The sequence below is a fragment of the Schistocerca serialis genome, chromosome 2 (assembly GCF_023864345.2).
Source record: "Schistocerca serialis cubense isolate TAMUIC-IGC-003099 chromosome 2, iqSchSeri2.2, whole genome shotgun sequence".
Lineage (NCBI taxonomy): Eukaryota > Metazoa > Arthropoda > Insecta > Orthoptera > Acrididae > Schistocerca > Schistocerca serialis.
Window position 1 is genome coordinate 742,653,925 of NC_064639.1, and position 144,179 is coordinate 742,798,103.

The following is a 144,179-nucleotide window of genomic DNA, read 5'->3' on the forward strand; positions in this document are numbered from 1 at the left end:
TCTATGAAGCTAGATCCACGAAATTTTGTACACTTATTTATATAAAAGCAATAAATATTATCTCAAGACTAAATGATGGCCGCGTGGGATTAGCCGAGCGGTCTAAAGACGCTGCAGTCATGGACTGTGCGGCTGGTCCCAGCGGAGGTTCGAGTCCTCCCTCTAGCATGGGGGTATGTGTGTTTGTCCTTAGAATAATTTAGGTTAAGTAGTGTGTAAGCTTAGTGACTGATGACCGTAGCAGTTAAGTCTCACAAGATTTCACACACATTTGATAATTTGAACTAAGTGATGAAATTCTGAATGTAAGCTAAGATATGGGGCTAAGTGCATGGAATTGTGCATGAACTTCGTATTATGCTGGCAGAATTATAATTTAAAAATTATTAAAATTCTGTTATTTGATCTACTCAAGAAACCTCATGAGAGTAGCTTACTATTAGCAAAGAGATCAAACAGAAAAAAGTGTCTTGAATAGTTTCTTACAAAACAGTTTATATATTATTTTATGAAAATAAAATTTTTAAACATGAAATGTTTAAGTACATGTAATCCAATGAAGTTGGAAAGCATGATACAAGATTTCATTGTCGTGTTTTCAGAATTGTTTTGGTGCATCTTTTAAATAGTGTATATTGAACTTAATAAGTATCTGTGAAAGATGAGGCCCTTCGCGGTTCGTGCATTGTGTAGTCTGGCAAACAACAACGCTTGACGTCAAGGCTGAAACAGATCATTAGTTTCACTTCTTAGGACACCCACAGTTATTATACATAAAATCAAGCTTATAAAGTCACCAAGCATCTTTATTTCTCTCCTTGCTTTTTTTTTGTAATATTTTAAACAACAACCACAATTTTATTCTAGTATACACTGATGGATCTAAGAGCATTGTTTTTCAGGATTCGCCTACTAAACGAATTTACGGTCTACAGTGCTGAATTGTAGGGGAGTCTGAAGAAAATAAGATACGATTTCCTCACCGGCTCCCTCGGTGGCCTCCTAGTGATTTCATAGATGTACAGAGCAGACAAAATGCTTCCCAATGGTCGTAGCTCTCTGTTGCGTCTCCATATCGTCGAGAAGGAAGCAATGTTCCGCTGGTAGCCAGGGCACGTCGGAACCCAGGGAAATGATGAAACTGAGATTGCAGCCATGGAAATTTGTCAAGCCCACACTGCAGGGAAATATGGTGTTCCTTTCCGATCCGTTTCCTTCTTTTTGTTGAGCGAGAAAGTCGTTAACCATTGGGAGGCAGCACGTCTGAAAGTGTCGTATGACAAGTCGCGTTCTGCGAAACAAACTTTCTGGCCGTGGTTATCCTCCTTCCATCTACGGAACAGGGATGAAGTGCCATTCAGCTGTCTCCATTTAGTTCATGGTTGTCCAACCCATGCCCTTTTTGCTCAAGCGAGAGGAGCCGCTAGCCTGTGCAGCTCGTGAAGCATACGTCACATTTAACTGTGCCTGTTTTATAATCTGATTAAAGGACAGGTGGAAATTTAAGCGGAGGACTGTCCTTTGTTTTTCTGTGGTTGACACAGCTAGCATCGAGATTTTACTGTCTTGCAGATTGAGTGCCGCATTCATTTAGTGCTGAGCAATTAGCTCGAGATAAGCCGGAAATCCGGCTTCGAGTCCCGGTCTGGCCCAAATTTTCACTGTCGTTATTCCATGCTACAACTGATGGCAGTGCCTTATTCGCAATTGCGAGTTTATTTGATGTGTTTCGTAACGGCTGTGGTCGCCGCAGTGCCTGTTTCTTTGAGAATGCATGCGTGCCCAAAGGAACTTTGCATCGTAATTAGAAAAACACAGGCATATCGTATCGCATCAAGATGTCGACTTTGGTACCGACAGCTGTCAACTTCCTTGGACATTAAATTTCTTAAATTGGATTTTGTCTAGGAGTTAAAACATTAATGCAATAGAGAATGCACCACCAACACAAGATAAACTGCAACTGAAGGCATTTTTAGGATTCGCGTCAGTTTACCGTCGTTTTATACCAAATAAAGTCCTAAATTCGGAGGCCTTGTTAAATTTATTAAAGAAGGATATGTGATGGCAATGGAGACATGAGTGCCAGATAGCATTTGACAATATAAAAACCACTCTAGTCAACGCACTAATAGTATTACATCATCCAGACATGACGATAGAGTTTGGGTTACTGACAGATGCATTGTCCTCTGGATTAGAAACATGTCTATTTTAAATTCAGTTAGTCGATGGATTACCTACTTTTTGCGCCATAGCTTGCGCAAGTCAAACGCTTACGCACTTGAACTGGCATACACGACTACAATATTGGAATCATTGGCAATGATACGGGCGGTTAACAAATTTCACTGTTATCTGACTGGAACAGTTATACTGGGGCAGATATATCGCGATCATCAAGCACCGACCTTTTTGAACAACTACGTCTTTTACATCCACGATTAGCATGACGACACTCATTCTACAGGAATACCGTTTTGCCATTATTTGTGTGCATGTCAAAGAAAATATTATTGCAGATGTCTTGTCAAGACTTCCGGAAGGATTGTTAGACGCTATTGAAGTAGAAGAACAAACAACAGAGTTTTATGTTTAACGTATGAAGGTTATAGATAATCGCCGAGGCTTTCTTACAATGTGTAGAAACGTGGCACATCTGCGGTGAACTGACCTTCGTTGGCATCATGTTATCCATCAGATTCAAGCGGAGAGTTCACCAAAGATAAGAGAGATTTATCAGTTATATGATAATGTTTTATCTCATAGAAGACATCCTGAGGCAAAAAAATGGTGTGTTTCCATTCCGAAAGGCTGTGTAGAAAAATTAATCTGGCATGCACATTTAGTATAAGGACACTGTGGAATTTATAGATGCTCGTAAAAGATTGTAAGATACTGTCATTTTCCTAATCTAAGAAGAAGTGTCTTGCAAATAATAAGGAAATGTTAAATACGTTAAAAGGCTAAAGCTTCAAACAACAGTGCTCGATGAATTTTACGTCCCATCATCATAGTAAGACCACTATGGGTTTGAGTGTTGATGTAATGGGACCCGTATCTCGTGCGAAAGGAAATGTTAAATACAGTGTAGGATTTTTCCACCTACTTTTCAAATACGTATCCTATCAAGACGTGTACTGCACAGTCAATCATCAACAGACTCCCAAATTATTGTATTCCACATGTTGACAAGCCACACATATTATTATCAGACAATGCTGCAGATATTTACTAAGCTACGGGATTAGGCAAATTTTGATCTCCAGGTTCCATCCGGAAGCCAACGCAATGGAAAAGTTGTTTCACGAATTGAACAGATTTATCCGCACATATTGTCATCAAAAACAAACATTGTGGTTAACTGTTTACAGTCATTTGAAGAAGTATATAATAATTTGAATCATCAATTGAGGCTACACCAACAGAACTTCTGTTGAATAAAAAGGAAAACAATTAGTGGATTAACTGTTTACCGAAGATGACGGTTAGAGAAGAATCTGTTGAGGCAAATATTCGTCGGGCATTAAATACGAGCCGGCCGCGGTGGCCGTGCGGTTCTGGCGCTGCAGTCCGGAACCGTGGGACTGCTACGGTCGCAGGCTCGAATCCTGCCTCGGGCATGGGTGTGTGTGATGTCCTTAGGTTAGTTAGGTTTAAGTAGTTCTAAGTTCTAGGGGACTTATGACCTAAGATGTTGAGCCCCATAGTGCTCAGAGCCATTTGAACCATTAAATACGATGAAGGCAATAACACAACAAAGGAAGATGTACTATGATCAGTAGCTGAATAGGATGCAACTATACCCAGTGGGAACAAAGGCGTTACCAAAGAGTCACCCACAGGCGTCATTACTTAAGAAGAAACACAAAAAATGGTCTCTTGTGTGCTCACAACCGTATCGCACTACACCAATGCGAATCCAGGTCGATACGTCTTATGTTATCCCACTAGTAACAAGGTGAAGAGCATGGACATACACTCATCATGATCTAGACCCATGCTACTGTAAAGAACGATGTAACCAGTGACAGTATATAGTGATAAGTTCTGGTGGTTAAGTATGTATTTTGTTGTTTATATTCCATTCATATTAACATTATGTGTATGTGACATTCTTGCAACAATTTTATTACGTAATTTTTTTTCGTATTATTATGTTAGAAGTGATAGGTTTTAATTTTCGCTGAAGAGAATGCAGGTGATCTGTTCCTGCATAACACACTCAGAAAACACACTCAACTACATCTCCACGTACCTTAATCATAGATTGTCTACCTATTACTAATACAGAGATCCAGGTAATGTCTTTTCGACTCCTTTGAAATTTTGTGGCCTTTAGTCATTTCTTCATAGCCAGAAATGTACATATTAAGGTGTAGTAGCAGTCCATGTAAGTATCCATTAAATTTTCCTTACTTTAGCCCACTTGTGACGAAGACTAACTGCACGATTTGCAAAGAACTGTCGTATCGTAATAGATCATTTCATTTTCGCGTGTAGTGTGATACAATTAGTAAATGAAGCGGTCACTAAAGGCAACCTGCGTTCTCATGATAATCGAAAGAGCATTATGCTTTGAAGTTTCCACTAATTTATGCGGACCAGAGGCTACATATTAGTTGTGTTAATAATTCCTAAGACTCTCGGGAGTAAACCTGAATCCGAATCTCCAAGGACCACAGATTCGTCGTGTGAGAATGGATTATATATAAGATGTCATTCATTTCTTACAGGCACAGTGTACAGAAATTCCATGTCGAAATGCTAATACCGTATTATGATGACAGTTCCATGGCACAAAAATCTAGCCGTTTCCTGTACCAACCGAGGAAAGATTACGGTTCATCTCCAACGCCCATCCTGGAAATGTCTTCTTTCGATCCAGATTCTGGCCGAATGGTGTATCAATTTCATCATCATGTATCACCAACACGACGACAGGAGACAGGAGAATGTAATGTTCAATGGCTGTGGTGTCAAACATGTATGTCAATAATTTGACTAAGACTAGGACACTGAAAAGTTTATCGAAGGATATTCAGAAAACATAATTAGTTCAATCAATATACACAGACACATACATTGCAGTTCTCAATTCTGAAAGGCAGATGCGTTTTTTCTGGTTTTTCCCTTCATCCACGCTCCCGTCTACCGAGGGAGATGGTGCAATGGTTAGAGCATTTGATTCGCATTCGCGAGTATGACGATTCACAAGTCACAAAAATCAATAAGTAGTCGTATGCGCATCTCTGCTGGCTACTCATCAACTGGCTCGTGAACAACACCGACCATTCCGATCCTCTATCGCTTCTGGTGACGACAACTGAGAAAGGAGTTGCTGAGTGTAAACAAAGCGGAAGCTACGCGTACAATGACATGTGCGCATGCACAAAAGGTGATGTCATGCGTCTGGTGGAACAGCGATGGTGTGGTGCACTATGATTTGCTTCCCCGAGGTGTAACCATCACTGCTGACATTTACTGTCAACAACTGAGATGTCTTGCAGACTCAGTCCAAGAACAACGACCAGAAAGACTGCGTGGAATGACGCTGCTCCAGAATAATTCCCGCCCACATTGTGCTAGACAGACTAAAAACGCTACACAGGAGTTGGGTGGGGAAGTCATTCCACACGCACCTTATTCACCTGATCTTGGGCCCTGACTTTTACCTTTTTCGTTCTCTATCGAACAGTCATATGGAACTTCTTTTCCAACGTGCTCCGAGGATGGCTCGACGGGTTCTTCGCCTCAGGTTCGGGATCGAAAAATTAGCCTAGAGATGGCAAGCAAAGTGTTGTAAATAGTGAAGGAGCATATATTATTGATGACTGAAGTCACTGTTATGTGTATTTATGGGAAACGCTACCAACTTATGAACCAACCTTATTTTTAATTTTTTTGTTTTTAAAGACTTCCTGGTGCTTTATCATATCGGATGGCCTATGTTTGTCAGGAGTACCCAACAGGACGGAATCTGAATATAAAGAATGAAAAATATACATAGATACATCAATCAATTGGGAATTTATAAACAAAGAAATTAAAGCAGAATGGTATAAATTACTACAGACCACATAACTGAACTTAATTAAATATTTGTACTACGTACTATGTCTATACAAGCCGTGGCCAGTATTTGGCTACACTGAAGACACAGCTTTCTGCCGGTGCTAGTTCCAACACTGTATACGAATTCCAAAAGAGGCGGTGCTTCATGGGATGACTAGAAGCCTTTTCTCGTTTCATTCGCAAAGTGAGTACTCATCTTACGCAATGCCCCATTTCTTGGCTGTATCCTTGCATCTTGCAACGTCCGATGCACAGTCTGTTTAAGGAGTTCAACGTACACCGTCCCTCTTCATGATCAGGTTGCAATTTTTCAGTTTTGATAAGTAATTATCAAGATACCTCTGTTTCCATAGTCCAATCCTGACTGTTCTTGGAGCTGACTGAAGAGCAGAAGAACGTAAGAAACTCATCCTGGACTTCAGACGAACCGGTGGTTGCTGATGTTCCTGGTGAGGATGGTCTCAGATGTTACAGATATTCTGTATCTCTATATCAGCAACCATTTCACGTCTAACCTTTGGTTAGTCTGCGGATTTCATTCGGGGCAACACCGACTTTTTATGTGAGGAGACTTGTATCACGTAGGGTTAGTATATTCACCATCCGAGTAGCATATTGCCCTTACTGTTTGTGAATGTCGTTGTAGCTTTAAGAGAAGCTGCAACATCAACTTAGAAAACACGAAGCGTCAAACGGTCTACATCTGGTTAATCGAATACTTCAAAAGTGAACGTACCTTAACAGTTCGTGTTACTTCTCTCTGTGGATACGAGGATTTTTCATCAATGGATTCCCGGTTTTCCGAGATAAACTGAAGTTATTTGCTATAACGAAATTTCTTGGCCACTTTCTGATACTCTGAATGAGTGACGCAGTGTATGTATGTCAATATTTGTCTTTATCAATGGTAAAACACACAGCACTGGTGTAATATCCTACCACATTTATTACTTCTCAAATCCGATTTCGGATGTTATATCATCGTCAGGTACAAAGAAAACTATATGTTGCAGTGAAAGTAATGTGGGAGCAACGGTTTTAAAATAGCGCAACTGCAGGGTATCGAAGTTGGTTTCCAAAGGTGACAAGTGTTAACGTTTAATTTAGGCCTAAAATTAGAGACCTTACATCAGCAAACATGCCATATAAAATATTTACATTAGATTAAATAAGTGACACATCAAATTCGAAACTCACTGACAAATTACAGTTACTCAAAGGGAAAATAATTTGAACGATGTGTAGCAATATTTGGTTATATGTTCCAGTGGGGTGACTGAATAAGATACTCTTGTCCTTTAAATGTCAAATATTACAAACACGTACAGTATAAAAAAAGCAAATGGGACTAAAAAGGTAAATAAAACATCTGCCATAACACAAAACAAGGGTATGTGAAACTACATTAGGGGAAACAAAGGAACAATTGGGGCATGTGTGTAGGATGGCTAATTTACGAAATGGTCTGTAAGGGATTATTAGCAGTATCTACAATTAGAAGAGCAGAGTAAGAGCTCGGTGTCTCTCTATTCATTATTAATCTCGAGCATGTGGACATACTCATTTTCTATTAATTTCCATCATTTCAGAATGAGCCCTAAGACTTTGATAAGAATATAATAAATCCAGTTCCAAAGGAAGCAGGTGCTAACACGTTTTATATTACCGAACATCAGTTTAATAAGTCATACTAGCAAAACACTAACACGAACTCTTTAGAACTGGTAGAAGCCAACCTCGCGGAGGATCAATATGATTCCGGAGGTATGTCGGCAAACCGCCCCGTCGACTTATCTTAAAAAATTAAGGAAAGGCCAATCTATGTCTTTAGATTTACGGACTTAGAGAAAACGTTTGACAACGTTGACTTAGAGATCTCTTTGATATTCTGAGGGTAGCAGGGAAAATACAAGGAGCGAAATGCTATTTATAGCTTCTACAGAAACAAGATGGCAGTTAAAAGAGTCAAGGGGCATGAAAGGGAAGCAGTAATTGGGAAGAGTGTGGGACAGTGGGACAGGGATGTAGCCTATCACTGACATTTACATTGAACAAGCAGTAAAGAGCCCTAAGGAAAATTTGGAGTAGAAATTAAAGTTCAGGGAGAAAAATAAAAACTTTGAGATTAGCCGTTGACATTATAATTGTGTCAGAAACAGCAAAGGACTTGGAAGAGCAGGTGAACAGAATGTACGGTAGCTTGAAAGAAGGATACAAAATGAACATCAACGAAAGCAAAACAATACATGGAATGTAATCGGATTACTTCACGTGATATTGAGGTAGTTAAATTAGGAAACGAGACACTTAATGTAGCAGATGACTTTGCTTATTTTGGCAGCCGAAGTAGAGAGGATATAAAACGTAGACGGACCTTGATAAGAAAAGCGTTTCTGAAAAAGAGAAATTTCTTAACATAGAATATAGATTTAAGTCTTCAGGAAGTCTTTTTAGCAAGATTTGTATGGAAATTAAATATGGACGATAAATAGCTTCAGACAAGAAGAGAACAGAAGCTTTTGAACTGTGGTGCTGACGATTAGGTGAAATTTGTGGCGCAACCTGACTAGAGCAAGGGATCTGTTGGTAGACGCATCTGAGACATCAAGGGATCACCAACTTAGTACTGTAGGGAAAAATGGTGTGGAGGGAGCAAAATTCTTAGAGAGAGACCAAGAGAGAATACAGTAAGCAGATTCAGAAGATAGTAGGCTGCAGTAGTTATTCGGAGATGAAGAGGCTTGCACAGGCTGGAGTAGCATCCGTTGTAGCATCAGTCCAGTCTTTGGACTCAAGATCTTAACAACAACAACAACAACAACAAAAGAGAAATCTTCCTTCCTTTCTGAATGTTCAATAAGAGTATTGCACCTAGTTTCAGTGGCATTCTTTAAGCAGATCGTCCGCAAAAGTAGGGTCACGTTTTCTAAGTTTCTAAAATCTGTGGTATTCCTTCAAGTGGACTGGCCAGTATAGAAACTGCCACAATTGAAAATGAGTTTTCATATTTCACACTTTTCCAAAGCTCAAGTGCTGTCTTTACCAATGGTCGGAATGTGTCCAGCTACGTTGTGCATTGAAAGTGATGTTTTAAGGTTCCTGGATTTAAGCTTTCTGACCACATTCAGAGAGGCTTTTTTCTAAATATGGAACCCTGCCGCATTTATTAAGGTCTTGAAGTAGTGGGTCAAGCACAGGGTGAAAAAGAGAGGAGACCTGTTATTTTCGTTTTATGCATTATGCAGCCCAAGAAGGAAGGAGTGTAGCCATTGCTTGATGCTATTCTTTAGACTCTAATTCACTTTGGAAGTTGTCATCACTCATCGGGATGGATATTAGGCGATGCATCATGTTTGTGGGCCACTGGGTATTGATTATTGGCAGCTATAAAAGTGTCAGTGGTGACAGTGTTCCTGTACATTTTGAAAGTACGAATCTCATCACTTATATCGACAGTTAAGTATAAATAATTTTTGGTGTTAGCCCCATCCCACTGTACTGTGAATTTAGCTGCTTGCAGACCGTTTGAAGTCGTCTGGTAGTACCTGTCCATAAACATATCACCACAGTTGTTTTATTTACCTGTTTAGTCTCACTTGTTATATTTTACCTGTTTATAATTGTGGACATTCTGAGAACAAGGTTATCTTGTTCAGTTACCCCTTGGAGCATATCCACAGATTTTAATACGTATTATTCAGCTCATTTTTCAGAACGACTCTTATAATTCACCATACAGTTAATTTTACAACGTGTCTGAAATTTTCTCTAACTTAAATATCACAATTTTCTGAAATAATCCCTCTATGTTACAGATCTAAATCAAACATTAACAATTTTCTTAATAATTTTTTCGTAATGCGGGGACACAGTCATTAAATACTTCTTTAAAGTCAGTACCGCCATTAGACTGTTGTTTATTTGTATTACACTTACACTTCCACGATTATGATTTTGGCTTCAAAGTGCCATTATCAAAGCCTACTGCTTTATTTCATATTCAGTGATAAAATAAAGCAGTAAGCTTTGCCAGAAATATCGACCCTTAGACAATGTGTCTAATAGCGTATTTTAAATATGACAGTATGTCATCTTAGCCTCTGTATAACACTTAAAACACTTCATAATGGCACTTTGAAGCCGAAATCATAATCGTGTAAGTGTAAATGTAACACTGTAAATAAACAACAGTCTAATGGTGGTACCGACTTTAAACAAACATGAACAGTCCTCATCCTTGGAAACCAACTGACATGCTGTTACCTACACTACTTTAAGGAGAGTTAGAAAGGAAAAATTTTTTTCACATTTTCGGATTTATACCTTATTATAAAATTTGCAATTTTTCGACATATCACCTATCAATTAAGATGGGAAGTATTTTCTTTTATTTTTTAAATATAATCTACACCGGTCGAAAATGTTAAAATTTTTACGTGCATTGCTTCAAGATCTAATAAAACTGGTACTTTTTTTATATAGAATGCTGCGGATTGCTGTTATAAACTGAAATGCGTTGGTCACGTCCAGAAGAGGATGGGCGCAATGTTGACGAAGTTGAAGCAAAGTTTGAAAGACAAGAAACTTTCTGATGTTCAACCTGTAAGAGGCAGGCTGACAGAAATATGATTGATGGAGTATAGCAGTATTATGGGATGCCCACTACATATAATACTGAGGTTTTTGTTGAAAAGGAAGCATGCAGTATGGGCTACCTTCTTCCACAGACTATCAACTGATGAAGAACCAGTACACCACATTTGCCCTCCTGGACCTGATTTGTGGTGAAATTACCGCAATTCCCAGTACTCACACAGTTCCTACAGCCATAAACAGTCATCCCAGCAATCATTGATATCATAAAACCTATTTACAGAGACCTGGAAAATCCTGAGTTACTGAATAAGTGTCGGCATGGTCAGATGCAAAATATCAATGAGTCGTTCAGTAATCTTATATGGGCACACTTACCAAAAAATGTTTTTGTTGCAATGAAGACACTAAAGTGATGGGTCAGTGATGCTGTTGCTGCTTTTAATGATGGCAACTTTGGTAGGATGGAAGTGCTACAGCATATGGGAATTAATCCTGGAGGAAACAGCATCAGAGAATTTGAACGGATGGACAAGGTTCGCATTGATAAACCAGAGTATACAGCACAGTTGGCCACTAAGGAGTCCAGAAAGAAGAAAATATGAAAAAACTTGGAACGAGATCAAGAGGGTGTTATTCAGTATGGTGCAGGGTGCTTCTGAGTGGCTAAAAATAAAATAAAAAATTAAGCATATATTGTGTGAGTTACAGTCTTTTCAAACTTTACAAGCTGTTTCTGAAAATTTGCATTTTCTTTTCATTTTTCGCTAAATCTTAGGAACCACTTCTAGTAGAATATTCAAATTTTTAGGGAGTAATAACATACATAACCTGAGTCCACTGAACTAAGAGAAGAACATAATGTTACATATAATTAAAATTATTTAGGATAACATACAACAAAGTACACAAAATTTTAACTATGTAATTGAAAAATTGTATTTCTGAAAGCAATGGCTGAAATGCAATTATTGTAGTACAGTAGACTCAGAACATAATGTTTAATGTCGTGTAAAAGTTTCAAGGTCAGTGGCTACAGTGTTCCTGAAATACAGGGAAGGCAAGTCACTAAATTTAACATTGTCGAAATAGGGTGTTCCAAGCCACCTTAAAACTTTAGATTCCACGAAACTTTTATGGCTACACATGTTTATCTTTATTGCTGTCGATGGCACAATAGTCGAAAGCCGGTTGGTGAAATAATAAATACTGTAGAATATTGCATCAGTCTCACGTGTCTTTCCATAATATACAAAAGAACAAACTGAACAGTCAATTAATGTAATACTCTTCTCAAATACGATTCTATAATCTTGTTATGCTAAAAGTGCATAGAAATGAGTCGGACTAAAGTTAAAAATTATTTCTTACACCGAAGTCTGTATTTGGTCTGTGATCTGTCACTGTTAACGTACATGTAACACACCCAGAAGAACAATTCCGAGGCAAAACCGAACAGTACTGAAGTTTGAGGGTGAAAAATAAAGTAGCCATTCTTGTTGTAAACAGCAAGTAAGATAGCTGACTGGAACAAGTTTGCTTCCAAAGGGGACACATAGTGCATACTGTCGACAGTTATAAAGTTGAGTAGATATCATCAGTGCAATACAGATACAAAGGTAAAAGGGGCAATAAATCAACGCAGTTTCTCCGTAACGAGCCACCAAACATAAGTGGTCATGGACTTTTATACCGAAATACTCTGAAAAAAAATCGTTCCAATTTTTGAAGTGAACAACATTAATCTTGTTTGGCAATCTAACGAAAAATACATAGTGTAGACGACAACAGGTATTTATTTTTCTGGTAACCGATTTGAGTCACAGAAGGACCATCTTCATATCAGTATGTAGTAAAGCCAAGACTACATACCATGCAGTTAACACATTAAAGATACGTTGAGTATGTAGGTTAGATGAACAAGAACATCTGTTTGTTTCACAGTATACTAACCTTTGTTAGAGACTGCATTAGGTTTACTTCTTCACAATTGATGTACTTAAGCTGCATTCAAATCCTGTTAGAATTAACAAATTTCGAAATCAAGCTTTCGAAGCATTTCAAGCTGATTAACTTTCGGGTAGACTGACAAATGATAAATACCACGTTCTGTCTTAGCAGTGTTTTGTATTCTCACAAACTCTGCTGAAGTGTAAGAATAATAAACAAGTTGTAATCAATGTGGTTTAAAAATGACCAGAGTTCTATAAGTCATTGTGTCTTTGGACACTGATTGTACGTAATTTTAAATTAGGCCTGGGTCTAGCAACATTAAAATTGTTTATCTGATGAGCATGGTAGATATTATGTGTAACATAAAGCTATTACTATTTTTTAATTTTTATTGTATAGTTATATCATTAAAATAGTCTAGTTATCATTTGTATGTTTAAATTAATCTGTTTGGTTATTTACACAATTCTAACTGCATAAGTAACCTTGGTTATTGTCACTGAAGGAGATAATAAGACAGATTTCCAAAAGAAGAACATGACTGAGTTAAGGAAGGAAGTGGTTGGTTGAAAACGAGCAAATTAAGGTAATTAATAACCAGGTAACATCAATCAGAGGAGAATTAAATGAGGTTGATTAACAACTTAAATTAATTAGTGGGATATTCGATTCTGAAGTAAGTAGGATCGAAAATACTATTGGCCCAGCAACTGATACAAATATTTCTTATTAAAGATGATACAGATGAGCAGAGAACGATAAAGGTTTTAGGGTTGAAAAACTTTGTAGCGAACGTTTAAAACGCTGTAAAAGCATTTGCCAAAATATATGAGAGAAAAGAAAGCAAAATCGAAGGGACAGCATAAAATGCTACCGAAAATCTGTGCAAAGATGTCTTTAAGACAGCATTTGAAAACCAGACCAGTATTATATTAATAACGGTATGCGGTGCTGAACCTCTTTTAAAAGAAAAGTTCGACCCTGAGAATCAACAAGGAAGATGACATATCTTCGATTTTATTAAAAACTGTGAAAGAAGTTTGCTTATCGAAATGAATGTCAGAGAAAAAATCAATATAGTAACTGACACTATGGCAGGAAATGTGAAGACACGGTGATTGATTTCAGATATTTCAGACTTAAAATTTGTGCCTTTCAATGGCAAATTTATTGCAGAATTTTGGGCCAAACAACAAAAGCAGCATAATTTTCGGAGAGATTTCGTTGACGTTTGTACGCCAGAATTTCATGAGAGAAAATATGTGAAAGACTAATGTGAAGATTCCTTTCGTAAACTTGAATATATAAAAGAGAAAATAACAAAATGATACTAAAAGGAACGCTGGAAGTAAAAACAAATAATTTTCTGCCTTCGTTGAGAAGAGTGGTCGCAATAATTTCGACAAAAGGAAGTATCGAAGCATGAATGGAGCAGGGGAATGGGAATAACCTGCGGATCAACATGATATTAGGACGTGGAAGAGGAAACTACGCAAGTCACAGTCACAACCACAGAGAACGTGCTAGTGAGGGAAACTAAAGGCGGCGGAAGACATAGTAATTGGCATTATGAGAGAATGTGGAGCAGAAACAAACTATACGATAATATGTTCACTGGAATAACTAAGGAAGGTAACTAACAGCAGAAAGAACATGCAGTTCAGGAAACAGTATACAGTGTAAGGGAAGATGGCAAAAGTGGCAATGTGGGAGACGTTAAAGACGACTTCTGCAACTCATTAGTAAAATTTCCCAGTGAAGGGCAAGAGTTTATCATTGATGGCAGTAATAGAGAACAAAACATTGAAATCATTTGGGTTAAGGAACATCGTCATAGGCTGAGGCAGATACGTGCAGAGTTCGAAGAATTGGAATCAGAGGTGCAGCAGTTTACTATTGGTGGCAGAAACAGCAAGTGGAATTGTGGTGTCAGTAGTTCTGAGGAACATTTCCAGCAAGTGGGGCAGATGTTTTCAGGTTTACAAGAATGGTAATGAGAGAGGAAGGTGGAAGCACAGAGAGAAGTTAGTCACCTAAGGGAAACACCACCAAAATTGAGTGTAGAGACGGAGAAGAAACCAGGAATAGGCCACACTGCAGAGACATGTGTGGATGAAATTCAAGAATTTGTTTAGAGTGATATATCCAGTGAGTACACGGAAAGTCCATTTGATGTAGAAAATTGAAGAAGTAATACACCATTTATAATAGATGAAGTAAGTTAGCAATAAAAGGAGTACTACAGCATCACGTGTACCTGAAAATATACCAAATGTTGAAGAGATATTTTTGAGAAGCCTAGGGGTAGGCGTTAATGTGGAAAGTCAGACACAGAAACAGGGAAAAAAAGAATAAATGTGCAACACCAATGAAAGGCGATTAATAACGTCATGATCCCAAGGAGTAAACAGGCACTGTATATATATAAAACGAGTGAAAGCTGGACAGAGGACTCAGAACGACGTAACATTTATGAATTAAATGAACAAAGAAAGAGATGAATAACATTACATGTCTACAAGAATCTGTAAGTATATTTTAATGTCAGGGGCAGATAATGCTTTAAGAAGTGTAAAACTTCCATAATCATCAACCATGGGTCAAGTCTTAATGTCACATGAGGTGATAAAAATAAGGGACTCGCACCAAAAGGATTTTGTGGAGCAAAAATTTTAAAATTTCGATAGAAGAACTCTTAGACTGTCTACCTTGAAAGGAACATAGCATGAACAAAAATAAAGCAAAGCTCAGAAGAAGAGTGAAAAAACAAGCAGAAGCTCATATTAAGCAATGCTTTAAGAATCCAAGAATGACGAAATTTAAAACAGGGGATTTGCTACATGCCCAGACTCATGGAAAGTCCAGTGCATTGCACAATGAAATTTTTAAATTTAACTTCATTTATAATAGCCCTTTTAAAATGACAGACACACCACTTACCAATGCTTACTTTCTAGAGCACCCCATGTCTGTTAAATATCTTGGCTTTAGGCGTATCAATGATCTCTAGGAATATACTGCCAGAACTGACAACGAAATGGCGTTGGGGAAAACTGTATCATTTTTTCAATTGTTTGAATATAATGATGAAATTTCTACTGGAAAGTTGATTGTAAATATATTTGTAAGATGTAACTAATATTGATGTTTAAAGAGTAACTTACAAACTGTTATAAATGAGTATTTTTCTTATAACATTTGTATAAATGTATAGCCAATTAATACTAAATATGGAATATGAGACGAACTAAATAAAACAAAATATTCTAAATAGTTACATTGTTGTATTGGACAGTGTGTAAGTGAGTAACAGTGTGAGCAATAAAAGGAGGGACGCTATGAGATTACACTGTACAATACGAATAGAGAATAAAAGGTAGTATAATAAATAGCATCGATTTTGTTTAAAGGAAGATGAAACAAGGTAAGTGAACTAAATGATAATGTAAATAATAAACTACTTGTATGAAAAACTGTTGATAACTTCTTCTATTTTTCTTTTCATAGAACAGTAAATAGTGTATACATTCACAACAAAAATTTGCAATGTAGGTTTCTAAAATTTTATTTTTATGTTACACTCTATAAATGATGGGATACATGATGTGAAATCTATGTTTTGTGGGAAATGAATGTTAAATATTGATGTAGCTTATGAATTCTAACTAATGAAAATGTGATGCAAAAGTGTAAATGTAACAAAGCATGTAAAGCTCTCGTCTCGCATTTGAACATACTTACTTCTTTATAGTTTCCTTTCTCCAGTATACCTAAAAGAAATGTGGAGCATGTGTATTGTATCTACACTAAATACACACAACATCACATAACATCTGTTTTGTCATAGCTACATTTACATAATTCATAATTTTTTTCTAAACCTATTTAAAACAATATCTTAGTAATGTATTGATTGTAATGTTAGTATTTTTATATTTTGTTTGATTTAATGTAATTTTGTAACACTATTACTATGCAAAAGTGTGTAAGAGTAATCGTTACTTTTAGCTATTGCGTAATATCTCACACTGAGTATAGTTTAAATCACATATCTTTAAAATCACATGTCACAATGCGCCCACTATATTAGTGTCATGCCCACTGAATTCTCCCACTGTATTAGTACCATGCCCATTGAATTAGTAAGTCATTACATAGGCAGTGAGTTCCGAGCAGCCTGGAGAGCAGTATATAGCCAGTCAATTGTTTCTGTTGGTAAATGAGTCAGCACGTAGGAGAAAATCGTCTGTATGTGAGGAAATATGAACAGTGTACTGTGCGTAATATTGTAGCAAAAAAGGTGATTCGTAGTGATCAGATGGACAGTACCTTGTATTGTTCATAAGGATGTGGTTTTCTTGAGATAATAGGTGAAAAAATGTTAGAGGGCACGAAAGGTGGACGTGCATTGGCATAAAAATATCATAACCAGTCTCAAGTTGACAATGTATCGTATACAGCTGTTGGACCAGGAAATATATGAGATGTCATATCGAGAGAAGAAGAATGTGGACTCAGTACGTGATCTGTACAATGGCAACAGATTCACGAGAAATCGCTAAAAGAGCACAAACTTCGTTGATTTCGCCCATCCGAGGCTAGACCTAAGTGTTATGTTAATTAATCGTTGTTACAAGGTTCGGCTCACTCACTGAGGTTATCATGACAAGAAAAAGTATGTTAATTTGAACTTTCTGTTTTAGGATTTATTTATGTATCTTTAGTTCGGCTCACTCACTTAGGTAACGATGAACATGATTGATGATTTTAATTAGGATGATCTCAGTGACCAAGTGATGTCTTTCATTGACGTCTTCTTGAGGAGCAGGCTACGGATCCCCCCGTTGTTGAAGAAAACAACAACTTCATTGTTTGGCCAATACCTAGGCATCCTGTCGCCCCTCAAGCAACGTCCCGCTACAGCATCCGATCCTAATTCTATAGAGTATGTTCGGTACGTTTTGGGAAAGCAGATGGAAAGTAGCAGCTGACATCCAAGCAATATGGTAACTTTACGAAGTCTCACCACCGATGACTGGCTGCATCTGAATACGGCGTACCTAAAGAAACTTCTGGAATCTCTTCTTCGCTGATGTATCAATGCTAAAGGTGGCGTTACAAGATATTAGCTTGCTGTCTTCTGGGAGATGACTGATTTTGTTTTTGTTGTGAGCTTTACAGTAAAGAGGAATACAGAAAAACGAAGTATCCTATTGTCATTTATTAAACGTCTGATGTAACAACTATCATGAGTTAACTTCGTCTATGTCACTATTAATTTGTTCTGAAAAGTCAGAAGCCTCGTCCTACACTCGTGGCCATTCTTGACCGCATCTAGCAGCCGACCTCGCAATGTCGTCACTAGGGCACGATCTCGCAGATGAAGGGCCGCTCCAATTCGCAGGAGATGTCAGTGTAGTAGCCCTCGCCATTCAGAGACAGGCAGTCTTCATCCTTCCTGTTCTTGGGCTCCCCGCATCCCCACACTAAGAACTCCATATCATTCAAGTGCCTCCCTGGAATCGGAAACAGTATTTCAGCGAGTTACCTTAGAGGTAAACACTTAAAAACATTGAGTGTATTTAATACTACTGTTGAGAAGAGTCAGGATTTCCATGAACACACTCTTTCCTCAACAACGTACTTCTTTCCACCACTGAAATAATCTCTCTCTCTCTCTCTCTCTCTCTCTCTCTCTCTCTCTCTCTCTCTCTCTCAGTCCCTCTCTCTCTCTCTCTCTCTCTCTCTCTCTCATACATACATAAATTTATCCTTGTTCCACTGATCATGAATACAACATTTCGTTGTGATGTGGAATGTGTCACTCTAACATAAATTTTCTTTACACAAAATATGTTTTTAACATTTACTACTTCATACCTAAGAATTTTTCTATTGAGTAGAAGGAGTTGTCATTCAGAGATTCTTTTAATTTTCTTTTAAATGTTGGTTGGCTATTTGTCAGACTTTTAATACTATTTGGCAAACGACCAAAGACTTTTGTGGAAACATAATTCACTATTCTCTGTGCCAAAGTGAGATTTAATTCAGAATAGTGAAGATCATTCTTTGTTCTAGTGTTGTAGCTATGCACTTCGCTGTTATTTTCGAATTAGGATGGGTTATTAATGACAAATTTCATAAGTGAATATATGTATTGCGAAGGTACTGTGAATATCTCAAGTTGCAAGGTGCTCTTGTGTGGGCTCCAGCTATTATTCTGAGTACACGCTTTTGTGCCATGAATACTTTTTCTCATCATGACGAAATGCTCCAAAATATGACGCCATATGAAAGCAGCGAATGATAATAGGTACAGTAGGCTAATTTACTGACGTGTTTATCACCAAAATTTGAAATAGCCGTAATAGCATAAGCAGCTGAACCTAGCCGTTTCAGTGGACCATCGACGTATTTCGTCCAATTCAATTTCTCATTAGTGCACACACCCAGAAATATTTAGTATCCTGCCTTAGCAACAGACTTCTGTTCATAGTCTATATTTATCAATGATGTTATGCCATTTACAGTACAGAATTGTATAAAGTGTGTTTCCATTTGCAGAGAACCACTTAATAATTTTCTGAAAGACATTATTTGGAATTTCCTCGGCTGATTTTTAATTGTTCGGTGTGATTATTATACTTGTATCATCATCAAAAAGAACTAGCTTTGCATCTTCATGAATATAGAGTGGCCAGTCGTTAATATGTATATTAAGAACAATTAGGGACCCAAGACTGAACCCTGTGTTTCACCATTATTGATATTTCCCCAGTTAGAGGACTCTGCTGTTTTTTGCAAACTATCTGTACTGTTAATGTCAACCTTCTGCATTCTTCCAGTTAAGTATTAATTAAACCATTTGTGCACTGTCCCACTCATACCACAATACTTAAGCTTACCTAGAAGAGTTTCATGATTCACACATTCAAAAGCCTTTGAGAGATCACAAAGTATTCCAATGGGTGATGTTCGGTTATTCAACGCATTAAATATTTGATCAGTGAAGGCATATATAGCATTTTCTGTTGAAAAGTCTTTCTGAAAACAAAACTGACATTTTGTTAGTACTTCATTTTTACAAATACGTGGTGCTACTCTTGAACCCATGTCTTTTCTAAGAATTTTGGATAAAGCTGTCAAAAGTGAGACTGGGCGGTAGTTGTTAGCATCAGATTTAATCCCCCTTTTTATGCAATGGTTTAACAATAGCGTATTTCAGTTTATCTGGAAAAATGCCCTGTTTCAGTGAGCTAATACATATGTTGCTGAGAATTCTACTTATTTGCTGGGAGCAAGCTTTTACTAGTCTGTTGTAAATGCCACCAATTCCATGTAAGCTTTTACTATTGAGTGAATTTTTATTTTCCTAATTTCAGTGGGAGAGGCGGGTTGAGTTTCTACTTTATCAAATTTCACAGGTACTGCCTCTTCCAATACTGCCTTGCATTTTCTAATGAATAGCTGGATCCTATTTCTCTACAACACACACACACACACACACACACACACACACACACACACCCTCACTCACAGTGTCAAGAAATTTTGGGTGATACGACGTAGTAAATAAAGACAGGCCCTTGGAACGAGTTCTTGATTTGGAACTTGTGGAATTCAGACAGGGATAATTAAATTAAAAGAAGAAGAAAGATCGTGATCGAATACTGTTTTTGGTTCCACAAGCTCTTAACATTGCGTCGTTGATCTCCAATGTCACTGACATCATGCTCCGGGCTTGATTAAGGATGGATATGCAATTCGCTATTTTTTGAAGAAATGTTTCCTGTGATGGACGATTTAAACTGAAAATTGTATCTAGACGGAGTATATGTAAATGTTAGTACGCAGACGTAAACCCTGCGAATTCCTAAGGACCATTACAAGAGCAAATCTTTTTCCACTCTCTGTGTTGTAAGAATATTTCAATGGAAATTATAAAACATCGTTTCACCTAATATGTTGAAGCTAAACAACTCATAGAAGACGAGTTTAAAATGCAGTTTATCGAACCATATGCTAATGACATCCCAGTCCTTACTCCAATTGAAACAGTTATCGGCTCATACGCTTACTATCTTCGACAATAACTGCATTTACAAGACCTGTTTTTTCTTAAACGGGAAAATGGAATAGAGATTGACGGATGAACATTTCCGTCAGCTTAGCAGGACTGAAACTAAGACGTAGCTGATGTCCAAGACAAAAGCCCAAGTGTCTCACTGACTGTACTTCTCGCAGTACCTGTTCTTTTTACACTGTAACATGACAGTGTGATTAACAGTCTTATTTTTCAAAACAAGTACACAAGCCTATATTACTACGCAAAGATTTGTAAGGAAAATTTTTTTCACTGCAATGCAAAAGTGAGAGCATTTATATTTTAAATTATTTTTAATTACTTAGACGAAGACATAAACTAGTGAATGTAGAACATCTTTATGCCTTTTAGACAGTTTTGTAGATATTGAAACAAAAGGTAAGTTCATGGCAAGAGGTAAAGACTGTGATGTACTGACACAGACTAAACGAAGAGCTTCCCTCTATTTACGAGAGGTCACAGAAATGTGATAATATGCCCTGAACCGTGATTTATTTTCAAACAATATTTTTAAGAATTTATTTTATTTACTAGCGATTCATCAAGAACATTAACACATTCAATCACACTATGTAAGCATGGAAGTAGTTGCCAGGGAGTAACTGATGACATCATAACCAAATTCCTTTTCACAAATGGGAATTTTATTCACTTTAATAGTGCCCAAAAGCATTTTTTAAAAGAAACAGATTTAAAATTATAATCAGAAAGCACTCTCTAAATATCAGAGTTAGAATTTATTCAGAGGCAGAAAGAAACAAGTTTTGACTGTATGAGCTTTCGGGCGGAGAACCTTGCCGCTCCCTTTTGACATGGCCGTCGTTACGACCGCTCATCACAGCCTCTGAAAGACTACACTGGTGCAAATCTGCAACACACCAGATAACTTTAATCTGAGAGTTTTAACAATTTACACAAGCTCACAAACTATGCACCCCCCATAGGAGGGATGGGAATGGTACAAAACACTAACAATTAAAATATTAACCTTGCAACCGAAGGTGCACTTTGATTTTAACTTCTAAGAAAAGTCTTACGGTGAAAGGGTGGCAACTTTATATACTAAAATGATCATTTAAATAAAAGTCCATGAAATGCAATCTTATATAAAATTCTGCAAGGTTGGCTAAACAACAGTTAAGATGCTCTACAGTACACAGATACCGCCTCTCAAGATCATAGGCAATAATATCAAAGTTTCCAAAGATCAATACATATTTCAGGTATTAGGCAGTTACACTCAAAGCAATAAATCCGTTAACACACCAGATCCGACAAACATGACAGAGGCAGCTACTAACGTACGGTAGATTGATAGGGATATTACCGAACAACCCGAACCGCAGGTTGCTCTAACAGCTACTCCAAAAGGGAGAAGGGGACCACCCAGTTTATAAACAACCACCTTCCCGCGGGTGGGCAAATGGAGAAGAACGGTGGGACGACCCCAAAGCAAAACGGCTGTTGTCCTCACCAAGAAAACAAGTAGAATTTAAGAAGAGTAAATCAAACAACATATCACCAATTCCTTAACTTCTAATAAACTGCGATTTCTCGAGAAGACCTGGCGCAGCATCCCCAAATCGCTCTCCCGAACCATCCGCTGCCAGCCGCTTCAACGGACGCAGGAAGGCGCGCCGATCTTTTATTTCACGACGTCATAGGTCGCACCGGCCAGACTGATGTCGTGGGTTGACTCCTGTTGCTCTCGTGTCGACCGCGAAGTCACTACCCCTCACTATACGCCGCGGCCCACTGGATTCACATGGCGACCTCACATGCGCCGACGCTCATGACGAACAAGTCATCTTGCGTCTCAGTGGGCGACCGACCAACCGATCGATCCAACCGCCAATGACCAATGCCTGAGCAAACTTGAGCGGACTGGCGGCCTAACGCGCAGACTCAGATGCAGGAACTAAGCCCCGACCGGGCGACCACTCGCTGAGTTCTCTTACTGGCGGAGTGGAAAGACTCTCATTCTGCCGGCTTTAAAGGTTGATCCGAACGACAGACATACTAGCACTCTGAACGACAGACAGACACTAACTGCCTAACAAATGCGAACGCGAGACACACTAGCAAGCTGGGGACGAGAGACTGACCCAGACTGCCTGAATGGCGAGCTCATAGCGCCCCTTAAATGCACGTGAACAGATAACCTTTCCCCTTTCCCACCAGAGGGAGACACCAAAGCTGTGATTGCCACAGCGGCGCCACTGCCAGAAACGGAGGGCGACTGCTTCACACTACGCCCTGCGGCGCGCTCTTCAAAACAGCAATTTTTATCACGGCTCATTCCCTTTGTATGATAGAGAACGGCGCGGCACTTTACTTATTAATTAGTTATCGTTGACTGCATCAAACGGATGTAATACAGCTCGCAGTGGACGGATCACTTTTGAAACCTCATCTGCCCGCCACGAACTTCTCTCCCGTTGATAGAGCTTCACCTGAATTTGAAAGCTGTCTTTTTCATGCATCATCTTCGTGTGTGACCATACCCTGTCGCCCGTAGTGAGCTATTTCATAAATTTCGAAAATTCGTTCTTCTTAAGCTATTTTTCACTGACGGAAATTTCATTCAGCGAAAATGTGAAATCGAACTATTACTACACAGCCTTACATAGGGTTTACAAAATATTTAGTTCTTACCTTCTGCTTTTATCTACTTCTCCAATTTTTTGTTTGTACTACTTCAAAATTTCCAGCTAGAAAACGCTTTGTGTCATGTAAATGTTCAACAACATCACAAATTGTTTTCGTCAGTGCAGACGACATTGAGGTCATGTGCCGAGATTGTGAACACACTTTCTCTCTGACATTATACTTTGCGTTCACATTCTTTTCTTAAATTCCACTAATACTGACTTACACGTGTACACCATTCAATTACTCAGTAATTCAATTATTTCAGTGCTTTAAGTTTGTCACTAGGTTATTTCTGGTTGTTTCTTCTGTTACTGGGTGAATTATTTCTTTCTCCTTGGCTTTTCATCCTAGTTACATTTCTGGGAAGATCCCGGGTGGAAATCCGGACTCGGTATTCATAAAAGCGCCATCAATGAGCTAAGAAACTATTCTCCAGAATATGGCCAAGTACATTTAAGTACTTTCTGTACATCGTTTGAGATGGATGAAGGGTAATTTATCTTAGCTGTGACCAATTTGCTTCCTCTTTCACAGGTAAACTCAGTTTTTGCTCCGTTCTCAAGCAGCTCAACAACGATGACAGGACGAGGTGTTAGAGTGTAGCCTGTCTTATGAAGTAGGCTGGTGAGTAATTAATTATCCGGGCTGAATATAACGAGAGTGGTTGTTGCGAACATAGGTCTGTGTTCCGATAAGCAGCCTTCAGAGATGTTTGCGCACACCAAAGATATCAGTACGTAGTCTGCTCAAGAATAACACGCACCAGGTATGTTTAAGTGTTTTTTCTCAATACAGGCAATGTGCGACATTTTCAAAGCTGTTGGAAAATGTTATTTAACAAATACAGGTTCCCAGCAGTGCGATCAACGTTTTGAAATCATCTATACGGTGATGTAAGCTAAGATCCGAAGTGTCACACGCTGCTGCCATTCACTGTTGTGGGCCGTCGATTGCGAGTAATCGAAGAAAAAGAAATAGCAATTTCTCGTGATGCTCTTCAGCTTTAGAAAAGGAACGTTTAACAATTTGGTTACGGTAAATGCCTCATGGACAGTAGATTGTTGGTTGGGGTGTTGTCAGGTGCGTTCAAATTTTTTATTTTTAGATCTTTATCGAAATGAATTTGTTCACTATTTTTATTCATTTCATTGGGTGGAATGTAATTTTTTATTTCTATTCGTTTGTAGCATGTAAACAATGAATTAACTTTTTCAATGCTCTCAGTTTTTTCTTCCTATCATTCTTTTTCAATTTGGCATCGGAATTTAATTACTTTTATTTATCTACCATAGTATTTAAACATTTGAAATTGCCGATGTATCGATTAAAAAATAAAAGAGAAAATAATCTGATTATACTGACTGTGCAATGGTGTCAAAAATGTACCTTTCATTACAAGATGTCATTTTGTTGGATGTTAAACGTCATATCAACATTTAAAGCAGTATTATTCCATTAAACACAAAGTAGCGCAGATGAAGATTTAAACTAAATAACGCATTATAAATGAAACGAAATTCAAGGAAAATGAATGCAATGATAAGGGCAAAAGAATGGGGTAATGAAATGGAAGAAATGAAACCAAAATTATTGATGCAAATGAAAGCAATTAAATCGAAATTAATATATAAAAGTAATTAAAACCATGTGCACAAAGATTTAAATTGGCAAATGAATGATAACACAAAAAATGATGGAAATTTTTAAAAGTTGATGTTTCGATTAAAATGGTGTGACAAAGACATAGTAATAAAAAAATCACATTTAACCCTATTAATTTAATAAGAATAGTGCCCAAAGTCATTTCGACAAATATATAAAAATGAAAAGTCTCAGTGCACCTTACAAGATTCCAACCGACAACTTCTAGCACATGAGGCCTGTGCTGTAACCTTTGCGTTTGGCGACTAGCGTTTCAATTGTTTGTTTTTTAAAGATAAAGAGAATCACGCGAAATTTTGAATTGTTTTCTTCGAATACTCAAACGGGAGCTTACAAGGGTCAATGGCTTTCAGGTGTGAAACTTACGACATTACTCTGCATCACCATACAGATGATTTCAAACAGTCTCTCAGCTGATGATCGCTCCTTGTAAGACTTATTTTGAGAGGTATGCACATACGAACCTGTATCCGTAACGAAGTCGCCTTCGACTGCCCGATCGGTGAAGCCAATGTGGTACTCGAGGCTCTCCGGCGTGATAAGAGTGCGCAGGAGGGCTTCGCCGCGGAGCCACGAGTCCGTCACGGCCAGAGTCGCGTTCTCGGAGCGGCACACCTCGGCGGCTTCATTGTGCCTCCGCTTCTCCTTGTGGACCTTGTAGAAGCGGCCCGCCTCCTCCAGCCAGCGGTACGAGTCGGGGACTCCCACGGAGAGCAGGCGCTCGCAGAAGAAAGGCGACTGCCAGTCGCAGTTGAGGTCGTTGTACAGGCCGTCGTTGCGGGTGTTGACGCAGTTCTCTTTGCCTTCGTGATCGCTGGGCTGTTTGGGCTGCCACGGCAGGAAAGGGGCTGGCCGACCTGCAGCAAGACATGCAGGGATGACTGCGTGCACGCAGAGTGACAAGTACGCTACAATACCAAGATGCAAATTCCTGCTTGTTTACAGAGATGGAAGACTGGTTGAGATACAAGGCTCGACTTTCATATTTAATTTTCTTGAAATTAGGTTTTGGCTCCCCTAGTGGTTACCTATGGCACTGCGGCGCCGGGGTTTTAATATATACAACTGCGGATGTGTACAGTACCTGGGGACAAACAAAAAGGTAGTTAGGTAACTTTATATTTTCTAGGTGGCAACCAAAATTCAGAACTACCTCTCGCACAGTTGAAATTGCCCTCCACCTGGTCCTCAACCACTTCAGATGAATATTCGAATGGTTGTTTCAAAAAGGATGGGATCAATTGTCTTCCCCATTTTTGCGTCCAGTTGAACTTTAGCCCCATTTCCCCCTCTGGGACATGACAAAAACCATAATAATGATTGTGGTGTTATCTTCAACAGCATATGAACAATATACACTCTAAGATACAAAAAGGTTCAGTTCTATCAAAAGGAGCTTCCCACAAAGGACATTACAGCAAATGTGGAGCCTGGAATCCATATGTTATCACAACAATCCGCCGATGAAATTAGGACATAAACGGCCAGAATATCAGGCCTATGCAAAGCGAAACCACCTTGCAGTAATTTGTACAAAGCGGGAAGGAAGGCGCTGACGGTGATCAATGTGGATACAACCATCACTCAACTAAGAGCTGACAAAGATAATGCCACAGTTTTGATGAAGAGAGAACGCCATGAAGAGAGAACGCCACCACAAGAAGATTACTGAGCTTTTGGTTACTATTACTTATAAAAATCTTCAGAAGGATCCTATAACGAAAGTTTTGAGAACTATCAACCAACTGGTAAAACAGTCTTCTTCCTCTACGGGCGATAAAAAAGAACTCTGCAGAACCGACGCTTATCCACTCAGGCTGTCTAGCCTACAGAGATGCATATGCCAAATGTTCCTCTGTGAGTGCCATAGGGTCTACCACGCGTGAGATGGCTCGATATCTCGCCTCCTTGCCTATGTTGGTAAAACCGCCAGTTACATTAAAAACTGAAGGAGATTAACGTCGGATCAAGGGACAACCCTGTCAGCTTTGATGTTGTGTCCCTGCTCACTAGGTACCTAAACGAAACTATTTCATACATAGCAGATATTTTTCCGGCTAATATAGTGGCTTTATTTAGACCCTTCCTTACCACAACTTATTCCCAGTACAAGAAGAAATCGACGGATTGGCTATGGGCAGCTCTCTTATTCCAGCTGTTGCCAGTTTATTGATAGATTTCTTCGAACAGCGGGCGCTGAGACGCGCAGTAGAAGATCAGCTAAGTCGTGCCGTTAAGGGAACAATACATTTGTACTTCGGACTCACGGTGAAGAGCAGCTGGACGTCTTGTTAGAGCCTCTCAATGGTATTAAACAAAAGATACAGTTTACGATGGAGAAAGAGAGCGACGGGTGGCTGGGACGCGGGCCATAAGGTATAAAGACAAGATTCACACACTGATACATACTTCCGGAAGGAATCAATCCCTCATTCTAGATCAAAATGAGATGTTATTAGAACCTTGATGGACGGAGCCAAAAAAATCTGCTACCTGGTTTATTTGCAGGATGAATTACATAACTTGCGGTCAGTCTTCAAGGAAAATGGATATGCTAGTGGGTAGACTGATCCATCAAAGAAGAGAAGAAGCCGGATATAGCAACAATGATTGTCATTTGGAAAAAATTTCCTCCCGTTCATTAATAAAAGTACGGATCGAATCGGGAAACTTTTTGTCAAGTATTGGGTTGAAATGACCTTTTCACCCAACAATAAGATGAATGAGTATTTAATAACATCAAAAGATGTACGGCACGCTCAAGAAACACCTGCGATACATAAAATTCCGTGCAATTGCGGACAAGTGTATATTGGAACTAAGAAAGGAAGTTGTAACATCCGAATACCCGAACACAAAGGGAACTATCGACAATGACAGGCCGAAAACTCAGCCTTAGCAGAACACTTCTTCTTTTTTTTTTTTTTTTTTTTTTTTTTTGTTGAGACGGGAACAACAAAGTAAAATTTAGCGAGACGAGCGTTTTGGCAAAAAAATCGCATTATCATACACCTACGTACAGAGAAGCAATAGAGATTCCTAAACACCGTAGTATCTTCAATAGAAAAGAAGTTTTGAAGTCAGATAAAATATGGATGTCGACTTTGCGTCAACAGAACGGAAATTAACTGATAGTTTTTAATCGAGAATGATGACGCCATCCAAAGACAGTCATACAGTCGGTATCACGTGACGTATGGTGGTGCCCCCATGTGCTTTATAAATGTGAGAGCCCTCAAACCTTAGTGGCAGTACCAGTTTTAGCGCAGAAGATGTCTACCGCATTTGCAGACGAAACGTAGGATGCTGTTTTATACATCGACAACGGCCTCTCAGCCCGGAAGAAGGCCCCGGGCCGTGAAAGCCCACATTGTCTAATTATATGTATTGTTTCTAAATTTTTGGAATTTGCGAATCACAACTTTTGTCGATGTTTATCAGCTGACAGAATTTTTTATACACAACTCCCCACTCAGGAGTCCCTTCACTTTATTTTCGACAGCTATTGGAAACTTCAAACAATAGTCGCCTCTTCGAAAGTGCCTTTTTAGTAGCGGTTATTGTTACAATGGACGTAGCTCATATAGGTTAACGTTTTCTTTTTTTCAAAATCTTCTGTAGAGCATTAAGCTTTGTCTGGCTTCTTATATGATTTCTAACCATCTAAAACATAAAAATGATGGCGCAGTAATTTGAAAATAATGTGCTAAGTCTTTGATGAGCACCTGTGTGATACAAGAGTTCGGCTTCCCTTGATGCTGCACAATCGTTAGAATGTCAGCAGAAATAGTGACATACGGAATTAGTTGTGATTTGTGTTATGAAGGAAGATTGGGTTTAACGTTCCGTCGACATCGAGGTCATCAGTGATGGAGCACAGGCTCGAATTATGTCAAGTATCGGAAAGGAAATCGGACAGGGCCTTTCAAAGGAACCATCCCGACATTTGCGTGGAAATCCAAATCCGGATGGCCAGACGCGGGTTTGAATAGTCGCCCTCCCGAACGCGATTCCAGCATGCTAGCCACTGGGCCACCTAGCTCGATATTTGCACTGAGGATTTGCTTACTACAAGCATTGTCTCACTCAACATAAAAAAGTTCCATGGTTGTAACAATACGCCCCTTCACTTTAGAAGGCTGCTGCTGGGCTGTGTTCGTCATCATGAGTGATTACCAGTTGGCAGGTTGGTCACCAATTGGGTGGAGCATCGATGGTTAATGATCGTCTAAGGGGGCTGTCATTACCCGCTGCTCCCAGTACTATTTTGAGGCAATGATGTTAAGTTCACAAGATGACTAACATTACCCCGGGTACATTAGGGTGGGGTACTGATGTGCAAGTTATAGGTAGGCGCAATGCCGGTCAATTTACAGTGTGACTGTCAGTGCTCAAAATGCATGGTTGCATCCAACAATTAAGAAGAAAAGATAAAAGTTTCGTAACAGTAGGTGGTGTTGGAGGTCAATACTGCAGAGGAAAAGTAAAGGATGCATGCAGTAACTAGACTAAAACTGACGCAGGTTGCAGTAGTTATGCAGATATGAGGAGACTTACGGTGATCGATTAGTGTGGATAGCTATATCAAACCTGTCTTCAGACTGAAGCCCACAACAACAACAACAACTGTGACCTCTACTCCTGAAATAGCGTAGCTGCAAGGGTAAAATATATAGCGTTCCATTCTAGAGACGGTTAGATAAACGAATATTGCTGGACATTCCGAGAAGATAATGATGGGTTCGAGATTTATTTTTTATGGGTTAAAAGCGCACGTTATGTAAGATACTTTAAAAGGGTCTTACCGACACAGTAGCCAATACACAACTAACTGGAGGGGCAGGCTCTGTACCAGTTTCTTTCAGCTGCAAAAATAACCATACTAACAATGCATTGTACCAGGCTTTTGAGAGGAAACAGATGTTCATGAATTGGATCTTATTCATAAATTTTAAATCATTGTGGTTTTTTATTTTCGTGTTGCCGTTACGTGTCGACTTCTAGTTTCTGGTTCTGATGCAATATTTTCGTGGAGCTTATCCCCTTATAAATACAGACTGCCCTAACTCTTAGTTATATGCTATTATTAAACTCCAAACTGCATCAGCACTGCTTTCTTTACATTGAGCGTTGACTTCGATTTACGAAAGTACAATTAGAACAATGGTTGAATACTGTCACTTCGACTGTTTATAAGAATTTCTAGGTAATTGCTGTTAGCAGTGAATACTGTACCAGTTCTCCACATATATGAGTCCTCCATAACTTGTAGCGAATTTATGTAGCGACTGATGCAAAGTAATTCTAAACAGTGATACTCAGATCGAATACACTTTTTTGACTGGTCCTTTTTTGATGTGCTGCATGGATTCAGTAAGAAACTCCTTTTTCTGTCTGTAAATTTAATACCAAAACCAACATTTGTAAATAAAAGCTGCGGGATTTTCATAATTTCCTGATAAACTACACGAGGTGACAAAAGTCACGGGATAGCTATATGCACATAAATTATACAGATGGCGATTGTACCGTCTACAGACTGGAAAACTGTGGCCTGGTCAGATGTGTCCGATTTCAGTTGGTAAGAGCTGATGGTTCGGTTTGAGTGGGACTCAGATCCCACGAAACACTGGACGCAAGTTGTCACCAAGGCACTGTGAAAGCTTGTGATGGCTCCATAGTGACGTGGACTGTATATACGTAGAATTTATTGGGTCCTCTGATCCAACTGAACCAATCATTGACTGGAAATGACAATGTTTAGCTACTTGGAGACCATTTACAGCCATTCATGGATTTCGTGTTCCCAAACATGTCACCGGAGACACTAGCACTCTGCTAGGAAATATATGAGACACGATATTAGGAGGTAGACTATTACTTATATTATCTCACTGTATTACTCTTGCGATAATCAAATGATTAGGAATTGATTAGTGAGAACCGTATGGGATTACCTTTGGCTAGTAACTTTGCTCATGGCATTCTGAGGCAGATGGCCGTATAACAGTTGTGTACATTAATTAATATTGTAGGCCCCTCTGATCTTAACACATTATATTTGCTTACGTTCAGGTTCTACCTGCAGTCCCTGCAGCGACTGTCGAGCCTCTGCGTGTGTTAGAGCATTTTGTTAAGGTCTTCTACTGTTACTATCTTCCTGGAGATAACAGCTCCGTCCGCGAAAAGCCTCTTACAGATTCTGTCGTTACCAACTAGTTAACAGTTGCAGAACATCAAGGATATACTCCATATTTCCGTTATTTCCAGACACAATCAGAAGATATTCCTCATATACAACAGATCTCAGCAGAAATGTGCTTTCTTTATATCATGGTCAGAGACAGAACTTAGCGTACTACTGTGTTTTATGTTGGTAACCGCGTTTGTGAACGGTTATTACATGTTACGCATAGTCATGGAGCGTATGCAGTTAATGGCGAAATCTGACAGAAATGAATGTGCATTCCGCAACACAGGTGGAAGATCGCTTCTTCGAAACCTCGTCATTGTCTCTCATTTAGAAGCTGAAGTTGGAAATTTGGCTCAGATATGTCTACAACCATTTCCGCTAACGGTACAAAAGTGTGGTGCACTGAACCGTCATCCTAGTGTTCCAAGCACTTCAAACAGCAAGGTATCGACAGATGCGAAAGGAAGGCCACAGATAACGATGGCAACGTCGTCACACCCCATCTTATCCACATTTCACACCTTCTTTTGACGCCTTGGCGATGGTATCAGAACCGTGACGCCCAGTGTTGAAATCACGCGTTTTTTTTTATTTTTTCTTATTTTTTATGAAGTAGGTGAGGAAAATATTTCAGGCACACGGCTGCTCAGAATCGACACGAATAGACCTCCGGGGGTGGCATACATGGCATCGCGTCATTGACACCCCTCCCCCCCCCCCCCCTTCTACATTTCATTGAAGAGTTAATCCTCACACATCTCGAAAACGACAGTTCTGAGATCAGCAACAGGATGACAACCTTGACAACCGCTAGCACTGCTGACACCCCCCCCCCCCCCAACGACACTGTGTCTCTCTATCCCGATTTCATCGTCGTCCAACCGCTTTCGACAGCCCCGACTTCGAGAGCGCTTTTAAAAACCATTTGAGAAAATTTCAAGGTTGTCCGAAGCTGCAAACTATGCGCCCTCCTGTTTCGCACCCTCCCGTGTGTGATCACCGGAAAAGGATGGGGGGGGGGGGGGGGGGCGATGCGGTATTGACACATGAATGAATTACACGGCAAAGGATTCCTCCAGTTTCCATAAGCACCCTTTGGTGTTCGGATCACGCTGAAGTATCGTTGAATAGTTTCGAACAGTGCCTAGCGGCTACAACCTGTGCCTAAGAGTAGAAACTGCAGTTGCGCTACACTCGAAAGGGGTGCGATCAGTTGAATGGGGACGCAGCCTATGTCCTTAGAGAGGCCTTGAAACGTCCGGGAGTGTCGGCGGTGCCAAATGTTTTCAAGAACATCGTCCTGTTACTTATCATGCTGCGAAATGTTTTCGACCCCGAAATGTGTGGGAAACAACGACCTAAGGAAAAGAGTGGTTCATTGATGCCATTTATGCCACCCTTTGTCGATCCTGAACGGCGATGTGTCTGAAATGTGCGTCACGCCCATCCATAAGAAAACCCCATGATTTCAGCACGAGGCATCGTGGTTATAATCTCTCTCGCAGAGTCTTCAAAGAAAGGAGTGAAATGCAGGCAGGAGGGAGTGTGACGACCTTCCCATCGTGTGACGCACCCATGGTGCCGTGATGAAATCTGTCGCCGCTGTGACATCATTAACCGCCATTACAAGTCACATGAGTTTCTGAGCTCTCCCCTTTTTCCGCATGTGTCCACACATTGCTGTTTGAAGCGTCGTCCAGCCCATGGGTAATGCCGCAGGATGCCACGTTTTAGCACCATTAAAGAAGAAGGTTTTAGGCACTCTTGAGCCAAGTTTTTACGTCAAAATAACAGACAGTTACAGGATTCCCAAAAAGTGATCGCTTAATTGTGTTGCGCAGCGTGTACAATAGTAAAAGCTAAAACACACTACACATGTGTCTCATATGGCGCGACATGGTCGCTAATTAAAACCCTGCGACACGTCGTTCCTAGAAAAGTATAGTAAAATCTGTGAGAGTCCCTTAATAAGATTGAATTGTTAATGGGTTGTATTACATAAACAGGGAAGAGACAAGTAAGTGCGAGAGTAAACCAAACAACGTAAGAAAATGGAGCAAATATGCCATGGACTCTGTACCATGTAACGACATGGCAAGGTATAAATACGACAGGCGCTCAGTAATTAATGTAAAACACTATCAAATACAGCAAAGTCGGCATTTTAACAATTTTAAATTTAGCTGTAACCGTGTTTTAATTACCGCGTTTTATCACTGTAATAACCTATACTTTTGGAAAGCCCAATATACATTTTACCTATTGCACTCTTATATTCGTTGCATTCCATTTTTTTTTTTTTTTTTTTTTTTTTTGCATCAGTCTACTGACTGGTTTGATGCGGCCCGCCACGAATTCCTTTCCTGTGCTAGCCTCTTCATCTCTTCATCTCAGAGTAGCACTTGCAACCTACGTCCTCAATTATTTGTTTAACGTATTCCAATCTCTATCTTCCTCTACAGCTTTTGCCCTCTACAGCTCCCTCTAGTACCATGGAAGTCATTCCCTCATGTCTTAGCAGATGTCCAATCATCCTGTCCCCTCTCCTTATCAGTGTTTTCCACATATTCCTTTCCTCTCCGATTCTGCGTAGAACCTCCTCATTCCTTACCTTATCAGTCTACCTAATTTTCAACATTCGTCTATAGCACCACATATCAAATGCGTCGATTCTCTTCTGTTCCGGTTTTCCCATAGTCCATGTTTCACTACCATACAATGCTGTACTCCAGACGAACATCCTCAGAAAAATGGTTCAAATGGCTCTGAGCACTATGCGACTTAACTTCTGAGGTCATCAGTCGCCTAGAACTTAGAACTAATTAAACCTAACTAACCTAAGGACATCACACACATCCATACCCGAGGCAGGATTCGAACCTGCGACCGTAGCGGTCACGCGGTTCCAGACTGAAGCGCCTTTAACCGCACGGCCACACCGGTCGGCACATTCGCAGAAATTTCTTCCTTAAATTAAGGGCGGTATTTGATATTAGTAGATTTCTCTTGGCCAGAAATGCCTTTTTTGCCATAGCGAGTCTGCTTTTGATGACCTCCTTGCTCCGTCCGTCGTTGGTTATTTTACTGCCTAGGTAGCAGAATTCCTTAACTTCATTGACTTCGTGACCATCAATCCTGATGTTAAGTTTCTCGCTGTTCTCATTTCTACTACTTCTCATTACCTTCGTCTTTCTCCGATTTACTCTCAAACCATACTGTGTACTCATTAGACTGTTCATTCCGTTCAGCAGATCATTTATTTCTTCTTCACTTTCACTCACGATAGCAAAGTCATCAGCGAATCGTATCATTGATATCCTTTCACCTTGTATTTTAATTCCACTCCTGAACCTCTCTTTTATTTTCATCGTTGCTTCCTCGATGTACAGATTGAAGAGTAGGGGCGAAATGCTACAGCCTTGTCTCACATCCTTCTTAATACGAGCACTTCGTTCTTGATCGTCCACTCTTATTATTCCCTCTTGGTTGTTGTACATATTGTATATGACCCGTCTCTTCCTATAGCTTACCCCTACTTTTTTCAGAATCTCGAACAGCTTGCACCATTTTATATTGTCGAACGCTTTTTCCAGGTCGACTAATCCTATGAAAGTGTCTTGATTTTTCTTTAGCCTTGCTTCCATTATTAGCCGTAACGTCAGAATTGCCTCTCTCGTCCCTTTACTTTTCCTAAAGCCAAACTGATCGTCACCTAGCGCATTCTCAATTTTCTTTTCCATTCTTCGGTATATTATAATTGTAAGCAGCTTCGATACATGAGCTGTTAAGCTGATTGTGCGATAATTGTCGCACATGTCAACTCTTGCAGTCTTCGGAATTGTGTGGGTGATGCTTTTCCGAAAGTCAGATGATATGTCGCCAGACTCATGTATTCTACACACCAACGTGAATAGTCGTTTTGTTGCCACTTCCCCCAATGATTTTAGAAAGTCTGATGGAATGTTATCTATCCCTTCTGCCTTATTTGACCGTAAGTCCTCCAAAGCTCTTTTAAATTCCGATTCTAATACTGGGTCCCCTATCTCTTCTAAATCGACTCCGGTTTCTTTTTCTATCACATCAGACAAATCTTCACCCTCATAGAGGCTTTCAGTGTATTCTTTCCACCTATCTGCTCTCTCCTCTGCATTTAACAGTGGAATTCCCGTTGCACTCTTAATGTTACCACCGTTGCTTTTAATGTCGCCAAAGGTTGTTTTGACTTCCGTGTATGCTGAGCCTGTCCTTCCGACAATCGTATTTTTTTCGATGTCTTCACATTTTTCCTGCAGCCATTTCGTCTTAGCTTCACTGCACTCCCTATTTATTTCATTCCTGAGCGACTTGTATTTCTGTATTCCTGATTCTCCCAGAACATGTTTGTACTTCCTCCTTTCATCAATCAACTGAAGTATTTCTTCTGTTACCCATGGTTTCTGCGCAGCCACCTTCTTTGTACCTATGTTTTGCTTCCCAACTTCTGTGATGGCCCTTTTTAGAGATGTCCATTCCTCTTCAACTGTACTGGCTACTGCGCTGTTCCTTATTGCTGTATCTACAGCGTTAGAGAACTTCAAACGTATCTCGTCATTCCTTAGTACTTCCGTATCCCACTTCTTTGCGTATTGATTCTTCCTGAGTAATGTCTTGAACTTCAGCCTACTCTTTATCACTACTATATTGTGATCTGAGTCCTTATCTGCTCCTGGGTACGCCTTACAATCCAGTATCTGATTTCGGAATCTCTGTCTGACCATGATGTAATCTAATTGAAATCTTCCCGTACCTCCCGGCCTTTTCCAAGTATACCTCCTCCTCTTGTGATTCTTGAACAGGGTATTCGCTATTACTAGCTGAAACTTGTTACAGAACTCAATTAGTCTTTCTCCTCTTTCATTCCTTGTCCCAAGCCCATATTCTCCAGTAACCTTTTCTTCTACTCCTTCCCCTACAACTGCATTCCAGTCGCTCCTGACTATTAGATTTTCGTCCCCCTTTACATACTGCATTACCCTTTCAATATCCTCGTACACTTTCTCTATCTGTTCATTTTCAGCTTGCGACGTCGGCATTTATACCTGAACTATCGTTGTCGGTGTTGGTCTGCTGTCGATTCTGATTAGAACAACCCGGTCGCTGAACTGTTCACAGTAACACACCCTCTGCCCTACCTTCCTATTCATAACGAAACCTACACCTCTTAAACCATTTTCTGCTGCTGTTGATATTACCTCATACTCATCTGACCAGAAATCGTTGTCTTCCTTCCACTTCACTTCACTGACCTCTACTATATCTAGATTGAGCCTTTGCATTTCCCTTTTCAGATTTTCTAGTTTCCCTACCACGTTCAAGCTTCTGTCATTGCACGCCCCGACTCGTAGAACGTTATCCTTTCGTTGATTATTCAATCTCTTTCTCATGGTAACCTCCCCCTTGGCAGTCCCCTCCCGGAGATCCGAATGGGGGACTATTCCGGAATCTTTTGCCAATGGAAAGATCATCATGACACTTCTTCAATTACAGGCCACATGTCCTGTGGATACACGTTACGTGTCTTTAATGCAGTGGTTTCCATTGCCTTCTGCATCCTCATGTCGTTGATCATTGCTGATTCTTCCGCCTTTAGGGGCAATTTCCCACCCCTAGCACAAGAGAGTGCCCTGAACCTCTATCCGCTCCTCCGCCCTCTTTGACAAGGCCGTTGGCAGTATGAGGCTGACTTCTTATGCCGGAAGTCTTCGGCCGCCAATGCTGATTATTTATCAAAATTTATGTAGTGGCGGGGATCGAACCCGCGACCGAAGGCGTTTTTTGTTTATCAATCAAAGACGCTACTCCTAGACCACGGCTACCGTATGTTATGGTTGTGGCATATGTGTAGAATTGCAGCAGCGACATCTATCGAACTTACGGCACAAACATATGTTTTGGCTACTGTGCTGCAGTTTTTTTTTATGAGCAACAGCGCAATTGACGATACCGCAACGGTTTTATTATGTTATGATATACTATAAATAGGCATTCATCGTCATGTTTTATGCACATATTTCCACATCCATGAAAGCAATAATGTGTTGCTATGGCATATTTCATTGTTAAGTTGTAATCTCTCTACTACTGTTACTTCATGTCCCACATTTCGCTGCATATCTGAGGATGGTCATTTCTGATGGAAATCGATGGTCTAAGAACCAAACGGTTTGTGATCATTCACGGAAATAAAAGAAATGTACTGTACATTGGTCCATAAACAAGTCGTTTTCGAGATGACTGTGAATTTCCGGTAAAGAGTTGCAATTGACCTCAATATGTAGAACTGTCCTAATTCGGACAAATTTATGTGAACGGTATATATATCAGCGCAAAAAATACGTCCACGGTGAGTTCTTTTACATGCCTCATTCCTGTGTTTCAAATTTGTGTGAATCGGTTGAAATTTTATTAGGAGAAAAATACGTGTAATTAATAGCCGCCCCTTTGTTTTCTGAAATCCTTACCGTTGCCACAATATAAGCAACATGGTTTGACAGACAATAAAAGCAACCTATACTGTATCAGTCGTCAACTGAGCCAACAAAAATGTACATCGGTTCCCAAGCTGTCTAAAGTCAGTATTATAATACACTAAAAGTTGCGAAGCAGAATAAAAAACTGCTACCACACCACCGAAAAGCGTGTATGTTCTGGGAAGGGAGTTAACCCTACTTCTCCAGCGCAGTGAGCTCTGCTACCTGCAAGGTGTTAGCACGCTTGCATCTTATTTATAGACTTAAGTCCCTTATAATTTTTACTACTACTAACAAGTAAAAAAGTGCAAATATGTCAAGATATTTTGATTTGAATACTATTGGAGCTGCTAGATAAGTCGAAAAGCAGGTTCCCTTATTTCACATTCCTGACTCCTGCCAAGAAAAATTCGCCATTCCTCTGCTATAAAAGGAGAACTTTTCATTCTGGTAAAATAAATATTTGAGATTAGGTCAGACTTGCCTGTACGTTATTAGATAGTTGCACTATTAAATATTTGTTTCTTCAGGAAAAAGACCTTTTAAAATTAATGAAATAATTGTGGCTGAAAACTCCATTTCTTCATTCAATGTGATTTCTGCAGATTCTTCTTTGCGAAACATTATTTTTAATTGGTCCAGCAGATTGCAGGGCAACTGTTACATTGTACTTTATATATTCCACTCTGTTCTGTTATTGGGATGTATAAGTTTCCTCTTGGAGGTAAAAGATGTCAAAGTCTCTTGTTCATCGAGAAGGACATTTTAATAAACTGCCTATTCAAAAGAATTTTTTTCTAATTGTTTAATGAATTTGTGAGCCAGAAAGCTTTTCGTGTTACCCGTACCTAAGTCTTCTCTCTGTTGGTAAATTTTATAAGTAAATCAGAAGTAGTTATACGATAATACTAGTTCAAGCAGATCGACCAACTCTTGTAACTCTGGTATAGTTAGTTAACTTTTTCTGATAATTACAATTGTCTCTTTGGCAGGTATATTGTGAATAGATTAACGAAGTAAAATGCAAATTTAGCTTCTCTGGGAATTTTTACTTGTTTAATGAGCATTGTTAACTAACATGTATTTTTTAATGAGTATGTTGTTTCAAAAGTGTGAAATTCTCCATGGATATTATTTAATAGTTGGAAAAGATTTTATACTGGTGTATTCTTGAAGTTAACAATCCATTTAATTGGAGAGTTAGTTTTGTGCCTTTGGTTGTGATGAGTTTGGCGGAAGTAGAGTTCATTAATTACTAACATTTTACTTATTTATCAAACAGGGGAAAGAGAGCTTAAGTATTTCTTTAATTTGTGCTGGAATCTAGTGGTTGGATTGTGATTCAATTTAATAATTTTGTTGTCCTCTGTGCAGGATTACAGTGGAGTTTCATTTATCCATCTTGTGCATTGAGGTTTTGTTTCAAGTTTTTCAACATTTCGTTTGTTTTTCTTTCCTTGCTAATTTTATCAGTAGTGCGTGCTAAGACAATTTGTTCATTATGGCTTCAGTTGGCCATATCTGTAGCTTGCTTTGTATTTCCCATAAAGATTTTTAACTTATAGTGATTAAACATTAGTCTGATATTTATAAGGCCTTTGATTTGTTCTGTATCTGTGAAACTGATGTTTCCTTTATTTATAACTCTTTCATAGAAATTCTATGGATTAGAAGTTAAATTAATGTGGACACTGCGGTATTTCTTTGTAAGGGGCTCAATTTTTTTGTATGTTTACCAACTAGAGGAGTTCTAATTTTTGTGCATAAGATTGTAAAATAGTCATCCACATAATTCATTTCTAGCAGATGTAGCATTTTAGTAACTCAAGATGCAGGTGGCAAGGCAACTACTAAGTTCTTGTTTCTGCTTGTGCTGTAGCTTAATTTCTTCACGTAATCAGACTTTCTCAAACTGTCTGCTAACTATTTTGGCTGCTTGTTTACAACATTTTTTCATGATGTTAGCATAATTTGGTATTAAACTATAAAATGCACATTCTTTGTTAAATATGATGTGGAAGGCCAGTTTGGTTATCTTTAGTTTCGTGTTTTTAAATGAATACACTAATCTTAGTGCCTGGCTAGACAAATATAAGGTAATTTTATGCACTATTGTCAGTGTTTCTTCCGTGCCTTTATTATTTTCGCAAAATAAAGAACAACCGCCTTCAGTCACAATCGTGATTTTATTTCAATGTATGACGCATTTCGAGACCTTAGGGGTGATCTTCAGGTGCTCTGACAGTCTTCATGAATTTATTGCATGTTTAGATGATTTCTGGTCCTTACAAAATTACTTTTATATATTAAAAATGAATTCATAAATTTCTTAACTTCACTATTGTTAATTGAAAGGAAGAACATAATTTTTACATTACAGGAAACAAACCTACACTGATACTACAATACACAAACAATCACACCAAAATTAAAGTATATTTTTCTCTTGACGGGACATGCACAACTGTTGATTTTCATCATCAGCGATAAAATCTGCTACAGTTGTAAAAATTATTTAAAAAAGGAAAGCACTCAAAGCGCAGCCCGCTTTCTGGGCCTGTGTCTATATTCAGGTGCATCTGCAAAGTTATAAATGAATAATAACACCCATTCACATAGTAAAAATAAGAAAATCTAAATTCTTAGAAAGAAACCTGTTCGTAAACTGAAATGTGAGTCCATGAATAATGCATAACTGATTTTAAAATAGGTTAAAATATGTTAAAATAGTGCATTCCTGGTACATGACACGCAACAGGACATCCTCTTCAATCCTAGACCTGCCAGAAAGCCTCTCGAAGAGGGGAACCTGTGCAAAGGGACAGAGGTATTCAATTAAATGAGCGGGAACCACCGTTGAATGGAACGTAAGTATATTAACAGCCCAAGATCCCATACCCCATTACAAAACTTGCAACTGTCCGGAAGTAAACTGTGTCACACATGGATCCACTTGAGGACAGACAGGGGGTTATATGGACCGTGATTATATGGAGCGTGCTCCAGTAGGCATGGGTCAATGCAGAATGTAACTCCATGAGCACAGTTTTCGATTCATCAGTGGTTCATACACACCCATCCGACCCATACCAAGCTACACATAGTTAAAATACAGGCGCGAGAGATCGTGTAACTATAACATATGCGAGTGGACTACTCAGTCTATCTGACGGTAAAAATATTAATTAATGTAACCGCTAACAACAGGTCTAAGAAACCACAAACCAGCACCCGCTGCAGTGAACGCTAACTTCTTTTATGTAGCAGTGAGGCATCATTTACGGATTACCATGTTTGCAAGTGGATACAGTGCACACCAATCAATAGGGTCCACCCAAAGTAAATTCACATTATTCGTGTAATGTCACTCGAGAATTCATATAGCACATTTAGAGAGCATAGTCCCAAACTGTCACTAATTTGTACCCATACAAAGCTGTGGAAGAACTAATGAAAATGGAAAGAAATCTCTAAAACATTTATGGCTTACCAGCAATTTAGCAGAAGCATCTAAGTCAGAGCAATACTGATCACATTAAGAATATCCATTACTATAAATAGCTGAGTGAAAGATTTTTAAGGAACATTTCTCACGGCAGAATTGATCAGACTAATAAAATCAGAAATAAGACCAAAATAATGAAAGCCAGTGACAACAACCAAAGCAATAAAAAACGTATTAGTCTCGAATAACTGAGCCCAGAAACGTGCTGTGGTCCTAAGTAACCAATCCTCCATAAGAACTTTCCGTTTAAAAAAAAAAAATAATTTTTACAATTGTAGCGGCTTCTGTCATTGATGATTAAAATATCCTTCTCCACAAACAACGAACTTGGACACCACTTACCTCACACAATACAGTAAACATAAACATCCCAATAATAGATAACAGTGGAATATACAAATTACAGTGTAACAGTTGCCCTGCATTTTACACATGCCAAACAGCAAGAATTTTCCGTACACCTTGGAAAGAACACACTGATGTTTTTAACCACTTTCGTAAATCCACAACAGACAGCTGCATATACCCTAGGCAAAGACTAAGTGAAATCCACAACAGTACTCCGCACAGAAAACCATGTCAACAATCTCGACCCATGAGCACAACCAGAAATGATGTTATACACAGAAAAAACTTTTGAAAACATTTTAAATCAACAAACAGAGATTAGCAGCCACAGTTATTCCAATAATTTTTTGCTAGAGAAACAATATTCAGTAGTGAAACCATTTGATAAGATGCACCTACATCTGGCCTATTCACAAATATTTGTTTTACAAAAACTAACGATATCTGTATAATTGATAATATAGCAGCTTTGTATGTTCCTTGAAATAATAGCACACATGTATCTACAGAAATGCAGCATCTTTACATTCGAAATTATATGACTCGTTTTGACTTCTGTTTACACATATGTTGTAGAATGGAAAGTGCATATACGTACATAAACATGTTTACTCGCACTGTGCTTCAAAACCATGTATCCACTACTGCAAACTGCAATTTATTTTTCGAGTAGCCTTCGTTTCGTAAACTTACGTTCATACACTGCCACTTTTTATTACAGCAGTGAAATCTTACTAGGATCATAATTAGCCTAGATCTGAAAAAAATTATGTAAACTGTGAAGGCATCTCAAGATGGGGCAGCAGGGATTGGAATGGCTTATGCATAGAGATAAAATCATGATTGTGACTGAAGACGTTTTTTTTAATTATTATTTTACGTAAGTAATACGGCTACAGAAGAAACACCGACAGCAGTTGATAAAAGTAAGATATATTTCATTGTTGTAATCAGTATGTAATTGACATACATTCAAAATAATGATGAGTTGCCGCACTAAAAAGACTAAAACTGTTACAGAACTCGCAGGTGAGCTTAGAATGACATACAGAAGAAGTAGTGGGATTGTGAATAATTTAAAACAGACTTAGAAGGGGGGTCATTTGAAGACACTAATGCAAAAGTACTATTCATCAATGAAGCATAAAACAGAAGGAGATGGAATTTACTAGTGAAGTCGCGTAATATGTGAAAATAAACATTTTTTTCAGTGAGATGACGCTCACTAGCGAGGCAGAACGTTAGGTGCTGATGCAATTTCGATAAATGATACACATGTGGAATTACTGATACATCCACAAGGTATTTATTGTTGCTGTGTGCATATATGAGAGATGTGTGTGCTTACATATTTTTTGATAAATAATCGAATACTTGTGAACAATGCAACAATTAACGGATTTGAGATGTAGCTTACATCTCATAAAACATCCTGTAGAATTGGGAATATCTTGGATAAGTAATTATATACTTTAGAAGATGGTGGATTACATTTCGATTGACTGTTCGGTTTTAAAGGCCTCCTTGGTATACTGTATTGTGATTGGTTGTGTCATTTTATGGATGAAAAACACTTTTTTAAATACTCACAGTGCTATTTGCACTCCTTAATTATTTTCACCATCACCATCTTGGAGTCTTAAATTTTTGCCCTTCGCCATTTTGGATTGAGATGTCATGCATTATGACCCAGCCTATAGCCAATCTCCAGTAGCACTTTCATTTTACAAGGTCATTTAAGAGCAAACTGCATCAATTTTAGCATAATTGTGCAACTCATTTAACATATTTGAACACTTTCAAAATAACTCATAACTCTGGTTATGGAAATTAGCGGCAGTTCTGCTGATAAAATTGTCGATCAAAACAACAAAGCCATATTTTATTTTCTACAGATAGGGTGTAACTGACAATTATGTTTAACAGGTGATACATCATGATGCTTGATATAAGCAGTAACACATGCAAAAGGGTACTGTAGAAGTAATATAAGTTTTGATAAATCCTGTTAGTAACAGATAATGTTTCAGCAGTTCCTCAATGGATAGCCTACAGTTTCTCAGGAACGGGAGAGAACGGGGCGACTAGTACTCAAAATGCAGTCCATGGCATGGACTCTAGTGCGGCACACAGTTCAGAGTTCATTGTCTCCGCTCTATGCGTACCGTGAAGTGCGAGATTTGAAAGTGATCCTATCCTCAAACTTACGCTGGTGTGCTAAACTTCAGGACGAAAAGTAACTTCCGTACTAAGCGTCACTCCCACGTAACATAGTTTCCTGAACCTTGGATCATCCACGGACAGAACTGAGACTGTAAAGTACAGAACGCAACGGTAACAAATACGCAATGAGACCAACACAAACGACACTTTTATTCAAATACAATATTTATATTGAAGTCACCTCTATTTATGATGGTCCTCTAACAAGGGATTCCCAAACATTTTCTGTGACGAAGTGCTTGGAGAATCCTGGTACTCTGATGGAAAAACCTCCTTTATTTTGACTGTTGATAGAAGTTTAATAAATGAGAAAAACTTGTTTTATTCAAGATTAATTCAGTTTCAGATTATAATTAACACAGAAATAAAGATAAAATTGTTTACAAATCCGTATTGTCTAAATATCTAGAAAGAAAAACGCCGTGTTATTAGGAAGTTTTTTCTCAGAGCACTTGAAGAGCGATGTTCCTTGGAACACAATTTCGGAAACATGGCAGAGACAGTAGAAAAGGAGGGGCATTTTTCTTAATATGGTGCGCTGACCAGTGGCTGGTGCACGTGGACGGGCTACAGCATGTTTCCCCAACGCGTATTACATGTGTTCGATGGGATTAAAGTCGAGGGAACGGGCCGAATATTGAATTCGCCGAATACCCTCTCGCTTCAAGAGCTCCACCACCTGCGCTGTTCGTGCGGTCGTCCACAAAAATGAAGTCAGGACCGAATGATCCTGAAAAGGCAATGAAGTTAATTAGTTAGTAAGTTACGTGTTCCATCGGTCAATAGCACGAAAAAACCGCTATGATGTAGAACGTGTCAAATGCACAAGAAATGCGCACAGGAAACAAGTGTTCTTTTTTTACATTGTAGTGTTATACCTAAATATTTCTATTATCTATCCCATTCCCTTAAATGGCACAAAATGCATTATTAGATCTCCAGATTTATTTACTCATATTCAAGAATTCGTCTATGGTATAGAATGAGTTGTCAAGGAGGTATGATTTCAATCTGCTTTGGAAACTGTTACTGCTGTCTGTCTTTCATTTATAAAAAAGTTTTATAGCAGTATATTTTACCCCATTCTGTGCCAAGGATAAGTTAAGTAAAGGATAGTGTAGGTCTTTCTTTTTTCTGGTATTGTAATCATGAATGTCGTTGATTTTAAACTGGTCTATGTTGTTGAGAAAAAATTTCATTGCTGAGTAAATGTACTGTGAAGCAGTTCTAAGAATTCCTAACCTTTTAAACAGATGCCTGCAAGATGTGCAACTATGTACCCCACACATTATTCTAACTACTTTCTTTTGAGCAGTTAATACCTTTTACCTAAGTGTTGAGTTGCCCAAGAATATTATTCCGTATGACATCAGAGAGTGGAAGTATGCAAAGTATGTTAGCTCACTAATCTCTACATCCTCAAAACTGGCAATTATTCTGATTGCAAAAGTTACTGAACCTAGTCACTTTAGGAGATCCAAAATATGACTTTTCCAATTAAGATTCTCATCTATATGTACACCCAAAAACTTAGTATGCTCTACCCTGGCTACTGACTTTTTTTATGTGTTATGTTTATTGAAGGAATTATACTTTTTGCAGCAGAAAATTGAATGTACCATATTCAAAGACCTGGAGGGCAGGACGCCCATGCGACTTTATGCCTCCCCCCACGATAAGAGATGGGTCACCAAAACAAGATGGAAATCAACCTGTCCTTCGGACGCCAGCGTCAGTTCTTCGGAACGCTCCCAACGTACGGGGAACGATGCTGTGAGCAATACCAAACTCCTGGACTACGCTCGTCACAATTCATCTTTCTTCCACTTACCCGATGGCTCTTCTCCATATCAGGTCACCCACATGTTGTCTCCGGGCTATGAGCTTGTGATGAAGAAAACAACCGCAGTGCACCGTTACCACTCGCTGATTGACACACACTGCCCCTTTCCGTCCTTTAAACTGCCTCGCGTTGCGGGGCCCATTCCATTTGGCACTATAGTCACGCTGATCTCATTCCGTGCGACGCAAAAATTTCTGTGTACGACTGGGTGACCTCCAGCGACAGGCTCTCACACTTTCATTCGCTTCCACTGTGTTTTTGGTATGTTATGTTACGTTATCTAGCTCGACATGTGTTTCAGAAACAGTGTACTGTACATCCAAACGGTACATTTCTGGACATGGGTTCCTAATCAAAACATTATCTTCTAAGCCACTCAATAGCCCCTAGAAGCTTATAATATGAATTTTGAAGCAGCCTGTATAATTTGGTTAAGATTTCTCTACTTGTGGGGTACTGTAAGCGTCAGATCGATTGCATATTTTCTTTCAAAGCGCAGCACTTATCAGGAACACTGTTGTAATGGTTGGCTACACACTGAAATGAAGAAGTCATATACTTTGAAGAGCCAAAGAAACTGGTACACCTGCCTCACATCGTGTAGGGCCCCCGCGAGCACGCGAAAGTGCCGCAACACGACGTGGCATGGACTCGACTAATGTTTGAAATAGTGCTAGAGGGAAGTGACACCATGAGTCCTGTAGGGCTGTCCATAAATCCGTAAGAGTACCAGGGGGGTGGAGATCTCTTCTGAACAGCACGTTGCAAAGCATCCCAAATATACTCAATAATGTTCATGTCTGGGGAGTTTGGTGGCTAGCGGAAGTGTTGAAACTCAGAAGAGTGTTCCTGGAGGCACTCTGTAGCAATTCAGGACGTGTGGGGTGACGCATTGTCCTGCTGGAATTTCACAAGTTCGTTGGAACGCACAGTGGACATGAATGGATGCATAACTTTTGTTCTTTGAGGCCCGCAGTGAAAAACATGTCTTTTAAAGACATGATTATTTATGAATAATATCTAGCTACACTGCTATGTAAGTTGCTTATATTTTATCTCATACACCCATTTCGGGAAATTGTCATCGTCAAGTGCTTTGTAAATACATAGATAAGGGATGGTCTTAATATAATGGTTTTGTAACTATGATCTGGAAATTTATAATATATCATTAGGTGTTTTACCTTAAACGTAACATCGTTGCTGTCATGTTCTGTCTGTTTTCTAATTATTACTGACCAAAAATTGCGACCACATTGATGATTCACTACTGGTGCTGTGACGAATTTCCTCATTTGAGAAAGTTCATGATTACCGACAAAAGCTGCTGATGAAATTTATTTATTTAACAACCATTTTCGGTCCACAGACCATCGTCAGACACACAGACGCATTCATATCATATCAGGCGATATAAAGTCGTTGGTGTCAGATAGTGAAATTCATGAATTCAACTCGGTCATCAAATCTTAATATAAACTACATCGTCAGATATAAACTGTGCTAGCAAGTGCACTTAAAGATGCTTCATCCGTCACCTACGACTATGTGACAACAGTGATGAACTCATTGATTGTATTGTCTGACGCCAATGACTTTATCTTGCCTGATATTATGCAAATTATGAACCTGATGGTGGTCTGTGGTTCGAAATTGGTAATTAAATAATGAAATCTTTTCACCATTTTTTGGAGGTAATCACGACATGTTTAAAATATTTACGAACTGTGGACACAATCTTTTGAAAATATTTGAGTATCCTCATATTGCACGCATACCGTTTTTACGATTGTCATGGAAGCTCCGCACCGAAAATGTTTGCCGGCCGACGCTGCAGCAAAGAATTTCAAGGGAACGAGCATTTAAGGACAACAATCGACAAGTTGGACATAATTAATTCTCACACTTTGCGACCGAGGCGTAGGATTCCTACGCTAACGTAAAATCATAAAAAATTTCAATGCAGTGCCACCATCCAACTTCGGAAGAAATCGAGAAAGTTCAAGCAGTCTAGTTACTCGAAATGAATAATTATGACTATGGTTTTCTGGTAGCAAAATGGCGTTGTTTTGGCTGATTTCATGGAACAAAGTTCAACGCATAAGCTGATGCATACTGCGAAAATCCCAAAATAAAAAGCACCATCAAAAATCAACAGCACGAAAAACTTTCGTCGAAGGTAGCCTTCCAAGGCAACACACGTCCACAAACAGTTACCTGTACCGATGGTGAGGTCCAGTATTTCCCTTGGAAATATATCGGCGACCTGCGATACAGTCACAACCTCGCAGCCAGGCGTATGACCCATTAGACTGGTGGCCAAAGGTTTGACGACAACGTGAAAAATTAAGACTGAATCGTCGACCGATTCAGTTACCAAAGGAAGAACTTTTAGGCAGACGGATTGAAAGAGAGAGTACAACTTTACGCAGAGGTCTCCGAAGTGAAAGGAGATTTATAGAAAAGTGTAATAGGTTTGTAGTAAATTGAAAGAGTCACTGAAGACTTATTCTAACAAATATATATTTCTCATGACTCAACACCGTTTACTTTTTGAATAAGGTGTTACTAAATTCTCTCCGTATCTCACCGTTTCTTATGTACCGTAGAATATTTGCACTAATTTTAGTCACAGTATTCTGAAGCTTCTCTTTCAGTGTGTCCGAGTTTCCGTTATGCATTAACCGTTTAGACAACCGTTGTGTTAGTGAGATTACCTACGTTTCATTTCTTGTACAGTAGTGGAAATCAGTGTAAAGGCATGGATATCTGCATGATAATTAAGTTGTTGGATAAGTTGTTCACAATGTATATGCGACAGTATGAATTCCAGTATATCGACAAATGCAACTAAATGATACTGCATGTGATGTAAACAGCACAGTATATAACAAGACTTCAACGATTCAGGTGGCAGAGAGTGGAACTCTGTATAAAGACAGCCGGCTCTGTGCGGTGTTAGTGTGTGCGTACGTGGCCTTCCTGTTGATAGGAAACAGATGTCATTAGCGCCAGTGCGTGTTGAGTACATAAACCACGATTGACACAGTGCCGCGAGGAAAACAATTACCATGTGATGAAAAAGCGAAAATCATTACGTACAAGGAAATGAGGCTCTCTGATAATCAAATCGCTAAGCAATTGATCTATTCATTGCAGTGATTAATAATCTCGTTACATTGGGTACACGATATGGACGTAACGGAAAATATGGGCAAAGGAGAAAATTATCTGAGGTATAGGAAGGACTACTTTTGCGCAAAGCAAGGGCCACAAACCAATATTCTTCTCAACTTAATGCTGATTTACAGTTGCCAGTAATTACCATATGACAAATACCTTGCATTCAAGAAACAACTGCAGAAACCCTATCTGACACTCAAATGTAATCAGCGTAGATTGAAGTTTGCTGAAAAATATATGCGACAGATCTCAGACTGGGATAAAGCGATTTTCAGTGCTGAAAGGAAGTCTAATTTAAATGAGCCGCATAGATTTCAATATCATTGGCATGATCCGACAACAGAGCAACAGGTAAGGATTAACAGAAATTTAGTGGAAAGTTAAGTCAGGCCTTTATTAGTTGAACACTGAGGTACTAAAGAAATAATTCATTAGAATCTATGAAGACCTAGGTGACGAAAGTCTAACATTTCAAGAAGATAATGCTGCTGTGCATGTTCCTGCTACAACAAAAAAGTGATTAGAAAATAAAGTATTGATGTCTTGTTCTGGCCTGCACGTAGCCCAGATCTTAACCCCGTGGAAAACTTTTGGGGAGTATTTTCAAGATGTGCTTTTCGCAACAGATGGCAATTTGAGTCCGTATGTGAGCTGAAAACAGGATACGAGAAGAGTGGGAGACAATTTCCCTGCAAGAACAATAAACCCTAACACAATCAAAGGAAAGAGAATTTTTATTGTAATTAGGAAGAACGGAGGTTAGATAAAGTGCTAACAAGGCAATAACACAACAGGACAGTGCGTGCCCGTATACCCATTCCCATACAGAAAATGCAAACGCCTTATTTTATTTCTTGTGTTATGAAACGAACAATGAAATTCCACGATGATTATTAATGTCTTATGTGAGTCCACTACTTTCACAGTTAATTCGATAAATGTATGCTTCAGACATAGTACTATTAGTTTTGTGAAACCCTGCATTTACAGTGATTTCCACTACTGTACTGTTCAACCGGATGGGCAGGTAATCTTGTTAGTCTAAAGTGTTATGTTTCACCTTCACGTACTAATCACCTGATGACAGCTACAATCGATGTCATTCTTACCGTCAACTCCAACGAATACGCCCTCTCTGGCCTCGTCAGAGATGCCAACCCAGGCCCACCAGAGTCCGTTCTCCTTGGCGAATATCTGGTTCAGTCCGTCGACGGCGTTACGGTCTGGCGGGATCGCCAGCCGAGATCCATCAGCCTTGCAGGCCTCCTTGGCCGCCCACCACGTCTTGAACGTGCGGTAGAGCTTCACCAGCCCGTAACCAGGCACGAACTGGTAACCTCGCGGGATGTCCGACACTTTAGCTGCAACACAAGTCACATTCGTCACCCCGATAGGTTATCCATAGTTGTTCTACTACCTATGAAGTGTGGTTTCCACTATATCATTATGTACCATTATGTTACAAGTTCTGCTGCCTCTCTTTATTATCTGCTTGGGGTCTACAGTAAGTTCTGTAGCACAGTTTCCAATCACTTTGAAAGCGACATTTAATCTTCTATTAATTAACAGAAAGTATAAAATACCAAAGAAGATTACAAATCTTGTAAAAGCTACATTTAAAGTCTCGAAAGAGAAAGCGAAAAAGCAAGATGGACATTCCATGTCTTTCGACATAAAAACAGGTGTCATGCACGGAGATGGAATATCACCACTCTTGTTCAAGATAACATTATAGGATGCACTCGGTGTAGCATACAAAGCAAAAGAGGGAGTTAGCAGATAATGTAACATTACTCACGGAAAGTCTAGATTACCTTAAAATACGACAAAAAGACTATTCAGAAAAGCATGGTAAGTGGGATTAAAGGTAAATGACGAGGAAACAAAATGCCTCTCCAAATGGCTCTAAGCACTATGGGACTTAACATCTGAGGTCATCAGTGCCCTAGATTGCCCTAGACTTAGAACTACGTAAACCTAACTAACGTAACATCCATGCCCGAGGCAGGATTCGAACCTGCGACCGCAGCAGCCACGTGGTTCTGGACTGAAGCACCTAGAACCGCTCGGCCACAGCGGCCTGCGGAAACAAAATTAATGAGGGCAGCATGAAATTACAAGACAAAAAGGCGAAAATCCTATATGTGTCTGAAGAAGTAAATGAGTTTAAACACCTGTGGGTTTTAGTGAAAACCGGAAATGATAAAAAGCAAGAAATGGGAAGAAAGATGAAAGCGTCTCCAATAGTGTCACATTTACTCAACAAATTGCTATCGTCCACTTGACATTAAAGATGATCCGAAATACGGATACACTACAATGAGACGAGTTTTGTAGTATGGGCAGAAATACTACACCGGCAAACTTCATGGGTAAGTAGCTGATGTTTTGAGGAACAAAATGAGGATAGGCACCCATGTCGCGAAACATCATCCATCGACGCTACAGAACGTCAATGTTACAGGCATGGGCACCTGTACATGTGTACCCAGCAAGGAGGCGCAGTGGTTAGCACTCGATTCGTATTCGGGAGGACGAAGGTTCAAACTTGCGTCCGGGCACTCTGATTTAGGTTATTCGTGATTTCCCTAAATCGTTTCAGACATATGTCGGGATGGTTCCTTTGAAAGGGCACGGCCGACTTCCTTCCCCATCCTTCCCTAATCCGATGGGGCCGCCATTTAGTCCCCTCACCCTGAATCAACTAACCAATGTGTATGTGTGTATATGCAGAGTGATTCCGTGATAACTTTCAGGGATGATGGAGAAGGATAAATGTATCAGTCTGAGGTAAGGGACCATGGCCAAGAAACGAACGAGTCAAGATTTACATGCGAAAATCGCTCTCATATCTCTCTGACAGTGGAATACATGCACCGGTGCTGTTGTTGCTAAGATTATAGGACAGTCAACTTTCAGAGGTGGTAGTATGGACCCAAAGAAGAAAAAATGTCTAGCAAGTATGGCTTCTAAAATGATTACTTCAGGAGCTATGAGCGATTGTTCAACTTCGCTACTGTGAAACACATCTGTTGAACAAGTGCGCCTTTTAGAGCCCGTGTTTACCGGACACTTTTCCTTGTTTTGCTCCATACTACCACCTCTCAAAGTTGTCTGCCATACATTGTTAGCAACGACACTACCGGTGCATGTGTTCTAACGTCAGAGGTATAAGAATGATTTTCGTTTATAACTTTCGACTGGCACATTTCCACACAGTGGTCCCTTACCTCAGACTGACCCACGTACCAATCTCCATCATCCTTGAAAGTTTGTAACATCATCACCGAATCATACTGTATACATAAGTACATATACAACCGCCGCGCGGGGTAGCCGCGCGGTCTTCAGCGCCTTACCACGGTGCGTGCGACTGACCCCCATCGGAGTATCGAGTCCTCCCTCGGGCGTGGATGTGTGTATGTTGTCCGTACCGTAAGTTAGTTCAAGTTAGATTAAGTAGTGTGTAAGACTAGGGACAGATGACCTCAGCAATTTGATCCCATAGGAACTTACCACCACCATATGCATCGAGAGGCTCTGTGGTTTCGTTGCATGACACTTACAGACCCGGATTCCTATCTTCATTTTGTTCCTCATGACAAATTCCACATACCTTCAAACTTCCTAATTTTGAAACATCCTGTGTAATGAACCACATGTTGTTGATGTAGCGAAGACAAAGGAGAGCGAGATGGTCCAGCCAAGTGTCAGAGATGAAACCTTTAGGTGGACGGAAAATAAGATGGAGAAGGCAGATGGCCAAGGGTTTTTCAGTACTTGGAGGAAGAGAATGCCAAGGACGTCACGCTGCGGAGGAGGCTACTTGACGACGCCAAAACCCAGCCGGCCGCTGTGGCCGAGAGGTTCCAGGCGCTTCAGTCCGGAACCGCGCTGTTGCTACGGTCGCTGGTTCGGCTCCTTCCTCGGGCATGGATGTGTGTGATGTCCTTAGGTTAGTTTGGTTTACGTAGTTCTAAGTCTAGTGGACTGATGACCTAAGATGTTAAGTCCAATAGCGCTTAGAGCAACTTGAAGCCAAAACCCAACAGCTGTTTGTGAGGTTACGAGACTAACGGTACGAATTAATTCATATATCCAGTTCCACTTCACAGATTTACTGTCACAACAATTCGACTCTTCTGTTATCAGGACAGATAAATCTATATTTGTATCTTCTGTCTTCTTCTACATATACAGGGTGGGTCACTAACTAATGCCGAATAAAATAACTCCGAAAGTATGATAGTAGGTGAAACGTTTATGGGACAAATGTTGCATGGGACAATGGGGGCCATAATATGACGTTCGTTTTTTGTTGCTAGGTGGGGTAGCACCAGAGATATGAAGATCATCTTTTTTTTTAATGGGATGCTATAATTTGTGTGGTGTGCGTACTGAAAGACCTTCGGTACACACACCATCAGATTATTTGACTCGTCGCTCTAACGAAGTAGGCGAGTGTCAGCAATATGTCTCATGGTCTTATCGTGGTGTGTTTATCTTCTGCCGTTAGGTCAGACGATAGAAATGCCACTTGCACGCTTAGAGATTGACGGTGACCCACTTTAAACAGAACTTGATTAATTTTCACACACATTTATTAAAATAATAAAAAGCATAGATATTATGTAACTTGATTCTGGATGCTGTTTACAATTGAAAATCTGAAGTTCCTTTGGTCTTGGTACGTTAATCTTATTCTCACATATCTCTGATACTTAACAAAGTGTCTTTTCATTTATCTTCATGGCTATGTACAGGAATATTGTAATCTTATTAGGCGCAGACTGAAACTTGACTATAGACTGGTGCAGACAAATGCAGACTGACTAATCGGATGTCTGTACACTCGTTATAATACCTCGCGCGTTCAGATATCACTGCGCGAGTGTGATCCGCGAGGAGAAAAGGTTCTAAGTTAGCAGCAATCTCATTGGCTGCGTCACATACTAATACGTGGAGCGGCGGAAGCAGAATTTGGTCCGTCTCCAAGGCAGCGCCATCTCGTAGTGCGGAGATGGACGAGCGCTGCGCCTGCGCTGTTGTGCTTAGTGGGGCGCGCTCTAGTGGGAAAGTTGTGTACGCGCTGAATACGTGGAACTATGTACACAACAGTTTGGTACCTATTTTCTGACAACGGCTATCGAGACGAATCCAATGATGTGTACCAGTAAGGTCTTTGAAGGTCAACTAAGGTCACAAAGGTGGCATGAACGTCCATTTACAGAAGATGTTCGAAGTGATGACCATTGGTATCAATGCAGTGCTGCAATCTTCTTATCATGGATTGAGTGGTATTCCTTATAACTGCGGCACTTACCGAAGCACATGCTCTGACGATGTTATCTCGTATATCGTGCAAATAGTAAATATTCGCCGAATACGACGTATCCATCTAACGTACCATTGAGTGTAAACACCATTCGACGGTTTCGCAATACAATACTAACAGGAACTGTAAGATAAGTATCGTCGAGTCAAGCGAATGTGAATGAGGTATTCCTACGAAGAAAAAGTGGATATGCTTCTCAGTTACGGTTAATTCAAACGAAATTCAGTGAGAGCTAGAGACTTATACGCTGAAAGATATCCTCAACGTAATCATCCTACACGTCGTACATTTAAATATGTGTATGATAAATTGAGGACAATTCGATCTTTAACGCACCGGAAATATATCCGGCAAAGGAAAGTTACTAACGGGGAAACGGAAATTGGTACTCTTCCCACTGTGGTTCGAGACCCTTGTGTTAGTTCGCGTAAAATCGCAAGTGAATCAGACATGAGCCAGAGTAGTGTTGTTCGTGTTCTGCATCGCCATAAATATCATCCTTACCATATCAGTCTCCACCAAAAATTAACTGGTACGGATTGTATGCGTCGCATTGAATTCTGCCGATGGGCAGAATTTAGCGGGATGACACATTTATTAATTTGAATTTATTTACTGACGAGGCTACATTCACGAGCCATGGAAATGTTAATTTGCATAACATGCATTATTGGGCAACTGAAAACCCATGTTGGCTGCGGCAAGTTGCAAACCAAAAACCGTGGTCGGTGAATGTATGGTGTGGGACTCTGTAGGACAGAATTATAGGTCCCTATTTTGTCGAGGAAATATTAATAGGTATACCTGCTTAAAAGAAGTCCCTCTAACTAAGGGCTCACCTTCAGAGGACGTCATGTTTCCAAGTAGAGAAGAAATTAGCATATTTCATCTAAATATAAGATTTATTAGAGATAATGTTAGTGAACCGCTTATAGATGTAGTCTCTGAAATTGTTGGTACATCGGAGCACAACTTAAATAATTTGACAATTCAGAGGCCAGGATACAGATGAGATGGCTGTTTTTCAAGGAGTTCATTGCGGGGTAGGGGAGTGGCCATATACGTAAAAAATAGTATTCCGTTTGAGTCCATAGGCGTATCACGGCACTGCACTGAACAGGTATTTGAATGTTGTGCAGGGGCAGTTGAATTTAGTGAAACTGAACTTCTAATTGCTGTTGTCTATAGGTCCCCTAACTCTGACCTCAGAGCATTTCTGCTCAAGTTATAGAGATTTCTTGATTCTCTTTATAGAAAGTACCAGAAATAAGTTATAAGTGGTGGCTTCAATATTAATATTGTATATGACGTTGCAAGAGAAAGGATGTTGGTATATCTCCTAAATTCATATGATCTGATGCAGACTGTGTTTTTCCAACTAGGGTGCAGGGGAACAGTAGCACAGCCATAGACAAATTTTTATTCATTCTTCGTTACTAGATGGACATTCTGTTAGTAAAATGGTGAATGGCCTTTCAGACCATGATGCACAAATTTTAATACTAAAAGGCTTTTCTACTGAAACAAATGTCACATATAATTACAAACTATGTCAGAAAATCAATCTAACAGTAATAGAGAGTTTTTTAACACCGTCAGGGAACAAGAGTGGTAGGATGTTTATAACGCCAGTAACACAGATGACAAATATAATGCTTTCCTTAACACATTTCTCATGTTCTTTGAGAGTTGCTTTCCATTAGAACGTTCTAAACGGGGTACTAGTAGTAAAAGGCAGCCCTGGTGGCTGACTGGTGGGATAAGTCTATCATGTAAAACAAAGTGGGTATTATATAAAAATGTTAGAAGTAGTCACAGTCAAGCTACAGAGCCCATTACAAACAGTACTGTAAGGTGCTTAAAATGTTATTAGGAAGGCAAAGAGTGTGTGGTATGCAAATAACATAGCTAATTCACAGGATAAAATTAAAACCATATGGTCAGTTTGTGAAGGGAGTGTCTGGTCAGCAGCTCAAAGTCGGCGATAAAAAGTCAGTTCGCAGTAAAAATATTTCTGTTACTGAAAAATCAGATATATGTACAGTATTTAACAATCATTCTCTGAGCATTGATGGTAAATTAAATAAAAATTTAATTTCTACAGAGAATCATATAACTCTCTTGTCAAATGCCTTTCCGAGATCGATGTCAGAAATACTCTTCTGTGATACAGAAAAGGGGGAGATTGAGTCAATAATTAAATCACTGAAGACTAAGGACTCTCTTGGATATGATGAAGTGCCTATTAGAATATTACAGCACTGTGCTGCACATGTTAGCCCTGTATTTAGCAATATTTGTAAGTTTTCCTTTAGGAATGGTCAGTTTCCTGAACGATTACTCAGTAGTAAAGCTGCCTTTTAAAACGGGAGAAAGGGATAATGTAGACAATTTTCGACCTATTTCTATGCCATCAGTGTTTGCTAAATTTATTGAAAAAGCTGTGTTTGTAAGGATAATAGGTCATTTCATAACACACTATTATCTATAAAATGTACAGTTCGGCCTTAGAAGTCGTTTAACAAATGAAAATGCTATAGTCTCTTTTCTCTGTGAGGTATTGGATGGGATGAACAAAAGGTTTCGAACGCTGGGCCTATTTTTTTTATTTTACTAAGGCGTTTGATTCTGTTGATCACAAAATATTGTTCCAGAAGTAGGACCATTACGGAATACGGGCAGTAGCTCACAATTGGTTCACCTCTTACTTTAACAACAGACAGCAGAAGGTCATTACTTACAGTGTTCAGAATGGCTGTGATGTGGGGTCTGAGTGGGGTACGATCAAGTAGGGGGTGCCCCAGGGATCAGTGTTGGGGCCACCCCTGTTCTTTATTAATATAAATGATGTCCCCTCTATTATTACAGGTAAGTCTAAAATATTTCTGTTTGCTGATGACACTAGCCGGGTAGTGATGGATACTGTGTGCAACACTGGCTCGGTTTCAAAGAGTGCAGTTCACGACATACACTCCTGGAAATTGAAATAAGAACACCGTGAATTCATTGTCCCAGGAAGGGGAAACTTTATTGACACATTCCTGGGGTCAGATACATCACATGATCACACTGACAGAACCACAGGCACATAGACACAGGCAACAGAGCATGCACAATGTCGGCACTAGTACAGTGTATATCCACCTTTCGCAGCAATGCAGGCTGCTATTCTCCCATGGAGACGATCGTAGAGATGCTGGACGTAGTCCTGTGGAGCGGCTTGCCATGCCATTTCCACCTGGCGCCTCAGTTGGACCAGCGTTCGTGCTGGACGTGCAGACCGCGTGAGACGACGCTTCATCCAGTCCCAAACATGCTCAATGGGGGACAGATCCGGAGATCTTGCTGGCCAGGGTAGTTGACTTACACCTTCTAGAGCACGTTGGGTGGCACGGGATACATGCGGACGTGCATTGTCCTGTTGGAACAGCACGTTCCCTTGGCGGTCTAGGAATGGTAGAACGATGGGTTCGATGACGGTTTGGATGTACCGTGCACTATTCAGTGTCCCCTCGACGATCACCAGTGGTGTACGGCCAGTGTAGGAGATCGCTCCCCACACCATGATGCCGGGTGTTGGCCCTGTGTGCCTCGGTCGTATGCAGTCCTGATTGTGGCGCTCACCTGCACGGTGCCAAACACGCATACGACCATCATTGGCACCAAGGCAGAAGCGACTCTCATCGCTGAAGACGACACGTCTCCATTCGTCCCTCCATTCACGCCTGTCGCGACACCACTGGAGGCGGGCTGCACGATGTTGGGGCGTGAGCGGAAGACGGCCTAACGGTGTGCGGGACCGTAGCCCAGCTTCATGGAGACGGTTGCGAATGGTCCTCGCCGATACCCCAGGAGCAACAGTGTCCCTAATTTGCTGGGATGTGGCGGTGCAGTCCCCTACGGCACTGCGTAGGATCCTACGGTCTTGGCGTGCATCCGTGCGTCGCTGCGGTCCGGTCCCAGGTCGACGGGCACGTGCACCTTCCGCCGACCACTGGCGACAACATCGATGTACTGTGGAGACCTCACGCCCCACGTGTTGAGCAATTCGGCGGTACGTCCACCCGGCCTCCCGCATGCCCACTACACGCCCTCGCTCAAAGTCCGTCAACTGCACATACGGTTCACTTCCACGCTGTCGCGGCATGCTACCAGTGTTAAAGACTGCGATGGAGCTCCGTATGCCACGGCAAACTGGCTGACACTGACGGCGGCGGTGCACAAATGCTGCGCAGCTAGCGCCATTCGACGGCCAACACCGCGGTTCCTGGTGTGTCCGCTGTGCCGTGCGTGTGATCATTGCTTGTACAGCCCTCTCGCAGTGTCCGGAGCAAGTATGGTGGGTCTGACACACCGGTGTCAATGTGTTCTTTTTTCCATTTCCAGGAGTGTACGTTCATGGCTTATAGAAAATAAACTAACGCTAAATCATAGTAAGAGTCAGATTTTTACGGTTTCTAACACACAATTCAACAAAATCCGACGTTTTAATGGCACAGAATGGGCATATGATTATTGAAACTGAACAGTTCAAATTTCTGGGTGTTCAGATAGATAGTAAGCTGTCGTCGAAAGTCCACGTTCTTGATCTTATTCAGAGACTTAATGCTGACATTTTACTATTCGAATGGTATCTGAAGTGAGTGATAGTTCGACACGAAAATTAGTCTACTTTGTTTATTTTCATTCACTTATGTCGTGTGGTATTATATTTTAGGGCTACTCTTCCCATTCTAAAACCACGTTTTTGGCTCAGAAATGGGCGGTTCGGACAGTAACTGGTGTAAGCTCACTAAACTCTTGTAGATCCCTTTAACGAGTCTGGGTATTTTGACATTGGCCTATTAATATATATATTCCTTAGTGTCATTTATTGTTAACAATATTAGCTTATTCCTAAGAATAAGCAGCTTTCACTCAGTTAATACTCGGCAGAAGTCAAACCTGCATTTGGATAAGACTTCCTTAACTCTTGTGCAGAAAGGTGCGCAGTATACTGCTGCACCCATTTTCAATAAACTACCACGAGAATTCAATAATCTTAGCAGTAATCCACGCCCTTTCAAACCGAAACTGAAGAGTTCCCTCATGGGTCCCTCCTTCTAATCTGTAGAGAAGTTCCTTGAATAATGAAGCTGATTCTCGTTGTATTGTTGACTACGTTTACTTAAACTTGTGGCTTGACATTTTCAGGTTCATAAATATTTTATTTTTATCTGTCATTACTTTTATGTTGTAATGTGTACTGACACGTTGCATGACCTTGGATATTTGCTCCTCAATTTGGTCTTACGGAACTTGAAGTGTAAATAAAATAAAAATACACCACATTCATGGAAGAAACATTAGGTCTGTTATTGGAAGAAATACCTTTAGGAACAAGGACAGGATGGGGCATCAACACGGTGGGTGCCCGGCACATTTTTCGCTGATGGCTAGAAATGAGTTACGGAGACAATTCCCCAATCGTTGGATTGGACGCGGATGAGTCGTGTCGTGGCCCGCTCATTCGCCAGACTTGACGACTCTGGAGTTTTTCTTGTGTGGATTCGTAAAAGACATTGTTTATAAAGATGTTCCAACTACACCTGAACATATGCGAGAGAGAGAATTGTCAGACCATGTGCTTCGTAAGTGCCGATATGATAAGGAATACCACTCAATCCACGATAAGAAGATTGCAGCACTGCATTGATACCAATGGCCATCTCTTCGAACAGTTTCTATAAATAGACGTTCTTGCCACCTTTATGACCCTCGTTCACTGTTACACATTACTGGATTCGTCTAGATAGCCGCTATCAGAAAATAAATGACCTTCATATCTCTGACGCGACTCGACCTAGCAACAGAAAACCAACGTCATATTATGGCCTCCGTTGTCCCATGCAACTTTTGTCCCACAAAATTTTCAGATCCTATCATACTTTAGCAGTTAATCTTGGTGGCAATTGTTAGCAACTCACCCTGTATATCTCCTACATATACCAATAACAAGACGGCAAAACCGTTGTGTGCGTCTGTTTGAACAAGCAAATCTCCAAAACTACTAGAAAAATGTTGATGGGGTTCACACAGGTAACTTGAGCGTAGCTTGTGGCAACGTACAGTCTTCATCTCATCAACACCTTATCACGGATTTCAAGTTTTATGGAAATCCGTCGTGGCAGTCTGTTTCTTTGTTTAAGGATGCTAATCTCCAAAGCGACTAGATGAATATTTGTACGGTTCCCACAGATAAATGGATTGTAGCTTGGGGCAAGATACTGGCCTTATTGGGTAAGAATCACAACACTGTAAAGGAAGATATCTCATTTCGAGTTCTATCCAAAATCGTCTGCTGGGCTTAGTAGTTCGGTTATTTAAGCGTCAGGGGTAGTACACCAAAGAACCATTAGATGGTGCTGTTAATTTAATTAATACTAACTCATTGTTAGAAATGGCAAGAATTAAGTGCCGCAATCTTATCTTACTTGATAAGGATACTGAAACACCAAACATGTCCGTGAGTTGTAACTAATGGCCCCCCATGTCATACAGCCTGGGTTGCTTTGTGTCCCAGGTGAATGCATTCTGGAATAAGCAGTTTACCAGGTCTACGCCATGTACGTGTACGTCCATCAATCGCATATAGATAGATCCTATACTGAAAACAGGGCGCCATTCCACTCTTCACTCAGTTCTTTCATGACACTAACGCAGCCATCGTTTGGGGGTCGTGTTGTCACTGATAGCCGGCCAGAGGCATACCTGATGAAAATTCTGCTGCCAGAAGACAGCTCCCAGAGATCCGAATTTCCTTCCTGGATGACGTTCGGTCGGCCGCCGCAGCTCGCATTACGAGTACGTGTCGATCTGGCGTCTGTACTGCACAGATGTCCATCACCTGCTCTAGAGGCGTGGCAATGTGCCACATACCACTTTTGAAAGCAGTACGCGTCACCGATGCATTGTGCCCAACATGTGCAGCAATCCACCTTCACGTCCACCCAACTTCCCGCAGGTCCACAATGCTATACCGTTCAAGTTGCTGCAGCTGTTCAACAGGTGTATGTACTCGTCCGTGGAGCATATGTGTACCCTAAACAGAAAAATTCAAACACAGTTCTCCTCTGAACTCAGCATCGTTGCTGCCTACAGAATCAAAATTGATGGTGCACAGACAGGTGTCCTCAGCGCCATCTGAGCGCCGACGACAACGACAAATGAATATCTAACACAACATCACTCAGTACGTAGGTATTATACCGTGATGCCACTGAATTCAGTCATTTAGGGCATTGCATTATTTTTCCTCAGTATATTATCAGATAAAAAGACTTTAAATGATCATACACCGAACTAAAGCCGCGCGGGGTACCCGCGTGGTCCGGGGCCTTGCCACGGTTCGCGCGGCTTCCCCCGTCGGGGGTTCGATTACTCCCTCGGGCATGGGTGTGTGTGTGTGTGTGTGTGTGTGTGTGTGTGTGTGTGTGTGTGTGTGTGTGTGTGTGTGTGTGTTCCTTAGTGTAAGTTAGTTTAAGTAGTGTGTAAGCCCAGGGACCGATGACCTCAGCAGTTTGGTCCCATAGGAATTTACCACAAATTTCCAATTTTCCGAACTACAATACATTGCAGCGTGCTGGATTTACATTGCAGACAGTTCCCCACTGTGATTCGAAATACGATACATTTCTTGCAAGAGAAGAATCATACTCACATTGTTGGCACGAAACTCCAGGTGTCGGAGCCTGAAAATGGGCAAAAATGGGCTCCATTATAACCCAGTCAAATGTCCAGAAAAATAGTTTTTGTGTTATGATATTACAATTAGTTAAAGCATTTTTGATAGTTTTCATAACCAATGGAAACATGTACAGATTTACTAGTTTACAATGAAATGAAATTATTAATAGATCTGGTACACAGATTTCAAAATTCATATTCAGTCAATTAACTGTGCCTGATGGTAAGCAAGTCCTGTAAGAGAATCTTATTGATATTTTCACTACACTGTTTTGAACGATTAACGTTAATGACTATCTGCTGTACGCTTTGTCCCAAGTTAGCCACTTATCAGTGATAATATACGTCCCCCAGTCAAAGAGACGCTGTGTGAAGCAACGCAGGTTGTTCTCACTTAATTCATTCCGGTACTCATTATTTTTCCTTTCCTGGTAATACTTACCTGCTTTGAATATTGCGCACCCTTCACACATCAATAAACAAAGAATTTGCAACTCGGAGACCGCCTGTTTGTTCTACACACACTGTTCTCCATACACTGAGGGGCAATAGCCATACGATAGCGATAGACATATATAAAATCGCTGAGGTATCGCGTACAGAAGGTATCAAAGGGCAGTGCATTGGCGGAGCTGTCACTTGTACTCAGGTGATGTATGTGAAAAGGTTTCCAATGTGATTATGGCCACGACGGTAGTTGGAGCTAGAGCATAGAACATTCCATTTTGGAAATCGTCATCGAATTCAATATTCCGATATCCACATTGTCAAGAGTGTGCTACGAATGTCAAATTTCAGGCATTATCTCTCACCGATGACAAAGCAGTGGGCGACGGCCTACTTAACTACCGAGAGCAGCAGTGTTTACGTAGTGTTGTCAGCGCTAAAAGACAAGCAAAACTGCTTGAAATAATCTCACAAATCAGTGTGGGACGTACGATGATCGTATCCGCTAGGGCAGTGCGGCTAAATTTGTCGTAAATGGGCCAACAGTACGGCAACGCCTGCGGGGCCTCTCCTGGGTTCGTGATCATATCTGCCGGACCCCGGACCTCTAGAAAACGTGACATGGTCAGATGAGTACCGATTTCAGCTGGAAAGAGATGATGGAAGAATTCGACTGTGGGTCGGATCCCACGAATCCACGGAACCATTTTGTCAACAGGGCACTGTGCAAGCTGTGGGCTGTGTTAACATTGAATGGACTATTCGTTTTGGTAGGAACCCAAGAAATGGGGGTAAGCCTGCTAAGGATAAGAGTCATAAAAATATTATCAATTTAATTTTAGTTTTTATGTTTCTCGCTGAGTAGGTTTGGTTTATAAAGAACAAATTTGTTTGCTTGAATAGTAAAATTGTAATTAACCTTATTAGAGAATAAATAATAAAATATAGTTCTAAAGTGTTTTCTCTAACGGTTAATAATCTAATTATTCATCCTAAATCTCTAATTGAAGAATATGCTAGAAAGGTGTCGTAGTGATGTTTGATTTAAACCTATGGTTCAGCTTAAAACCGATCATTGGCTGGAAATGGTTATGATCGCGTACTTGGAGGCTATTTGAAGTCAAACAACGATCGAATTTTTATTTATGACGATGCGCCGTATCACCAGGCTCCCGATTGGCTAAAAGAACATTCTTGACAGTTGGAGGAAATGATTTGACTATTTTCAACGATTTATCGAGTCCACGCCACGTCGAGTTGCTGCCTCAAAAAAAAAAAAAAAAAAAAAAAAAAAAAAAAAAAAAAAAAAAAAAAAAAAAAAAAAAATCCAATGGATTGAGGTCAGGACATCGCGTAGGTATCTGACACGATATTTTCAGATATCCCATGACTTTTGTTACCTCACTGTAAATCGTGAAAGTTCTACACCTGCACTCGAACTGACGCTATGAGTTCTGTGAACAGCATTCTAGCATAAGAGCGGCCTCAGTATGTCATTTTATCTGTTCCTAAATAGACTGCGAGCAAATGACTGCTGGAGAGACATACCATACCGCCTGTCCCGTGTTACAGTCATCCTTACGTCATCGACATGTTTAACAGCGTTTACAAGTCCACCCGAGGTGCTGTTTCTACACTTGTCACGTGAGTCGAAGCCACCGTCCTCATACGGGATGAGGCAGCTAACGTTGACGTGTACGCAGACGAGAAATCCAACTTGAGACACAGTACTGGCTGGCGCCACACGGGACGTGTCAATTAACACGATCTGCGACTGTAGCGCTCTCCAGCGGTAGCTCTGGCCCGCAAAGAACACTTTTTTTTTTTTTTTTTTTTGAAAATGGACTCCCGTAAAATTACATCACCTGTTGACAGCAGCATTGTGTTAGCGTGTTAAATGATAGAAAGGACTATCAAAATTCAAAAAATCTAAATGCTGTTGCATTAATGATAAGATTGATGTACTATATAAGAGAAGCGTATTAGTAATGGGCGAATCTATTGTTCAGTCTTTACCCCCGCCCCCCCCCCCCCAACACACACACACACACATCTATCTATAGTTTAGTGTATGTATTATTTGCGGGTGACACGTGTTAATTGAAGTGGCACCATTTACAATTTTTTTACGCACTAGCTAATAGCAAATGGAGGTATCCAAGGACAATTTAAGTGTTCAGAAACGTAAAAAAAAAAAAATACCAGAAAGTGAAAGAGAGCGGTTCGCTGAAGTAATGAATCTAAAATGCACGATCTCAACATGCTAAAATGGAAAACGGGTACTTGTCAAATACAACGCAATCCTCACAAGAAGAGCTTACATTAATTTGGAAGGACATGGAAGCGAAGCAAAGAAACTTAAAGCTAAATGTTGTAGAGAACAGTTCCAAACTGACAGTTGTTGGTTGGTTGATTTGTGCGAAGGGGACGAAACAGAGAGGTCACCGGTCCTGTCGGATTAGGGAACGATGGGGAAGGAAATTGGGCGTGCCCTTTCAGAGGAACCCCCCCGGCATTTGCCTGAAACGATTTATTGAAATCACGGGAAACCTAAATCAGGATGCCCAGAGGCGGGTTTGAACGGTCGTCCTCCCGAATTCGAGTCCACTGACCGTGGAGTGGTTGAGACGAAGATAAATAATACAAGCCAAATGGTTGCAGATATGATCCCACATGTTTTCGGAGGATAAATGGATTTGAGGACAACGACACAACTGATAAAAATGTGGTCCTTTCAAGTAACATCGATGACGATAACAACTCCGAAGATTGTAATGAAACTAATGAAGGTGGAAGTTTATCCCACAGTCGTAAAACTCAGCTTGTTTGGAACTTATCAGAAATAATGAAAAAAAGCAGAGAACATGCGGTTATAGTGAAGAACAGGAAGTTTTTGAAAAAAGGAAGACGAACTTCATTCGTTAAAAGTGCGTTTAATGCTTTTAATACGAGAGTAATAAAATGCAGAAATAATGGTGACTGAAAGAATTGTATTTCGAAGAAGAGCATAGCTTCAAAATTAAAATGAACGAAAAACTTCAAGAGTGGAATGGAACAAACTTCAGGTTCCAGTCCTTCATGCAAGTGCTCGAGCAATTTAGGAATCTGTATATGAATACGTTTTATATACACAAATGTACAAAACGTATTTAATATGCTTGATTTCGTCCAATGGTTAATACGCTATTTTTCTCACATTACATAATATTTGTCGTAATTTCACAATTATTTCAGGATCAGCACAATTAATTTTTGTCATTACCATAATCTAATATTTATTCATATTAGCTAGATTATAAGAGAGATATCTTGTTTTTCTTAGAACTAGTCAAGACATCTATGCTGTATTACTCTGTGTACAGAAGTAAGAAATATTTGAAAATGTTAATTCTCTAGTCGAAAAAAAGAAAGAAAAACAGAGGAACGTAACTGAATGTTGTACGTAAATAAAACGTGTCATATTTCACTGTAGTTGTGAGAATACAGTGCTTTACTTATTGATTTTAGAAGGAAAAGTATTCACACTAATTTGTTACTTTACTAGCACATTGGATGCAACTTTAATTAAAATAATTAAGGGGAGTATGAATGGGCTATCCAGCTAATGTCAAATTTGTTAATTTCATTACCCATTTCCTCTGAAACTGCTTCATGGAACATAGTTTAAAATTTTTGCATGTTACTTATACAGGCTTGATGTACTAACTCCTCTGATTTGGTTGAAGTGTATTGTTGGAGTACCCCTTTTCGTTACATTTTTTCTTAAATTTTTGTTCATTTTACTGGGAACATACTTGCAACCGCTACATTCTAGAAGTGTAGTATCACAAGGATTATAAATTAGCTGTAAACAAATAAGAAGTCTATCTTCTATAGTATCTTAGAAAATAGGGCATTTGTCTCGAACATTTTGTTTTCCAGAAATTGCAGCTAGAAATTGATTTAAATGAAAGCAAACATTTTAATAGAAACAACATTTTAAACACAGAAGCACTGAAATCTTCGTCATCTTCCACATTGCCTGAATGCATCCTTTTCCTCCCCTTCAAAGAACATGCCTCCTTGGATGTTTTCCGGGATTGCAGTTCAGCTTTTTCGACTCACTCATAGCCCAGTTCCTCCAGTATGGTTCGCGTATTCCAACCAGTCTTCACTCCCAGCTCCTCCAACACCGTCAGTCTACCGGTATTACCATTATTGAAAGTGAGGGCAGCATCATGCACATCAGGCTTCGATGTATGGAACCCGCAAATACATTATTAGGTACTATTGTCTAAACTACATTGTTGAATGATTCAGTCACATTTTGCGTTTTCCCTGTGAGACATTTCTTCTGTAGACTAAATTGGCCAAATCTCTATAAACTCTAATATCCTCTGGTAACGAGTATCTAAAGTTACAGCTGATTAAGCTTGTTTATATTTAGGCCACTCGCATGAAAGAAACTTATGGATCGCCTTGTCATCTGTTGATATTTTGTGGAAGAAAGTTGCCTACATAGCCTCTTTCATACCATTTACGTTATTTTAATTGCTTCTTACGGCTTGACCAAAGTATTCTGAGAGTTGATTGATGGTATTATCTCGCAGACTACTCCTAATCGTCTTTCCGTCATTCAGCGGTCTTCAAAAGCTAAGGTCGTCGTTATACCAAGAATATTCATATGAACAAACTAGACAAGAATCACAAGTGTTACATCAGGTAGCCGGCCGGAGTGGCCGAGGGGTTCTAGGCGCTACAGTCTAGAACCGCGCGACCGCTACGGGCGCAGGTTCGAATCCTGCCTCGGGCATGGATGTGTGTGATCCTTAGGTTAGTTAGGTTTAAGTAGTTCTAAGTTCTAGGGGACTGATGACCTCAGCAGTTAAGTCCCATGGTGCTCAGAGCCATTTGTTATATCAGGCCTTCCAGTGTAGGAGCACGGTTGTACCACTAGAATTTATATCATACCGCAGACTCCTGGATGCTATGATTCTTGAGAGATAAATTTTTCACTGAGAAATAGTTTAAGAAATGTTCCATGCAACTGACTAAATTAAAGACTACATTTAATACACTTCCACTCAACCAAATTTAACAAATTGTACATAAAATTAATCATCAAATTCCAAATAATGTTTCTGCAGTAAAACAAATTAAATTTTTTGCCAAAATGGGCATTTATACTCCCCTTAAGTATAATAGACCTTTTGACAGCATGGCCTGCAGTATCTGCTTCTGTGTGAAATGCATATTGGCAGGTGTCATTCACCTCCACAGCAGCAGGGTGAAACAAATCTCCAATTTCTATCAAATCGTTTTACAGAGCTGCAGCAGCCACAGTAACATTGCCACATTTGTGTTGTTAATATCACATTGTTTTATGAGAATCTCCTAAACAACGATGGTACGCTCTATTACATATCTGGTTGCAATATGGGGTCTATTGTAGCACCCTACGGCTACTTTTTGGGGTTCAGAAACAGAAATCACATGGAGGCTGGAGGGAGCATATCCGCTATCTCCAACTAGCAACCCATTATACCGTCCATTTTCAAAATCTCCAACAACTCTACCAACACCCCAAATGCGTGCATCATGCGTGGAACCTGACTTACCATGTTGAAAATCTTCATATTGCTATCACAGATGATTGGTGTGTATAGAAAAAAATTCTTGCGGTATCTGTATATTTATGCTTGTGCTCCCGAAGGACAAGGTATAGTGTCCAAAATTAAAATAATAAACCACTGTTTCCTTGCTCTGTGTCTAATTCACGATATAATTTTTCAAACTGTCAACAGATATCCGTACGATCCTGTTGTCCACGGAAAATGGCATACCGTTCGGCGGACAACCACGCCAACGATGACCTCACGAGACCTATCAAATGGAATAGTGTTTGCCGGATAGTCCCACATCCATAATCGCTGTGTACACAGTCACAGACTGTGCGGTATGGCACAGAGAAGACGCCAACCAGACTCTTAGCATTGGAGGGCCATAGGAAGAATGGAAATAGGAGAGTCGCAAACTGATATGGCCCGTTGGATTAATGTGACTCGTTTTGTTGTTTCTAGTAGTGGAGAGATCTAAACCGTATCTCGAAGACCCGGGCAGGGACGACCACATGTCACATCAAAAAGAGAGGACCATTATTTGGCTGTAAGGGCCCTGGTGCAGCACAGCAACTGGCATCTGAGCTCGCAGATTTCACTGGACGTGTTGTATCAAGGCAAACAGTGTGCAGAAGGCTTCAGCAGAGTGACCTTTATTGTTGGAGACCTGCAGTATGTGTACCTCTGATGCGTCTTCACAAAAGGGAACGTCTACAGTGGAGTCGTTAAAATGCCAACTTGACGGTCGAACAGTAGACCGATGTTCTTTTCACAGACGAGTCCTGAATTGTTCTGGAAGGTAATTGTGGGCAGATTCGCCCTTGGTTGGAACGTGGAACACGATTTCGGGGCCCGGACATTGTGGAAAGAGACTGATATCAAGGAGGAGGGACAGGGATTACGTTGACCATGAGATTGTTCGGGTGAATCGCCAAGGCTTAACTGCTGTCAGGTATCATTGGAGAGGTCTTGGGACATCAAGCGCGGTTGTTGCAAGGTTCTGTGGGAGCAGACGTCGTACTGATGGACAATAATGCGCCACGTCATAAACCACGGGTAGTTGATGTTTCCGCGGAAACAGAAGATATTACATACATGACGTGGCCTGCTCGCTCTCCCGATTTGAACCACGTAGAGCATGTCTCGCATGCACTACGGAGATCGGCTGCATCACGTCAGCATCCACCAACCACTCTCCAAGAGTTGTGAGCAGCTCTGCTGAAAGAAGGGGCGTTATTGTCTCACATAGGATTGATGTCATCATTCACAGCATGCCCCTTCTTTGTCAGGCCGGTATTGTTGCCAGAGGAGGTCACACTCCATACTAAGCACACTAACCAGTGATCGGAATGTGTGTGAAAATCCGTTGGTTCGAAGAAACGAAGAATATTTTCATTCACTGTTATGTAAGTAGCAGTTGGTTACGTTCTGTATTCTTTACGCTGTTTCTACTTTACTATCATCTGTTTAAATTATTTTGTGGCGAAATAAACGTAACTATGGAAAATATCCGTTTGTTGCTTTAATTTTGCACACCAGTGTTTGATCACAATGAATCCACCAGTGCCATAGAATTCCCTTCTGTTTCTGATATAATTTCTTTGTTCTGTCGCATTGACATATGCAGTGGCTCTAAGTCAATTAAACTGTTTATTACACAGTTAAAAGCTTTTCCAGTAGTAGTACGATGGATGTTAATAAGATCCCCTGCTACAAATTCGATAAGTACCAGTGAGAAATATTCGCAGTCCCCAAAGAAGTCGCAGCTTAGGAGACAAGGCATGGTTACTGTCAGTATTATGCTACGGTAACAGCTCCAGTTTACCAAGAAGCGACTCAAAATATGCCCTACTGAACCTGGCTAGCATTTTGAAATCGTTGTCGGTATACACCGCAAATGGGTCTCTTCCCTCCAATAAAACCCTAATTCTTGGGATGTCTAGCTCTTCCTCCATTACCATATATTCTTCGTAGTCCAGGTAATTCATAGAATTCGGTATTTAACACGCAGAAACCGAAGAGTACACCTTATTCTCTATCATTACTTCTACAACTGCTTAGGGGTAGATTTTGGTCTTATTTCCTCCATAAGGTACTAACGTAGCAGCGTATTCTTTGATGGTGCTTTCCATCACTTACAGAACAAATAGATTTACTTTGTGAGGAAAAGAAAAATTTACTCCTATAGTAATTTACTCTTTTAATTCAGTACCCTCGACTGTCTTTGTCTCTTAGTAATTTTCTACTTTAGTTTCACTGAGTGCTTGCTGGTGCTGATCACCCGTAGAAAACAGTGAAAAATGAAAAATGTCGGGTACAGTAAGTCGCAAACGGATAACACGTTCTTTTGTACCTTGCCTACCCCCTCCACCCCCCCCCCCCCCCCCAACTAACGGCACTGCGCTGAAGCTCGACTACAATTCGCCTTGTATTTTATGTTACGATCTTCTGAAGGCTTTAGTCGCCGATATGTTATTGGTGGCATTTCATTATAAAAAATCCTAACAAGAACGACGTGTTTTTGACGAAACTTCAGTGTGCTCTTGGCTTAAAACGGCGTACTTTTAAAACACGAAAATAATTAAATATGAAACTGCATCCCTCTCTCTCTCCGCCCCAACCTACTCCTTACCCCCACCCAGTAGCTTCTCCCATCATGCAGTGCTCCTGCTACCAGAGACTGTAGTCTTGTGCATGTGAGTTGCGTTAGCCCTCTGAGCACTATGGGACTTGTCATCTGAGGTCATCAGTCCCAATGTGTGTGTATGTGTGTGTGTGTGTGTGTGTGTGTGTGTGTGTCGTGTGTGCGCGCGCGCGCGCGTATGTGTGTGTCTGTTGTCTATTTTTGACGAAGACCTTGTTGGCCGAAAGCTTATTTTGCGACAGTATTTCCGTGGTGCCTATCTGCGACTCAGCACCTCTGTTATATGGTGAGTAGCAGCTATACTATTCATAATGTTGTCACCAATATGACTTTTCCACCACTTTACTACAGCAAACCGTGCCAATAACGACACGTTATCTAGAGATACTCAATGTACTCGTGTTTAGAAATAGCACACACTCGTATGAAGTTGTGAAATAAACTTAGCACATATGGGCTTATAGCGAAGACGACAAATACGGTATGGAATCTCGCAAGCTCTGCCTGTGAAATAGAGGGCGTTTTTGCCTCTATTGGGGCACGGTGCACTTACTGTGTGATCACGCCATGATATGGTTTCTCAACATGAAATAAGAGGAAGCGGCGTTACAGAACTCGTACAGCTCCAGGCCAGCGTTAGCCAATTCGTCCCGTGTGAGGACGGTTTTAGACTCCGTTATTCGCCACGTTCTTCGTCTAAAATGTGTCTTAGTATGTTGCTGTATTTTTACAAATGTCACTGCTAGCCCTGTGCTCAGCTTCTCGATATTGCCTTTAAACTACTTTCTATTTAATCTGTATTTTTGGACAGCCCGAGAGCTAGGTAGCGCATTGGTAAGGCACTGGACTCAAACTCGAAAGGTTGGCGGTTCACTCATGCCTTCCAGACATGTTTCGTAGCTTCTCTAACCGCTTGAGGCAAAGGTCGGGATGGGTCCTTTGGAAACGGCACGGCCCATTTTCTGTCCAGTCCTTCCCCAAATCGGGGTGGTTCTCCGTCTCTAACGATCTCGGCATCGAAGAATGCTAAACGCAACAATTTTTGCTTATTCTAATTGTGGAAAAACCGTGGTTCACGTTTCTAAACTGTGTATGTGTGTTCCTGAGGGTACAGTAATTCTTGTCAGGTGAATTAAACATTCTGCCAGCTAATGACTCTCCTCTTCAAGCCATCACAGAGGCTGTCTAATTACTCACGGACCAGTAGCACTACCGGAATAAAGAGAGGGTTGCGGAACATTGTGATACCATACAAGGTGTTCCAAAGACGTTCATCCGATTTCACAAGGCTGTACATTTTGAATGAATGGGGATGGAACCGTGCGGTGTATTTTGACTTATGCATCGAAGCTAGAAGATTACCTTGGCTGCAGCTATAAGCCGCCGTTTTATGTGGTTGCTGGTGCGTCAGCTAACTAGCTAATTAGCTCCTTCATTACCCAATGTGGGTCGCGTCGAGATTGGGGATAGCGGTTATCGCTGAAACAACCGGTTTCGGATTATATCGGTTTTCTCGCACGCCAGTTGTTCCTGGCTGTTAAAACCGTTAATAACCCTGTTTCGGAAATAACCAATTTGCTGTTTTTTTCTATTATTTCCTGTAATAAACATGGAAATTGAACAAATATTAAAAAATTGTAACTCACTAAGTTTCAAGAGACATAGAGTCAATATATTTAAATACACAAACAAAAGAAATCTTAGTCCATCCACCATGAGCTGCTTTTCTCTAAAAGTTATAATTGACTGAATACTAGAACAAATCATCAGTATTCTCCTTTGAAACTGTGCTCAGTAGTTATGTTGTAATCAGGGATCATAACACCATACGAGCATTACGGCTAGTGAGTGCTAATGGGTGAAAACTGAGGTTGATAAACTCCAGTTTTCATGTCAATTTGTCCGTTTTCAAGGGCTGCAAGCAGATAAGACTTGTAACGTAGACAAGGGAAGCAGATCAGCTAATTTCTATTTTTATTGCAGACAAAGAATGAAATGATGTTAAGATTCTAATTTATTACTGTTTCATGAGTTCCTTCCTCTTTCGTTATTTCTTAGAAATGACAGACAAATCTTTAATCCTTTAAAAACAAATAAAGAGTTGTACTTCATTGTAACATCACTTAGTAAAAACATTTCCAGAATCGGATTGGTGCCATTATGTAACACAATGGATGTCCGGCGACGACAGAGAAACTACCGTAGAGACCAGGTTGGTTCAAGTCTTGCACACTGCACTACACGCGTTCCTTAAGCCATGACGCACGGCGGCATGGACACTATCATCTCAACAATGCTGTACCAATTCTTATACCGTGTGTTTCTTGCTCGTTTCAATCGGTATTGTTATTAAATTAGCACTGATTGCTTTTCATGTTTTCTATACTAAGGAATAATTCAAAGCAATGTAAGTCTTAGAAATAAAAATTACTCATTGAAATAATGTTAGTAAAAAAATCAAAAATTTTAGCACTGCTGCTATGGCTACCTGATATTTCGTTTTTCTGCTCGCTTATTAGTAATAAGAAATATTAGTACAAAATTGAAAGTACCTAAAACTTCCTAGCAGATTAAAACTGTGTGCCGGACAGAGACTCGAACTCGGGACCCTTTGCCTTTCGCGGGTGAGTGCTATACCAACTCTTTTATATTATTACTAATCTCATTTTGTTCGTTTTTGTTCGTTGTATCTGCTCGGGGCGGACGTCGCAAGACTCGCGTTTCAGTTCGTCGTTGATCAAATTAACTCAATTTTTTTATTACAGAGGGCAGCTAACCCTCTGACCGAACACGTTCAGTTACCGTGGCGGCGTTGAGCTACCCAAGCACAACTTACGACTCCTTCCCACAGCTTCAGTTCTGTCAGTACCTCGTCTCCTAGGTTCCAAACGTCACAGAAGCTCTTCTGCGAAGTTTCATATCAACGCACACTCCGCTGCAGATGAAAATCTCGTTCTGGAAACATCCCCCAGGCTGTGGCTAAGCCAAGTCTCCGCAATACCCTTTCTTCCAGGAGTGTTAGTTGTGCAAGGTTCACAGAAGAGCTTCTGTGAAGTTTGGAAGGTAGGAGACGAGGTACTGGCAGAACTGAAGGTGTGAGGACGGGTCGTGAGTCGTGCTTGGGTAGCTGAGTTGGTCGCTGGCACGGTAGCTTAGCTTGTTCGGTCAGAGGGTTGGCTGCCCTCTGTAACAAAAAACTGAGTAACTGGATCAATGATGAACGTGAACAGGTGTCATAGAACGTCCGCCTATGGTAGAGCACTTGCCGAGTTCGAGACTCGGTCCGGCACACAGATTTAATGTGCCAGGAAGTTTCATATCAGCGCACACTCCGCTGCAGAGTGATAATCTTATTCTTGAAAATACCTATTACAAACGAGACACAGCAAATACCGAAAAATGTGGGTTACTCAGTGGGATTTTCCCTTCCTCCGTCGAGATAACGATAACACAGCAAAAAAGACGATGTGCGTTCTTCGTTTCAACAATTCAGTTACGCCTACATGTAAGGGCATTTATTAAAAGTTGATACGCCTCAACGATGGATCGATCATAAAGAGCGTAGAGAACTCCGAGCTGGTTCTTTTTTTTTTTTTCCTTCGCTTTTCTGCCTTCGTTCATATTCATGTGAGACGACGTGGACTATGGAAAACGGGTGAATCTTTTTGAAACATCTGTAGATCTTTCAGGTATGTAGGACGGAACTTTCGATAGGTGTCACTGAACCGTTTGAGCGCTAATTCTTTTTTTCAAAAAAACTAATGAATTGTTATTTAAATTAATGTTCCAATCAGCGGTAACAATATGAAAAGAATGTATCCCACCGTTTCGTTTTCCAAGGAGTTTGGGGAGCGTCACATACGGGACTGTCTGCCGGCCGCTGTGTCCGAGCGGTTCTGGGCGCTTCAGTCCGGAACCGTGCGACCGCTACGGTCGCAGGTTCGAATCCTGCCTCGGGCATGGATGTGTGTGAGCCCTTAGGTTAGTTATGTTTAAGTAGTTCGAAGTTCTAGGGGACTGATGAAATCAGATGTTAAGTCTCATGGCTCTCAGAGCCATTTTTGAACAGGATTGTTTATAAGAATCTCCAGCGTTTCAGAAGACCACTGCCCAGAAACTACAAATATACATACGTCAGTGGATAGGACATATCTCCAAGTTTGTAACTCACACTGCAAGTGTTCAATACGGTCTTAGTTTGTGATGTGCCAAACGTCAATTAGTGAGTAGAAGTCGTTGACACGATATGTCTGGGAAGGTGAGAAGACAGCCCGATTTGCGAATCTGGTAATTGGGTTGCCTAATTCGAACTGAGAGTACGGAGGCGAGGGTCGGCAATAAAACTTGAGAAGAATGTAACCTACAGCTGCGATCTGTAAATATAATAACTCTGCTAACCATTAGTAGGTAACAATAACATGGATCGGTTCGATGTTAACTATAGTGGGACACATACGTCCCGATGGTAGTCAAATGGTTAAGAAGAGAAAGATGTGCCCAAATGAAAATATCCCATTTGTGCCAAGAGCAGCTTCGTACCTCTCTTCTGGAGCAGTGCAGGCTGATCGAGGGGTCCCGCAGTTGCCACATGCGGCAGTCGCACGTCAGGTCGGCGGTGGCCAGGCACCGCTGAGTGGCGACCGCCGCCAGTACCGTCCACACAGGAAGCAGCTGCATCTCAGTGGCGCCCGCCTGCTGAAAGGACACAGCGATCTTCAGCTCTCTTACGGAATCGGCAGGAGGCGGCGAAGACGTGATACCACCACTGTTCACTCTAGTATCACACCGATTCTGGCTCCGGTATCTTGACTTATGGGGGGACGTTCATGAAAAACAGACACTACTTGAAAGATGCACCAAATCCATAATTTCTAAGATACGGCACCGAAATCTTGTACCATGCTTTACATGAAATTAACACATTTACTGTTAAGATCCTTGAATTATGTATATTTGACTCTTTTTTTCTATTGAATTTAAACTTATATTGTCAAAAATTAAGGTAAATACCCTATGCTAGGAAACTATTCAAAAGATTTCTAAAAAATTAGCTCTGTTTAATGTCCTTGCATATAGTAAGCTTTTCTCATGAGATTTTATGAAGATATGGAATAGGAGAATTTTAATAAATTTTAAAATATAATTCTGTAGGAATAATATAAAATGCATACAAAATTCCAAGCACTTGCCCCATATCTCAGCCTACACTCAGAATTCCAAAATTGACTCTTGAGACAACATTCATAGGGTTTATAGAAATAAGTGTACAAAATTTCATAATTGTAGCTTTCACAGATTTTGAGAAAAAGATATATTTACTTAAAAAAAGTAATTTTAGGACATGCAGTTTAAAGTTCAACCTAACGTTGTTTCTTACGTGACCTCTTTAGAAGGCCCCAGATCTGTTCTCAGGGTCCTCTTTCACTTCAAGCCTACTCTTTGTGTTTCTTCTTTTCTGCCGTGTTTCCTTTATCAGGTGTTCATCTAACTTTTCAGCTGCAGAGAGACGCTATATTTCTATTTTTTTCAAGATGTCTTCAGTGAAATTTCGTATCTTAAAGTCCATTCTCTTTAATATCTACATCCTCCATAGCTTTCCATCATTAAATAAAGAACTGTATCCTAAGTTGCGATGTTGACAGCTGTAGCAGATGAATATGTGGTTTTAGATCGTCGTTTCTATATTAGTGAATTTAGAAACTACTTTGGATTCTCGGTTTCGGCACGAACACACATTTTTAGAAGTTAAGGATCGGCCAGAAAGCTGTAAGTGGGGTTGACAGCATCCAGGATACAATTTCGAAGCCTCTACTAGTAAATGTAGGGGTTGTTATCCCCCTGAGCCTGGATACACTTACCTCAGCTAATGTGGCACAGAAGATGAATGGGATGTCCATATGTTGTCACCACGTGGAAATAGGTGGCCCATCTGCACTTTTCATGTCACTTGATAGGTTCCGTCTGATAATCTTCCCATAACACACTTTAAGAGTGTCTGTCATGTTCTAAATGAGTTTGTCCTGTTCGCCAGTCCCAAATCCATCGTAGAACTTTTTGCCCTTCATATCACTGACAATAGTCACACATCATATACGAAGCCAAAGTGTATACATCACAGCCGTTTAAATGTATCCTGTGCAAGTTTGCCTGAAAGTAGAGTGGAATATCTATTCAGCGAGTAAGTATTGAAGTACTGCTTCAAAAAGTGTGTTTGTCAGGAAGGTCGCGGCAGTCATTTAATTACTTTTCAGGAACATCTGTTGCGATTTCATCACTGAAACTTTGAGAACTTATTGTTCATTAATTTGTACTAATATACAAAAAATAAATAAAAAATTGACATTTTCGTTCAATTCCATTAAGGTCTCTCATTACGATAGTTCCCTCAATTTACTTAGTTACGTATTCGATTTAGACCATAGTCACATAGACAACAGTAATGTTTGTGATGCTTCTGGCGTCTGATCTGCACAAACGACTAGTTTTTCGGCTTCTCACGTGACAATGTCACACTTTGTGATAATCAGTGGCACATTTCTAATTCGTATTCATAGTTGATTGCATCAATTCTTTTGTTTTCAAGATGAATCAGTAGCTGCAGTGCCAGTGTGTTGTAATTTGGTATGATACACGCTGTTGCTCTCTTTAGATTTTTCTGCTTTCTTCTGTCCTTGTGGAGCTGGGATAAGGTGTGATTGTATGGCACGAATTTTTCGTGATTCATGCGGGCTGGGAGTTTTTGATTCTGTTTAACTGTGTTTTAAGAAATTTTATTGCCCATTTTATTAGTGTAAGCCATCAGTTAATTTCGATGATTATTAGGCATTTTCATACCTTTCCAGATAATGATATATCCTATTAACATCTGTATTAATGGCAAGAGGGACTCATGAAGTTATCTCCACTGTTCCTGCAAAATAATAAAAAATTGTAAATACAGGCTACCTTACTTTTTGCTTCGGAAAGACAACTACAACCACAATTTCCCTTCATCAGGACATGCGCTTTATCTTTTGACTATGGGTAATATATTTCACAGCGTGGCAGTGTCGCTTCGGACATATGAGCAAGAAGATGAGTAATCTCATTTCTCACTAAGAACATTTCATCATATACGTGTTCTTAAAACATCGAAAACGCTTTGTATCAAAGGCACATTGAATCTTGTAATGGAGTGAGTTTAATCACGCAGAATCACCCAGGGGTACTCTTCACAGATGAATCACCTACAAGATGAACCGCAAATTTTGTGGAAATGAAAAGTGTTATTGATGTGCAGTTTTCACGGAATGAATTGGTAGTCAGGAGCTCGAATTGTTAAGCCGAACAACAAATTGTAATAATACTTAGAAACGGTATTTTTTGTGCTAACATATACTTTTTCAAATGGAACAATGCCTGTTGACATCAACAAACTAAAAAGTACTCTAAATTAGATTTTCAGTGATGTTTATTGTAGGAATCTAATGCGAGTAGTTCACGATGTATCGTACACTGGAAAGCTTCGACTCCGACACTTGTTTGTGACATTCAGTCTGTGTTGTTGGTAGGTTCGATGTGGCTATGTCTGCTTACAGTGTGCTTGTGTGTTCCTTGAGTGCAATGCGACTTGCTAGTGTGTGACAGTCCAAGCAATAAGTCGTAAGTGAACGATGGGGTTAATCAACGCAGAAAAAGCCGAAATGCTTATGGTGTATGGAGAGTGTAGGAAGAATACAGTTCGTTCTTGTACGAAGACTGCGGCAAGCTATAAACGTCAACCAACTCGGCACATATTCATCAATGTCTACAACCAGTTACGTAAAAGTGATAGTGTAACACCTAGACAACGTAACAGAAGAAAATAAGCGACGTCAGAACAGTGGAAAATTAATATTCTTGCTGCTGTTACAGTCGGTCTGCGCGTTAGCTCCGCGCAATCACACGAGGAAGTGCCATGAGTCAGGTAAGTATCTTACTCATTCTCCGTCGACATGCACTACTGCCCATTAAAATTGCTACACCAAGGAGAAATGCATATGATAAATGGGTATTCACTGGACAAATATATTATACTAGAACTGACATGTGACTATATTTTCACGAAATTTGGGTGCATAGATCCTGAGAAATCAGTACCCAGAACAACCACCTCTGATTGTAATAACGGCCTTGATACGCCTAGGCGTAGAGTCAAACAGAGCTTGGATGGCGTGGCCAGGTACAGCTGCCCATGCAGCTTCAACAGATACCACAGTTCATCAAGAGTAGTGACTGGCGTATTGTGACAAGCCAGTTTCTCGGACACCACTGACCAGACGTTCTCAGTTGGTGAGAGATCTGGAGAATGTGCCGGCCAGGGCAGCAGTCGAACATTTTCTGTATCCAGAATGGCCCGTACAGGGCCTGCAACATGCGGTCGTGCATTATCCTGCTGAAATGTAGGGTTTTGCAGGGATCGAATGAAGGGTAGAGCCATGGGTCGTAACACATATGAAATGTAACGCCCACTGTTCAAAGTGCCGTCAATGCGAACAAGAGGTGACCGAGACGTGTAACCAATGGCACCCCATACAATTACGCCGGGTGATACACCAGTATGGCGATGACGAATACATGCTTCCAATGTGCCTTCACCGCGATGTCGCCAAACACAGATGCGACCATCATGATGCTGTAAACAGAACCTGGATCCATCCGAAAAAATGATGTTTTGCCATTCGTGCACCCAGGTTCGTCGTTGAATACACCATCGCCGGCGATCCTGTCTATGACAGCGTCAAGGGTAACCGCAGCCGTGGTCTCCGAGCTGATAGTCCATGCTCCTGCAAACGTCGTCGAACTGTTCGTGCAGATGGTTAGCTTCCAAACGTCCCCATCTGTTGACTCAGGGATCGAGACGTGGCTGCACAATTCGTTACAGCCCCGCGGATAATATGCTTGTTATCTCGACTGCTAGTGATACGAGGCCGTTGAGATCCAGCACGGCGTTCCGTATTACCCTCCTGAACCCAACGATTCCATACTCTGATAACAGTCATTGGATCTCGACCACGCGAGTAGCAATGTCGCGATACGATAAACCGCAATCGCGATAGGCTACAATCCGACCTTTATCAAAGTCGGAAACGTGATGGTACGCATTTCTCCTCCTTACACGAGACATCACAAGAACGTTTCACCAGACAACGCCGGTCAACTGCTGTTTGTGTGTGAGAAATCGGTTGGAAACTTTTCTCATGTCAGCACGTTGTAGGTGTCGCCACCTGCGCCAACCTTGTGTGAACGCACTGAAAAGCTAATCATTTGCATATCACAGCATCTTCTTCCTGTCGGGTCAATTTCGCGTCTGTAGCACGTCATCTTCGTGGTGGTGCAATTTTAATAGCTGTAGTGTAGGTTCCATCCCTAACACATCTGTCTCCATCAAGAGCTGCTTGGAAATGATTATGAGAATCCTGTTCACTTCTGTACATGGAAATGAAGACAGTATACTCCAGACGTATCATGTATCTTGTTTAGTGATGAAACCATAGTTACCAATCAGGGCCTGGTAAACTATTGGTATGTTGACGATCGTGGTTGGCTGCGTCAGGTGGAACGTCAGCATCCATAGACTGTAAACGTGTGCTGTTAGTGAATCGCCAGCTCATTGGACCGTTTTTCATAGATGAAACACTGAACTCTCACAAGTTTCGCAGCCTGCTGACAGATCATCTTCCACGAATGCTACAAGACGTTCCTCTGCAGCCTAGGGGGAACCTGTGGTACCAACATGATTGCTTTCCAGCCCATAGCGTACGACGTACTACAGTATGCCTACACGAATTGTTTCCTAATCGTTGGATTGAACGCATTGAACCTTGGCCATCCTGTTCCCCGGATTTTAGAGACTTGGGGACAACTTTCGGTGGGGAAAGCTGAAAGACGCTGTCTATAAGCGAATTCTAATGCTCAGATCAGATTAACAGATAGCACGTAATACTCTATAAATTCTGTAGAACTGAAAGGGTAAAGAAATCTGCTACTAAAACACAGTTACAGAGTGAGCTTCAGTGCATAGGCTTTCAATGCATAGTCCTTTTTTTTAATACCAACTACCCCCGATGATATGCAACGACGTATTACTATCCCCTTCTTGGACATCTCCACTGAAACGCTAGCACGTGTGCAGAAGTCGTTCCAATATCGGACTGGAAGCGTGTATTGCTGCTGCCGGTAGTCAGTCTGAACACAACCGCGACTTTCAGCTGTCTCGTTGCTGGTCAGAATTCATATAAATAGTGTGTGCATTAGTGTTATTCTTTAGTGTACAAGTGTCTGTGTGGGAAGATTTCAAAATACGATATCTCTCAAACGACTCGCTCTAGACACCTGCAACAAACACACTGACAGTTTCATTTACCCCACTTCTAGTATGTTAATGTTAACAGACAATGATACATTTACAAAAGTGTATCTTTGCATAAAAAAACTTTCTCAATATTAATACAATCTGTTTTTTGGCTAACAACACGAGTCCCTGATTAGCAACTGTTTCTATGAAAACCGTACATCAACAGCACTTTCCACTTCCGCAATATTTGCAATGTAAGGTTTACGTGACACACCCCATAAATGGTGGATTCGCACTAATATGACCACCACATGTGTGCGACATCAACGTGCAAGAACCACTCACAGACGGGACGTAGCAGCACTAGCGGTGGAGAGAGTATATAAAGCGCGTAAAGCGTCCCGGGGGGGGGGGGGGGGGGTGACGAGGAAAAGAGTGCTGTCGTTCTTCTAACACCGAAACGGAGCGATTTATCTGACGTTCAAAAGGATGCAATAATTTGCTTTCGCTCCACGGGTGGAAGCATTTCCGAAACGGCTGATTCCGTAAACTGCTCGCGTACCACCGTAGTTAAAATATGCCTTGCATGTTCAAATGGCACTGTCGAAAACGGGCTCCCAGGCGTGATGTAGTACGGACTATACATGACACAGGTGAACGACAATTGCGAAGATGTGTACAGGAGAGTGGAGCGCAACTAATGAGCAACTGGCCGCTCAGATGAACCTAGGGGCTACCAAAAGTGTCTCCAACAACCTTCAGCGAACGTTGCTGCTTATGGGTCAATGCATTAGGGGCCTGGTTCGTGCATCCATACTGACTGCTGTTCAGTCGCAAATAGGGCTGGAATTATCACACGAGTACCTCAACTGGTCGTCCACAGACGGCTACAGGTGGCTTTTATAGATGAATCACGTTTTATGCGCCGTCGGACAGATTGCCGTCGGCGCGTACGGTGTGAAACGTCTTTAAGCAAATAAAGACTGGAAAGTAGCACAGGTCACACCAATATTGAGGAAAGGAAATAGAAGTAACCCATTGAATTACAGACACATATCACTGACCTCAATTTGCAGTAGTATTTTGGAGCGTATACTGTACTCGAACATTATGAATCACCTTGAATAAAATGAGTTATTGATACATAACCAAAACAGATTCACAAAATATCGTTCTAGGGATACTCTTTATTCCCATGAAGTAATGAGTGCTGTCGACAAGGGATCTCAGATCGATTCCATATTCCTAGATTTACAGAAGGCTTTTGATACCGTTCGTCACAAGTGACTATTAATCAATTGCGTGCATATGGAGTATCGTCTCAGTTGTGTGACTGGATTCGCGATTTCCTCTCAGAGAGGTCACAATTCGTAGTGATAGATGGTAATTCATCGAGTAGAACAATAGTGATATCTGGCGTTCCGCAAGGTAGTGTCGTACCGAGCGAGGTGGCGCAGTGCTTAAACACTGGACTCGCATTCGGGAGGACGACGGTTCAATCCCGCGTCCGGCCATCCTGATTTAGGTTTTCCGTGATTTACCTAAATCGCTCCAGGCAAATGCCGGGATGGTTCCTTTCAAAGGGCACGGCCGACTTCCTTCCCCGTCCTTCCCTCAACCAATGAGACTGATGACCTCGCTGTCTGGTCTCCTACCCCAAAACAACCCAACCCAAGGTAGTGTCATAGACACTATGCTGTTCCTAATTTACGTAAATGATCTAGGTGATAATCTGAGCAGCCCCCTTAGATTGTTTGCAGCTGATGCTGTAATTACCTTCTAGTACAATCACCAGACGATCAATTCCAATCACAAAATGATCCAGAGAGAATTTGTCAATGTGCAAGAAGTGGAAATTGATACTAAACAAAGAAAAATGCGAGGTTATCGACATATAAATCCGATCAATTTTGGGTATACTATAAATCGCACAAATATAAGGGCTGGCAATTCGACTAAATACCTAGGAATTACAATTACGAGCAACTTAAATTGGGGAGACCACGTAGATGATATTGTGGGGAAGGCGAAACAAAGATTGCGCTTTGTGGGCAGAACACTTCGAAGATGCGAGAAATCCACTAAAGAGACAGCCTACATTAGCCTTGTCCGTCCTCTGCTGGAATATTTCTGCGCTGTATGGGATCCTTACCAGGTACGGTTTACGGAGGACATCGAAAAAATGCAAAGAAGGGCAGCTCGTTTCATGTTGTCGCGGAATAGGGGTGAGAGTGCCACTGATATGATACGCGAGTTGGGGTGGCAGTCACTGAAACAAAGGCGGTTTTCTTTGCGGCGAGATCTATTTACGAATTTTCAATCACCAACTTTCTCTTCCGAATGCGAAAATATTTTGTTGACACCCACCTACGTAGGGGAGAAATGATCATCATAACAAAAATAAGATAAATGAGAGCTCGAACGGAAAGTTTTAGGTGTTCCTTTAGTTAGTTCTCACACGCTCCTCGTGAACAATCGAGGTAATGTGAAGTAACTATCGAACAATTTCGTATCTTTACTGATGAACTGACACCAAGAATACTCAGCCGACGAGGCCAAGAATCAAAGATATGCACAGTGCGAGATCGAGGTAACGGGACCAATCGCATATCAGGTACGACCTGTCATTGCTGAAAATGTCGGAAGGGTGATACTATATACTGCCACACACAAAATTGGTTTCTGGACGGTGGTATATGCACTAGACGAACAACTACATGATTAATGACCGATGAGGAAAGAAATATTGGTCCACACATATGTGTTCGCTGGAGCACACACAAGCGAAGGTGTGCTTATTCGTGGCTGGGCCGCCGAGCGATACGAGAAATGAGGGCAGGTGCTTCTTTGATCTGTCAGAATGGTGGAATACACTACCGTACACCAAAAATTAGCGTCAGAGTCGTTCCAGACACGTAAATGTATACGTGTAGAGTACCGCACTCTTCCGTGTTTTTGCAAGTGGAACTGTAAACAAGAGAGTTGGATTAAAACTTTACGTCTCGTTGTCAATGATATATTTGTCGTTGAGTCACTGGTGAACTTAGCCAAGAATGCAAAAGATCCTTCTATCTAGCCAACAACTGCATGGACCTTATCCAGTCTCTGATGCCTGATACAAAACAGATCACTGGATGTGGAAGAACTAATTCTTCTCCTGTGACTACGTTCTCTACGGCTTTCTTTCTTCCACCATCTTGTTCAGCCGTTCATATGAGATATTTATTGTTGTTCATTTTCTGTGCCATCTACAGTTTTGATTTTCTTAGTTGTGTTCCAAACATACTGTTACTCTTAGTAGCATTTTCTTTATGTCTTATTATACTTCTCTCTTTTAAGAAACCTTTCCGACCCACTCAATGATAGTTCACGACTACCATATGCAAAAGTAGTGTGAATTTCTCGTGAGTGCCCGATAGAGGCACAATGAAACAGCACAGTTCATCTCACCGACCGAATTAAGAAACAAAGGGATTATGACTTGAAGCGCACTCAGCAATTGTGTTTTAGTAGAATATTTCTTTACCTTTATCCACAGCATTTCTAGGGTATTATGTGCGATCTGTTAAAATGATGTAAGCAACAGACTTCATTTGTAGCGTAAGAGAAGAAGAAAATCAGTGAAATACAGCTCTCAAGCAACATAACATATGACATACATTCTCGAATGATTTTCAAATAATTAAACTATTTGAATTCAGAAAGTAAGTCATTACCACTGGAGGACAAACGTTTGTTAGAAGATGTCAATGTTCTTCGCCATTTAACTACTTATTTCAAAGAAATATCTCATTAAAGACAACGTGAGACAGGAAAAGCACTTCTTTCAAGAAAGGCAATTACACTATGGGGAGGTTTCATAATTGTTGGTGCATGTAATTTTGCACAACGACGTCTGACTTTGCTCATAACCACTTGTGGCAAGATGTGAACGATGTATCAACTTACAAACTAAAACCTGAAGCCACCTAGAATTCTGCTGTAATTAAAGGACACTGAAGAGAGCGTCTTCCATGTTGGAAGACGACGAAGCAATCAGGCAGCTGCTGGCAGACAAATGCAGTTACGCTACCATCGCTATGGATTTCGCTTTGGTCGTTGCAAACCTTGGTTCTTCGTAGCTGTCGATGCTGTGCCGCTGCTGTTTCTCATACTGAGAAGCGATGTCCACTCTCTGTAGATCGGGCGCACAAGGCGCAGGTGTGCCGGGGTTCACGAGGAAATGTTCCCGCCCCCTCCCCGCCATCCACGCAACGAGCTTGTGACGTCACACAATCCGGCTTGTCCGCACACTTCGCGAACGCTCGCCTCCGTGCAAGAAGGCCCACGGCAAATGAATACGTAATTGCAAGGGTATCCACTGAAGGTCAAGGTCTTAACTTTGTCGCGTGCTGTGGAGACTTTACAAGCATTTCAACGTACAGTGTAACGTTTTTACACTCGTCAGGGTTACTCGCTGCCCGCCGGAGACGGCTGCTGGCACTCGTGCGAGCTGCAGTCTCACGTGTTGTGACGCGCGCAGCAACTGCCTGTGCTTCTCGTGAGCCTCGAGAGCGCGGAGTGACGTCGACGACGGCTCGCTGCTCTTTCCGCGTATGGCGCCACCAGGCGGTTATTCCCCTGTCAGAAGGAAGTCGCACGGCGCTAGCAGCGGCGGGTGAGGGCTCCATCGCGATGCTCGCCTTCTGCTCGAGGCCTTGACTGTCGGTGAGTTACTGCTGATCATTCACAGCAGAGCCAATGAAACCCTCCGCATATACAGTATGTTTGTAAAAATCGATAAACACGAAATATCTTAGCCAAAGATAACTCTAACATTTCGTTTCGGATGTATGTGCACTAGCTTAAGCCACACCTAAAATACACTACTGGCCAATAAAATTGCTACACCAAGAAAAGATGCAGATGATAAATGGGTATTCATTGGAAAAATATATTATGCTACAACTGACATGTGATTACATTTTCACGCAGTTCAGGTGCATCGATCCTGAGCAATCAGTACCCAGAACAACCATCTCTGGTCCTAATAACGGCCTTGATACGCCTTGGCATTGAGTCAAACTGAGCTGTACAGGTACAGCTGCCCATGTAACTTCAACACGATACTACACTTCATCAAGAGTAGTGACTGGCGTATTGTGATGAGCCAGTTGCTCGGCCACCATTGACAAGACATATTCAATTGATGAGAGATATGGAGAATGTGCTGACCACGGCAGCAGTCGAACATTTCCTGTATCCAGAAAGGCCCATACAGGGCCAGCAATATGCGGTCGTGCACTATCCTGCTGAAATGTAGGGTTTCGCAGGGATCGAATGAAGGGTAGAACCACAAGTCGTAACACATCTGAAATGTAATGTCCACTGGTCAAAGTGCCGTCAATGCGAACAAGTGGTGACCGAGACGTGTACCCAATGGCACCCTATACCATCAGGCCGGGTGATACACTGGTATGGCGATGATGAATACACGCTTCCAGTGTGCCTTCACCGCGATGTCACCAAAATAGGATCCGACCGTCATGATGCTGTAAACAGAACCTGGATTCATCCGAAAAAATGACGTTTTACTATTCGTGCACTCAGGTTCGTCGTTGAGTACACCATCGCAGGCGCTCCTGTCTGTGATACAGTGTCAAGGGTAACCGCAGCCATGGTCTCCGAGCTGATAGTCCATGCTGCTGCAAACGTCGTCGAACTGTTCGTGCAGATGGTTGTTGTCTTGCAAACGTCCCCATCTGTTGACTCAGTGATCGAGACGTGGCTGCACGATCCGTTACAGCCATGCGGATAAGGCGTCTGTCATCTCGACTCCTAGTGATGCGAGGCCGTTGGGATCCAGCACGGCGTTCCGTATTACCCTCCTGAACCCACCCATTCCATATTCTGCTAACAGTCATTGCATCTCGACCAACGCGAGCAGCAATGTCGCGATACGATAAACCGCAGTCGCGATAGGCTACAATCCGACCTTTATCAAAGTCGGAAACGTGATGGCAAGCATTTCGTCTCTTTACACGAAGCATCCCAACAACGTTTCACCAGGCAACGCCGGTTAACTGCTGATTGTGTATGAGAAAGCGGTCGGAAACTTTCCTCATATCAGCACGTTGTAGGTGTCGCCACCGGCGCCAGCCTTGTGTGAATGGTCTGAAAAGCTAATCATTTGCATATCGCAGCATCTTCTCCCTGTTGGTTAAAATTCCCGTCTGTAGCATGTCATCTTCGTGGTGTAGCAATTTTAATGGCCAGTAGTGTACGTCGCCAGAAAAGAAGTCAGACCAATCGTACCAGTGGGACATTGACATGGTAATTCTTTATTGTTTGTAAACCGTTACTTACATGTCCATTTGCTTGATGAGCATAACGCTCATTTACAAACAAGGTTTGTACGCAGTAATTATTGACGTAAAATGTTTGATGTAGGGGAAGGAGAGATCTATCAAGTGAGTTGCCGGATAATCTGATTAGACTGACTCTTGTAAACCACCTAAGAATATTCCGCTACGAGCTTGGCTGTCTGCAGAATTACACAAATCGCTCCCGCCTTCAGATGTAGTTGCACAACCCGCATCCTGAATGACACCATTTCTGGGAACAATAATTTCATCGGTTGGAGGTCACGAGGACTTAAAAAGTGAACTATCTATTAGATGGTGATAGTAGGACGGTCTCTCTTGCCATTTTCACTGTCAATCCTTAAGCTCTTCAAACACATCGTGTAGTATATGTAGGTCTCCTTGTTTTCAGCTACTGATTCAGTACCAAATTATTCCTGAGGTGGCGTGATAGGCAAATGCTTGACAGAAAAGGTTATAGTTAGCGAGTCCATCGAATATTCCACTGATAACCTCATAGCTTCATTTTGCCAGGGCAACAAAAGGAAATTTCACAAGGCAAGACCGCTAAAAGAAACATTTCTTTGGATCACCTGTTTGGACAGAGTAACGCTGCCGTAATCGGATCTTATGCATTAAAATATTACAACACATTGACCATCACAGTTGAAACTCGTTTCACGTTGCTTGCACACTTCCCAGTTCCATGAAGATCTCTACATATACTTGCACCTACTGGGAAGTGTATATGCAATATGAAACGACTAGCAACACCGATGGACAATATGTTGTAATATTTTAAAGCATAACATCCGATGACATCAGCGTAGCTTATGTCGAAACAGGTCATCCAGTAAATTGTTTTTTAGCGATCTTGGCTTGTGAGGTTTTCTTCAGTTAGCAGATCGCCCTCGTACTGACAATGTCAGGAATCTGCGACTTCTGATCTTTAAGGACCAAATTATGATGGTTCCTGATTCAGTCTGAAACGCAGGCCACTGCACATACACATGCCAGAAAACGACGTTAATGAGAGGAATGGAGGATACAAATAACTTAAATGCTGTAGTGGTGTAAAGAAAGGGAGGAGGAAGAAAACAATAGGAGCGAGGACTCAGATAAGTGTAAAGCCCCCTAAGATTCTATTACTTTTTGAGCTCATGGTAACCATAACGCATGGGTGAACGTCTGTTCAGTCACTGTGATGACCTACAAACTCAGTGATATTACTGAAAATAATTAACTATACCTCAAGAGAAATTCACAAGGCAGCACTGAAAAACCAACGTAAAATTAAAAAGAAAAAGAAAAAAAAATGTGTTCAACCTGGGGCAACAATTAAAAAACGAATTGTTACCTAAGAAATATTTACGTAAATTTAATGTGCTAACTACATTAAAAACAAGGAGGCTGCGTGAAATCCACATAATCTTTTACCTTGAAAACATACTTGATATTAACACGAAAAAGATCTTCCGTATTCTATCGACTTCTGTATAGATTAACTCGCTGGTGAATTAAATATAACGACACTCCATAGGACACCAAATGTGTGCCACGTAACAAATACAGTGTACTACACCACTTCCAGTACCCTTTAATGTAGGAAGGAAAATTGACAACACCTCTCTCTACGAATTCGAGTTTCACTTACTTTATAGTTGTGGATAATAGATACGGTGTCCGTTTCAGGAAGTAATGAGTTTCTTCACTCTTGGAACTTGTACTCTAGTAATTCTTTAATCTAAAATTCTGTGCATGCACCACGCCTTTTTACTTGTAAAGTTCCTATCCTACAAGTGTACAATGTGAGTTCTGAGGTAGACCTTGTTGCACATGCACAGTAACCACTTGGCAACGGAGAATTCCACTCAGCTGTGTTATTATTCACTAAATGGTCACACAGCTTACGACGTTTTCCGTTCTTGAGTTAGTGAAGCCAGTACTGTTGACTCAGTGCAGTCTGTACTTTGTTGCAGATTTAATAGTACATAGACGTTGTCTTACAAGAATGTGGTATCGACGCTTCCAGGACAGTCAAAGTGAAAAGAAAATATATCTGATCGATCGCAGATTTCTGAGGAAGATGATAGGAGAATTTGGGGGTTTTTCAAGCAGAGCACACCGACACCTAATCGTCGATGTGTCACCCTTAAACTCACTTTTTGGTGACATAACAAGAGAAAAATGAAACTACACAGACTACAGCTTCTGCAGGCACTTGCCTGTAATGCCAAAGGGAGTAAATACCATGAAGAGCCAAAGAAACTGGTACACCTGTCTAATGTCCAGTAGGTACTTCGCGAGCAGGTAGAAGTGCCGCAACACGACGTGGCATTGACTCGACTAATGTCTGAAGTAGTGCTGAAGGGAAGTGACACCATGAATCCTGCAGGGCTGTCCATAAATCCGTAAGAGTACGAGTGGGTGGAGATCTCTTCTGAACAGCACGTTGCAAGGCATGCCAGATATGCTCAATAATGTTCATGTCTGTGGAGTCTGGTGGCTAGCAGAAGTGTTGAAACTCAGAAGAGTGTTCCTGGAGCCACTCTGTAGCAATTATGGACGTTTGGGATGCCGCATTGTCCTGCTGGAATTGCCCATCGGAATGCACAAAGGACATCAATGGATGCATGTGACCAGACAGGATTCTTACGTACGTTTCACCCGTCGGAATCATCGTATCTAGACGAATCAGAGGTCCCGTATCACTCCAACTGCACACACCCCACACTACTGCAGAGCCTCCACCAGCTTGAACAGTCCCCTGCTGACATGCGGGGTCGATGGATTCATGAGGTGGTCTCCGTACTCATACACGTCCATGCGTTCGAAACAATGTCGGAGATTTGATGATTTACCGGATTACTGAGATTCCCTGTCACTCGTGAAAATGCCGTACGGGAAAATCCTCACCTCATGCTAATTCGGAGATGCTGTGTCCCACCGCTCGTGCTTCGACAGTAACACCACGGTCAATCTCGCTTAAATCTTGAAAACTTGCCATTATAGCAACACTAACCGATCTAACAACTGCGCCAGACACTTGTCTTATATAGGCACTGCCGACAGCAGTGCCGTATTCTGCCTGTTTACATATCTCTGTATTTGAATACACATGCCTATTCCAGTTTCTTTGGTGCTTCAGTGTAGTCCTGGACATTATATAAGAAGATAAAGACTTCATTTCAACACCAGTTCTTGGTAATGAAGTCACGGTTCAAGTGAGTGGTCGCTTGAGTGATTAACATGTGTCGCTCTTGGAAACAGTTGCTCATGTGGAAGCAATGAACATCACCGATGTTGGATCTGTTTTGTTGATACGACTAGAATTGTGTTTTCCTACTTTACGACGTCGAAATCCGAATGACACACCGAAACCTCGCCCGTGAGTTTCCTGAATAAATGTGGACATCAGCTAGACTTCTAGCAAGATGAACAGTATCATTGGTATGGCATGGATTGTCCGTTCATTTATGAATGTCTTTTTTCGGTAGTGATGGATTCGTCGATGATGTGTACGTCACCGATTACGGATCCCTCACATCTCAATCGTATGCCTGTTTCATGTAAGCAAAGCTCATGCGCAGACCTTGAGTTGAGGTTCAGTAGTCACACTTCTTTGCTGTCTCACTGCCCCATAAGAACACTCGAAGTCAATTAAAAATTACGGTGCACCACCAACGAATAATCCCAATGAGAAATCAGTAGATGTGACGTACACGCACGGATAAACAAATGAGTACAGTTGCAGAAAAAATGGATTATTTATTCAAGAGAAAGTGCTTCCCAAATTGAGAAAATCAGTGACGCTTTGGTCCACCTCTGACCCTTATGCAAGTAATTCTTCGGTTTGGCATTGATTGGTAGAGTTGTCGGATATCTTCTGAGGCATATTGTCCCAAATTTGTCGAGTTGGTACGTTACATCATCAACATCCTGAGCTGGATGGAGGGCTTTGACCATAATGCTCCAAACGCTCTCTATTGGGGAGAGATCTTGCTACTTTGTTGGACAGGGTAGGGTTTGGCAAAAATAAGTTAGTCACTAGAAATCTCACCGTTGGCGGGAAGGGGTTATCTTGCTGCCATGGAGGACAAAAAAGTGGATCGTAGAATATCGTCGATCTAACGCTGTCCTCTAATGGTGCCACGCATGACAACCAAAGTGCTCCTCCTAGGAAATGAAATGGCACCTCAAAGCATCACATGTGGTTGTCATGCCGTATGGCAGGTGACAGGTTAGTACCCCTCTCCTCTCCACGATGTCTCCAGACACGTCTTCACTGGTCATTGGGGCTCATTTCGAAGCGAGACTCATGAATGAAGACAGTTGTAATCCAGTCAATGAGATTCCAGGCTTCGATAACTACCAAAAATGTATGTGAAGACGCCCAGGAGAGCGATGGGATACCAACGTGACTGTCACCTGCAATATGGCCCGAAAACCAGAAGTGATAGCATGACCGCTCTGGTTGTCATCCGCGGCACCCTTACAGCACAGCGGTATGTCGACGATATTCTACGTCCACTTTTGTCGCCCTTCACGACAAGCCATTCTGGGCTTACATTTCAGCAAGGTAATGGCCATCCGCACACGGTGAGATTTTCAAATTTTTGTCTTTGCACTTGCCAAACCCTGCCTTGGCCAGTACGGTCGCCAGATCTCTCCCCAATTGGGAACGTTTCGAGCGTTATGGGGAGGGCCCTCCAACTAGCTCGGGATTTTGGCGATCTAACACAATGATTGACAGAATTTAGCACGATATCCCTCACAACGACATCCAACATTTCTATCAGTCAGTGACAAGCCGAATAATTGTTTTCATAATGCCAGAGATGGACCAACGAGTTATTGACCTGCTTAATCCGTGAAGCTCTTTCTCTCGAATAAATTACCGAAAGTTAGTAAACTTGTAACTCTTTTTTTTTTCGTTAATATTCAGATTTCTGTAGCGTTCGGATAATTCCTTCGTGGTGTGTCACCTAATTTGTCGTAGACTGTATAACTTGCGTCAACCTCACTCCAAAAGTTCCACGGACATCTACGATTTCAACAATATTGGTGATAAAATGTCTGAAATGTTTTAGTACAGTATTAATTTCTTTACAGCAATGTGTATTATATCGCTGTAGTATAGCATACAAGAAATTGCAATTTAGAGAAATCTAGTAAATGAACAGTATATATCCGAAAATTTGAGTAGTAGTTGTGGCATATAATTAATTTAAGAACTATAATAGTCACAATCTCGCATTACACTGACAATGTAATTATTTTCGCAGTATGCATCTAAGTGAGTACCAATCATATCCAGTAGATCAGTAAGCACTATGACTGTGGACACAGATCAGTAGTGGGTGGCTATGAGGCGTGTAGATCAGGGAGATGCGGTTTCAGCCTAAGTTTTGGAAGTCATCCTTGTTTTTAAACTTCCGTGCTTCAAAAGGTTAGTAGGGAACGCTAATAAGACCACTTTATTGTCCATTTTTCTGTCTGTCCGGCTTTAAAACCCGTTTTTCCAAGGAACGGGTAAAGGTATCAATTTGAAATTTGTATCAAATACTAAGATCTATGATGCCTTGGCGTTGTAAATAATTCAAGCTTATAAGTTAATGCAATCAAAAGATACGGTCTTATAGGTCACAAACTTTGATACTCGCAGACTCAATCAACTTATAGATGAACAATATGTATCCTTGTCTAGCATGATCATGTAACTGTGCCGGCACGGTAACTCAACGTGATGTCTCGGATCTGGTAAATGAAATGATCGTAAGGCATTGTTGGGCGGCAGGTCCCATTCGGGGAAGTTCGGCCGCCAAGTGCAAGTCTTATTTCAGTCGGCGCCACGTTGGGCGACTTTCGGTCGATTATGGGGATGAAATGATGCTGAGGACAACACAACACCCGGTCCACGAGCAGAGAAAATCTCCAACCCGGCCGCGAATCGAACCTGGGCCCAGTGCATGGGAGGCAAGCTCGTTACCACCCAGCTAAGCAGGCGACCACGGGTCTGGTGGCTCTCTGTAATAAAAAGAAACTAAGTATTCAATGATCAGCTAGATGTGCTGTCATGTGACGTCTGCGAAGACCAAATGCCGAGAACAATAACGAATAGAATGGGGAAAGAATTTGAAAAAAATGTGGGATCGAATCTCGACAGGATCAAGGACTTTTCTGTTTTCGTTTTAACAAAGCCTTCAACTGTTATCAACAGGAGAAGCTGCCTGCAGCAACGTGTGGTTCGGATTCCACATTAAACTATGAGTGGCCTTTCCGCGGTTGAATGCCTAGGTTGTTAGGGACGCGCAGTTCGCCCAAGTGGCGTGGATTTGTTGTTGACAGGAGGAACAGTAAGCCTGTGAATGCGCCCCTTTACCTGCCTAGTATGTGCGCAGGATATTAACTGGAAAGTACCCTGCATTAAACATAGCTTTTATTTTCTAGAATCTCTTATCATTTGCGAGGCTCTACGCTTCATGCTTTCTTATTCTCTGGAAGTTAGCTGTGAAATTTGGAAAATTGTGGGTGTAAAAATGCAAAGTCTTCTAAAATGTTTTGTCATTTCTTGGATGGGGAACGGGGTGGTATGAACCACCTCATTAAACCCCCCCCCCCACCCCTTCCACTACGGATCTGTCCCTGGGACAGGTCACACAAAATGCTTGTGTTTCGCTGGCCTTAAAAAAGAAGTGATAACACCCGATGATCACTGTGTATCACCATAAGGTTCAATGCACCTGGGAGGAGTTCTTTAAAATTTTATTTTCTCTAAACAATTAGGTGGTTATACTAAACTGAATCGAAGGCATTCCCGACGTCAAGAATCACGTCGTGAACTTGGGCTTGTCCGGTTTCTGTGTTCTAGATCACGTTAAAAACACTCTGAGCACTATGGGACTTAACAAATGGTTTAATGGCTCTGAGCACTATGGGACTTAACTTCTGAGGTCATCAGTACCCTAGAACTTAGAACTACTCAAAACTAACTAACCCAAGGACATCACACACATCCATGCTCGAGGCAGGATTCGAACCTGCGACCGTAACGGTCGCGTGGTTCCAGACTGATCGCCTAGAACCGCTCGGCCATACTGGCCGGCATATCACGTTAATGAAGAGAGCTATATTACCTTAACGTGGCCTGTGGCGCAGGTAATGGCTACGTAATTCTTCATTTCCTGAACTCTATAAATCCAGTGACAGAAAAATATGTGTAACTTGTTCGGAGTGGTGTTCTGCTGATCCCTAGCAACACGCAGTTTCACGATAGCATTCTTCCTAACTGAATCTGAAAGATACGGTTATTAATGCCTTGCCTTCACGTCTGAAGATCACAAATTAATTGAGTGCTTGATGATGAACGTCATCTGAAAATGAGGCGTCTACAAGTCTACGACTTTTGGGCGATTCTGACGCACACATAATTTTGGATGAAAAAGAGCTATATGAATTGCGCGGCGCAAATCCCCATACCACATTTCGTACGCCAAAGCAAGCAGCATGTGTACTCACGTGCTGATGTGGACCGCAGGCGTCGCCTTGCTACCTGCGTCTGGTGCGTCATTCCTCTCTGCCAACCTGTTCTGACGCTCACTCGTTGCCCCCACCATATCGCAGCGCGACAGCGCTGCGTTTATCTCTTCCCGTCTTTGGCCACACTTCCCGCTAGCGACTGGGCCATACCAGCGTTCAGTGAAATGTTTTCTTGCAACAGGTTCTTAGAGTGCTGGTGCGATGATAATGATATTTGGATTGCGGGGCGCTCAACTGCGCGGTCATCAGCGCCCATACAAAGTCCCAATTTTTTCACAGTCCAATTTCTGTTTTACACAGTCCAATCTAGCCACTGTCATGAATGATGATGATGATGATGATGAAATGATGAGGACAACACAAACACCCAGTCCCCGGGCAGGGAAATTCCCCAACCCAGCTGGGAATGGAACCCAGGGCCCCGTTAATCCAGATGCGGCAACGCTAGCCACTACACCACAAGCTGCAGACTGCAGGAACGATAGGTACATATTAAGAGAAAAGCTTATGTTGATAATTGCAAATCCTATCGACACGTAATGTGTTTACATCTGTAACACCCCAATTATGGAACCCGTAATGAACACCCTTTTCTTGCAAAAAGAAATAGAAAAAACAGTCATCCTGACAGTGATGACAGCTACTGATAACAAGATTTGCACTCTTGACAGTTTGATTAACAAGAATGTTATGTAAATACTAATGCTGCTTATCATAAAGAAAAGACTGGATGAAAGAATGCCATATGATACGAAACAGAAGCTTTAAAAAAAGAATTAAAAATTATTATTTACGAAGATTAAAGCCCAGACCATAAATTGACCAAAGACAACATTTATCCTAGAAGACAGTTGTAGCCGCATCGAGCTGTAAGTTCGCTGTGACTACAAGTTAACTGGGCAATGGAGATGTTAACTTCACTTGTCTCTTGTACTCTTGCAACAGTAGTAAGCATGTTAAGCACTACCAGATTGTTTTATAACCGATCTGAAGTTTAAAAGTCTTACGGTTGAAAGTATTAGTCAGAAGTCGGACTGAAGTAAAATCATCTTTACCGTTTAGACAGATAACGGGATAGATGATATACGTGACAGAAAAATAACTCGTATGATTGTTGATTTGTGATGGGACTTAACCTTCGTGATACTTAATAGTCACGAACATCAAAGGACACAGAAAGAGACTGATCGCCGACATAAACTCAATTATTAGATAAACGCAATCACGAAGAACTTACAAATGCGCCGTATTCTCAGAAGCTATCGTGAAAGTTACAATTGCTGATGCTAACAGACGCAATTCCCTGAATGAGAAATTAGTGTGTATGCTCAGTGTAGGAACAAATAATTACGAAAGACAACAAACCTTAATTCAACTCTAATTTTTCGTGTGCCGGCCTGAGTGCCCGAGCGGTTCTAGGCGCTACAGTCTTGAACCGCGCGAACGCTACGGTCGCAGGTTCGAATCCTGCCTTGGACATGGATGTGTGTGATGTCCTTAGGTTAGTAAGGTTTAAGTAGTTCTATGTTCTAGGGGACTGATGACCTCAGAAGTTAAGTCCCATGGTGCACAGAGCCATTTGAAACATTTTGAACCAATTCCTAGTGTCGCATACGTCATTTAATGGATATTTAAAGTGTCTTTGTGGAATTAACTGATTCTTCGTATAACATAAAAGTGAAAAGTGATTTAGTGACAATTTAACTGTAAACAGCAATAAATTTACACCGAAACAAGACGCATTCTGAACATTGCTCAAGGGTATGTTACCTCTGGAATTACGTCGTGTAGTTGTTGAATACGAGACGTAGCGACGCCTTGACGACGGAATAATAATTTACAACTCAATATTCTAGCAAAAACCCACGATGTGACATCGGCTTGGGTGATGGATTGATGATTGAAGACACTCTATTTTCAACGGTTGAATATCCATTCTCAAACCGCGCATAAGAACTACAGTCAGCAAGTTCGCGTAAACATGAAAAGTCTGTCGAACTTTTGGTTATCATTTCAGATCGAGGGAGTTATCGTGTTATCGATTGGAGCAGTCGCTATATTTATAAGTGGAGAAGATCGATAGACACCGAACACCAGTGCTTTAATTACAAGCAAGGGTGGTGCACACACTCCGGCGTGCTGCTTCATCGAGACGTTGGTATCGGTTTTGAGAGGCAGTATCTGAAAAATAACCAAACCGCGCGAGGAGTTTGTTTTTATAATAGTTACAGATTGGCGTTGTCGTTATCGACGGACGCCGTTCCACGTCATCTCGACTGGGACACCCATCACCATCGAGCCGAGACAAAACGAGACGTCACACAGCATCTTTATAGGGGCAGTCACAACCACTGCCTGCAAAAGTATTCGAGTCACAATGTTTCCTCTCTCCCCGAGGAGCCTCGAAGAATATAAAGTGCAGGATGACCTCGCTTCTTAACGTCCTCTAGCGCCTGCTCTCTCAAGGTTGTTGTTACGGCCAAGGCCTTCTGAGGTCACGGTTCCCACAGGTCTCCCAACCGATCGGGATCGCCGCCAGACTGCTGCCGAAACAACATTTTCGTTTGTACTTAACTCAGTGCCATTTTAATGAAGGAGTGAACTAACATCAAATACAGCCCAACCCGAGAAACGAGAAACTACTGGTTATACTGCACGCGCAGGCTTCTGTGACATGAGTTGTGAAATATGCATGTGGCTCCACGTTGTCAGAGTAAAAAGAGGAATGGGGTGACGAGCTATGGGAGAGCCATTCCGTTAAAGAGCAATCCAGCCAACATCTAGTTATTTAGCGAGAATGCTGTATTTTTGCTTTTCAAGCATAAACATATTTTTTAAGCAGAAGGCTGTGTTTCCAGTTTATGACAAGTGACGGAGAATATACAGCTTACTTGCTAGTAGACTCTTCAATCCCTTTCAAGTTTGACTTGTCAGTCCACTTTCAAGATAAAATCTATTTTATTACAAAAAGAGGATGGTGAGGTTGCACGTATCTACATGAGTACCCCACAACGCACCTAACGGTGGGTGGCGGACGGTACTTCTGGTACTAACAACTGATCACCCCTTCGCTGTTCCATTCGCGAATGGCGCGTGGGAAAAATGATTGAAAGGTAACCTTCTGCTTTAGCTCTAATTTCTCGAATTTTCTGTTGTGGTTGTTCGGCTCTTCCTGGAAAGTACTCTCTCGAAATTTGAACAGGAAACCTCTCTGTGGTGTACAGCGCCTCTCTTGTAGCCTCTGCCGCTGGAGTTTGTTGAGCATCTCTGCAACGCTCTCGCGTCGGCTAAACGACCCTATGACGAAACGTGCAGCTCTTCGTTGGATTTTCTCTGTCACATGTATGAGTCCTAATTGGAAACCACCCCACACTGATGAACGACACTTGAGAATCTGTCGAACGAACGTCTGGTAAGCAACTTCCTTAAGGTATGAGTTACTTTACTTTGGGTTCTTCTTATGAATACCGTCAGTCGGCCATCTGCTTTTCCTATTCTTTGTTTTAGGTGATCATTCCACCTAAGGTCGCTCCGGATGGATATTCCTAGATATTTTACTTTTTATTGTTACCCGTAACTTGTCGTCAACAGTGTATTTGTGCAGTAGCAGATTTATTTTGCTATTTATGCGCAATATGTTACATTTACTTACGTTCAGGGTCAACTGCACTCCCTGCACAATTCATGAATCTTCTGAAGGACTTTTAGCTAATCTTTACTGTCTTCCGGCGTTGCGACCTTCTTACCAACAACCACACCATCTGCGAACAGCCTTAAGGAGCTACAAATGCATTCTACTAGACCTGGTATATACATTCTTAACAGCAACTGTCCTATCACTACCTGTACATCTGTCGGTTGTGTTCCATTAATAGCGACGTGTTGAATTCTATCTGGAAGAAAGTCTTGAATGCAGTCGCAAATACGATACTCGGTAAGGTTGTATTTTCTCACTAATCGGTAGTGCGTGACGGTGTCAAATGCACTCCTTAAGTCCAGCAACAAAGAATCAACCTGAATGCCGATGTATTAACAGAGCGAACTGAGTTTCGCAGGATCTGTTTCTGCGGAATCTGTGTTGATTTTCGTAGACGTGATTTTCGTTTTCTCCTGAAACGTCATGATACGTGGGAATATACTATGTTCCATAACTCTATCAGATTGATGTCAATGAAATAGGCCTGTAACCAAGTGCATCTGGTCTACCCTTCTTGAAAACGGGAATGACCTGTGCTTTTTCCAGTGGCTAGGTACCCTCCGTTGTTCTAGCTACCTACGATAAGCTGTTGCTAGAAGGGGAGCAAGCTCTCTCGCATAAACTCTGTGGAATCTTAGAGGTATCTCCTTTGGTCCTGATTCCTTTCCACTACAAAAGGATTGTTTTTCTGTTACGCAATCACTTATCTCAATATCTGCCATATGGAAAGTCATACGACAGTTGAAAGGAGAGATCGTGTTACGATGTTTCGCCGTGAAACAATTTCGGAAGAGCGAAGTCTGATTTCGGCCTCCTATCTGATGTATTCCTTTTAGGTGTAATAACCGTCAGTGAGTGTCTGGATATGTGGCTTCGAACCGTTTACTGATTTTACGTAAGACCAAAACCTGTGATTTGTAGCCTCAGAATCGTCGTTTTTCAAGGACCAGCAGCTGTCAGAAAACGTTGTGGTACTCTATGTGCCTTTATAATGCTTTTCCATTTGAGAGAAGTCCTGCTAGAAACGTTCTGCATGTTTATCACTAATGGCGCAAAGTTTTGCGAAAAGAAAGCTAAAGCATCATTCAAGAAAGGTAGTTTAAATGACATGTTACATTTCATAGGATAGTATGATATAAGTAGTTATTGTAGAGGAATGTTTATGTGAACTTGTGCATGAACCTGTACATGAACTAAGTTGAAGTTTTGTACAACACAAACACAAATGGTTCAAATGGCTCTGAGCACTATGGGACTCAACTGCTGTGGTCATAACGCCCCTATAACTTAGAACTACTTAAACCTAACTAACCTAAGGACAGCACACAACACCCAGCCATCACGAGGCAGAGAAAATCCCTGACCCCGCCGGGAATCGAACCCGGGAACCCGGGCGTGGGAAGCGAGAACGCTACCGCACGACCACGAGATGCGGGCACACAAATACAAATTGCAAGTGTAAATGTTTGGGGTAAGCAAGACGTTTATTCACCAGAGTTGTCAGTCACTACCAACAACTGCCAGAACTGTAAATACTGAGATAAATGTGGCTACAAACATAACGTGATTCTGTATGTTCAAATGTGAATCATCAGCACTACTGTCTAACGACATTCAGTTTTTGGATAAATATTTCTGAACTGGCACACTTTAGTTATTTTTCTACAGTTAAATCTGTTAAATATAAAAGTTTCGCCAAAGAAGAGTAACTAATAGGACGAGTTTTCTAGGAATGCAATAGGCAGAAGATAGCGGTATGCTATAAAGTAGAAAAGGCAAAGAAATTAAAGTTTTTCGTTAGTTTAGTTAGCACATCAACTGGCTGCACTAGGCAGAAGTAGTGACATAGGTATGCAGCAAAAATACTCAACATTGTAAGTCAGTAAGAGAGAGAGAGAGGGAGAGAGAGACAGAGAGAGAGAGACAGACAGACAGAGAGAGAGAGAGAGAGAGAGACAGAGATATATTCCTTATCTCTTCTTATGTGAAGCAACAAGGTCTACCTCAGATACAATAACATATTTCAGAGAGGTGATAGTGCGTTTAAGAGCCTGTGGTCTAGGGGTAGCGTCTTTGATTCATAATCATAAACGTCTTCGGTCCCGGGTTCCATCCCCGCCGCTGCCTAAATTTTGATAAATAATCAGCATTGGCGGCCGAAGACTTCCGGCATAAGAAGTCAGCCTCATTCTGCCAACGGCCATGTCAAAGAGGGCGGAGGAGGGGATAGAGGTTCAGTTCACTCTCTTGTCCTAGGGGTGGGAAATTGCCCCTAAAGGCGGAAGAATCAGCAATGATCAACGACATGAGGATGCAGAAGGCAATGGAAACCATTGCGTTAAAGACACGTAATGTATATCCACAGGACATGCGTCCTAAAATTGAAAAAGTGTCACGATGATCTCTCCATTGGCAAAAAATTCCGGAATAGTCCCCCATTCGGATTTCCGGGAGGGGACTGCCAAGGGGGAGGTTACCATGCGAAAAAGATTGAATAATCAACGAGAGGATAACGTTCTACGAGTCGGGGCGTGGAATGTCAGAAGCTTGAACGTGGTAGGGAAACTAGAAAATCTGAAAAGGGAAATGCAAAGGCTCAATCTAGATATAGTAGGGGTCAGTGAAGTGAAGTGGAAGGAAGACAAGGATTTCTGGTCAGATGAGTATCGGGTAATATCAACAGCAGCAGATAATTGTATAACAGGCGTAGGATTCGTTGTGAATAGGAAGGTAGGGCAGAGGGCGTGTTACTGTGAACAGTTCAGTGACCAGGTTGTTCTAATCAGAATCGACAGCAGACCAACACCGACAACGATAGTTCAGGTATACATGCCGACCTCGCAAGCTGAAGATGAACAGATAGAGAAAGTGTATGACGATACTGAAAGGGTAATGCAGTATGTAAAGGGGGAAGAAAATCTAATAGTCATGGGCGACTGGAATGCAGTTATAGGGTAAGGAGTAGAAGAAAAGAATACAGAAGAATATGGGCTTGGGACAAGGAATGAAAGAGGAGAAAGACTAATTGAGTTCTGCAACAAGTTTCAGCTAGTAATAGCGAATACCCTGTTCAACAATCACTAGAGGAGGAGCTATACTTGGAAAAGGTTGGGAGATACGGGAAGATTTCAATTAGACTACATCATGGTCAGACAGAGAATCCGAAATCAGATACTGGATTGTAAGGCGTACCCAGGAGCAGATATAGACTCAGATCACAATACAGTAGTGATGAAGAGTAGGCTGAAGTTCAAGACATTAGTCAGGAAGAATCAATACGCAAAGAAGTGGGATACGGAAGTACTAAGGAATAACGTGATACGTTTGAAGTTCTCTAACGCTATAGATACAGCAATAAGGAATAGCGCAGTAGGCAGTGCAGTTGAAGAGGAATGGACATCTCTAAAAAGGGCCATCACAGAAGTTGGGAAGCAAAACATAGGTACAAAGAAGGTAGCTGCGAAGAAACCATGGGTAACAGAAGAAATACTTCAGTTGATTGATGAAAGGAGAAAGTACAAACATGTCCCGGGAAAATCAGGAATACAGAAATACAAGTCGCTGAGGAATGAAATAAATAGGAAGTGCAGGGAAGCTAAGACGAAATGGCTGCAGGAAAAATGTGAAGACATAGAAAAAGAAATGATTGTCGGAAGGACAGACTCAGCATACAGGAAAGTCAAAACAACCTTTGGTGAAATTAAAAGCAACGGTGGTAACATTAAGAGCGCAACGGGAGTTCCACTGTTAAATGCAGAGGAGAGAGCAGATAGGTGGAAAGAATACATTGAAAGCCTCTATGAGGGTGAAGATTTGTCTGATGTGATAGAAGAAGAAACAGGAGTCGATTTAGAAGAGATAGGGGATCCAGTATTAGAATCGGAATTTAAAAGAGCTTTGGAGGACTTACGGTCAAATAAGGCAGAAGGGATAGATAACATTCCATCAGAATACCATCTCACTTTCGGAAAAGCATCATCCACAAAATTCCGAAGACGGCAAGAGCTGACAAGTGCGAGAATTATCGCACAATCAGCTTAACAGCTCATGCATCGAAGCTGCTTACAAGAATAATATACAGAAGAATGGAAAAGAAAATTGAGAATGCGCTAGGTGACGATTAGTTTGGCTTTAGGAAAAGTAACGGGACGAGAGAGGCAATTCTGACGTTACGGTTAATAATGGAAGCAAGGCTAAAGAAAAATCAAGACACTTTCATAGACCTGGAAAAAGCGTTACGGTTAATAATGGAAGCAAGGCTAAAGAAAAATCAAGACACTTTCGTAGACCTGGAAAAAGCGTTCGACAATATAAAATGGTGCAAGCTGCTCGGGATTCTGAAAAAAGTAGGGGTAAGCTATACGGAGAGACGGGTCATATACAATATGTACAACAACCAAGAGGGAATAATAAGGGTGGACGATCAAGGACGAAGTGCTCGTATTAAGAAGGGTGTAAGACAAGGCTGTAGCCTTTCGCCCCTACTCTTCAATCTGTACATCGAGGAAGCAATGATGGAAATAAAAGAAAGGTTCAGGAGTGGAATTAAAATACAAGGTGAATGGATATCAGTGATACGATTCGCTGATGACATTGCTATCCTGAGTGAAAGTGAAGAAGAATTAAATGAGCTGCTGAACGGAATGAACAGTCTAATGAGTACACAGTATGGTTTGAGAGTAAATCGGAGAAAGACGAAGGTAATGAGAAGTAGTAGAAATGAGAACAGCGAGAAACTTAACATCAGGACTGATGGTCACGAAGTCAATGAACTTAAGGAATTCTGCTACCTAGGCAGTAAAATAACCAATGACGGACGGAGCAAGGAGGACATCAAAAGCAGACTCGCTATGACAAAAAAGGCATTTCTGGCCAAGAGAAGTCTACTAATATCAAATACCGACCTTAATTTGAGGAAGAAATTTCTGAGGATGTACGTCTGGAGTACAGCATTGTATGGTAGTGAAACATGGACTGTGGGAAAACCGGAACAGAAGAGAATCGAAGCATTTGAGATGTGGTGCTATAGACCAATGTTGAAAATTAGGTGGACTGATAAGGTAAGGAATGAGGAGGTTCTACGCAGGATCGGAGAGGAAAGGAATATGTGGAAAACACTGATAAGGAGAAGGGACAGGATGATAGGTCATCTGCTAAGACATGAGGGAATGACTTCCATGGTACTAGAGGGAGCTTGTGAGGGCAAAAACTGTAGAGGAAGACAGAGATTGGAATACGTCAAGCAAATAATTGAGGACGTAGGTTGCAAGTGCTACTCTGAAATGAAGAGGTTAGCACAGGAAGGAATAAGTGGTGGGCCGCATCAAACCAGTCAGTTGACTGATGTCAAAAAAAAAAAAAAAAAAAAAAAAAAAAAAAAAAAAAAAAAAAACTGTAAAGAAAACACAGTGGAACAAGGACTGCTGAGTGCTATTAAAAATGCAGGCCTCATTCTGTCACAATGAAGAAAACTCTACATCATTAAATTTTCTGGTATCTATAAATACTTCTGTTATCTATTTTTGAATATCATTGTGAGAAGGACATATGTTTAGAACATTTTTGCACCAATTTGAAGTACTTCCAGAAGATAGCATTCACCGCGTCCTATGTCATCAGTACCACAGGATATCATCTGAATTAAAAATGTCCCTTCAATGTTTCAATGCTTATTAGACAGAGCACTTCACGGGCTGAAACCAAAGATATGTATGTTATCTTTTGACAACATAATACTTTTTCAAGAAATGTAAAAGACCATCACTACATGCACTTCTGAGAGCCAGGGCCTGTCTGTTCAGTGGGGCCAGGATCAGTGAACTACACAACTTCCAACAGTGTGGCAGAAATGTTCAACAGACTCAGAACAGCTTATCTTACACTTAGTATACATTAAGTGTCATTTTGCTCAAACAAAAGTTGATTTCCTCAGGCATATTACCAGTGAAGAGTGAGTAAGAGTGGATATTCTTCTCATGTCAGCCATGCATGGTTTTGCAACACCACAGACAACAAAACATTTGCAATAATTTCTTGGCCATCTAACTTTGTAAAGGAGTTTGCTGAAAATGCATGACTGTTAGTTTGGTTACTTCAGAAGGAAGTTAAGTTTCAGAGGACATCATAATGTCAAGGGCCATTTCATAAATTGAAGGATGTACTGATATCTGATCCTGTATTAGTATTTCCTGATTTCGAGAAACAATTTCATACTTGCCTGTGATGCAAGTAACAGTGTGTTAGGCTGTAACCTGAGTCGAAATTAGAATAGAAAGGAACAACCAGTGGCGTACACATCTAGAAAGTTGAACAAGGTTGAACGGAATAACTCAAGAACTGAAAAAGAGATGTTAGCATTAATTTATGGAATTTCTTATTTTCGTTGTTATTTATATGGTAAGAAATTTATAGTGGTAACAAAAGATAACCAAACAGTATGTAACATTTCACTTTGTGACTAGATGAAAATTCGTGAGTAGTTTTGCGACAAGTATTCACCTCAAGTCGATCCCTTCATGTATTTCAGAATGTGATTTTTAGATAATTAATAGATTTTGTCACATATAAGCTTCCCTCACGGCTCATATTACAAAATTTGCTGTACGTTGCGATTCCACTGTAACGGGATTAAGATACCTTGACAACAAGTTTGCCAACGAGCGACAGAGTGATGATGGTTCTCCACATTCCAATCCTGAAGTTAATTTGAGATACTCCTAACATCCCAATCACAACCGATCTGCGCTTTGTGTCCAGTTTGCTGACGACCTTTGTTACTGGATGCAACTACGTTGAGGTCTTGCGTTTCTTTCATGATGAACTGCGACTCCTAACTAGCTACAAGAAAAAGCAGAAAGAAAACTTCTAACATCAGAAATTTTAATCATGAAAACTGGATGAAAGTCACACACATATTGGGAAACGGAGTGGGAAATTGCACTGAAGGAATTTTTTAAATGTGACTATTGGAGTAACCAAAACAGTTTCCACGGAATGTGCATGATGGTTGCAAGATAATATCTGTAAGGTTCTACGATTTAGTAGGCAGTTTTATTAAGAGGTATGACTGTTTACACGAGAGGGGTGGGAACAGATAAAATAAAAATATCGTTGCACCAGATGCTTCGAACTGAAGTACCATTATTTTGAAACGCAGAACATTGATTTTCAAGGTACTGTACCATACTTTTTATTCGAATTTATCAGTTCTCCTACAGCACGACTTAGATGAAACAGTGGAAACCCATCTACAAAATGGCTGTGTGGCAATGCATGTGGTGGTAACATTGTGCCTGCAACACCATCAGGTGTGTTTATAACGTATTAACTACTATAACAAACCAGGAAGTATCCTCTGAGAGGAGCCTGAAACGAACGACGGTGAGTGACAACCTCTCTGTGCCAAAGTGCAGAGTAACTGAGGGCACAACAAATGTGTTAGTGGGGATTCTACATTGCCTCTACGGCAGTCGTAGAGGCGCCCTTCAACTTAAAATTCCATAAGGCCGGAGACCCATTAAGAAATTAAATAAAAGAAAACGTCAAATAAGCTCAGATTTCTAGAAGACCCGCGATGGATGAAGGAATTTTATTTGTCCGACGTTGCAGTTTTCGAATGAAAGGAGTGGCATTTATGTTGATGAAGGAAGTGACTGACAATCTGTAATGATGAAGGGCTATCACTCGCCAACGCGTATGAGTGGTTTCTTTGAAACTGAATTTTCATGGATCCCAAGTGACTGTAGAGGCCAATTCGGGAGTTACATATTTTCCACTGTTCTGTTGGGAACTGTCTGCGTAGCATTATTTATCCCCAGAGTTACCGTTGTTTCCTAGCATTGCGCATATCAGTTACTGCTTTCCGCCTCAGCTGCTCGAAGCGCTGAATTCCTACTCACATTTTGCGATACTATCCTGGAAGATTAATTGCAGTAATTTCCCAGTAACCAGATTCACTTTTACAGCTTTTCATTTTGTCCTTTAATAAATCTTTGTATCTTTTCTGTTGTCTTCCTAGTTTTCTTTGACCATCATTCAACCGGGAACACATAATTTGTTTTGGTAGACGGGATTCAGGTATGTGAACTATTTGGGCCGTGAGACGGAGCTGCTGCTTCGCGATCATGGCTTAATGCTAGCAAAGTTTGCTTCTTCCAGAACACTGATGTCACTGCGCCGACCTTGCCATTACACCCTTAGGATCATTCTCTCGCAGCAGTTATGGAATTTTTCCAGACATGGTTTGTGGCTTCAGTAAGTAGTCCAAACTTCACACCCATATACCTGTAGCTTGGTATACTTAGATGTTATGCTGACGTCATGGTTATTAAAGAACCATACCTGCAGACGATTAAAAGCCGTACTGGAACATTTGAGGTGATGTATTTCAACATCAATATTTGCATTTGCTGAAAGATGGCTGCCAAGGTGTGGGAGGAGTTAGTCATGGACTGTGATTCTTGGGTGTATGGCGATGGTACGTTGATATAGAATCCGCATCTTCTAGAAATAAAGGCTTAGTCCATTACTCGAATATGCTCCATTAAATGCGTTTAGAATTGCTTGTACATCTTCTTCTGAGTTGGCAAGAAAGATATTATGACCTGCATATTGAAATTCAGTGATGGTTGTAGTGAGAACATCATTCTTGGCCAGCAGCCTAGTGAAGTTGAAGAAACCACCATAAATCCTGTATCTTAATTCTACGTGCTTTGGCAGCTTTCTCTCGACGAGAAGAAGTATGCTTCTCACGAATATTGAAAAAAAGTAGGAGCTATGAGAAAACCTTGATTCCCTCCTGTTCTGACATCGAAATTCTCTGCAGGGCATCCACAAGGAGTCTCTCTTGACTGAGTCGAAAGCCTGGACAAGATTTGTGATTGCCATGTACAGAGCATGTTGTCGTTATTTGTTCTTTGCACTTCTCGTGCGTTTGGCCCAGAAAATAATGCCTTTGATACTGTGATTAGGCCGAATTACACACTACGTACAACGTGTACATAGGGTGAAATCATTCAAAGTACTTTTGGACTTGATGTAAACTAGTGTTCCATAACAGCTTGCCGCGCGGGATTAGTCGAGCGGTCTTGGGCACTGCAGTCATAGACTGCGCGGCTGGTCCCAGCGGAGGTTTGAGTCCTCACTCGGGCATGGGTGTGTGTGTTTGTCTTTAGGGTAATTTAGGTTCAGTAGTGTGTAAGCTTAGGGAATGATGACCTTAGCAGTTAAGTCCCATAATATTTCACACACATCTGAACATTTTGAACATAACAGCTTAGTATTAGGCAAGTTTCTGACAGTCGTTTGTTTTGTCAGTGGAAGGTTAAACTACTCAGCAATGAGTTTTTTACTGAATTGAGTGGCAAGAGAAGATGTTAATGTAAGCTGGAACTACGGGCGACGGATTTTAATTTCTTCTTTCTCGTCAGCTCTCTTCTTAGATGGATGCTGCTCCAAGGTTCTCAGCCCCTCCTGTCCGACATCAGTGCTCCTACGTTACCATAACTGTGTCTCAAAAAATGATAAATGTAGTTCGCTGAACTGAACTGCTACAAAGTTTGGAGTTTGTATGGCTCTGAGCACTATGGGACTTAACATCTGAGGTCATCAGTCCCCTAGACTTACAATTACTTAAACCTAACTAACCTGAGGACGTCACAGACATCCATGCCCGAGCAGGATTCGAACCAGTGACCGTAGCAGCCGCGTGGTTCCAGACTGAAGCGCCTAGAACCGCTCGGTTACAGCGGCCGGCGAGTTTGCAGTTTTCACCACTGAAGGAAATACGCTTGCGAAGTTTAAAAACATGGGAGTGCATTGTACCACTACAAACTTTCGTAATATTTTTTTAAAATTTTGTTAATCACGAACAAAAAGCAATTTATGAATGTGCTACGGTATTAATTTGTTTTGTTAACTAGTTTTCGGCTTATAAGGTTCGAAAGCAGCACTGGAAAAGTTGTTACACGTCGAGAGTGAGACACGAGCAGACGGTAAATATCTTTGACAGAACAGTGGTAGTAAAAATATAAAGGAAAAACAAAAAAAACATAAAAAATATTAACACTAAACTCGAACAAACAAATGCGTATTTAGCATCTTCTGCTGCAGTCAGACAGAGGACGCCGTTGTATCCCCTCTAAGCATTCCCCACGAAAGAGGACCAGCTGCCTGAACGGGGCTTTGTTGACAAGGACTATGCATAGCCTCATATGATTTCTCATGCACTCATACTCTGCCCTGGAAGTGCACTGAGTCGCCAGAGCCCTTGTGACCCTTTTATCATGTTTGAATAGTGCTGTGGCGAGTGCTGTGGTGCTCTTTCTGCGTCCTTACTAATCGCACTCTGTGCCAAGCAATTAGTAGAGGTACAGGTGTGGAATGATGGTTTCTTTACCCTGGACTGCGTACTTTGTTCTAGATGATATGGTTGTTAATCAGTTGTCGTTCATCATTGAATTCTCGAGTATTTCACTGCACTTTGTATGTCTATTCGCTGCTCCCACTGTCATAGTCAATGGTACCAACTACTATCAACACGTTGTTGTATATCAGAATTGACTTTGGTTAGGTTCATATGGCTCTGAGCACTATGGGACTTAACAGCTGTGGTCATCAGTCCCCTAGAACTTAGAACTACTTAAACCTAACTAACCTAAGGACATCACACACATCCATGCCCGAGACAGGATTCGAACCTGCGACCGTAGCAGCCGCGCGGTTCCGGACTGCGCGCCTAGAACCGCGAGACCACCGCGGCCGGCGACTTTGGTTAGGACTGGTTGAGATATTCACGGAACATTCTTAGGTTAGTTAGTTATTTAATTATATTTCCGTATGTAGTGCACCGATCATATTTGCTCAGAAAGGCACAGAACTGGAGATAGAATGCTGCAGTGTCAACCACGGGCACGCATGGGCGTTCTGCCTTAGAAAATACAACCCAGCCATCGCAACATTCTGAGGCGAGCTAGCCAGGCGAGGTATGGAAACAGTTGACACAGTAGTACCTTAGCAAAAGAAAGTGGAAGCTTATCCCCACAGGCAGCCATGGAAGTGTTGGCTTATGAGCTACAAGGTTCAGCAAAGACCTCAGCAAGCTTAGTCCGAAAGCATATAAATACCTAGCTAAAGTGATCTGTTTTTTCTGCAACTCTACCACCACAGATTTGTGGCGCTTGGAGGCACCATCCAGAATGCTGTTTGTGGACAGTATTTCGATTCTGCGACACGACAGTCCGCCTTGAAATCCATGGGAAGTGAGGCTGCCGTCATACTGGGCCTGCACCGGACATGGGAAGCAGTTTGCTGGCCATCAACCCATGCCAATGAGTCACGGCCATTACAGCACTTGTCCAGTGCGTGCTCGACAGCGCTGGGGGCGAGCCGTGTATTGCAGCACTCATGGGTAGCTGTTTCCCTCGAGTGCTGCAGTACTCGGCTCGCTACAGCTGCCAGCCAGCGGGGCCAGCGTCGCCACTGACAGAGGCATGTGCGTCGTGCGCCACCACTCAGCTGACGCCGCACTATGTCAAGATTCGCGGATGACACACACAGGGGGCGGATCGACATCTCAGCCACGCTGCTGTTGCCTCTACTAACCATGGCAGGGAACGGTAATGAAGATTCTTGTGAGCGTCTGGCTGTTTTAAGGCACCACACGGTGTCCCCTTGTTCCCCAAATCCGTCAGTCTCCTTCAACTGGTGTCAGAGGATTGACGTCGCCTTTTCAGTGCAACATCTTGATCTACAGCCCACAGTAAGGTGAGTCAAGAATTTTAATTGTTGTTAACAATGTGACTTGATCATGAAAAACAGTCTTGACTATCACGCTCTCTGTAACGTGAATATTGTTATAAGTAACAAGCCAGTGGATTTATTGCACTTTAGAGGTAATGGGGGTCACGGTTTTCTGTGTACCTGCCAGAAGTACCAGACAACTTTGGAGGTCATTCACTATCACGTACAGAATCAGTAGCATTAGTGTGTATCGTGTGTATTATGAGCCATGGCTAGGCGGTATCGAGAATGGAAATTGTTAATGATTAGGCATAAGAATTAAGTTAATGTACAGTCTAGATACTGCCCTATAAAAATAGAAGTGGTGAGAGGAATCATAATGGCGTCTAGGATGCGCTGTCTGTATCTGGGGGCGCAACTTATACGAGCTATGGCGACAGCAGCAGCCATCTTGAAATCCACCATCTTGGATTTAGGGTGAGTGTGTGAAAGGGGAAGGGGGTCACGTGATGCATGATTTTGAACTACCTCTTTCTTAGGATTACACATGTGAAATCTGTTTAAAGACATCTTTGTTTGTGTAGGAGTTATGATCTGTTAAAGTTTAGGACACTTGTCAGAGTTATGACCTTCATTTCGCTGTACACTTAGTCGGTGTCTTTGTTTTTTTGTCTTTTTTTGCCAGGCCTGCTGAACATGTCGCAGGATCTGTGGGTCCATAGAGGTACACGCCTCCTCAAACGCCGGTAGAGATTGGCTACAATGTTGAATTTTACCTCACACACAATTGATTTTAAATGTCCCCACAGATAAAAGTGAAGAGTTGTAAGATCAGGGGGAGGGGGGGGGGCGTTATATAGGACCTCTCCTGCCTGTCCAGTGAACTCCTGAATAGTCATCCAGAAACTGTCTGACTTAAAGTTGCTTAGTGGGGAGATGCACCGTCTTGTTACAAGAAGGTTGGGAAATCACTCTGAGGATTCAACAGCGTTGGAAGCACATAATCACGGAGTGTGTAGAAAACCTCTCCCAATTCAAGATTTCATCGAGAGACACCTGGCCCAAGATTCTTGTGTCCCAAATCCCAAAGCAAATCATCACTTTTTTCACCACCAGCATTCTTACAGGGATTCACCCACGAACGCTTTGCATCTGACAAATAACGATGATTCTCTTTGTTCTTTTCTCATTTCACATAAAAATTAGCTTCGTCACTAAAACTACCTGTCATATGAAGTATGATTCTTGTTACACTGATTCAGAGTCCATTCTGCAAACTGCACTCGCCGGCCATGGTCATCCTCCTAGAGATGATGTTGCAACTGTAACTTGTATGGGTGCCATTGTTGTGTGCGCCACACACAAAGAACAGGACGCTGACTGACACCCAATGTTACTGATAACCAGCGCGTACTGCCACAATTGCCGCTGCGGTAGCTGTTCTTGGACGTCTACTGCGTGGCTTGTCCACAACAGAACCTGTTGCAAGGAATTTGTCTAATTAACTTGGATACTGTCATAGGTGAAATTTCACTTCACTCAGCAGCAATCACGCTGATTAACACAATTTTAATCCATTCCTGCTGTGTAAGTGCCATTGTGGATCACCTGCAACAACAAAGAGAATTGATCATGTCTTTGCGATTTCAGATTTCAGCAGGTCATAACTCCCACACAAAAAACGATATCTTAAAACAGATTTCACATATGTATTCCTGAGAAAGAGACAGTTCTAAATGATGTGCCACATGAACCTCTTCTCATTTGAAACACGTAACCCAAATCCAAGATGATAGATTTCCGCCGGCCGGTGTGGCCGAGCGGTTCTAGGCACCTCAGTCTGGAACCGCGCGACCGCTACGGTCGCAGGTTCGAATCCTGCCTCGGGCATGGATGTGTGTGATGTCCTTAGGTTAGTTAGGTATAAGTAGTTCTAAGTTTAGGGGACTGATGAGCTCAGCTGTTAAGTCCCATAGTGCTCAGAGCCATTTTGATAGATTTCCAGACGGCTGCCACTGACGCTATAGCGCCTATAAGTTGCGCCCCCACTTACAGATGCCCGTACCATACGCCATTAAGATTCCTCACACCGTTCGACTTTTATAGAGGTGTATTGAGACTTATGCCTCACCCTGTATTTTACTTCGTGTGTCTTGTAATTGTTGGTGTTTCAAAATGGGCCTCAAGAAGGCTAACCTTAGGACGAATTAGGGACACCCAGAGATAACAACCAGAGGCAGTTCGTTTAATATTGTAAAAAATGGCGTATCTGATGGTGGATGATACGGTCTTGCGTAGTCTGGTGGAAGCGCAGTCACCACAGCAAAATATAGATACACCGAAGAAAGCTTTCTTGCTTCTATCTCTGGACAATCCAATGAGTACGTGCCAGCTTTTGTGGAGGACTCAGGCAAGAGGCAGAGATGGTTCGGTGGGCTGCCGCGGAAGTTTGGAAACTAGCAAATTTAAGAGATATAAAATCTTATGTAAGTCATAAGGAGGCTCTCACGCAATTTAGGAAGGGGCTACTTCAATGATACGCAAAGCAAAACAGTACATTTAGGGAAAAGTTGGGCATGGTAATGATTAGGCAAATAGAATAGGAGAGATAATTTATCGTACATGCGAGCTGGGGCAGAACACTATGGTGAATGAAGTAATATTAGCGAAGGCTAAGCAGACGGTGCTTGATGCATTTTTAAAAGGTTTTCCTTCGCTCTGGTCAGTTTATGCTCAGCGGTATGGCTGACAGAATGCAAGTAAACAGATATGTCAACTGGATTTCATGCTAGTGGGACAGTGCTTTCAGCCAATATAAGATGTTATAGATGTGGGCAGACGTAGCATATGCGGAAGTAATGTCACCAACCACGAGATGCTAACGTAGAGGCAGAGTTCCACATAATGGCAACGGGAAAGAGACAGATGATTAACGCCAACGGGAGCCCGAAGTACATCTACGAATGTTACTGGTAAAATTAGACACTACTATGTCGGATGCAAAGGTGGATTGTGTGGTCACAGGAATAGCAGGGCACATGAATTGCAGAATATTGTTGGACGCAGGGGTGATTCTGTCGTTTTCCAATGGAGATCTGGTGGAACATTAGCAATGGCACCTAAAACGCTATAGATGCGTGTGTTGCGTGATTGTTTTCCGGAACGAACTCGCAGATGGATTGAGGAGAAACCTTAGCAGAAAGGGCAATTGTCTGCTGAATGTAGAAACTTTTGAGATGGGAAGCCTTGAGTCTTTGAAATCTCTGGGACGCCGCTGAATGTGTAGCTGTTACCAAAAACTTTGACCAAGAATATAAGACGGACAGACGGTGGTTCACAAGGAGCTTTATCCCAAAGTGACTGCGAGCACGGCAATGCCGAAAGGAAGAGGCTGGAAGAGCGAGGAACTAAAATTTCTGAAGAAACTGTTAGGAAACATTTCCCTGGTAAGCCAACTTAAAGATAGTCCAGGGTAGGTAAACAGGAACTCTTAGACACGCCTTTTTCCTGGTCTGAAATGGCAAGAAATAGAATCCAGGCAGTCAAGGGAAGCTCCTAACGAAATATGATTTAAAGCGAGGCTTCCTTGACGGACGACGTCGCGCGGGACACCTGACACATCTTGATTCCTGGACGCCTTGCCGAGCTGCTCTGCAGGTTTTCAGCTTATGACGCCAACTCAGAAAGAACGATTCTGGCACCACCACAGAATGTAGTCGCAACACTTCTTCCTCACCAACTTCAATATGGCGAGATCGAGCCGCGTTGGCATACTATGTGGGGAGAGTCATATCTGTTCACAACTTCAACGTCTTAGATCTTCTGTCTACCGTTTTATCTCTTGCAAGTCATGCAAATTCCACAACAGGTGCGGAGTGCTATCTTTCACAATGCTACGTGTTGCCTACAGAAGTTCTATCATTTACCAACAAATTTCAAGACGGTCACTCAGTAGTTAGATTCAGTATTTTCACTGACCCTTACGCCAGATTAAGAGATCTGCGTATGCACATGTTACCTTATAAGTAATGATATATTATTAAGGATTAAGCATTTTTAACATAATTGTGAACGTACGCTGAGGTGACAAAATCCATGGGACAGCGATAAGCACATATACAGATAGCGGGATTATCGCGTACACAAGATATAAATTCATTGGCGGAGCTGTCATTTGTACTCGGCTGATTTATGTGAAGATGTATTTTGGCCGAACAACGAACAGATTATGAGCGCGGAATGGTAGTTGGAGCTAGACGCATGGGGCATTTCATTTCGAAGATCGTTGGGGAATTCAATATTCTGAGATCCACAGTGTCAAGAATGTGCCGAGAACACCAAATTTCAGGCATTATCTCTCACCACTGACAATACAGCGGCCGACGGTCTTCACTTAACGAACAAGAGCAGCGGCGTCGGCGTAGTTTTCAGTGCAAACAGACAAGCAAGACTGGGTGAAATAAAAGCAGAAATCAACGTTGGACGTACGATGAACGTATTTGTTAGGACAGTGCAGCATAATTTGACGTCAATGGGCTATGGTAGCAGACGATCGACGTGAATGCCTTTGCTAACATCACGACGTCGCTTGCACCGCTTCTCCTGGGCTCGTAGGCAAATCGGTTGGACCCCCTCTGACTGGAAAACCGTCGCCTGGTCGGATGAGTTCCGATTTCAGTTGGTGGGAGCTGATGGCAGAGTCTAAGTATGGCGCAGACCCCTCGAAGCCATGGACCCAGGCTGTCGACAAGGCACCATGGAAGCTGGTGGTGTCACCATAATGGTGAGGGCTGTGTTTTACGTGCAATGGACCGCACCCTCTGGTCCAACTGAAGCGGTCACTGACTGGAAGTGATTATGTTCGGATACTTGGGGATCATTTGCAGCCAACAACGGTGGAAGTTTTATGGATGACAATGCGCCACGTTACTGGGCCACAATTGTTCACGATTTGTTTGAAGAACATTCTGGGAATTTCGAGGCATGAATCCCATCTGTCATTTATGGGATACATTCGAGAGGTCAGTGCGTGCACAATAGTACAACGGTAACACTTTCGCAATTATGGTCGGCTGTAGAGGCTTCCTGGCACACTATTTCTGTAGAGGAGTTACAACTGAAACTTCCCCTTTGAATGTAAAGAAAGACTGTGCTGGTGAACTTCTACGTTATTTGATACAGAAACAGCTGAGTAAAACTGAACGTACTCAGACAGTTTTCTCTTTACTTATTCTGATCATTTCTAAACTGACGCGCAATATTTTAGCGCAACGCAATCTGACTTTTAATAATCCCTACAAAAGAATAGCCCCGACTGACAATAACCTGTATCCTTCATGTATCACTTACCTCACAAAAATCTTCGTTACTCGAACTACTGCAATGATGCGAGCGCCAATGCTGCCGGCTAAATAAAAGATTCTAACTACTGAAGACTCTAACTACTGATAGGCATATAGTTAGCAAATGAAAGATTTTGATAGAGAACAAACAATGTGTTTACCTTTATAGTGTTCAAAAGTCATAATATATGTATATGTTCTTGATTTCTATTTTGACTAATTTCCTTTTTCTGACGGACACAGGTCCAGATCGTCCGCTCATATTAACATCTCAGAACTCTGGCATCTCTCTCCGCACACCCACCACTGCTGGCGGCTCACCTCCAACTGCTCAACGCTACGCGCTGTTCACACTCAACAGCCCAACACTACACTAGCGAATATTCCAACAATGAGTCCAACCAGCCACAGACTGCACACAGCACAGTCAGCGATTTTCATACAGAGCGCTACGTGGCGTCACCAACATAAAAACCTAAACAGCCTACATACACAACTACGTTTTGAGTCCATGCCACTTCGCGCTGCTGCACTATGTCAGGAAAATGGAGATCCGAAACGATATTAGAAGGAATCCCATGATTCTGCTCTCCTCAGTGTTAACTGCTCTCCTCAGTGTTCAATCAAATGATTATTAATTCACTTTCATTCATTTCAAAACCGCCTAAGCATGGAGTGGGGTATAGAGCTGTCGCGTAGATATTGGTGTGGATACAATTCGGCTTAGACAATGTGTAGCGATAGTGCCAGGCGTGAGTAACAGCAATGACGTTTATGGGGTGGGATTTCTTGCATCAGCGTTGTGCTAAAATCGATCTTTGGCAACACACGGTGGAGCTTGACGGAAAATGTTTCATTCGGTCCAAACAGCTGCCAGCGTAGATTGTCGCGAAGTGTGTCTGTGTCTATCGAGTATCAAAAAGCATTTAAACCACGTACAGTCACACTACGATTTGACTTATACAACTGCGTACACTCTTTGACACAAAACCGGATCAGAGTCCGACCGCCGCAGAATGTAAATCCGCGCCAATCCTGGCATGTGACAAATAAACTGGTTATGCTGATAATACTCAATATCATGCTATCTGCCGTAAGTTTGTTTAAAGTACATTTTATGAAAAAAGCAGCGGTCTTGATAATAAGTATGACTAAAAATAAATACTGTAGCGTCCTGAAATATCTACAAATTTTCCAGTGTATAGTTGCTCTGTTCGTGCATATCCGCTAATATTTTTAATAATCCTGAAATGTACCCACTTTTTGCAAGAAACTCTAGAGCTACCACCCAGAAAAATTACGAAAGGAGAGTTACTTGAATTATAATTTATTTCAACGTACATAGCTAAATCCAGTAAACAAAGAGTTTTTTAAGTTCTTTTCATATGCTTAATAACTAATACTGGACCCACAGTAGGTATATTTCTACCTGAGATACAGTGTCCCCAAACGTATCGTTGCTGTGCTTCTGACAGAAACATGTCAGATAATTTATTCTGTGCTTCTGTGTCTACCGTAATTATTGCATTTATAATGAGCTATAACGAGACCTAGTCGCAGATCTCAGAATAGGAAGCGCAGTGGCAGAGAAATGAAAGACACCGTATGTACAGTGTCACACAATAGTAGAGTACGTTTAGCCTGTCTCTTAACCTCCGACATTGCTGCCATTTTCATTAATAGCATAAAGGTGTAATATATAATAGTCAACAACTGTTTATCAACTTGATTTCAGCTAACGGACATGTATGTGGCATATATGTGGCAGGCCAAGAGTTCTAGTTCAAAGTAATACCTACTTGATATCCTGCAAAAGCCTGCGAGATGTGCACTAGGATTTTAGAAACAACCTGTATGTCCTTAACATTTTCTTTATTTTTTTAAAAAAATTCTCGGAGAGTTCGGGAAACCTCATTTCTCTGCTGTTATTATTGGAGATTGATGATACATTTGCCACAAGACTAAAACACAAAATTTTACTACACTGCCAATTCTACGAACTAAGTGTAAGGCAAAATAAATGATTTCCCCTCGCTGCATGACTGTCAGCAGTATAAGACATTGTTGGTCCGAACCGCCGAGTAGAAGGTGTTGCTCGACCAGCAGAACACTAGCTGAAATTCAGGTGGCGGAGCAAATTTTTTTAACCGTGTTTGGTGAGACATAGGTGGAAGGTTTGTCGCTTCGCAGTCCTGAATACCAGCCTGTATGCTGTTCCTAGGGTTAAGACGAAACTTCGTCACAATGTCCCGTGAAAAGAGGACATGTGACGCAGTATGTAGTACGCCGAATATGGACTTCAATTTCGGTGCTTCCGTTCAGGTTATTCTACCGGAGAATGGTATGTGTCTGCTATAAGTTTCGGCCTGTTCTTCTTTGCCTTGCAAGGTACATATCATAAATGAGGAAAATGCAGGGCGTGGTACGGCATGTGGTGAAAAGTACATGCGATACGTATGTCATCATCATTTCCAACTGCATTATACGTGAGAAGCGTATTTTCGTTATACAGCCTTAGCTGTTGTGAAAGATGTATGTGGTGGCTGTGAAATCCTTTTTAATTATTTTGGTGCTTACGATCTCAAATGTACAAAAATAATTGTTCATAACACACGAGTGCTATTCGCAAGATAAGATCCGCTAGGTCGCGAAATGGAAACCGCATTGAAAATGAAAACTTTTTTATTTGCAGCAGTTTGCTACACCTTCTAGATACTTCTCTACATAGTAACCGCACCGATTCAGACATTTGTCGTAGTGTTGTATCAGCTTCCCAATACGATCGTCTTTATGCTGCTCTGCTGTTTGTTATCTGCGCCAAAATGCCAGCGGTTTGTGTGATCAGAGATTAACGTCAGAGGAAGGCAAGTTCGGGTGTATGGTGGGTGTTAAACAACTTGTAACACCATAGCTCTACTGCTCTACTGATTTATTTTGCCTTTTTGTTTTATTTAATATTGCATCATTGAGCTTACGTAAATGTTGTTGGATTGAATCCATACCATGGGAGTGGTTATTCTTTTCTCCGTTATAAACTTCATGTCTTTTGGAATGTGGGAAGTTTGACCTATGTAATACACTCCTGGAAATTGAAATAAGAACACCGTGAATTCATTGTCCCAGGAAGGGGAAACTTTATTGACACATTCCTGGGGTCAGATACATCACATGATCACACTGACAGAACCACAGGCACATAGACACAGGCAACAGAGCATGCTCAATGTCGGCACTAGTACAGTGTATATCCACCTTTCGCAGCAATGCAGGCTGCTATTCTCCCATGGAGACGATCGTAGAGATGCTGGATGTAGTCCTGTGGAACGGCTTGCCATGCCATTTCCACCTGGCGCCTCAGTTGGACCAGCGTTCGTGCTGGACGTGCAGACCGCGTGAGACGACGCTTCATCCAGTCCTAAACATGCTCAATGGGGGACAGATCCGGAGATCTTGCAGGCCAGGGTAGTTGACTTACACTTTCTAGAGCACGTTGGGTGGCACGGGATACATGCGGACGTGCATTGTCCTGTTGGAACAGCAAGTTCCCTTTCCGGTCTAGGAATGGTAGAACGATGGGTTCGATGACGGTTTGGATGTACCGTGCACTATTCAGTGTCCCCTCGACGATCACCAGTGGTGTACGGCCAGTGTAGGAGATCGCTCCCCACACCATGATGCCGGGTGTTGGCCCTGTGTGCCTCGGTCGTATGCAGTCCTGATTGTGGCGCTCACCTGCACGGCGCCAAACACGCATACGACCATCATTGGCACCAAGGCAGAAGCGACTCTCATCGCTGAGGACGACACGTCTCCATTCGTCCCTCCATTCACGCCTGTCGCGACACCACTGGAGGCGGGCTGCACGATGTTGGGGCGTGAGCGGAAGACGGCCTAACGGTGTGCGGGACCGTAGCCCAGCTTCATGGAGACGGTTGCGAATGGTCCTCGTCGATACCCCAGGAGCAACAGTGTCCCTAAATTGCTGGGAAGTGGCGGTGCGGTCCCCTACGGCACTGCGTAGGATCCTACGGTCTTGGCGTGCATCCGTGCGTCGCTGCGGTCCGGTCCCAGGTCGACGGGCACGTGCACCTTCCGCCGACCACTGGCGACAACATCGATGTACTGTGGAGACCTCACGCCTCACGTGTTGAGCAATTCGGCGGTACGTCCACCCGGCCTCCCGCATGCCCACTATACGCCCTCGCTCAAAGTCCGTCAACTGCACATACGGTTCACGTCCACGCTGTCGCGGCATGCTACCAGTGTTAAAGACTGCGATGGAGCTCCGTATGCCACGGCAAACTGGCTGACACTGACGGCGGCGGTGCACAAATGTTGCGCAGCTAGCGCCATTCGACAGACAACACCGCGGTTCCTGGTGTGTCCGCTGTGCCGTGCGTGTGATCATTGCTTGTACAGCCCTCTCGCAGTGTCCGGAGCAAGTATGGTGGGTCTGACACACCGGTGTCAATGTGTTCTTTTTTCCATTTCCAGGAGTGTATATACGATATGAGCAAATGATATGTTTGTCTTTCTCACTTAACGTCTTTCGTTATCTTTGAGATTGAATAATTTTGTTAAATAATTTTTTGTAGAAATACCAATACGTGCAAGTGTTTTGTTTTAATTAATATGTTTGGCTGTTGTTATGTAATTGCTGATCCTCACTTAGGGTTCTTAGTTATTTTGTATGTAAAAGGTGTTGTGGTTCCCCTCGGGAATGGAACTGTGTAGCACGCGCAAAGTGTGGTTGGCCTAGGTAGAAAAGGTGGAACAAAGAGTCAGTCGGGGACGAGCTACCAAACTAACAACTGCACATGTAAAAGATGTATATTGTGCTGGTGCCGAGAGAGGCTTTCCGTGCTGCTTTCCAATTCCTCGGATGGATGGATGAAGAGCTGGAATTATTCTGAAATTGGTATCTATCATCGCCACCAAGAAATGACAGAGTCCAGCAACTCTACCTGTAAATCCACCTACCAACATGCAATCGCCACCACATTGCGCAACCACTGTAATGGAACACTATAATAATGTACACTGAAGGATCAGCTCATTGGATGTTTAGTGTACTCAAATACAAGATAATTTTTAACTGAACTCTTGTACCCGATTTATCCTCAGTCACATATCCACTTAGGGTCCCTCCCACGCTACTGTGCTTACCGAGTGTCCTTTAATGAAAGGAAGTTAAAGTTAATGTGGCAATAGAGTGAGCTAAAGCACATGATGCTTGCTGAAAACAATTTTTCTATTAAAACTGCTTATTAATATGTTGTTGCCAACTTCAAAATTAAAAGTTCTTAAAACTGAGGCTTATAAAGTTTTGCTTAGTAAATGAGCACATTACTGCCTGTTGTAAATCGCAAAAGGTGAGTCAATTTCTTACAGATATGTCAAGTTGTGTTCTACTGCAGTAAGAGTTGAGAACTAATATCTTGTTTCTTTAGTATATTGAAAGTGTGGTGTTTAGTATGCTCTGCTACAGTGGTCAAGATTAAGCCCCCCCCCCCCCCCCTCCACAGAAAGTAGTTCAAATGCACAAAATTACTTAATTATAGCAAGTTTCAATTATTCTTACTATTCAAATCAAATTCTGTACAATATTGGGTTCCTATTGTGTAGTAAAAGTGCATATTAATGTTGTAACAGGATTCATAGTTTGCCTATTGTGCTCATGCTACATAGCGATTAATAGAAAGACAGGAATCTATGAAAAAAGTAACATCTTTATTCAAAAGACAGTGGGAAGTAATCCGTTAGTGAATTCCATTTAACTTTCATTCTAAATAGAAAAGTATTTAGCTGAGAGAGACTTTAACCTGTAATCAGTTCATAATTTTGCAGTGAACTACATTTACAATTTTATGTCAGCTAGGAAAATGTTTGAAAAGTAATACTGAACCTATGTCCAATTTATGATTCTACACTGAATATTAATAGTAATGTTATAAAGACCATTCAGTTTGAATAGGCCCTGAAAGTAATAGTGTGTATTGTTATCTGTTATATTTATGCAAATAGTTTGTTCTGCTCTGTCAGCTTCCAATCTTACCATGAACATATGCAGGTGTCAGAGTTCATTGCACTCGTGTGTGGCAAAGTACAGATTGTGTTTGTCCGTTAAAGTTATTCATACTTATTTTCTTGAACAAGAATGTTAATAATTATCTTGCCTAATTAGGCTGGCGATCGTTTTCTTTATTCTTTGAACAGTGTGGATAAGTAAAACATTGTTTGTTACTGTTTAAATATTTAAGTAATTCCGACTTTCACTTCCGATAAGCCACCTCCGTTAGGTACAACACGGTCAACATGACGAAATTCCTCTCAGTGCTCTGTAGCTTTATACCATAATTGTTTTAACAAGATAGTTTTATTTCACGACCTGCCTCCAACTTTAAGTTTATGGTATAGCAGTAACGGACGACAGTGTTATAAACTCCCATCGGAAACGCTTCAGAGACGTTCTCGTTTCCCCTGTGCGGTCGACAATTGTCGAGAAGGAGAAAATGCATGACAGTATAGTTATGTGGGGTTGCATGAAACCACGTGAAACCTCGCAGCAATCACCCATACTTGGGTGAAGACACTGTTGTTCTAGGCATCTTTATGTGCTCACTGTGTGCTCAGAACTGAAAAGAGTGACGTGACGCGGTCGACAGGCATACTAGAGACACTGTCCAACACATCTTTCCAAAGCTTCATCGGATTTTCACCGTTTCCATTTCACGACCTACTGGATCTTACTTTCCGAACAGCCCTTGTATTGCGTCATTATTTTAGTGTGTCCTAATCTGATTTTGTTACATACATTTAATCTTTACTTACACCTGGCATATGGTGTCGAGGCCGTTCAGCCGATTACGCCACTAACACACCATGCTAAGGTAAGAAAAGGGATACCACAAGTCGTTTTTCATTAACTCGTACGTACGAAAACACGTGAAAAAAGATCACAATGTCGAGCTTCAAACAAAAGATTCAGAATCATACTGCGTTGTCATAACACCGTACGTGGTTCGCAATCTTTGAATAAGCCGCCTTCAACGGAATAAGGGCTGTCAAACATCATACTAAAAGCGAGACATAGGTTTCTGAATCTGCGGGTCTGGAGCACAGCAGTCAATGGAAATGAAGGAAGAAAGATTCAACGAGAATCAACACAACATCTGCCTTAAGCGATTCAGTGCAACCAGAGAAAATCTAAATGTAGACGGTCCGCCGGGTATATAAACCCCTTCACTCCAGAAAATGAGTGCAGCAACCCAACACTCATGCCATCAGACTCATGACAGCGTAAAGATAAGATAGCCATATACTACAGACATATATACACTGCGCAACAGAATGAAAGCATCACTTTTTCTAAACCATGTAATTGTCTCCTACTCAGACGCATAAGTTTGAAATTTGGCTCAAAGATGCCTGCAATCTTCCTCTGCAGCGGTACAATAGCGTTGTGCCATCTAGTCTTACCCTCGGGTTGGATGAGACTTCATACATCAAGGTGCCGACACATGTGAAGAAAGCTCCAGAGTTCAGAAGTTCATGTGACTTGTTATGTTGGTTAATGATGTACCATTGGCATCAAATTTGGCCACAGTTCTGTTCAAAGTCACCGTGGACTTGTTACTGGGTAGCAAAGTCGTCACAGTGTCTCTTACCCACATTTCACCTCTTCTTTTGACACCTCTGCGATGGAGTTCAGAACAGCGACGCTCAGCGTTGTAAGGACACGGTTTTTTAATGACTGGCTGAGGAAAACATTTAAATACAAAATGCCTGAAGGTGACATAAATGGCGTCAATGAAACCACCGCTTTTCTGGGACTTTGATTCCCATACATTCCGCAGTCGAAAAGGACAGTTCACAGTGCGCTGAGCAACAGGAAGACTTTCTAGACGACCTTTTGACACTGCTGCACCCTCGGACGTTTCAACCTTCTGCACGGTTAATCTGGTTGGCATCGCCACTGGACATGATCGCGCCACTTTGCAATGCAGTCCAAACGCAAGTTTTGCTCTCGTGTGCAGGCTGGAACCTATAGGGAGCATTCAAAGCCATTCGACAAAATCTGAACGTGATCCGAAGCAGCAAAATGTCCTTATGCTTCTTCTGTGTTTTTGTTTCACGCCGTACTGTGGCGTGGCCATGGAGGGCTGCGACACTGACATATGTAGAAAAAAAACCCAGTTTATTAAAGCCCTTGGTGGCACACGCTCAAATTTAATGGCAACTTCAAAAATGTACCTCTACAGCAAAAACTATTCAGTAGCCCAGGACATCAGCAATGGTTGACCGCTTAACACGCCTCTGAGGCCAGCTGCCTAATGCAGGTGCGTAGTAGGGCTTGCAGGCTCTTTGCAGATTCTTTCTGTAAAGGCACATTTTTAAAAGATTCAGTAAGTGTGTGCGGGTGCCAATGAGGGTTTTGCTGAACCGGGGGGAAGGGGGTAGGGGTGGGTCCCTTTGTCCTCTTGGTCATGCCACAGGAGGGTGTGAAACAGGAGCACTAAAAAGCGTAAGAACCCTTTGCAAATTCAGATCACTTTCAAATTTCTTCGAATGGTGGTCTAGGGGTAGCGTCTTTCACTAGTAATCAGAACGTCCTGGGTCGCGGTTTCGAACCTCGCCGTTGGTTAATGTGGATGAAAATCGTCACCAGTCACCCTCGTTCTGCAAATGGTCTTGTCAATTAGGGCAGACAGCAGATAACGTTTCAGGGCACTCTCTAGCTCTTGGAGTGGGAAACTGGCCCTAAATGCGGAAGAATCAGCGTTGATCAACGGTGAGAGAACCCGAAAGGAAATGGAAACCACTACATAAAGGACAAAAATTTCTACATCAATATGACTTGCAGCCATGACGATCTCGATCTCTCCGTTGGCAATAAATTCCCGAATAGTTATCATTTCGGGTCTCCAGGAGGGGACTCCCAAGGGGGGTGTGACCATGAGAAAAAGACTGAATATCGAACAAAGGGTAACGTTTTGCCAATCGTGGTATCAGAAGTTTGAACATCGTAGGGAATTTAGAATATACGAAAAGGGAAACGCGAAGTATCAATCTAGATATAATAGGAGTAGGTGAAGTGAAATAGTAAGAAGGCAAGGCTTTCTGGTCAGACGAGTATTGGGTAACACCAACAGCACCAAAAAATAGTATAACGGGAGAAATGGGAGAAGAACTCTTTATGAGTAGGAAGGTAAGGCATAGAGAGAGAGTTACTGTGAGCAATTCAGTGATAGATTTGTTTTCATCACAATCGACAGCATACAAACACTCGCAACGATGGTTCAGGTATACGTGCCATCGTCACAAGCAGATGATGAAGAGACAGAGTAATTACATCAAGATGTTGAACGTGTAATTCCGTACGTGAAGTGAAATGAAAATTTAAGAGTCTTGGGAGACTGGAATGCAGTTTTAGGGGAAGGAGTAGAAGAAACGGTTCCAGGAGAATATGGGCTTAGTATTAGGAGTGAAAGAGGAGAAAGACTAAATGAGGTCTGCAATAAATTTCACTTCTAATAGGGAATAGTATCTTCAAGAATCACAAGAGAAGGAGATATACTTGGCAAGACGAGATACGAGAAGATTACCTCAATGTCAGGCAAAGATTCCAAAATCAGATATTGGATTGTAAGTTGTATCAAGGAGCAGGTATAGAATCAGAGCAGAATTTAGTAACGTGAAGAGTTTGCTGAAGTTTGACTAGTCAGGAAAAATCAGTGCTCAAAGCAGTGTTATGCTGAACAACTAAAGAATGAAGAGATACGTGTTTATAGGTATTACCATAATGAATAGCTCAGTAAGCTGTTCAGTTGAAGAGAAACCGACGTCTCTAAAAAGGCTATCACAGAAGTTTAAAAAAATGTAGGTACAAAAAGTTAACTGCAAAAAACCATGGATAACAAAAGAAACGCTTGAGTTGATCGACGAAAGAACTAAGTACAAAAACGTTCAGGAAAAACTGAGTGATACAGAAATACAACTCACTTATGAGCGAAATAAATGGCAAGCATAGGGAAGCAAAGGCGATACGGCTTCATGATAAATGTGAAGAAATCGAAAAAGAAATGATTATCGGAAGGACTGACTTAGAATATAGAAAAGTCAGAACAGCCTTCGGTGAAATTAAAAGCAATCGTGATAACATTAATAGTGGATTGAGATTTCCACTGTTAAATTTAGAGCAAGGACGCATAGGTGGCAAAAAAAAAAAAAAAATTGAAGGCTTCTATGAGGGGGAGGACTTGGCTGATGTAGTAGATGAAACATGAGTCAACAGGGAAGAGATACGGTATCCAGAATTAATCAGAATTTAAAACAGCTTTGGACGACCTGAGATTAAATAAGGCAGAAGAGATAGACAACAATAAATCGGAATATCTAAACTCATTGAGGGGAGTGGCAATAGAATGAGAATTTACGTTGGTATGTAGAATGCATGAGACTAGCGATATGCCCTCAGACTCTCTGAAAAATGGCAATCACACAATTCCAAAGACAACAATAGCCGACATGTGCGAGAATTGTAGCACAAACAGCTTAATAGCTCATTCATCCAAGTTGCTGAAAAGAGTAATACACAGAAGAATGGAAAAGAAAATTGAGACTGTTAGATGACGATCAGTTTGGCTACAGGATGGGTAAAGGTGCACAAGAGGAACTTCTGACGTGACAGTTTATAATGGAAGCAAGACGAAGAGAAAATCAAGAAACGTTCATAGGATTTTTCGACCCGGAAAATATCGTTCGATGACGTAAAACTGTGTAAGATGCTCGAAATTCTGGGGAGAATAGAGGTTAGAGGATGAGACGGGAAATATACAATATGTACAGCAACCAAGATGAAAAGATCAGATTGGAAGACCAAGAGCAAAGTCCTCTGATTAGAAAGAGAGTAAGACAAGGATGTAGTCAGTCGCCCCTACTGTTCAATTTATACATCGAAGAAGCAATGACGGAAGCAAAAGAAATGTTCAAGAGTGAAAATAAAATTCAAGGTGAAAGGATATCAATGATAAGATTCGCTAATGACGTTTCTGTCCTCAGCGAAAACCAAGAATAATTAGAGGATCTTCTGAATGGAATGAACAATCCAATGAGTACAGAATATGGACTGACTAAATCGAATAAAGACGAAAGTAATGAGAAGAATGGAATAAACTGTCTAATGAGTACTGAATATGGATTGAGAGTGAATCGAAGAAAGTCGAAAGTAATGAGAAGTGGCAGAAATAAGAACAGCGAGAAGCTTAACATCGGAATTGGATATCAACGATATCACATAGTAGACGAAGTTAAGGGATTCTGCTACGTAGGTAGCAAAATAACCCATGATGGGCAGAGCAAGGACGACATAAAAAGAAAACCAGCACTGTCAAAAAGGCCATTCCTGGCTAAGAGAAGTCCACTATAATGAAACATAGGCCTCATTTGAGGACGATATTTCTGAAAATGTATACGTTTGGAGCACCGCAGTATATAGTAGTAAAGCGCGGATCGTGGGGCGACCGGAAGAGAAGAATCGAAGCATTTGAGACGTGGTACTAGAGACAATTTTGAAAATTGTGTGGACTGATAAATGAGGAATGAGGAGGTTCTCCGGAGATTCGGTGAGGAAAGGGATATGTGGAAAATACTGTCATGGAAGAGGGACAGGATGGTAGGACGCCTGTCAAGACATCAGGAAATAACTCTCATAGTACGAAACTGTGCTGTAGAGGATAAAAACTGTAGAGAAAGACCGAGATTTAAAGACATGCAGCAAATAATTGAGGACGTAAGTTGCAATTGCTGCTCTGTGATGAAAAGATTGGCATAGGAGAGGAATTCGTGGTGGAGAGCCTCAAACCAATCAGAAGACGGATGACTCAAAAAGGTGCTAATTACATCGGAAAGGAATTGCTACTGAAAATTTTACAACTCTTTTTTATTGTAAGTGTTGTGTCTCTTAATGAAAGACTGTATTTCAGTAACCAACTCTATTCGTCTATAGTTGAATGAGGAAATGGCAATGCAGCTGCATCCAGACTGTAGATATGTGCCTCTTGCTACGATGCCCCAGAGACGGGCTTGCGTTTCGTCATCGTGCACTGCTAGAATAAATCATATCCTTCCTTGTCGCAGGTGGACAGTCAGCAAACACCCATTTGTCCAAACATATTGAGCTGGAGCGTTTCTGGCGCCAGTTTCCATCGGTCGTCATTTTGATCTTTGAGTCGACTTCAATGCTTACTTGTCTTCTGCTCATCTTTGGCGGCTCGGGTTTAACGACAGTGCGTGCGCTATGCAGGGGAGGTGTGTCGGGATCGGCGTGTTGAGTCGTGAGGGCAGATCCACCGCCCATGGTGATTTGGTTTTCCTAGAGGTCGGAAGGACAAGTCCCTTCGAGTCTGTTACAAGCTACGCCGGCCGATTGAATTGGAGTCGCCACGTTGCTTCGCTGGGTTGCATACGGCTTAATTGAATATGCCAGTGTACTAAAAATCCTTAGGAACTGTTTTCGTAGTTTATCACTTACTTCGGTGTCGTGACTAACTATCTTGACGGCAGTTGAGGTAGTGTGGCTACGCCCAACCAACCGACATGAAGCGTGTTTAAAGACGTAGCTAGAAGCCCAACGAGTAGTTAAGTCCGGCTGTGGCGTTTCAAGACACGCCGAGATACGGCCTGTATTCTACCTTCTAGTTTATTTGGTAGTTTGGCGTGTAAATGTGCACCGAGATAATTCTTTTCATCTTAACTTTAGGGCATGATTTTTAGCGTGCTTGTTAATCCAAGTCTAAGGCCTGGCACAGGCCAAGTAATTCAGGGAGGCTAATTTGTTTCTATTCGGTTGTATTGATCACCTGTACTCTAGATAAGATTGTGTAGTTTATGTCTCAGAATATTGTCTGCCGTTGATTTGTGTTGTGTTACAGATAACTGGCAGCGGTCGAAGCGAGCATACTGGGAGCAGAGCACCACAGGGGCAGAGAGATATTTAAGGCCCTGTCCTCTCCTTTACATCTTGGGTTATGTTGTCACTGTTGCGTGATTCCATCTTTCGGTGGAGCATTATAGCACCTGAAGTTCAATTGCCGTGCAAAGTTGAGTACATTTCTATGTCATTTCCTGTCTCGTGGATCTCTCGTATTGATCTGAATCCTTGGTGTGCTCGCGTCTATCGCTAATGCACACGCAATATTGAAGCAACCTCATTTTAGGGGTATTGTCATATGGCCATGTTCTAGTTGTAATCATTCTAAGAATATTGTTGATTAATCAAATGAGTAAGTAAATTTGAAGGTTGGTTTGGTCAATTAAAGCACCTCCTTAATTGTTTTAGTCATTTGTATATACTTTTGTTTAAGAAAGTTGGCAAGCCAAAACTTAAAAGATCAGTGTTCTTACCCTTAATCTGTTCCTCAGCTGATTGGAAGTAATGAGAGTTCTGATGGGAATTGTATGGACATTTGTACTACACTCCTGGAAATTGAAATAAGAACACCGTGAATTCATTGTCCCAGGAAGGGGAAACTTTATTGACACATTCCTGCGGTCAGATACATCACATGATCACACTGACAGAACCACAGGCACATAGACACAGGCAACAGAGCATACACAATGTCGGCACTAGTACAGTGTATATCCACCTTTCGCAGCAATGCAGGCTGCTATTCTCCCATGGAGACGATCGTAGAGATGCTGGATGTAGTCCTGTGGAACGGCTTGCCATGCCATTTCCACCTGGCGCCTCAGTTGGACCAGCGTTCGTGCTGGACGTGCAGACCGCGTGAGACGACGCTTCATCCAGTCCCAAACATGCTCAATGGGGGACAGATCCGGAGATCTTGCTGGCCAGGGTAGTTGACTTACACCTTCTAGAGCACGTTGGGTGGCACGGGATACATGCGGACGTGCATTGTCCTGTTGGAACAGCAAGTTCCCTTTCCGGTCTAGGAATGGTAGAACGATGGGTTCGATGACGATTTGGATGTACCGTGCACTATTCAGTGTCCCCTCGACGATCACCAGTGGTGTACGGCCAGTGTAGGAGATCGCTCCCCACACCATGATGCCGGGTGTTGGCCCTGTGTGCCTCGGTCGTATGCAGTCCTGATTGTGGCGCTCACCTGCACGGCGCCAAACACGCATACGACCATCATTGGCACCAAGGCAGAAGCGACTCTCATCGCTGAAGACGACACGTCTCCATTCGTCCCTCCATTCACGCCTGTCGCGACACCACTGGAGGCGGGCTGCACGATGTTGGGGCGTGAGCGGAAGACGGCCTAACGGTGTGCGGGACCGTAGCCCAGCTTCATGGAGACGGTTGCGAATGATCCTCGCCGATACCCCAGGAGCAACAGTGTCCCTAATTTGCTGGGAAGTGGCGGCGCGGTCCCCTACGGCACTGCGTAGGATCCTACGGTCTTGGCGTGCATCCGTGCGTCACTGCGGTCCGGTCCCAGGTCGACGGGCACGTGCACCTTCCGCCGACGACTGGCGACAACATCGATGTACTGTGGAGACCTCACGCCCCACGTGTTGAGCAATTCGGCGGTACGTCCACCCGGCCTCCCGCATGCCCACTATACGCCCTCGCTCAAAGTCCGTCAACTGCACATACGGTTCACGTCCACGCTGTCGCGGCATGCTACCAGTGTTAAAGACTGCGATGGAGCTCCGTATGCCACGGCAAACTGGCTGACACTGATGGCGGCGGTGCACAAATGCTGCGCAGCTAGCGCCATTCGACGGCCAACACCGCGGTTCCTGGTGTGTCCGCTGTGCCGTGCGTGTGATCATTGCTTGTACAGCCCTCTCGCAGTGTCCGGAGCAAGTATGGTGGGTCCGACACACCGATGTCAATGTGTTCTTTTTTCCATTTCCGGGAGTGTATTTAAGTAAAGCTTTATCCAAGTATATTTACCTAGTCATATTCAAATTTCAAGTTTTGTGGGTCTTGTTCCGGTTAAGGAAATTTATTTGTTATTTGTCCAAGTGATCTCGCCTTGTAAGGCAGTCTCCTGTATTATTGTGATTTTATAATGCTTTTGATTGTAATAAAATGTGTAGCAACTACAACGGATTAATATTGTGATTTTGGTGTGTCTTTACCATTACACATATAGCTGTATTGACACAACTACAAATTTCGTGCTGTGAAAGACTTTCGTGAAGAACTATCCTTCAGGACAGTCTTCTTTTGACAGTTAGTGATTGGATAGCGATTCATTAATCAACTGCTTTCACACCAACACTTTTAATATGTACGTGTCTAAGCAAAGTAAGCTCTTCAGATATTTCTTGTAGTAAAAAATTCTGAGTAGTTTCTTGCAGAGTATTAATAACTGCAATATTATTTTTTGTTTCTTACAAAGCTCCTAATGTACCTAAAGTATGAGAGTTGCAGGAATGGCTGTCAGTTTGTGATAAGGAGTACGACACCATTGAGTACGACACCATTTCTAGCAGCATCTTAAATATGAAAACGTTGGACATTCGGGCAAAAACAGATTAGTATTTTTAGGTCTACACATTCTCGTACGAATGACGCGCCTACGCACCATAGGTCAGTAACTCGCACATCCGACAAGTATCTCTAGTCTCGGAGGTAGCCGGTTCAATCCCTATGCAGAAAGAAATGTTCACCGCCGGTTTTTGGCCAGGAAGTGATCACGTGAAGTTCCTTATCACCGTCACTATTAGTGATGATTCGTTGCTCATGTTTTTTGGTCAGGTTCGGCGGCCTCCTTGGTGCTCTCCGGATGGAGATGGCTATGTGCTGGCATCAGATAGACCCCTCTCCAATCTGTCGTCATATAACACGGACACGACGCCATTTCGAAGTACTCGCAAACACCATTATGAATGGGGTTATTTTGTGTGGAGGTGGAAAACACTTTCCAATTAAGGGAATATACCATTCAGGATATCCCAGCCAACAATGTCATACGACCATAGGTGTCCGCTAAGAGAAGCTAGATGGTGAGCGTTTAGCTCCTCCTTGATTCTGGCGCTATGGACTTTATTACAAAACGGTCTCGCTGTTCTGACAATCATTGTTTGAGGTGGTATAAAATCGCTGCAGTGGGAAGCAACTTTCATTTTATATTTATTTATTTAATTTTGAGAAGTACTCATTCAGCGTTTCGCTTCGTTACTTTTTATTGTTATCCATCAGGATTTTTTCAGACGTTCTGATTTAGTTTCGATTTCAGATTTTTAATTTCCAGTGACAGACTAACTTTATTGGTACACGGATGAAAATATTTCCGCTGAATAACTTGTTGAATACCCTGCAGTTAACTAATGAATAATGTCATTTCAGATCGTTGAATGAAAATGCTGGCATTCATATTCATAATACAGATATATGTTATGTTTTACTGAAATAGAAGAAATTTTAAAATCTTCGCCCTCTTGGGTGCATTGCCGTGGATGCCCATGTATGCAATAATTTCTTTCTTTCTTTCTTTATAAGTTGTTGCGGATGGATTGACAAATTATGAATCGGTAACCCTGCGATTGTAGTTGTTTGTGAGATACACAATATTTCAAAGAATACGAAAAAGTAGCAGATTGTACTCCCAAATTTAATATATTGTCAAATGGAAAGACATTAGGAGTGCATGTTTTTTATCTAATTTTCATGGAATTGAAACAGTTAATATAAAACGGAAACAAAAAGATGGTACAAAAACTGATGTGACGGCCCCAGTTACAATTCACACACATTGATAAAGCAGATATGCTCCGATCCATTTATGACAGCGATTGTAAAGCTTAGAAATGGTAGCACCGCCATTGATATAACACCTGTGAATACATACATTATATATTCTGATTTCAGTGGGCGAATGTCTATCCTTCAGTTTAAGCATATGTTAACTCAGGGACTTCTGACAAAGGTAAAACAGTTTTGAAGAAAAGAGGAAGACCAACGCAAGAAAAGTCTCCCAGCTCTTTACTGAATAAAACAAAGAAGAAAGGTTTTCCGCCTTCACATGAAATTCTGACACAAAATTTCGGACTTCATTGGCCAAATTTTGTTGCAAATCATGCTAGATATGCTATTCATAATATAGAGTCAAGGCCTCGTTCTAAATATTATCACTGAAAGGCATTTTTGTGTGTCAATGACAGGAAGAACACCTTTTATGAGTATCACTTTTCGTGAAGTAATGTTTGTTACTGTCTGTACGTTTCTGACCTGAAGAGACTCTCAAAAATTTTTAGAAAAAATTAATAAAATTTGCATAATGTAATTGGATTTGGTTTCCCTATATTTCCTAACAACTAGAACACTGCAGAAAAATTTCGAAATGTCAAAGCCAAAAAATAAAACATCAAACCATAGAAGATTAGTGGAAACGCATGGTATTCAGGCATTTGAAGTATATACAATGAAATGTTTGCAGCAACGCTGGGCGCTGCATTGCAACTTTCGGAATGTAATTTGCTATTGCTACATTTCAGTTCTCATTGGTATGAGATTACAAAGATGTAACTCTGTACTTAGTATCTATTGTGGGAGCTAAGTCCTCTTCGTGTTAGTCTGTGATGTATTGTTTGAGTTCTGGGTGAGCGGACAAAGGGTTACTGTCTGCCACGCGGAGAAGCCTGAGGCATAGGATTAACGTTTGCACAGTTGTGTTCCACAGTGTGGAAGTTACGTTCGCCGTCGAACCCTGCGATCTGCAGACGATTGTTGGTGAGGTGGTGAGATGAAGCTATGCCGTGTGCAAGAGGTGCACACTTGCTATACGATTTTGTTAGTTATTTTCGAGAAACGTGAGCGTCATTATTAACTGTTTGCTTGATTCGCATCGCAAATTTGCCATAACTTTCATGTGCTGGACCTGCGCCCCACAAGCCGACATCGGGTCTTTGTGTCTTTCTGAAGCGTTTTCGTTTCGAGGTTCAGTACAGAATCTGCTTGCTATTTATTCATCTGAATATTGGTATAGTCAGTTTATGCACCCGCACTTTCAAGGAATCTTAGTGATCTGTATTGAACTTGATGTGTTTGATTTTTTTACATATTGGAACTCTGTGTGCATGCACGAGTAGTAAATGCGTTACTGTGAACTGCTTACTTTTATGACTCCATTTATGTGAGTTCATAATTCGATATTCCTTAAATTCCATTTTCCTTGCCATTCATTTTCATATTTAAACTGTTTAGGCTAACTTTTTAGTCAATATATGATCGTACAATTCTAAACGTATAATTTGCCTTCAGAAGTTGGTAGTATTTGGTAGCTTTCTCACTGCAATTTACGAAAAATCGAACAGCAATCGCTAAGGATATTGCACTCTATATTCCGTTGCATGGTTTCCACCCGAACTGTAGGTCTCTATGATGATGCTGGTGGTAGAGGCTGAGTGCTCTGTTCTACAGAAAGTGTGTTTGTTCGATACTTCCTGTTTGACTACCATTATAATAAATTGCCTCCTAACTGTACAATGGCAGGATGTTAGATTTATACTTGGAAAAGAAAGGGAGGTAAGGGAAGATTCCAGTTAGGTTAGATTACGGGCATGCAGAGTTTCCAAAATCGAGTATTAGATTGTAAGGCATACCCAGGAGCAAATGTAGACTCAGAGCACAATTTAGGACTGATGAAGAGTTGGCTCAGGTTCAAGAGACTAGTCAGAAGGAATCAGTGCGCTAGGAAGCGGGATACAGCAATCCTAAGGAAGAAGAGAGAGATATGCTTCACGTTTCGTGAGGGTACAGATGCTGCGATAATGAATGTTACTTTTAAGAGGAATAAACATCTTTAAAAAGGACAGTCACAAGGTTCCAAAGAAAAAACGTAGATAAAAGGAAGGTAAATACGGAGAAACCATGTGTAACAGAAAAAATACTTCAGTTGATCGACGGAAGAAACAAGTACAAAAATATAAATCACTTAGAGATGAAACAAACAGGCAGTTCAATGAAGCTAGGGCGAAACGTGTACATGGAAAAATATAAAGAAATCGACAAAGGAATCATTGTCAGAAAGACTGACACAGCATGTAAAAAAGTCGAAACAACCTTCGGTGAAATTAAAACCAAGAGCGGTAGTATTAAGAGTACAATGGGAAATACACTCTTAAATGCAGAGGAGAGAGTGTGTATGTCAAAAGAGTCCACCGAAGGCCTTTGTGAAGGGGAGGACTTGTCTGATAACGTGATAGAGGAACAAACAGGAGTCTACAGGGTAGAGATAGGGGATCCAGTTGTAGAGCCAGAATTTAATGTATGACTTAAGATCAAATAAGGCAGAAGGGATGGATAACATTCCCTCAGAATTTCTACAATCATTGGCGGAAGAGAAACAAACCAGTTATTCACGGTGGTGAGTAGAATGTATTAGAATGGCGGTATACCATCAGACTTTCGGAAAAACATCATCCACTCATTTCCGGAAATGTGCGAGAATCATCGTACAATCATCTTAACAGCAGGTGCAGCCAAGTTGCTGACAACAATAATATACGGAGAAATGGAAAAGAAAGTTGAGATTCCGTTAGATGATGATCAGTTTGGCTTTAGCGAAGGTAAAGACACTAGAGAGACAGCTCTGATGTTGCGGCTGATTTTGGAAGCATGACAATAATAGTAATAATCAAGTCATGTACACTGAATTTGTCTATCTGGATAAACCGTCGGTCAATTTAAAATGGTGCAAGACGTTTGAAATTCTGAGAAAAGTAGGGATAAGCTATAGGGATAGGCGGGTAATATATAGTATGTACTAGAGCCAAGAGGGAGTATTAAGAATGGGAGACCCATAACGAAGCGTCCGGATTGAAAAGGATGTAAGACAGGGATGCAATCTTTCACCCCTACTGATCAATCTATACATCGAAGAAACAATGACTGAAATACAAGAAAGATTCAAGTGTGGGATTAAAGTTTATCGCAAAAGGATATTAGTGGTAACTGTAGGGCCCGGGTTTTAATGACAAGGTCATTTTTTTTCTGAACTATACTGTGAATTTTAGAACAATTTATACACAAATCTAGGCATTTTAGTGTCGAAAAATGTATTTTAATTGTACATGTAAAGCCATATTTCAACAAATTTTAGTAATAGGTCATATTGCGGATAACTTTTAATATAATAGGTCATATTTCCGTCAACTTTTGCCAAAAATGCATATACCGTTTTTCTCATATCTTACGGGACACACGAATAAGAAAATGAATATGTTGCTCACGAGACAATATTTAACGTGCTATTATGAAAGACAAACAGATAAATTAGTACACAGCTTTATTTCTCAGGACTGTAGCAGATATTCGGTGTAACACAACAGTCGTTTCGCGAACATAAAACATTGTTGCGCAGAGTCGACAACACGCTCTCAGAGCCAAAAAAGGCGGCTTCTGCCGTAATAATCATCGCAGTCACACAGGTGGTCCCAGTAACCAGTTTGAATACAGCCTTTGCCTTGTTCAACATGCCTAAAGCGAGCAAAAGATCTGGCTGTCTATAGATGAAACTACGGATATTAGTGGGCTATATATTGCAAATGATGTTGTTGGTATTCTAAAAGTTGATGGCTCTGGAGATATGTTCCTACTAACGTGTGAAGCTCTCGATAGAGTAAACAATTCGACGATTGCTGTTTGACAAATCTCTGAAGCTACTGTGGCCGGATGGTGTGAAAAGAGACAACGTTTTCCTGCTTGTAACAGATGGTACTTCATATATGGCTAAAGCAGCCAAAGGGCTTCAGATTCTCTACCCCAGTATGGTGTACGCCACTTGCCTTGCACATGCGTTCCACAGAGTTGCCGAAGAGATGAGATCAAATTACCCTGACGAGGACAAAGTAATTTCCTGTGGCAAGAAAATCTATGTGAAGGCTCCGCTACGTGTGCAGAAATTCAAGGAACAAGCACATTCAACACCCCTCCCACCTAAACCTGTTCTTACACGATGGGGTTCTTGGCTTAATGCTGCTGAGTATTAATGCACCAACTACACCCAAATAAAGACAGCTTTCTGTGAGCTTGATAGCGATAAATCAAGTGCTATCAAAATTGTGAAAGAAGTTTTTACAGATACATTGTCTCGAAACTTGGCATACATCAACGTCAATTTTTCAATAATATCAAAAGCCATCAAACGACTGGAAGCTGTTGGCTGTGCAACATGTGCAGAGTGAGTTGGGTCGAGCTCGTGGTCATGTGGCTGACAAAGTGAAAACCAAACTGCAAAGTGTTTTCCAACGGAATTCTGGATATTCTACACTGTGCAAAATTAGTGACAGTCTTTCAGGGAATGCTGCAACATTTGAAGATACTGAAACAAAACTGAACTCCAGTCACCTGGCTGCCTTCAAATACGATCCAGTGACGTCTTCTGAAGTGGAGAGGAGCTTCTCCAGGTACAAAACTATCCTCAGCGACAACCGTAGACCTTTGACAATGGAAAACCTGAAAATGCACCTTATGATCCAGTGCAACTTTGCAGATACTGAAGATTGACATACGGTATTAAATAATGTGAAACGCTTTAAATACTATGTAGAAATAAAAACATTGTTTTACTGTTTCGATAGATTATCTTTTCACTGTACTTTGTGTTTAGAAAATGAAACATTCAGACATTCAAAAAATAGGTTCAAATTAGCCCCAAACACTATAGAAAGAAAGAACTATATTTACAATATTTTGAGAAGTGAGTTTTGTATTACTTTATGGTGATTAAAAAATTAAATAAGCAAACTAGAATGCTTTAAATAAACTTCTATTAAGTCATATTTTAATTTTTAAGCTCATATGTATGTAAGTTTTAGGTCATAAATGCTTGCATATTTCACTGTTTTTTAGGTAATTAAAATCTGGGCCCTAGTGATAAGATTTGTTGCTGACATGTCTGTTCTCAGTGAAAATGAGGAAGAATTAACAGATCCGCTGAATGGAATGAACGGTCTAATGAGTACAGAACATGAATTGAGAATAAATCTAAGAAAGACGAAAATCATGAGAAGTTGCAGAAATAACAATAGCGAGGAATTTAAACATCAGGACTACTGATCAAGAAGTTGATGAAGTTAAGGAATTCTGGCACCTAGGCAGCAAAATTACTCATGACGGATGGAGGAAGGAAGAGAGAAAAAGCAGACTAGCAGTGGTACGCTATTCAGTGGCGCCGAAAATGTGGTAAATTGGAACATGTTCAATGGTATTTTGAATTTAGTGAGAAAACGGTACGTATCTGGATATGAGTTCTTTATACCAAACTTAACCGACTTGGTCCCACTACAAGCCCTCAACGTCTGCAAAGTAAATTTCGTTATGTCTTGTGTAAGTCAGTACATATGGATAGCCGTCGACGAAAAGACGAATTTTTCTCGTAGTTTCAGTGGCGGTTTCGTAGCTGGCGAAATCAAAGGGGAAGAGCCCTCAAAACCAAAACTGATTTCTGTCAAAGTGTTGAACCAACACAAATCATATCATCATACAAATAGCTAGGAACAACGGGTATGACACACATGTGGTACACAAGCTCAATCAAAAAATAAAAACACAAATAAAAAATAAACACAACAGTTCCACAATACAAAAGAACTCACGAGCTGAAAACTTACAAACACACTCAACAAACACACACAATGACAACACCACACAGAAAAGAACCAGATGGTACACCATGACCTACACACATAAACTAACACACAGAGTTGCAAACATCCTAAAGAGACAGGGCTTCAAAATAGCATATAAGCCTGGGCAAACCCTTCAATCACACCTAAGCCAGCCAGCTACCAAGAGAGACAAATTCCAACAATCAGGAATATATGAACTTGAATGTCAAAGTTGTGATGCAGTATACATAGGCATGACATGCAGGAATTTTCAAACAAGATACAAAGAACATATCAGATGTTGGAAGTATGAAACAAACCATTCCACATTTGCAGAGCATTTAAAACACTACAACCATCATCCTACAAACATGGAAGAAGAAATGAAAATAATGAGGACAAGCAACCATGACAAACATCTTATACAAATGCAAGAAAACTTCCACATCGAGAAAGCCATAGCAGAAAACAAACGTGTGATAAATGAACAAACACACATCAGCACAGGCTCCCTACTACACTTAGTAAAGGAAATGATAACATAAAACAAAAAATAATAAAAAAAACTCTTCCCCACATTATCTGGAAACCGCCACACACACACAGCAATATATAAACACCAAAATACACACACACACACAGCACAAAAAAATATATATCACACCAAAACACACACACACACACACACACACACACACACACACACACACACACACATACCCAAACGCACACACAAATGCATACACGAACAGACCACAGATACTTCAATAGTTACACTCATAAGTTTGGCAATAACATTCCATCTTTGGCAAAAACATTTGACAGTCGGCAACAGAAACCAAAACATTGCTTTAAAACAAGCGTTCAGTGCATAGTATTGTGGAATGGGGAAAAAAACCGCAAATTGGCGTTCATAAGAAGAAGAACAACACCAAAAATGCAACAGGAGCGTAATATGTAGGAAATTGTCCACGCAACCTGTAAGTACAGTTCCAAACATTACTACTTAATAGGAAATACCAACCACCAGAACTGTTTATAACCTATAGGCACAATGACAAAAATGTAAATAAAATAGCTAACATATGTACATATTTCAGGCCACTGATGATGCCTTGCAGAAAATAAAGGCGAAACGCGTATGGCACTAAAATTGTGTTTTATTCAGTTGCTGTCAGACGGTCCATAAGTAAAAAATTATTAATATACCGTAATATTACACGCAACTGAGGAAGACAGGACTATAAAAGTTGAAGATGTCAACACAAATCATTTCATTGCAGTACATTTGTGAATGATTGTCTTAAGAGAGTTGTTATCTGAAGAAATTAATTCGTGTTTCGTGGTACTTTCAAGTGTATACTAAGGTAATATAGTAGGTTATGGTAGCTGATCTGAGTAGATATTACTGTTTTGTGTGAAATGTTCAGTAACATGTGTTCGTGACGTTACACAACATTTCCCTGGATATTTTACTTATTTTCCATGTATAGGTATGTAAATACTTTGTGTGTTAATGTTCAATAAAAATCTCGGCTCTAGTTATGACAAACAAAACTAAGAATGCAGGAGAACTCGTCAGTCAGAGTCCTGCGGCATTAGTATACATGTAAACGTCCTAACGTAAAATCAGTTACTTCTTGCTCACTGTTTTGTGCATTGCATGACTTGCCTTTAAGAGGAAAAACATATTCTGATTCTGTTTTTGATGACTTATTGGAGTTTATAGCACAAACTTTGCCGGGATATATATTTATACTTATATTTCTCATAGAACCAAAAAATATTTGCGAGGGGCGTTCAATGCGTAATGCAACACATTTTTTCTCAGTCAATTTCGGTTGAAGAAAATGCAGAATTTGTTGTGGGACATCATGGAATATTCCCGCTTCAGTCCCTATAGTTTCATGAAGTTCCAACAGGTGGTGACGCAATACGCAGCCTTCAAAACGGCCTCGGTAACAGAGGTGCGTTCCAAGGAGAGTGCTCTCTTTTGATAATACCAGATATTCATAGCGCTACAGAGACTTGGTAGTGAACGAAAGCACGGTGAGTCGTTGGGTAGGCATCTGGCAATACCGTGCAACATGCAAACCTGTCCTCATCCAGCCTACAGCCCGGATCTCAAACTTTCCGACTTCCATCAGCTTGGTCCATTCCGTGGGGAGCAGTACGTGGATAGTGTGAAGGTTATTGATGCAGCAAGAGGTTGACTTCGATGTTGACCAATATAATTGCACCCTGTGAGTATAAAGACCTCCCAGTACGGTGGCGTAAGGTCGTCGCACTGACCGGACATTGTGATGAAAAACAGGATTTTATAGCCAAAAGAGTGGGAATAACATGGTGTATTGGAATCCTGAATAAAACCAACCTGCTTTCAGAAAAAAAGATGTAGCGTTACTTACTGAACGCCGCTCGTAGTTGAACCGTGCTGCGAAGTACTAACTCTCCTTGCTCCATCAGCTGACTAATATGAAACAAACTGTACAGTTTTAGCCGCGCGGGATTAGCCGAGCGGTCTCAGGTGCTGATGTCATGGGCTGTGCGGCTGGTCCCGGCGGAGGTTCGAGTCCTCCCTCGGGAATGGGTGTGTGTGTTTGTCCTTAGGATAATTTAGGTTAAGTAATGTGTAAGCTTAGAGACTGACGACCTTATCAGTTAAATCCCATAAGATTTAACACAAATTTGAACATTTTTGTACAGTTTTATGGTATGTGTTATCCTAATTATCCTACAGGTTGTACGTAAGCGAGTACACGATGTAATTTGCACTCAGGTCGATTTTCAAAGTGATGCTTAAGCTTGTGGTAATGGTTCGAAATCACAAAATTTGGGAAATACTATCCATACAAAACTTTTAATGGCAGTAAAACATGTAATTGGTCAGATGGGTTTCCGACAGGACCAATAGAAAATAATAGAGATGGTAGAAAAACGTAAAATCTGGGAAAGAAAAACTGATTTTGCTGTTACTATGCTGTTAGCACGTTTACGTATATGACACTGACCAGGCACTAAGAGTACGCTGTAGAAACTAATAGAGAAAAGGGGAGCAGACAGAATCACATGTATGAGACAACGCTTTGCTCTTTGTTTCCTACAGATTTCAACTTGCGGGCGCCCATGATTGCATTCGTGCATATTCCAGTCGTGAAACATGTTACAAATACTCCAAACATTACATGGACAAATGATCAGACCCTGGTGTTCGTTTTGTTGGCAGTGTTTATCACTGTATAAAGCTACTCTGAAATCTTGCGTTTTGTTCATAATGAAATAGGACGGATAACCAGCAGCTAGTATCAAGATACATCAAGAAAATATAATGAACACGCAGAGTGCAAAATTCACCAAGTAACTTAGAATAACTTATTTATTTTCCAAGGAATGAGCATGAAGGCTAAAAGACAATATGTGGAAAGTTCTACGAAATAGCAGGTAATTTAACTAAGTGCCACGACTGTTGATAAGTGGGGCGAGGAAATAGAGAAAATAGGAATGTCGTTGGACCACATGCATCCAACTAAATAAACATTACCGTCAACTACAGAACCTCGATATTCAAGATAATTTACCAGAGTCTGTAATCAAATTTATGAGTCCTGTTACAGCGCGACTTCAGTGTAATCGTGAATGCTCTTTTGCAAAGTACCCGTGAGACAGCGATAAACATCACTACCATTGCGACTGCAACTTTGTCAAATCCGTTCATTTCCCATTGTCCATGCTGATCATCCAGAAAGTATCCTCTGTTGGTGTGTACCGCGAAGCGTGCAACCGTGGTTGACAGCATTTGTGTGCCTAAGTGAACAGTTGTTCAGTAAACATCCAAAAAATATTTTATTAGCAAAGCTATGTATCCCTCCATGCTTCTATGGTAGTTATTGGCCATGAGTTCTTCTACTGAAAATTCCGCGAGACGGGAGGCCCAATAAGAAGATTAACTAGAAGGAAATCTCAAATTAGCTCAGTGTTGAGCGAAGAAATTTTATGAACTCGTCAAGGGCTGTTGCAGAAGTGTGGGGAAGCAAGCCGGCTGCAATGAAGTGGGGAAGTATTGGTTTCTCTCCGAGTCGCTCAGCCAATCCCTGTGCAACAGAGTGCCTGACGTTTGTAGTAAGCTGCTTACAAAGAGATTGCACTGTATACTTATATAAAATGGAATCTCTAAATTTTGTTTCAAAACCTGGTCATTTTATGTAAGACTATGAAATGATTACCTATTGTGAATCCCCTCATGGTTCACTAATTGTTTACTTAAAAAATCCACTTTCTGTAAAACTCTAAGAAGGGCGCAAATTAAATCTAGGAAGTTCTACTTTTGGAATTAGATGCAGTTTGCCACAAAGGTTTCAGGAAACTACCTCTTTTACTTTTTAAATTCTTCCATTTTTAGAAATATTTGAATTGCATAATATTAAAGTTAGTTTCTGTTTACCATAAAAACGTGTAGTAGAAGTTTCCATGAATACCTCATCTTCTTTTTGAATTATTAAACAAATTTCGTATCTAAATTTCGTAAAACGAGTTAGATTAACTAGTGTCTTTTATTAAGGGGCGTTGGAAAGCCCCATCCCGACAATGTTAAATTTAATGACATGGCTTCCCTGTATTTCCGGAACCACTTTGGCCATTGACATGATAGTTTTACAGGAAATTAAACTATATGTTCTGAGTCTATTGATCTAAAATAATTACATTTCAGCCACTGATTTCGGAAATATAATTTTTTAATTACATGGTTAAAATTTTGTATACTATTTTTGCACATTATCCTAAATGATTTTAAATATACATAAAATTATGTTCTTCTTTTAGTTCAGTAAACTCAGGACATGTATTTTATTACTCCCAGTAAATTTGAATACTCTACTCGACGTGGTTTCTGAGATTTAGGGAAAAATGCAATAGAAAATGCAAATTTTCAGGAATGGCTTCTAAAGTTTCAAAAGACTGTAACTCAATATAGGCTTTATTTTTTTTTATTTTTAGTCACTCAGAAGCACCCTGCACCATACTGTATATCATCCTCTTGATCTTTTTCCATGTTTTTTCTTCTTTTGTTCTTTCTGGACTCCGTAGTGGCCAATTGTGCTGCACACTTCAACCAGTGTAGATGATATTTAAAAAATAAAATACTTACCACGTGAGTTTATACGTGAAATATATATCATTTTATCCGGAAAATTTCTAATTTTATAATGAGATAAAAATCCGAAAATGTCAAAAAAAAATTCCGTTCCAACTCCCCTTAAGCTACAAAGACAAGATAACAGCACTATATTCATTATTTGTAATAATCCGCCAAGAGGGTAAATGTTTAGGAATGAGAAACCAGACCTTAGTACAACTTGGGATGCAAGCACCACAAAATGATGCTATCAGTGTGCTAAACTTCGAAATTACAAACAAAAAAAAGCTACAATGTCAACGAACTACTTCAATACATTTCTCACAACAAACCACTTCTCAACGACAATCAAAGGAAATTTACGTTATCTCGGACGGGATCGACAAGAACACTGACGGATTTATTTAATTTGACGCACCAAGCGGCACCTGGAAAACTTCTTAATCGCCTGTGAGGGCCATTTCTATCCTCCACAACACCGGGTTCTTCGTGGCGTTTCTCCGATGCAGGCAAATTTTAAAACAAGGATCTAAACTCCATGATCCACCAACGAGCGTTTCTTATGAAATGAATGTATCATGTGCTTGTCAGCCTTCGTTCGCCAATATAAAAGAGACAATACTCACTGAATAATTGACTGGGAGCGATAGATACATCTATGATCTTTTAACATTGCTGCACCTGATGATGCGGCTTTACGCCGCGAAACCTTGATTATCAATAAAACAAAAATTATACCAGCTGTCTGTGGAATTCTTCTTAACATCAAGCCTTTCAATAGCTGCGGATACGCAGAATATGAAATACTCCGTGGTATGTGACTTACCTTTCATCAGACAACTGAAAATTAGGAAAGCTTTTACTAAAAGATACACGGATCGAGCTTCC

The 144,179-nt window shown here is 41.3% G+C and overlaps 1 protein-coding gene across 2 annotated transcripts; it reads right to left on the reverse strand.

Annotated features, from left to right (window-relative positions):
- Nucleotides 1-17,827: 17,827 nt before the first annotated feature.
- On the reverse strand, nt 17,828-94,845 carry LOC126457946 (macrophage mannose receptor 1-like). 2 transcript variants are annotated; one of them, XM_050094676.1, is made up of 6 exons: nt 94,766-94,845; nt 75,131-75,286; nt 61,878-61,908; nt 49,953-50,204; nt 25,504-25,896; nt 17,828-18,137 (listed from the first exon to the last, which is right to left on the reverse strand). In XM_050094676.1, the coding sequence occupies exons 2-6, from the start codon at nt 75,266-75,268 to the stop codon at nt 17,983-17,985; spliced, it is 969 nt and encodes a 322-aa protein (XP_049950633.1). In that variant the 5' UTR covers nt 75,269-75,286; nt 94,766-94,845; the 3' UTR covers nt 17,828-17,982. The 2 variants fall into 2 exon arrangements, with proteins under 2 accessions (XP_049950633.1, XP_049950634.1); XM_050094677.1 differs by having other exon boundaries at nt 75,131-75,283; nt 94,766-94,836.
- Between the last annotated feature and the right edge of the window lie 49,334 nt (nt 94,846-144,179).

Coding starts and splice junctions, on each gene's coding strand:
- LOC126457946 (XM_050094676.1), bottom strand. CDS start 75,268: ATGCAGCTGCTTCCTGTGTGGACGGTACTGGCGGCGGTCGCCACTCAG. Junction 50,205..61,877: donor TGGAGTTTCGTGCCAACAAT/GTGAGTATGATT, acceptor CTTGTGTTGCAG/CTAAAGTGTCGGACATCCCG. Junction 25,897..49,952: donor CGTATTCGTTGGAGTTGACG/GTAAGAATGACA, acceptor GTCTTGCTGCAG/GTCGGCCAGCCCCTTTCCTG.